The sequence below is a fragment of the Peromyscus eremicus genome, chromosome 11 (assembly GCF_949786415.1).
Source record: "Peromyscus eremicus chromosome 11, PerEre_H2_v1, whole genome shotgun sequence".
Taxonomy (NCBI): domain Eukaryota; kingdom Metazoa; phylum Chordata; class Mammalia; order Rodentia; family Cricetidae; genus Peromyscus; species Peromyscus eremicus.
The window spans coordinates 39,511,353-39,655,531 of NC_081427.1; the positions used below are offsets into that span (position 1 = coordinate 39,511,353).

The window sequence follows — 144,179 nt, forward strand, 5'->3', positions numbered from 1 at the left end:
TCCCGACTCACACTCCTGGAGTAGAAAAGCCCACAGAGACTGAGAGAGGAAAATGGGGACTGCTACTGTAAAGTGACGTTGGGGTCATCCACAGTAGGGCAGGGATTGCCACACAAATCAGTTGTGTTAGCCCATCTCTCTTAGTATAAACAAATACCACAGACCAGATAATTTATGAAAACCGAAGTTTATTTAGCTCGTAGCTCTAGAAGTTGGGAGGTTCAAGGTTAAGTGACTGCACATATGAGGGCAGTCTTGCTATATCACAACAAGGTTGTACACGAAAAGACAGAACAAGCAAGCCAGAGAGAGGCTGGTTCAATAAGAGAGCCACTAAGGGAGCTCTAGCCTGTGGATACATTAACCTACTAATCCACGGATGGATTAATTTATTAATAAGGGCCTGGCCCACGTGTTGTTCCCTGCCCGCCCCTCCACCTTGTCCCCCTGCCACACACAAAGGCTCTGCTTTCAAGTTCCATAGCATGACTGAGGATTAAGCTCCCAATACACAAAGTTTGAAGGACACATTGAAACCACAGCATTTCATCCTGCCCCTCCCAAAATTATGTCTTTTTTAGTATTCAAAATACATTCATTTTTTTTGAAATAACCCCTAAGTTTTAATTCACTCCAGCATCAATCCAGAAGTCTAGAGTCTCATTGGAATTAGATATGCATAAGACCCCAAGCATATTTAAGAGAAATTTACCACACCCTATGGAATATACTTCCAGAACATACAGGACAGGCATTCCCATTCCAGAAGAGAAATGGTAAAAAAAAGAAAGAGGTCCTAAATAAGTCTAAGACCCAACATGAAAAGTCTACAGTAAGGATCAGACATCACAAGAGTCTTTGACTCCATATCCCAAACCCTCAATATATTGGTGTAGTGTTTGGGTCCCCAATACCTGGACAGCAGCAGCCATATGGCTTTCCTGGGCTCAGTATACATTCCAGTGCTGGTAGGCCTGAGTGTTTTTTCTTCAGCTTTCCCGGACTAACACTGTACACTGATAGCTTCAGTTCTAGGGGTTGGACCTGGTGAGGGCTCTGGCCCAAGACAAGTCTCTTCTTGGGACTTGTCCAAGACATTCTTTGAATTCTCCATGGCTCTTCCATCTATGTTCACAGAATTAAAACCACATGGGCATCATCAAAATTTAGATGGTGGCTTGAGTCACACTTGGGTCCCTTGAAGTCACATCCGGGACAGACAATGCACAACACTGAAATGGGGGAATAGAACCTTTTGGTAACTTTAGCAGCCAGCCCTTGGAGGGTACGTACCCAGGGCCTGTCCTCCCAAAATACTCTGCTCTGGGAAGCCTTAGGCCTGTGATGGGAAAGGCAGTCTCAGAGAAGACACTGACGTCCTGCCTGTTGGTCTAACCTTAGCAAACAGCTCCTTGCTTGCCTTTCCTAAAAGTGTGCTTTCTCTGTCACGTGGCCAGACTGAGACGTTTTTCCAACGTTTCCACTCTGTTCATCCTTTAATTATAAACTCAACCTCTTTAGTCATTGCTTTGCTCCCTCATTTTCCTGGAAGCAATCAGAAGTAACCTTGCAACACCCTGGATACTTTGCTTATAAATTCCTTCTGTACGATGTAAGTTCTGCATTCCAGTAAGTCCTACACCATGGACACTGTGCTGCCAAGCTCACGGCAGCAGATTCCTAACAAGAGTGGCCTTTGCCCCACTTTCAAGCCCTAACCCTCATTTCTATATTAGACCCTCTCAGAATGACCTGCCCTGTCCACGTTTCTACTGTCCTTCTGGTGACAATTGTCAGAATCCAGACCAGACTTCTTCTGTTCAGAACATGTCCACCTGTAATAGTCTCTGTCTTCCATAAAGCAAATGGCAAAGACTGGGAGAGGCCAGTGGTTCCTCACGAACACCAATCTCACCACACAGAAGAGCCTTCTCACAGCCAGTCTCCCATACTTTCTCAAAACACTTGGGGCATTGATCAGGACAGAGATTCGAGTCCCATTTGCAGATGTGGGAAACAATGGCGAACATGATCCCCTAAGGACACATGGGATTCAGCTTTCCACTGCTCACTAGCCAGCCCTGGGCCTTTCTTTTCCGTCAGAACTGTTGGACCTGATCTGTTCCAGTTCTTCAGGGAACGACTTCCAAAGAGCAAAATACTTGGCCAAGAAGTAGGAAGAGATGACATAATATTTTGACTCAGTAAGTTGTCCTTTTTAGAAAAGGTTGTTCACAGCTTTATGATTTGGCTAAAGAAACTCCAGTTTAAGTTGAAAATAATCAGATGTTTACAGTGACCTTACCCTGTACTGAAAACTCTTCTGAGGGGTTTGCAATAAAATTACCCTCCCAAAAGTTTCTTCTTGTAAGCCAGTCTCCCTTGTACCGCTGATCCCTCACCCATAAAATGGTATTCAGCCCACTGACTGGATGGATCAATGAGGCTCTGAGTTTGACTGACAGGGATATAGTCCCAGAGCTAAGGGTAGTAGATCTAGGAACCGGATTCTTGACTCAATTTCACGGGCTCCCATTTCCCTTCACATATAAGTTAGGATTTCTAGGCGAGAGGTGTGAGTTAGCTCTAAGCTCCAAGTACCTCTAGGAAAATAAGTAAGGCATTCCTTTTCCAGAACTTCAGAATCCCAAGGGATGGGCACTGTGACTAGTTATTCCCACGCTTTCTAGAATGCATATTTCACAAGCCATGTTCTAGATATTTTTTTTTTGACAAGGTCTCACTATGTATTCCTGACCCATCTAGAACTCACAGAGATCCATTTGCCTTTGCCTCCTGAGTACTGAGATTAAAGCTCTGGCTAGCATGGAACTTGCTATGTAAACCAAACTGGCCTGGAACTCATAGAGACCCACCTGCCTCTGCCTCTAGAGTGCTAGACTGTCACAATGCCTAGCTAGGATTCAAAACAATTACAGCATGATTTATTGCCATTCTAGTCAGTCTGTAATATCAAGTTAGCATCTAATAAAATCTATAAAAATACCTGTGACATAATTAACTGAATTATAAGCATGTAAGCTATTACTTAGTAAATTTGAGTGCATACTGATGGAAATGATATTACAGCAATTGACGTAACATCTGACTAGTAACAAATAGAACAGTTTCTATTGTAGAATAAGCATTCAATAAGTGATATTGAAGGCTTAATAACTGGTTTTATTAAATGGCTGTAATAAATTTTAAAAGCATATATGATTTTTTGTTCTTAATTTTTTTAAAAGTTTCTCTCCTTGTGGTAAATTTAAAGTTAAAATTTATGTATTTCTAAATATCTGAAATTCTTTTACATTTTTATAAGGTTCATTTACATTTTAAAATTTTTATCTGTATAGATGTTTTGCTTGAGAGAGAGAGAGAGAGAGAGAGAGAGAGAGTAGTACCTGAGGAGACCAGAAGAGGCATTGAATCTCTCAGGACTGGAGTAACATGAGCCACCATACGGCTGGGACTTTTTTTTTTATAGCTCTGGAAGGTCTTAGTTTACCAGTCAGCAAGAGTGTGTTGAATAAGCCCAGGTGCGGTGGTGCACATCTTTAATTCCAGCACTCAGGAAGCAGAGGCAGGCAGATCTCTGTGAGTTTGAGGCCAGCCTGATCTACAAAGCAAGTTTCAGGACAGCCAGGGCTACACAGAGAAACCCCACCTCAAAAAACCAAAAAAAAAACAAAAAAAAAACAAAAACAAAAAAAAGAAAGAAAGAAAAGAAAAAAGAAAAAAAGAAAAAGAAAAAATTCAAGTGAAACCAATTGGAGACAAAGAGCGTGTTGAATAAGACACTAGCTAGGAGGTGGGTAGAGATAGATAGAAAGGTCTTGGTCTTTGTCTTCACATTTGTATGGAAGACTTGATTAAAAAAAAAGGTCTGTTAATCAAAGCAAGCAAGTTGTCTGAAAAATATGTACTGCAGTGCAGGATCCCAGAGGCAGGAGCTGATGTAGAGGCCACAGAGGGAAGTGCTTACTGGCTTGCTTCCCCTGGTCCACTCAGCCCACCTACTCATAGAACCTAGGACCAGCAGCCCAGGGATGGCACCACCCACCATGGACTGGGCCCTCTCCCATTGATCACTGTAAGGATTCTGTACTTAATTACGTCATCAGCCTCCAACGGCATCCCAGCCTAAAAAGCGGGTGGGCCCTCTGTGCATCCCTCTCTTTCCTTTCTGCTCCTTCCTTCCGTCTGTCCTCTCTCTCACTCTCTCTCTCTCTCACTCTCTCCCTCTTTCTCCCCCCTCCCAATAAAGCTCTAAAAAGGTAACCATGGCTAGTGACTCTCCTCCAGCACTCTCCTCCGTCGGCATGGCCGCTGGCCGTTTAACCAACAATCACCAATCAAGAAAAAGCCTTACAGCTGGATCTCATCAAGGCATTTCCTCAGCTGAGACTCCTTCCTCTCTGATGATTCTAGCTTGTGTCAAGTTGACACACCAAACCAGCCAGTCCACATAATAAGATCCAAACAAACAAACAAAAACAACAACAAAAATATAAACAAATAAGTACATATATAAATAAATCTGAGAAATGAATATCTATTACCTCAACAATAATGAACTGTGATGCAGTAAGTGAAACTAATACTAAACTCAGGATTTTTTCTATTTACTGATGGTAATGATTCTGGTTCTAATTACACACATGAACACATATGCATTAATTTAAAAATATATTCAAATTTCTATCTCATGATGCATGTGCATACACATAAGAATCTCTCTCTTTTTTTTTTTTTTTCGAGACAGGGTTTCTCTGTGTAGCTTTGCGCCTCTCCTGGAACTCGCTTGGTAGCCCAGGCTGGCCTCGAACTCACAGAGATCCGCCTGGCTCTGCCTCCCGAGTGCTGGGATTAAAGGCGTGCGCCACCACCGCCCGGCACGAATCTCTCTTCTAATAAACCTATCCCAGGACAGTTCCAGTAGGCTGGGGGATCTGTTACCTTGTCCACCTCTCTCCTCTAAGGAACACATTTGCTCCCCATACCCCATGGGGTCACTATTATCTACTACCACATTATCAAATTACCAAGAACTTTGGACTTTAAAAGCATACATTATTTGTTATTGCTGCTCATAGAGTTGTGAGTCAGCAATTCAGAGAAGGCAGGACGTGACTGATGATGGCTTATCTTTGTCACACAATGCCTAGGGCCATGCTGAAGGCTGGGGCCTGCGATAATGTTAGGCTTAGCTCCCTCTGGAGTCAGCATCTACTGGCTTCAGACCATCTGCACATTGCCTTTTTATGTGGACTGGGCTTCCTCATGATACAGAGGCTGGTGTGTAAAGATCACTATCACAAAAGGAGATTATGGATGTCACCATCAATCACTGCCTCCTTTTGAAGTCCCAGCCTCAAAAACTACACGTCACCATTTTACAGTACTCTGTGAGTCGAGGTCACACAGCCCCAGACTCAAGGGAAAGAATGTCTCTCTCCGTGAGAGATGGGTCACTAACTCGGTAGAAAGAACATATGGAATGAAATAAACATGCCGACGTGAGAGCCTTTGGAAGGCAGAACCGGGCTGGTGGCCCAAGTGGAGCTGAAGTCCACTTCCTACAGCGTGATGTATGTGGGAGAAGAGACCTCACTGACGTCCATTTCCTACAGCGTGATGTATGTGGGAGAAGAGACCTCACGTTTGCTTAGGGCTCTGGAAGTGTCGGCAAAGCAAGCCAGTCAGAGAGCTCCGGCTGTGTCATGGCTGTCCCCCCAGCTTCCGGCAGAGTGACTAGAACAGGGCGGGTGCTAATGTGGACTAAAGTCACCAATGAAGGTCTCCACAACCACAACATGTTCAAATGGGGGGAAAGACTCAGAAAGATCTTGGAAGAGCCATAGCCTTGTGATGTTCCCTTGGACAAGCTGTAGCAAGAGTTTTCCTGCCTTGCCCACAGTCAGGACAAATCTTTGTCACCCGCCAGTCCCACGGCTGCTCAGACCCAACCAAGTAAACACAGAGACTTATATTGGTTACAAACTGTATGGCCGTGACAGGCTTCTTGCTAACTGTTCTTACAGCTTAAATTAATCCATTTCCATTAATCTGTACCTTGCCACGTGGCTTGTGGCTTACCGGCATCTTCACATGCTGTTTCTCATCATGGCGGCTGGCAGTGTCTCTCTGACTCAGCCTTCCACTTCCCAGAATTCTCTTCTCTGCTTGTCCCACTATCCTTCCTGCCTGGCTACTGGCCAATCAGTGTTTTATTTATTAACCAATCAGAGCAACACATTTGACATACAGAACATCCTACAGCAACAAGCCCTGTTTATTGACACATAGCCTTAGCCTTTGGGTTGGCTGTCTCCCACCTACCCTGTGTCTAGGGGGGATCTTGACTTTTTCTCCTTAGCAGGGTCCTCTCTGCTGCTAGCACTTGGCCAATTTTATTCATTACTGCTTCCTGGAAATAATAGTCCTGCTGATTTTTTCTACACATTCTGTAATTCTTCCTGGTTTTATTTACATCCTTTTTTTTTTAAAAAAATATCATTACCTTTGTGATGTAGATTTGCACTTAAAATAATTTTTCAGTGATTGTTTTGCATTATTAAGGATGGTTCTGAAGTATATCTCTGCTGGGAAAACTGGCAGACAGGAACCACCTGTATAAGAAGTGCTGGGAGATACTGATAATGGCATAAAAAACCCTAGTAGCTTCATTCTATGGAACTAGAGTACTTGGCTTTGGCATATGGTGCATGTATTTCTAGATATGCCTGTAGATAATTACAGTGTGTCCCCAGAACCACCAGGATTTTTAGGGTATTTGGGAATAGAAGTAAACCTGAGGGGGCCATTGCCTCTCAAATCTCTGTTCCATTCTTGATGAAAAACTCTTGGACTACAGTCTGGAGAGGCTCAGAAGACAGCTTTTATCCCCTTCCTGCCCCTGTCTGCAATGAAAAGTACGGTCCCGCCACTCATCCCTAGCATGGATAATAGGCTCCCTTCTCCTGCAGTATGTGCTGAGATCTCCTGGAAATAGTGTCTTGAGAAGTCTGTTGATCGCTTGACCAGTGGGGACAATCTGGGGTAAATCTCATCAGCAGTCTCCTCCACTCCCTTTCTTGTACATGGAAACCTACAGATTAGATTTCAAACGTGCCACACTCCACTGAAGCCAGAAGCGGATGCGTGTGTGGCAGAAAGAGCGGGAGAGCCAGTTTTCCAGGGTTGGTCCTTTAGGAGAAAGGAAGAGAGGTTTTCGTGGCCAGCTCATGGCTCCCAGGCTGAGGCAGAGGGATCACAGAAACTCCTGAGCAGAAATGCCAGGAACAGTTCATCTGAACTTCAGGCCACCTTTCAAGTTTGCCGGACTGAAAGAAGAGCCAACTGGGAAATTGTTTCCTAGTTCCTTCTGAGTACGGCAGTGAAGCTGTGGACTCAGAGAAACTCCAGGGGGCGGTGGGCAAGCTGCAGTCCTGCGGCCTCAGAGTCCGTACAGCTGCAAAAGGGAGTTTTCTGTGCAGGCTCCAGCTCGAGAGGAGGCAGGCAAGGCCTGACGTCAGCACGGCTAAGTATGAAGAGAGGTCCCACACCCTCTCCCAGGACTCACAGATCCCTTTACCACCCCACCCTGGCTTTCCAGAGCCTTCTGGAAAGTGCCAGCCTTCTGCCTATGGAAAAGAAACCATTGCACTAAAGGATGGAGTCTAGTGTTTGGGGCCAGGCTGACAGATACCTCAATGCTGGGCTGCCAGGGAGGGAGTTGAACAGACTCTGTGATGGCTGGAGTTTGGGCCTAAGACTCTTGTTTCCATCCTTGCTTTGAGCTGGTTTAGGAAGTTTCTCCTTTTAAAGTAGGAATATATTCTAGATGTGTGAAGTCTGCGGATCAGACTCGCTTCGCCTGGTTGGTTCCAACGAACTTTGAAAAACCACTTTGTTCTAATTGTGCCAACTTGTAGGTCACGCAAAATGTCCAATTTCCCAAAAAAAAAATCTAAGACCTGAGAAGACAAGACTAGGTCCTAAACATATTTGGTGTATAGATGTCCATAGCAAGTGGATGTGAGTTTCCTGAGACCATGTGGTTCTAGCCCAGCAATGTTCACAGCGGTAGAGAGAGCTGTTCCCACCGAACCTTAACGGTGACGTGAGCATACATTTGTCATCCTGGGCTCTTAGCTCCTGGTTCACTGCTCTTCTGTTGCGGTTCTGCCCCTAATATTAGTTACTGGGTCCAAACTTAGCAGATGATTTAATGTGCTAGATGCTCCACTTCCTGTCCTGTGAAAGGATAATCCCCGGTCCATCAGCAGGTTGTGATGACAGACTTAATCATGCCAGGCAAATGTTCGCAAATGCTCAGGAGAGATGATGGATGGAGACGCCAGGGACATCTCAAGAGGCATGAAGACTTTAAAAACACTACCTGCTGAGTACGGACTTAGTGTGGGTGTTTTCAAACTCCCCCATCCTGTGGAGAAACAAAGACCCACCTAGACACGTAGAAAGGGGCAAAGGAAAGACACCAAGGGGGTATCACTATTTTATGACCATCTTTTTGTTTCTTTCTTTTGGTTTTTTGAGATAGGGTTTCTCTGTGTAACAGTCCTGGCGGTCCTGGGACTCTCTTTGTAAACCAAGCAGGCCTCAAACTCACTGAGATCCACCTGCCTCTGCCTCCCAAGTGCTGGTATTAAAGGTGTGCACCCCCCCCACCCAGCTATGACTTGTATTTTATGGGGCTCACAGGCTGAAGAATGAGCACCTCCTCATCTCTGGTTCCTCTTCACTTCCATTCACTCTGTTCCCTGCATCGGACCCGAAATAACTCTTGATTCTAGAAGTCAAGGATCTGGAAATGGAAGAAGCTTGTGAAGCTGTCTATAGATCGTAGCTGATCTGGGGTGTATGGCTATCTGCTGCGCTCCAGCCCCCGCAACTCTACCTTTCCCAGTCGCTACCACCTTTCACAATCTGGACTCACAGTTTTCTTACCATTTCCCATCTCTGGTCCTATGCTCTAGTCAAACTGGAATCCGGCCCATCACTTGGAAATTACAGACTTTCCCAGGGCCAGGAAAGGTTAGAAGAGGATTATGCAAACATACGCACGTGAGGTCAGGGATGTGGACCGAAGGATCTGGATTCTCATGCTGCCAGAGTTAAATGCCGCAACCTGAGTGTCTTAAATAAGAAAATGTTCTTTTCCTCAGTTCTGAGGTTCGGCAGTCAGGGCACCAGTGTGGCTGAGTTCCAGGGAGAGCACTTTTCCTGGGTTTGCAGACACCCACTTCCTTGCTGTGTCCTCATTAGGCCGAAAGAAGGAGAAAGGACCTCAGGGTTCTCTGCTGTGGGCACTAATCCCAGAACAGGGGCCCCATCCTCGGGCCTACTCAGCCCTAATTACTTCACAAAGGCCCCAGCTTTCAACACCATCTCACTGGAGGTTAGGGCTTCTAAGCAGAAATCTGAGGGTCAGGGAGAGCAGCATTTAGCTACAGTTTGGAAAGGAGAGAAAAGCATAGTTATGGCTCACGGAAGTTTGGAGCACAAAGGAAGTCCAAAGATTTTCCCATGGAGTGATCTTTAACCGATATTAAGAAGTCACTGAGGAAGAGAGCGCCCTTTCTCAGTCTCAGCGTTGCAGTGAACAAGAGTCAGAGAACTGGAAAGTACTGATATGTGAGAATTTGGACCACATATTTGTTGTCATGAAAACGATTGTCTTACTTACAAGATTTCTTACAGGACTGGCAAATGGCTCAGCGGGTAAAAACACTTTGTTGTCAAGCCTGATGAACCGAGTTCCACCTCCAGGGCCCACATGATAGAAGTCAAGAACCAATTCCCTAAAGTTGTCCTCTGACCTCCATATTCTCTCTCTCTCTCTCTCTCTCTCTCTCTCTCTCTCTCTCTCTCTCTCTCTCTCACACACACACACACACACACACACACACACACACAGAGCCATGCATACATGCATACATATGCTCATGCATACAAGTAAATAAAATAAAAATAAGATATGTACATGTATACATATATATACATGTACATATATATGCATAAAAAGTTCTGAGACAAAGACAGGCAAACACTGGCTACAGAATCGGTGTCTTTATGCTGGAAAAAGCCTTCGTAAATGGCTGGATACATTTCAATAAAACAAAAGGATTTACCTACATCTCGGGTCCTCTCATTCACTGACTCTTCTTTGAAGTTCCCCATCCCAGATTCCCTCAGTTCTTCTACTTCTGACTGATGTTCAGATGCAGCGTTCACACGTTGAAAAGGTAGGTTGTGGGAACAAAGTTGGTAAGATAAAAGAAAGAGAAGAAAAATGGGATGAAGAAACTTCTAGATAAGATAAATGAGACCAAATATGGCTCACAATAGAGAGAGCAATACAGAGCCGATTTCCAGGATGGACACGAAAAGGAGGTGTAGGGCTGTGGGGGGCGTGGCACACACAGAGTCTAGAAAGCATTGGGATAGGACAGGGTGGGGTGGGGTGGGATGGCACAGGGAGCAACTGGACTGGATAGGGCATGGTGGAGGGCTGAAAGGTGGAAGTGTCCAGAGAATTGAAGGAAACTAAACTTTCTGCACTGTTAAAATTCAAGACATGTTGTTGACAGCTTAAAAAACAATCTTTTCGGTCAGTTCAGGCAAATCATAGAGAGGTTGTTTCCAAGTGAGGTCAGTTCAAGGAAGTGGGGAGGGGAGGGACCCACATGGCTTGTCACATCACACTAAATATGTTGATGCTGTGCTGTTCCTGGAGGGGAGCGGCAAGAGTCCGGCCTGTGGAGATCTCACGGGAATTGCTGAGCCTGGAAAGCACCAGAGAATGTCTGGCCTGTCCTAAGAGTGTAATCTTATCAATCCTCCTTACTTCCAAAAGATGAGCTGGAAGGGCAAAAAGAGAGAGAGAGAGAGAGAGAGAGAGAGAGAGAGAGAGAGAGAGAGAGAGAGGAGGGAGGGACGGAGGAAGGAAGAAAGGGGATGTAAAATACATAGTTTTTAATTTTAAAAGGAAAAGAAAAGAAAAGCGCTGCTTCTCTCACCTCTGCGCCCGCCCCCCCCCCCCCCACACACACTGCGTTCCCTCCCCAGGCAACGCTTCCCTCTGTTATCTGAGTTCTCAATGAGGATGTCCACAGGGAAGTTCTTTTGAATTGGTCTACAGTATGCATCTCTGACCTGAACTAACACCTTCCCCAAATGAGTTCCTAGCTGAATGGGAGAAGGAAGACTGGAGTCGAGAAGATTCTCAAGGAAGTAAGCTCTCACTCACCAGAGGTGCAGCCTTTTCCAAATAGGATTTCCAAATAAACCCTGAACAGGAGGTGGAGGTCTTTTCCGAGTGTCTACATTGAAACCTCCACAGACAGCAACCCACAGACATCAAGTTGCTTCCCAGGATTACACGTGGCTATAAAAACATGTTGCTGAGGCAACAGTTAGGAGGAGCAATTACAACTTTTCAGCTAGAATAGCTGGATAATATATTTTTTTTTCCTGAGTATCAGAGTAGTGTTTCAGATGACAGAACCAAAAAGGTAGAGGAGAGGAGAAGGATGGTGGTATGGTAGGCAGACGCTAAGACGGTCCATCAATGGATTTGACATCCTTGTGCATTCCCTTGACTAACAGTATGTCAGGAGTGATACTTTGATAGAGTATGTTAGGGGTGGTAGGAGGGACTTCTGAGACTAGACCATAATAGACATTAGTTTTACCCTTTCTCGAGTCAGGTGATGGGAGAAGCCGTCTTATAGGTAGAGTCCAGCAGCACCAGGAGAAACATTTGGTAAGGCCTCTGGTTATCAGGCATGTGAGTAAGCATGGAAAATGATTAGTTCACCTCAGTCTTTGCATGACTGCACCCCAGGTCAGCATCTTAACTGCCATCTCACAAGAGCTCGTGAGTCACAACATCTTGCTACTGAGTATATGACTCATACAGGCTGAGGTAATAAATGTTTGTTGTAAAGCTCCTACTATTGGGGTGATTTGTTGCACAGTAATAGATAGCTAATACAGAGGGGCTCAATGGCCTGATAGGAAGGCCTCTGTATGTTAGGGATATGATTTAAATGTTTTCGAAAAACAAAAATGTGGACTGGGATACAGCTCGGTTGAGAGAGGGATTGATTGCCTAGCGTACACAAAGTCCTGGGTTCAGTCTCCAGCACGCCTGAAATCTCAGCACTCAGCAGGTGGAGGAAGGAGGGAGGATCAGACGTTCAAAGATCTTGAACTTGGCTGCATAGTGAGCTTAAGGCCAGACTAAGATACATGAATCCCTATCTCTAAAAAAATGGGTGGCGGCTTAAATGAACATGGCTCTCCCATCAGTTCATCTATTCAAAAGCTCCCATCAGCTCGTCTATTCAAAAGCTTGGTCCCCAACGGCTGGAACTGTTTGAGAAGGATGAGGGGGCATGGCCTTGTTGGAGGACATGTGTCACTCCAAGTGGACTTTGAGGTTTCAAAAGCCCAAGCCTCTCCCAGTCAACTCTCTCTGCCTCTTGCTTGTGGATCAGATGTAAGCCATCAGCGACTGCTCCAGCGCCATATTACCTGCCTGCCACCATGCTCCTTGCCATGGTGGTCACGGACTCCAGCCCTTTGGAACGGTGAGCCCCAAATTAAATGCTTTTTTTTTTTATAAGTTTTCTTGGTTGTGGTGTTTTGTCACAGCCATAGAAAGGTAATTAAGACAGCTTATTGAGTGTACATGTGGGGATGTTGGAAGTTATCTAGAAACCAGTACAATCTTCGTTCTAAAATCCAACAAAAATAGCACTCTGGAAAGGACAGAAAAGTTCCACTTAAGAATACATGGGAAAAAGGTGTAAGTATCCTGTATAAAAGTTATAATTGGGTTTTTCAATGGTGTAAGTATCATGTATAAAAGTTATAATTGACCTTTTCTCAAGGAATACTAGAAAATATCAATTTTCCCTCTTACTTATTAAACATGTTTATTTCAATTTATTATTCAATTAATGGAAGGTGTATTATTATTATTTAAAAAACCCTATATAATTATCTGGATAGATACCAAAAGATAGTGAAATTTTTAACATCCATGTCTGATATAACATATACACACACCTAAAATTTTAAAGATCCATACAGATAAATCTGCTTGTGAAAGTAATTTTGTCAAACAAATGTCACATGGTTAAATAAGCTTACTTCAAAGATTTGTAGATTTCACCAAAAAAGGTAAATGTGACCACAGACATTGCTATTTAAAGATTAGATTATTATGTATACATCATTTGACTAGCAAACTCAGTATGGCTGTATGCATATGGTAAAGGGAGAGACAGATGACATGATTTGCAACACAATTGTGCTACAAAACAACCAGAATAACAATCAAGAGTTTAGGGAGAGATGTTCACATAAGAGATAAATAATTATCAGACATGTGTGCATATACTGGCATATTAGCAGTAATTTAGAGATTTGTAGATGTTTCACCAAGTTCCAAAATTATTTTTATACTATTACTAATAGCATCATCATGAAATTGTATTTTCCCAGGATTTTCATGAGATAACATTTTAGGTAAAAACATAAATAAATGAATGTTTTTACTGTTAAGATGATTAAATTGGTCACAAATCCCAATTCTTCCTCAGTCAATTTTTGTTTTGTTTTGTTTTTTTTTTTTCTGAGACAGGTTTTCTCTGTGTAGTTTTGGAGCCTGTCCTGGAACTCACTCTGTAGACCAGGCTGGCCTCGAACTCACAGAGATCCACCTGCCTCTGCCTCCCGAGTGCTGGGATTAAAGGCGTGCGCCACCGCTGCTGCCCAGCTCTCAGTCAATTTTTGGTTGACTCTTTTTGTTGATTAAGTCTGTTATTTGGTAACTTCAGACGTGCATTTTGTGTATTCTGTTTACTCTTCACTCTACCTTCTTTCGCCTCCCCCCTCCCCCGTCACAGCCCTCTCTCCCTCACAGGTCCACTTCCCATATTCACGCTTTTTCTTTTGTCTGTGATCCATAGATGTCAACCACGACTGTCTATACGGCCACAGGTTTGTACCTGTCCTGGAGGGCTCACTATTTGGTACAGAACTGAGGGCAGTGGCAGTCCCTCCCCCAGAATCCATCAGTTGCCCATAGTTCAGATCGGAGGACTAGGGTTCCTGAGTCCTTCCCTATTCACCATTGGCTGTTGGCAGACTCAGTGTCGTGCAGGTCCAGTGCAGGCAAGCTCAGTGGCTATGTGGTCATGTCTACAATGCCTCTGAAATATTGGCCCTTATCCCCATCTTGGGGCTCCTGCATTCTTCAGCTCACCTTCCACGGTGTTCTCTGAGCCTTAGAGGGAGGCTGTATAAATGACATGTTAGAAATGAGAAAAGGGCTGTTGGAGGGGAGGATGTCTTTAGGGAGGAAGGCTGGTAGAATTTAAGTGATGTTAAAGTAGAGAAGAGATACCAGAGGTGGAAGAATTCAAGCAGATATGTAAGTAGGGAGTTGAGGAAATAAGGGGTCAGGGAAAGAGTGTTAATCAAAGCAAAGGATATGTGAAAAGCCATTTGTAAGACAATTTAAAAATATACATGAAAGCAGGGTGTGGTGGTGAGTTGGAAGCCAGTCTGGTCTACATAGTGAATTACAGGACAGCCAGGGCTATATGGAGAGACACTGTATCAAAAAACAAAACAAGCCGGGCATTGGTGGCGCACACCTTTAATCCCAGCACTCAGGAGGCAGAGCCAGGCAGATCTCTGTGAGTTCAAGGCCAGCCTGGTCTACAAAGTGAGTTCCAGGAAAGGCACCAAAACTACACAGAGAAACCCTGTCTCAAAAAACCAAAAAAAAACCAAAAAAAAAACAAAAACAAAAACAAAAAAAAAAACCAACAACAAGCCAGGGGTGGTGGTACAGGCTTTTAAAATCCCAGCTCTCAGGAGGCAGAGGCAGGCAAATCTCTGAGTTCAAGGCCAGCCTGGTCTAAAAATCGAGTTCTACGACAGCCAAGGCTGTTGCACAGTGAAAAACCTATCTGGAAAAAACCAAAAACCAAAAACCAAACAACAACAACAACAACAAACCAACCCAAAACAAAATGATAATAACAAGTGTGTGTGTTTGTGTGTGTGTGTGTGTGTGTGTGTGTGTGTGTGTGTGTGTGTGTGTAGAAGGGAGAAATCCTGCATGGCTGGATAATGCTGCACCTAGAAGTCAATGTTGAACAAACAAAAATCCAAGTACCGAGTATGGTGTACCGCCTTATGAGCTATTGGTCAGGAATACCCTAGAGACCCCCAAAACAACACAGCTGTTGCCATTTCCCTTTGTTCCCTGGTGATAAGATCCTATTGCTGAAGATGCCACACACCTTGCTTGTGAGATATAAAGAAAGCAAGTGAGAACTCAGTCGGGAGCTTTCTCGCCACTGCCTAGCTTTCATAATGCCACGGGTGCTATGCAGGCTGCTGGGAGATAAGGCATCAATGATGTTTCACGGCTGTGAACCTTCCAAACTACAAGGCAAACCTTCATAGCAAGATGCCTCCTCTGGTGAAATAACGGCATGACTGTTGGAATTTACGGCGGGAGATGAAGTCACACCATACAACAAAACTCACATAGGAGGTTTATTGGTGGAGCGGGGGAGTGAAGTGGGCTCAGAGTTCTGGTCCTTTATGAGGGGACATCGCGCCTGTGCACAGGGACTACATAGTGACTTAGTGGACGTAGGACCCTGAGCTGGCCAGTGCACCTGCCTGAGTACTGATAAGCACATGCGCACAGGGAGTGTTCTCAGTGGCTGCAACTGAGGACCCTGAGGCAGGCCAGCATAATGCCTGAATGCTAACAACGACTGTTTTGGGGGTAACCACTTTCTCTCACATTGGATTTAAGCTCCATTCTTTAGAAGGGAATATATGTTTGGTTGCTGTAAACCTAGTTTAAAAACAAACAAACAAGCAACAACAAAACCAAAACAAAAGAATAAACCCATGGCTTCAGAAGTCATAGGCCCTAGATTAATTTATAACTTTAACATGATTCATATAAAATTCCTGTGTGAATTTACGTTGTCAATTTAGCAAAGTTAAGGGTTACTTAGATAGTTAAATACCTCAGTGTTGTGGTTATTCTATAAAATAGCTTGTGTGTCAGGGGCATGCTTGTCAGCTGATAGGCTTTGGGGAAGTGATTGGATCATGAGGAAGCTGATTTCATCAATGGATTAATCCTCTGATAAATTCATAGCTAAAATGACTATGTGGAGGTAAGACCTGGCTGAAGAAGGTAGTTAGTGTTTTATTGCTGTCAAGAGACACCCTGACCTCAGCAACTCTTATAAAGGAAGACATTTAATTGGGGCTAGCTTATACATCAGAGGGTTAATCCATTGTCATCACAGTGGGAAGCATGTCGGCACACAGACAGACATGGTGCTGGAGAAGGAGCTGAGGGTTCTATATCTGGATCAGCAGGCAGCAGGAAGAGGGAGACACTGGACCTGGTTTGAGCATTTGAAAACTCAAAGCCTACTCCCAGGGACACACTTCCTCCAACAAGGCCACACCTCCTAATATCACCACTCCCTGGTGACCAAGCATTCAAACACATGAGTCTATGGGGGGCATTCCTTTTCAAACTACCTACCACAGTGGGTCACTGGGTATGTACTTTTGGAAAGTAAATCTTGTCCCCAAACACTTCCTGTCTCTATTTCCTGGCTTCAATAAAAAGAGCAGCTTTTCTCCGCCATGCTTTCCCAACATGATGTTGTCTCACGGGCCATGAAAACAGAAGCAACATTGGTTATATACTGAAACCTCTGAGCCTTGAGCCAAAAGACCTTCCTTTAAATTGATTTGGTCAGGTGTATTGTTACAGGAATGGAAAGTGCCTGGCACACTGCCTGTGTCAATCAGGGTGTTACCAGGAGAGATTTACAATTGAATTGAGTAAAGATTGTCCACAAAGGTGTGTGGGCATCTTCCTATTCTTTGAGGACCCCAAATAGAGCAAAAAGAGAAACGAAGATTTAATTCATTTACTTAGTTTGCACTGAGACATCTCTTTTCTTCTCTCCTTGGACTTTGTTGCTTCCGGCTCTTGGGTTTGTAAACTTGAACTAAATCACATGACAGGCTTTCTGTGTTCTCCAGCTTTCATATGGTAGATTATGGGACTCTTATTTTCTAAAACCAAAACCAAGAAGTCAATCTCCGTAACAAACTCCCTCCCGCTCCCTATGTGTGTATCAACCAAGAACTAGGAAATAAATCATGAGCCATCCTCGTTGCTGAAGACTGTATAGCTATTTTAAAAGATGAGGTAGACCCCATTGGTTTGCATGTGTCTTTTTCTATTGGTTCTGTTTCTCTGCAGAATCCTAATAGACCCTAATATCTAGCTTGTTTGCATTCTCATTTCCTTATTAGATATGCATTTTGTTTTGGTGGTAGGAAATTCCATTTCTTCTAACTTGGAAAAATAAGTGTCCTCCCCTCAGGGCTCAGGGAACAGCACAGAAGAGGAGGTAGAAAGTTTGTAAGAGCCAAAGGTGATGGATGCTACCAAGAAATCAGTGTCTTTCTGAAAGGACAATAACACATACATGACTGTAGTTGGAATTTTCTTTGGGCCACCAATCAGCTCCCAAATAAAGACACAGAGACCTTAGAGGGTCTTGTATTTGAATACTTAGTCATCAAGGAATGGCACTATTTGAGAAGGATTAGGAGGTGTGGCCTTGTTGGAGGAAGTGTGTCACTGGTGGTGGGCTTTGAGGTTTCAAAAGCCCAAGCCAAGTCCAGAGTTGCTTTCTTCCTGCAGATTCAAATGTAGGCATCTTAGCTGCTTCTCCAGCATCCAAGTACCATGTCTGCCTGTGTGTTGTCATGCTCCCTACCAGGATGGTAATAGACTAAACCTCTGGTAATTGCCTCCTTTCATAAGAGTTGCTGTGGTCATAGTATCTCTTTACAGCAATAGAACAGTGAGTAAGACACCTAATGTGTTTGTGAAGAATTGAGATATGAGGCATGAGTGATCTTCAAGGCACCAGTCATCTGTAGATGAACAGTCTTATTAAATAAGAAACACAGAGCCAATTGCAGAGTTAAAAGCCCAAGAGGTCAGAGCAGTAGCTGAGAGCTGAGACTTAAAACTGCCTTTCTTACCCTTAGCTGCCGCTGTCGTCCTTCTCCTCCAAAAGAGGCCTACTTCCTGTCTGTCTGTCCTTTTATTGACTTTCTGTTCTGCCTTCTCATTGGTTGTAAACTCAACCACATGACCTCCTTGTCACTGCCTATCTGTACAGACCTCCAGGTCTTCTATGGCTGGTATTGAGATTAAAGGTGTATGTCTCCATGCTGGCTGTATCCTTGAACACACAGAGATCTGCCTAGCTCTGCCTCCCAAGTGCTGGGATTAAAGGCGTGTGCCACCACCGTCCAGCTTCTGCTATGGCTTGCTATTAGCTCTGACCCCCAGGCAACTTTATTTATTAACATACAAATAAAATCACATTTCAGTACAAATAAAATATCACCATAGTCATCTTCAAAGTTGAGTACTGTATAGACATTCTAAAAGATGAGGTAGATGATATCGATATAGACATTATCCTAATAATGCTGCATGTGGTGACACACGCCTGTTACCCTAGCATTCAGAAAGCAGAGGCAAAGGGGACCACTGAAAGTTTGAGGCTAGCTTAGTGTATAGCTCAAGTTCCTGTCAATCTGGCTACAGAGTAAGCTCTTGTCTCAGAAAAATAACAGTAAAACAAATAAATACGGCTGGTAGCTGAAAAAGAAAAGAAAATGTTCTGATACCTTAAAATAAAAGTACAGAATTGTAAGCATTGCAGCATGGATGGAGAGGGATCCTGGTAGTCTGGGAGCCAAGGAAGACCACAAAGCACAGCAGCTTACAGCCCTGCTCCAGAGAAAGGTATCCCCAGTGCAAGTGTAACAACTCTGCTCTGGCAGGGGAGGGTTTCCCCAGCTTTGCTCCACTCTGCTCCAGAGAACTGTTACAGCTCTGCTCAGGTCCCCCAAGTGTAACAACTCTGCTTGGCTAGGGGATAGACTCCAGTGGAAGTGTTACAGTTCTGCTCTGCTGTTACACCTGGGCTCCTTTCCTGGGAAGTGTCACACCACACAGCAAACCTCACTAAAGAGATTTATTAGGAAAGAAAAATCCAGAAGGTTGGCTACCTCTAGGGTGAGAAGCAGCAGCAAACTGAATAGAATACAGAGCTTTTATAGGGTTTCTTGGTTGGGGAGTGGGGGCGGGGTGGACTTCCCAGGATGACTTGAGATTGGTGGGGTTTTGTAGCCTGAATCTGGGGCAAGCTCAGGGATTGGTGGGATCATGCAGCATAATTCTGGGGCAAGTTCAGGGATTGGTGAAATTTCAAACCCTGGTCTGGGGTCAAGTTAGGGTCAGGGTGTTTTTCTTGTCCCTTTTCACCCTACAGGAAGGCTATGTGTCAAATTGTTATTTGTTAGAAAGATTTATAATTGTTTATTTGTTTTTGCTTTTCGAGACAGGGTTTCTCTGTAGCTTTGGAGCCTGTCCTGGAACTCACTCTGTAGACCAGGCTGGCCTTGAACTCACAGAGATCCTCCTGTCTCTGCCTCCCGTGTGCTGGGATTAGAGGTGTATGCCAACATCACCCGGCTAGATTTATAATTTTTAAAATTGTACTTCTCTTGTTTGGTTGCTTAATTTAAGTAACTAAATATGTCAGAAATATTTATTTTTTCAATTTAAGGAAAACCAAGTCTTTGCCACAGAGCACCTTTGTTTTGTATATAGGACAATAGACCTTTATTTCACCATGCATTGTGACCCAGACAGAAACCCAGGGTCGACTGTCTGCTGCTCGTGAAAACAGAAGAGGTCATTCATTTGCTGGAATTTCTCCTGTTAGCTAGGTCATCAATAGCCACAGAATCCCTCTCTAGCTGCCTCACATCCTGTCTCCTGAAGAGTCCACATGCAATGAAACCACTAATAACAACCTTAAACAGGTTGTCTGAAGCTCCGTGGGGTAGGCATTTGACACCCGGGATGTGTCACGGCTGTTCACTGTGGAGTCTGTCTGAAATCAGACACCAGCAGAGCAGGAGAAGGGCCCAGCCATCAGCCTCTATCAGCGGACCGCGCCACTATGGGTCACCAGGCTTAGTGCCAGGAAATCCAATGACATCAGGGCCAACGAGCAAGAATTAAAGTCCATCTGAAGATGTCCTGTTTTCTTTCTGTTTTATTTCAGAGTCTCGTCTGGAGTCACAGTTGTACCCAGCAGTGGAAAGTGGTGTGTGTTTTCAGATCAGAGCCAGGTCCTGCCTGACAGGCCCACTGGAGATAAGGACATGAAGTGGGTCTTGAGCAAAGGTTTCGTAGAGAAGTAGCATCAAAGTAGCATCGGGTCAGTTCCTCCTATCAGTTCCTGGTGCACTTGTGAGGGGATGCAGCTGTGCTTGGGCTGAGAAGGCCACTCGGCCTTGGGAGCAAAAGAAAAACCAAACTAGAGCACACGATTGCTGCCTAACCTAGGCTTTTCTCAATCCCCGGGGGGACTAGGTGAAGTCCTAGTGAAGCAGAGTGGAAGGGACATTCAACCAACAGCTGCCACCGTCCCTTCCAACATGGAGACTCACACCTCTCCTGATATTCAACAGATAACAGTGGTTGAGAACTCCAAGAACCAAACGGCTGGAGCCGAGGTCAGGGCTCTAGCACTGTCAAGACACGCGTTCCCAGGAAGCAGACCCCGTGTCCAAGGTTCAGAGGGCAGAAGATTTGCTAAGGAGAGCCCCTGGGGTCAAGCTACTACAGAAATTAAAGGGACATCACGGGCTAAGGCAGCGTGAGAAACTAGGTTGCCGTCAGTCTCCGCACAGCCGAACATGCACGGACCGGGAAGCTGCAACGGACCTTCAGGACTTCGTTTTGATGGAACAAGAAGGCTGAGGCTTTGTCTCTGTGTGGATCGATAGTTGAGTGTGGGATGTCCTGGGGAATAAGCATGGCCCTCTTCAGCCAGGGTTAGTTTGGGAGGAGGCTTGTAATTGCGGTCTGTCTACTAACCACACTGACTGCCGCTGGAGCCATGTGTGCTGCCTTTTAGAAAGGGGATCCAAGCCGCTCGTTACAATATTTCTATAAGCTTGCTATTTATATGGCCTTGAAAGGTTACTTAGCCTCCTTATCTAAACTTTACAAAGTAGAAGACAAGAGTATTTTGTAGCAAGGTCTATAGTGAGTGTTTGTGACCATTAATGAACACCTGTGTTGTGGTTTTAAAAATGGAATGGGCTCCTGTTTGAACACTTGGTCCTAGGGATGGTGGAACTGTTTGGGGTTCAGAATCTGTGGGACTCTAACCTTAGCAGAAGTGGGTCACTGGGAGAGGGTCTTTGTGGGTAACCTCCATGTCTGGTTCCAGCCCAGGCTGTGTCTGCTGTTCGGCAAAACATGAATGAGCCGTGTTCCAAGTGCCTAGCACCCTAGAACAAGCAAGCAGCTTCACTATGTCTCCCCTCCATGATCGATGCCGTTTTCAGAAACCATAAACCAAAGACATCCTTCCTTCCAATGCGCTGTTTCCACTGGATGTCCCGCCACCATGATGTGAAAACAACCTTTAACCATTTAGTGAGTCCTTACTTAATGCTTGGCACCACTTAAAGAGGTAGCTTTTATGGCACTCCCATGAGCTCCATGAGAACCCCAATGTTACCATTTGGGGTTTAAACAGAATTACACTGTGGAGACTTTACCGTAGACCAGAAAGGAGGCCTGGCCTGTGCTTGGTTCCCTGGAGGCCCGGATTTTCAGCCAAAATGCCTAACCCAAAAGGCTCTCCACCAACACATATTCTTTTTAAATATCCCAACCAGAAAAGGCTCCAAGAGGCACTTTCTGTTACAAATTTGCCTAAGAGGTCCTTTCTAATGTGATTATATCACACTGATATAATGGGGGGCATATTTGAACCCACAGAAGGAACAGTATTTAAATGCCCTGCCCTCTAAAATTGGTTCTTAAACTCTCTGTGTCCTCCAAGGCTCTGGGGGACATATCTGTACATCTCCTGGGAGACTCTGGACCCTCTCCTCCTGCAGGACCGGAAGGCACACTGCTCAGGGTAGGACCAGGGCCGAGTGTGGCCACAGTAGCAGAGAAGAAGCACCGGGTATTGCACTTGGGATGGGCTGTTCACTAGGAACAAAATTATGGCTCATGAAGAAAACTTAGGGTAGAGAATATGGGATTCATAGGAAATAAGGCAAAGGTTACATTGAGATGACTCTGTGTGTGTGTGTGTGTGTGTGTGTGTGTGTGTGTGTGTGTGTGTATCTGCATGTGTGCAGGCATACATGTGTGTATGGGAGGGGGTGTATTCGTACGTTCACATGCCAGAGGCCAGCCTTGGGTGTTGTTCCTCCACGCTGTCCATCCTGGTTTTTGAGACAGTGTCTCTCATTGGCCTAGAACTCACCAATTCAGCTACGCTGGCTGGCCAGGAAGCCCCAGAAATCCACCCATCTCCGAGGTGCCGGAATCACAAGCGAGCCACCACACAGTTTTTGTTTTATGTGGGTTCAGGGGATTGAACTCAGGTCCTCACGCTCGCACAGCCAGCACTTTACCAACTGAGCCATCCCCCAGCCCCAGGAGAGACTGACTATTCTAATCCTCACAGCTGAAGCTGCTCTGGCGACTAAATGGTTAACAGAATACTCCGTTTCCTCCTCATAGCACCAAGCAACTTCCGACCTCATCATCTCCTTAAAACGAAGATGGCAGTGACGCTTTCCAGCTGTCTTGCTCTTGGAGATTGGGGTCCAGTGCTGCTCCGAACTAGCCTGACCATCCCTGGATCTCACACTGTGTGGCCAGTCACTCAAGTCACCCAGCTTTTCTAGCCCTCCGCTTATTTTACCGTCAGAGCAGGTCAGGTGGAAATGTATTTTTATGTGGAAATCTCAGAGTATTCTCTTTTTTTCTAACCCACAAATTTTGTTGTTCCCCTGTCCCAGTCCAACTCTTGTCTTTCCTCCACTTGCCCAAACCAGTCCTCTCTCTCTCACCCCTGCTGGATCAGCTGCAGTACTGTTCCAGCTCCCTGCATGTTGGAGCTGTGGTTTCCAATTCCATTCCAAAGCTCAGAAGATATTTCTGAGCGCAGCTTCCTCATTTCCAATTGACCGTGGCAATAGCGGCCTCAAAGAAGAAATCACTTCCATGAAGAATGAACCTTAATGTGGGGATTTAACTAGGCAACTCCACATAGTTAAAAAGGAAGTTTATTGGGGGGTAACTTACAGCCAGTAAGGGGGTTGGTTACAGGATCCAGGAGAGGTGAGGTGCAGTCCAGCTGGGTTCTCTGGCTCTGGTCCACCATCCAGCATCTAGGATCATGGGGAACCAAGAGAGCTGGCACATCCGGACCTCAGGTCTTAAGGGCTCCCTGTTATGGTCCTGCTCCAGGGGCAGGTCATAGGTAAGCGTGGCAGTTACCAGCGCCACACTAGGGGTAGTACTTCCAGGTCAAAGATGGAACAGCTACCCACTACAGAACCTCACCTACAAAAAGCAAAGTGGGACTTTTCTCCCCATTGCATATGCACACAAAAACTGTAGGGGAGGCGCAAAGCTACACAGAGAAACCCTGTCTCGAAAAACCGAAAAAAAAAAAAAAAAAAAAACTGTGGGGGGCTTTCCTGTGCCCATCAGGAGCTGCTCCCCAAAGACCACTGAGGAAAAGCAGGACCCCCAGAGATCGAATGGAGGGACTGTGAGATGCATTCTGGGCTTCCAGACCTGGAAGAAAACCCAAGAAAGGCGGGAGAAAGGGCTTGAGTCTTTCTCCTAAACAGTGTAAAGTGCAGGCCAAAATGGGCCCCTCTTGGTTTACATAATGATAAGTGAAGGTTCCTTCTGTCTGTGTCAGCTGCTCGGGGGAACAGAATATGAGGAGGCTGCAGTGGGATGAAGTGAAAGAGTCAGCTAAGAGGGTCAGGCCCCTCAGCTACAAGGCTGCCGTCTTGTGCTGGACACCTCCTGCATGTCCAGCCGAATTACCCACTCTCCACCTGGCACCTTCCCTAGGTGGCTGCTTGCAGTGGACAGAATCCGAGGCAGCCACCTTCTGACTTCTGGATGAGTCTATTAGTGAAAGCCCTGGGTAGGGAGGATTGTGGGGAACCGAAAGGGAGGGAAAAATGAGAGTATCACTACCCTAATCCCCCTCAGGCCTGCTCTTGGAGATTGGCTGCCTGTATCTTTGAAGGCCACAGCTCCCAGCAGGTGATCATGTCGCTTGGCTCCAGGGAGCAGGTCTTCCTTTGTTCTCTCTGATTCTCTCTGACAGAGGGGTCACAACAGCTCCCTGCTGTTGCTAGCCCACATGACACCAAGCCATATATCCCCCCCACCCCTCGCCGGCTCTGCTCACATCTCTACCAAATCTGTTATTCAGCGTGCCTCATCTTTGTGAAGGTCTGGGCCAGGGAATCTGAATTTCTTAGAGACCCCCAATGTAATCTTGGAGAGAAGCTTCATTCTTCATCTTGGAAACTGAAGCATGGAGAAGTAAACTATGTACCTGGTCCACCTCCCTAAAGCCATATTCTGAGGGAGATCTGGGCAGCCTCTCGGGCAACAGGGAGGCAGAGAAAGGGTGACGTGACGTAAGCCCATGACCAAATTGTGGGTGGAGCAGCTCTACCTTACCTGCTTTACACATTTTAGAAGGCAACGCCAAGACCCCAGAAAATGAAGAGGGGCCCTCATGCTGAGCAGAGGAATCCACGTGGGCGCTTTGACACAAATGCAGTCTCTGATGCTATTTCAGGAACAACATGTTTTCTCCGGGAGAAAGTATGGGAGGAGCACTCTGCAGCGTCATCATGCAGTCCTCCCTCTTGGCGGAGCTGACTCCTCCCTAGAATCCTGTTAAGGAGGGAAGAAGTAACTCCACCCGGCTCCTGGCCACACTGATGGACACAAGGGGACAATTGGTCCAGGAAGAAGGAAGCAGAAGTCCGGGCTGAGAAAATGAGTTTCTGTCTAAGAATCTGGTCCCAGTGACCTTTGATTGTGAAACATCCATGGTGTTCTGCCCTGAGTTCTACAGAGGCCTGTAGAAGACGCCCAGGCCACCAGAGGTATCAGCCCTGTCAGGCTATGAGGAAACCGTTTAAAATGAAGGACCTTGTGGCAGAAACCAGTCCTCTGGCAAGGGAGTACAGCCCACCACAGTCACTCATGTTTCTCACATGAGGGCTCAGGCCTTGGTATCCAGTATCTCTTCAGGGCCTGCCATTCCGGTTATGGTTCCTACTAGTCCGTGTTCTAAGAAACTCAACTGTAATTTTTTTTTCTTGGTCAACAAATTTCCTTTTCTTATGCTATGCTGAGGAATGCATAATAAATAGAGGAGACAGGAATTCCTCTTTTCAGGAAAATTTCCAAATAATACATGTCTCCCCCTTCCTCCCCCAGGAAGGCAGAAACTAACTCCAACCCCCCCTTAAATAGACTGGACTCAGCAAACTCCTGTAACAACCACCGTAGAAACAAGGGTGGGGAGAGAATAATAACTTCTAAGTGGATAGGCCTGGGAAATAGCACTTTAATCAACTAGTTAACATTGCTGTAGGTCACGTGGGGGTTATTTACCCAGTATCATGTAATGAGGACACTAGGTGTTTGTGGTATTTCCTCCTCAAATCCATTTTCTCTAGTCCAACAAAGAGAAAGTCCAGACCGAGGGCCATTGTACAAAACAACTGACCATCACTTTTTATTTAAAACGTGGAAAGAGATGGGATGACTAAGGAGAAACAGAAACCACAACAACATGGTACCTTGAGTTCAATCTTGAAATGGAAAAGGGTCATTGATGGGAAAATTGGTGAAATTCAAATAACGGGCACAGTTAGATAGTAATGTTGTACCAATGATAGGGGTGAGTGTATTGTTTTTAATAACTTTATCGTAATTATATAACATGTTATCTTAGAGCAAGCTGTAATGGTGTCTTTGAAGCTGTGGCAATTCTGAAATTATTTCTGAGGACTTCTATGGAGCTCATTTAATCTCTAAAAGCATTAGAGAGCTAGTCTTGGATGCTATGGAGGCCAGAACCATTGTTCAATCCACCCTACAGAACTGGTCCATTCAAGATGGCTGCAATCATTGCAGGCATCCCTTTCCATACCCAGGCACCATTCTATGCCATTCCTACCTCTGGAAACTTGATGTAACTTCTGGTACTGCGGTACTGCTACTTGTCACCAAAACAGACTGCGGACATCTCCTGTTTCTACCTGTCACAGGCTTCTGCATTCAGGACCATCTTGTACATTGGCTGGAAGGAGGCTGGAACCAGGCACTTGGTTTTTATCCCTGAGTGGGCTGTGCCTGGAAAAGGAGGGATCCCCCAAACATAGGAAGGTGCTTCCAATGCACCAAAAAGAAGGGTAAATGTCCAAAGTGGTGAACGAGGCAGTTTCTAACTGGACAGCCAGACTGGACATCTCAGAGGAAAGAGATTGAAAATAGATTGGTTTTGTGACGATAAAGTAGAATTTAAAAACACGACAACGGCATCTGGTCCTCATCCCTGTGGAAGAGACAGGGTTCCAACAAACAGAAATGATTGCTGCATGTAAACATCATGTTGGAAAAGGCAGCCATGGTGTGCAAACAGACTTCATTTTTGTTTCCTATTGCCTTCAATCAGCTCTTCAAGCTGTTGCTGTCAAGGTCAGAGAGAACACTTACAAGTTTTCTGGTCACATGTGGAATACACTTTTAGGGTTGCTTAATTAACAATGTGAGGTTAGCCTTAAAGTGTCCAGCCTTAATTTCAATTTTTCTTTCAAGCTGAAGGACTCCCTCCTCCCCCTGCCCAATCACCACCACCATATAGTTTGGGCCTGAAGTCAAGAAGGGCAAGTCTCTCCTTGTTACACCCCTTCCCAGCTCAGCATGGCTTCAGCTCCTTCAGGACTGGTAGATTGGGGAACAGAAAAGTTGTTTCCTGGTTGGTGCTGACCCCGGCTTAGATACTGTGACTTCCTTTTTGAGATACTTAAGGCTGACTATCTACCAGCCTTAGTGGCTCTTCTGAAACCATGGACATCTTCCATCCGTAATTTCTGTGTGGATGCATGTTCTCTTGGTAGGGCAAGTACAACTCTTCTCTACCTGGCCACTTTCTTTTGCTCACCCTCGAGGAATCTAGCAAGTCCTTTGGTTTTTCTGTGCCTAGGTCATAGGTCTCGATGCCCCTTTTGATATCCTTTTAGATGGGGCCTAACATGATCACATGCTAACTTGCCCTCTAGATCCACATCTTGTCCACAGGGCACACTCATCAGAAGCTCTGGCTTCCTGTTCACTGTACACCAGCACATCAAACATTCAGTCCATCTTTTACCTACCCCTTAGATGATCCTGTTACCCTCAGACGAATAGGAAACACTTAAGTTCTCTATGTGGTCCTTTCAAACTCCTGACCCTAAGCTGGAAAACTGAAACAGCATCTCACATTCTATCTGACCACAGTGGAATGATGCTAGCTGTCAACAGCAACAGAAACTACAGAAAATATACAAACATACGGAAATTAAAAACCACACTACTTAATGATAATTGCATCAAGGAAGAAATCAAGAAGGATATTAAAAAATTCCTGGAATTGAATGAAAATGAAAACACAGCATACCAAAGTCTATAGGGTACAGTAACGGCAGTCCAGAGAGGAACAGTTACAGTGCCAAGTGCCCACATCAAAAACTTGAAGACTACCCAATCAATCAATAACTTAATTACCTACCTGGAAGCCTGGGAAAAAACAAGAACAAAACAGTATATGGGAAGAGATCGTCAAAATCAGGGCTGGTTAATGAAATAGAAACAAATAAATAAAAAAGACAAAGAATCAATGAAACAAAGAGTTGGTTCTTTGAAAAGATTAACAAGATTGACAGATCCCTAACCAAACTAACCAAAAGAGACAGAAGACTCAAATCAATAAAATAAGAGATGGAAACAGAGGTACACACAGATGTCAATGCAACCCAGAAGATTGTAAGGATACGCTTCCAAAGCCTTTATTCTACTAAATTGGAAAATCTAAAAGAAATGGAGGAATTTCGTAATATATACATGACATACCAAAGTGAAACCAAGAAGGGATACAAACCCCAAGCAGATCCATCATAAGGAACAAACTGACAATAAAAAAGTACTCAACCAAAAAAGGTCCAGGCCTGGCCCAAATGGGTTTACGGTAGAATTCTAGTAGACCTTTAGAAATCACCGAAGCCAGAGCTTCCCAAACTGGTCCATGAACTAGAACACTTCCAAATGCTGCAAAGCTACCATTACACTGCTACCCCAATCGTTAAAGGCACGACAAAACCGAAAATGATAGCCCTGTCGCCCTGCTGAATGTAGGGTGACAGGTCCTTGGGCATCGAAGCACCTTTGAGCCCTTCAAGTGGGATCCCCCCACTTTCCCTAAGCTCAGTGTCTTGTTGTCCCATTTCCCCATCTTCTCTTGTATCCTGGCATGCCCCTGTGGTTCTTAAAAATCATCGAACAGCTGTAGTACTCAGGAGAGAGACCCTTGTACCTCGTCGACGGGGCAACACAGTAGAGCTGGCCCTGAAGGTGTAGGTGTGGGAGAACTGACCCTGAGGACAGGAAAGCAGGAGAACTGGTCCCACCCCTTGTTCATCACTGCAAGGGGTGAACTTGACAGGGCAACGCAGGAGAGCTCACCCTGGTGGTGAGGACGGGGGAGAGCTGATGGGCTGACCAATCCTGCAACTTACCCAGGCCCAGAACCAGGGTTATGAGTTGGCCCACCCCAACACCCACCCCAACACCCACCCCATCTGTGATCTGCTGGAGCATGTGAGGGGACCCAAAGCTGCCGGATCTCCACAACACAGGGCAACAGCAGGATAACCAAGAGAAATTCCAATGAGGGCCCAGCATCAAGAGTGTAGCAGACACCAGGGCCCTCGAACTAGACCAATGACTCTTTGCAATGAACACTTACAAGTAAAGATATATAGACAAAAGGGTTTATTGTGTGACTCACTGTGTCACGCTACAGCTTCCATGACGAGACTGACTTTTCCTTCTCTCTCTCTTTTTTTCATTTTCTTCTTAAATTTTATTTTATTTTATTTTTGGTGGGGAGGTTGCAAGGGCAGAGGGTGGATATGAAGGGACAGGAAATGAATGGGATGGAGATGCATGATGTGAAAGACACAAAGAATAAATAAAAAGGAAGAAAAACAAAAAAATAAAAAAAGAAAGAAAAGACAGTCACAAACAGCTGCATGCAGGACAGCATCTAGCATTCAGTCCAGGGGAATCTAGTAATGTCTCATATGCACCAGGTGCCTAATAATGTCAGCAGATCTCTGTGGAAGGAAGCCTCCTCCAGGTATGTATGAACTAGCCCAAAGTGCTCTCAGAGAGCATCTTTACCAAAGCACACGACCGTCAGCATGCCAGAGTGGCCTCCAGGCCCACTTCGAGCTCCACAACTCTTGTGCAGAACTGAACCTCACTTTAATCACAATAATTCCAAAAGACCAGAGAGGAGTGAAGCCCATTCCCACTCCAAAATTAGGGGCTACGGCCTGATACACAATGTCGCCTTCCACCACCTCCAAATGTGTATATTTCAGCTCCAGAAACCTGAAGAACCGGAGGTGCTGTGGGATGTTCTGTATGGCAAATGTGTTGCTAATTAGTCAATAAATAAAACACTGATTGGCCATTGGCTAGGCAGGAAGTGTAGGCGGGACAAGGAGGAGAATAAAGCTGGGAAGTAGAAGGCTGAGTCAGAGAGACACTGCCAGCCGCCACGATGACAAACAGCATGGGAAGATCCCGGTAAGCCACGAGCCATGTGGCAAGGTATAGATTTATAAAAATGGATTAATTTAAGCTGTAAGAACAGTTAGCAAGAAGCATGCCACGGCCATACAGTTTGTAAGCAATATAAGTCTCTTGTGTTTACTTGGTTGGGTCTGAGGCTGTGGGACTGGCAGGTGAGAGAGATTTGCCCTGACCGTGGGCCAGGCAGGAAAACTCAAGCTACACGGAGGGAGGGGCACCTTCCAACCCCACCTAATTAATGCCATCTTGTAAGGACATGCATCTGGGTGTTTGAAGAGGGACCCCTGTTCGTTAGAATCTGTCAGACTCTTGTTAGGAAAAGATTTTGTGGGAGTTTGAGCTGGGATAGGGGTGGGGTATGGGGTAGAGAGAAGCAAAATAAAAAGAAAGAAAACATAGAAAATATAGAAAAAAATAGGAAAAGTCTTCCACTCCCATCCCATCCCATCCCATAATATCCTGTCAAGCAGAAATCAGCCATTCTTCTGCTATTTGCCTTCGGTATATATATTTACTAACTTCCCAGGAGCTTTTCGAGAAGTATTACACTCACTGCGACAGAGCTGAGATTATTCAGTTATAGCCCTCCTGTGGGGGGAGCCATTTCAACCGATTTCCCATTCCCAGAACTTCAACTTTCAATGCTGAACAAGGCTTTGCCAAAAAAATTTTTATTTTATGCTTTCTTTGAGCCAGCACCAAATGGTAGACATTGTTTCCTTTTAATTGACTCCATCTGCAAACCAGACTGTTCCAGAGCCTCTGGAAGGGCAGAGAAAACTTTCCAAACTCTGCATTAATTACTTGACTCATCAGTGAGCTTTGACATGTGGATCTCACACCGGCCTTGCTCTGGTAGGCACAGCTGCTAACAAGAATGGGGGCTATCGCGTGAAGCATCGCTGTGCCCCTTTCCAACATGGACCCGGACTGTCTTTGTTTGGAATGGCAAGATTAGCAGGAAAACGGGTTGAGGAGCAGACTCTGCATTTGGCCAGGCTGGAAATCCTAGCTGCAAAGAGCTTATGGCCCAAGCAAAGCAGCGGCCAACAGGCTGGGTGAGCCAGGGACATCTGGCTCGTCCACAAAGAGCAGGCATTGACCAGTCAAGGGGGAGAGAAACCCACCGAATGGATGCAGATGGTCCTGAGCATCTCTGCCTTGTGTGTGCTGCATGCGGCACCGTGGCTCTGAGCGCTTGGGTTAGACTGGAGCTAAGAACAATTCTGAGTTACAGCTAGATCGGCCCTGGATGAAGATTCTTAAGCTTCCTTCTTCAGCAAACAAAAAACACTAGGAAGGAGCAGTGTATGGGTGAGGAATATGGGAACCCGGGAGAGAAGCACTTTTGGAAGGAGAGTGGAGAAGTGTTCTTTAGCATTAATGTAACCAACAGTCCTGGCAGGAATAGCTATTGTAAGGAGACATTTGTGCCCCTCCCTTTCAACACCATATCCCCAGCAATTGGACATTTATCCAGGAAGCTCATGCTAGGAAAAGGAAAAGGCTGAATTCTGGCATCAGCCAGAGGAGAGCAACCCTCTCAGCATCCCTCATAGAGAGGAGCATCCCTCCCAGAGGGGAGCATCCCTCCCAGAGATTTCTTATAGTTCTCAAAACCTGTCAGACCAATTGCAGGAGAGAGAGGTACCATAAACTATGGCGTGTGTGAGTGTGTGTGTGTGTGTGTGTGTGTGTGTGTGTGTGTGTGTGTGTGAATGCTGGGTGGTAGCTCGTGGCTTCTGTTTAAGACTATATCTCATGTCAGGACCTAGAAGATGGCTGGTAGTGTCACTGGACCTCGTTTCCCTTCCCAACGTGGCCACATTGAATACATCCTTTTCTGCTTTCTTGCTATTACTTTGTGTCTTTAATTGGCTTATTGAGGGCAGGTGGCACAGCCCTACTTGTTAGGACCGCCAGGGCCCAGGCTCTGACCCTAACAGCTACAGTGACATTAGTGTTCATGGCCCGTGATAAACTGCAGGCTAGAACTAAGACATACGCGGTTGTCCCTATGCCCAAATGTGCCAAGCTGCGGCCTGGTCTGTAGACTGTGAAATTGCTTCCAAAAGAGCCGTTAAAATTGGGCTGGGAGGGAAGCGACCCTTCAAGGAACAGAGGGAAGATGAGACCCAAAGCATTTTCCATAAAAAGTACAGCAGATGTCACAGGCTCTGGGCGCACTTCGACCTCACCTTTACCTTGTGACTTTGTCCCAAGGACGTGTTCTATCTGTTGACAGAAGGTATAATATTTTCCTTAAACAAACAATGAATGGAAATGATCTGGCTGCTGGGTTGTGTTTTTAATGTATCCCTTTTAAAAAGAAGGTCCATGCAGGTTATTTGCCAGAGTTTCAAACATACGGAGGCATCCTCAGCCCTCCATTCTGTTTTCAGGACGTACTCTTTGCCTAGATTTAGTGATGAGTCTATGAATCCTTCCTCAGGTATAGAGGATGCTGCTTCATGATGGCTCCCCTAGCATTCCTCAGTCTCACCAATACTTACACCTGGGACTGGACCCAGGTGATTCTCCGTCTAGGGCAGGCGTTGGTTGGAATGCTGGCTGTGGCAGCATCCTTGGCCTCTACCCATTAAACTCGAAAAGCAGCCTCCTCTGCAACCATTGTCCAGTGTCCTGGGAAGCCCCTCTCCCCTCAGCCCCATATTCCTGTAACAGGGACTCAGAAATCACTTTTCTAAAGAGTGCTGACCCCTCCCTTGGGCTCACAGGTAATACAAAGTAGAACAGGTATGCCACCATCTCCCTGCTTCCTTCACTTGGCATCTGCTCTTTATCTTAAAACCGTGGGTGGGTCAGATTCCTGCTTAACTCTGCACATAGGCATGCTGGCCACTCAAACAGTGTCCAAATGCCAGTGATGCTTTCCCGATCTCTCTCCCCTTCAAGGCTGGAGGCACACAAAGAGAACTTATATTGTTTAGATGGGGTCTCAGTATGTAGTCCCGGCTGGCCTTAAACATACAGAGATCAAACCCTGGGGGAACCATGCAATCAGCTTTTCACACGTCCTTTTCCAGACTCACAGAAGGTGCCTCAAAGTCTCCAGCTGCTGCCTTAAACCTGCAGTGTCCTTTCATTCCAGGAACAGCAGGCCTCGGCTGACAGAACAATCCATGACAGTAATCACCTCACCCCGGAACCGGATAGTCCCTCTAGCAATAAGGATGTCCTGGAATCCATTTGCAGAACCAGTTCCGAGATAACGTCCAACCAGACCACCTTCAAGCAAGACTACAGACTTCTTGTTACCTGCCTCAATTCTTCCTGTTTAAACCATAAAGATTGACTTGGGGATGGGTGTCACCCATCCCCTTTATCTGTTAATGTGTTATCTAATTATTCTTTATCAATAAAAAATCGGGAGTCAGATACGGGAACCTGAATCATCAGAGAAGCAGCAGAGGAGTGACCAGTGGCCTCCTATTGCCTCTGTTCCTCCATTCAAAAGGACTGAGATCTTCCCTAAGCCTTGCCTTACTACTTTCTCTCTATCTGTCTTCAGTCCTCCGAAACCTCTGTGGTTAATTTTGGTCAGCTAGGGGCTAGCTCCGCCCTCTGATTCAAAGGAAGCTTTATTGTCAGAAATATCACATAACAATCCGTTCTTCCCAGTGTGGCCATGCTGCCTAAACCTTTCTCTGTCTCATCTGTCTACTGTTTGTTTTTGGTTGTTTTGTTGTTGTTTGGTTGACTGGTGTTATTCTCCCTTTATATCACAAGCTGGCCTAGAACTGGCCGTGTAGCCTAAGCTGGCCTCAAAACTACAGCGATCCTCCTGCCTCTGCCTCCCAAGTGCTAGGACTGCAGCATGTACCACCACACCTAGCTCTATTTACCTCTTTATTCAATGTACTGGGACAAGTGGCTGAGCTTTGTCTGTTGGGACTCCCAGACCCGGGGCTTTTGTCCTAAAACTGGTGATATTCTTATCTCTGAAACATGAGCTCCAGCTTTAAGAAAACCATTAAACATGAAAATGTGGCGGGTGCCCATTTGGAAAACCAGGATCTTGGTGTCCCAAGGATTGTAATACCTGAAAAGTATTTTAATAGGCCCTATCACCCTCTCCCTAATAGTCATCCCTTCATCCTTCTCTAAATCCACTTGGGCAGATCAGTGACCTCAGGAGAGGTCATCAGTCATGAGACTCCATTCCCTCGGTTGGTGGTTGGTGGGAGACTAGGAAGGATGTTGCCTGGTTTAGACAGCAAGACATAAAAGCAAGTAAAATGGGGAGAAATGCTCCTTATGATATTTGATAAAATAAATAATACAAACAGAGTCTAACAAGAAGCCATGTGCTGTGTGATTCTGCCTTGAACATGTTCACTCTGCTGGGCTCTTCAGTTGACATCTCACAATCACAAAGAGCTGGAGGACGGCAGAGCAGAGGGGACAAAAGAGCTTCTGGCCTTGATAATAATGTGAGTGCCAGAGCCGGCTTTGGAATGCTAACCTCCAGAAGGTTCACTACCTGACATAATTCAATACACTTCTTTTGCGTAAACCTAAGACTGGCCAACTACGTAGTCTTGGAGGCCAAATTCAAGAGCTAAGAATTTCTTTCTGAAGGGTCCAGGAATACAAAAATATAAAATTATGAGCTTGAGCGCTGAAAACTGACAGTCATCAGCTCTGAAAGTTAACTGCTAACAATGGCTGTCTGCTTACAGTCAGCTCCTCTGTCAACAGCCAGTGGTCAACTTTTAACCTCCTTGCCCCTTATAGCCAGCAACTGTCTGGACTAAAGTTAACTTTTAATAGATGTTTCTCCGTGACTCCTAGCATGCAGCCCATGCCTGATGTTTCTCCGTGACTCCTAGCATGCAGCCCATGCCTGATGTTTCTCCATGACTTCTAGCATGTACCCCATGCCTGATACTATAAAAGGGGCCCAGTACCCACCTCCATGGCCACAGCCCCAGAATTCCAACTTTGGCTGCAGTCTCAGCCAGCTGATAAGCTTTTGTGCCCTGCAGTGCTTTATAATTTTTTTTTATTTTTCTGGAATAAAATTTGCTTCTGGTTTAATAAACTTTAGTGGTCTGGACCCAACACTTTCTTTACATTTTCTTAAAACCAACTTCGTTTTAAGAGGGACGAACAATCGAAAAACAAATGGCAGGGACCATGTGTGGTCCACAAACCTAAAATCTTTACCATGTTCCTCTTCGCAGAAAGCCTTTGCCTGCCTCAGTCCAGACCACTTGTGGGGTGCTGTATTCCGCAGCTCAAGGCAGTCTTAATATAAATGTTAAAGCTTCATTTCATAGTGACAGAAATGTTGTCCATGGTTCAAAAAGACAATTACATATTTGTCATTATTTCAATTTATTATAAAAAGATGCCAAACTAAGGAATCCAAAAAAATTTTTTTTAAAGCTTTTAACACATCTTTGTATCCCTCGGGGCTTCAAATAATATTTCTTGACTTTCTAGATCAGAATGACCAAGTTTCTTGATGAAGTACTCAGTGACTCTCCTCAAAGGCGGTCAGACTGCCCTGCGATCTGAACAAGGCATGAGGAAGCCAACCCAGAAGGCTCCACAGAGGAGAAGATGACACATCAAGATTGCATAAATAGACTCACTGATGTAATAAATGACATCTTCTGTGGAGACAGAACTGGCACTTCCTGCTGACTCACCAAGAGTGACGCATCCATGAAAAGTCACCAACTCTTCCCCCCTTGAACTCCATGCCCCAAGTTGATGCTTCTGCTTCCTGTCGAACCCAGATACTCAGTAGGACCTTAGTGAGGAGCGTAATTCTTAACAGAGACATATGCATTGAGAATGGCAGGTCCAGAAACATGCCCATTGTGGAAAGCCGAGGAGTGCTGTCAGAGCACCAGACAGCGACTGTGTAGTTAGGGTGGCCTTCCTGTTCAGTCAGCATTCATTCCTTCATCATTACAGTCCAGTCCCGATCTTAGTGCCTGTATGCAGTGAGTGGTCAATACGAGCAAGGAAAGACAGATATGGAAGAGGGAGGAGAGGAGACAGGAAGAGAGAGAGAGATGGGGGAAAGAGAGAGGGAAAAGGAGGGAGAGAAAGTAGACGAGAGGGAGGGGTGGAAGAGAGAGGTGGGAGAGCGGGTGGGGGCGGATCCCATTTATACCCAGTATTGGTTCTGTTTCAGTGCTGGGTTGGTTTGTCGACAGAGCTTGGCCATGTCAGGATCCAGGTTCACCCATGCCTCCCAAGGAGCACATTTCTCTACAGGCTCAGTCCCCGGAGAGGCCATCTGATCATACCGTGGGGGCAGGAAGAGACTGGGAGTTGGGCTGCTGGCGCTCCTCATCAGGGGAGTCACCGTGACGGTGGGAACGGCTCCACTCCTCTCTGCTCTACAGCTGGGAGATGGGGATTCAAGGCTGGTCTTGGGCTGCAGAAGAGGGTTAGCCTTCTCCTCCTTTCGGCTCAGCAGCCAGACACACAGAGCCACCACGGTCACCACCAGGAGGAGGAAAACAGCACCCAAGGGTATGATGACCATCAGAGGATAACTGCTGTCTCTGGGCTGTATGGCTTCCCCAGGAATGGCTTTGGTGACAGCATGTGGCCAAATGACCTTGGTGGGGAAGACCTTGCCATCTCCTTCTGGTTCTTTGCCATTGAGCTGTCCCCAGGAATCTGTCCCCTGCCATCTGATATGGGTCAGATTCTTTGGAGTTTCTGTCTGTGTTATAATAGAAGCCATAAGTTTCTTCTGAAAGAAAACTGAGGCCATGAGGCTCTCTCCAGTGATAAATAAAGGCACATGTGGTGTAGATGTCTGTAAAGGTAAGGGGTCTGGTGGTACTATGGTAAAGGCCAGATAACCTATTGCTGGCTGCACACGGTCTGCGCTGAGCAAGAAGGTGAAGGAGTCATTCAGTCTGTCCGTGCCTGTTAGATTAGCACACGGCTCAAGCACCAGCTCACCTCGGTTGATGTCCCTCTGGGTGAAGCGAGTGATCTCTTCCATCACAGGGCTGTCCACTGCTCTTCGGACGAGTCGTCCGTGGGTGGGAGGTTGCGTCACCTCAAATGTGGGGTCACTATTTGTCTTGTTAGCTAGCTCGGTGGCGTCAAGGTCCTCTCTCTGCAGCTGACGGGCCACCCCGTTGGCCACTTTCAGGTGCTGTGTAACCCGCAGTAAAGGCTGCACTCTGATGCCCAGCGTCTGCTCTGTCAAGTTGCTCTCGGCCGTAAACAGGGAGAACCGCAGCTGATCTCCGGAGGCTGTGAGGTTGGTCATGTGGTAAGACAGTCTTCCCGAGTCCAAATCCTCCTGTCCAAAGCTGGTGACCACCTGGTTTTCAATCAGCAAGTGGCCACTTTGGAGGGGTTGTGTCATCCTGTAGACGATCTGCAGGCTCCTTCCATTGGTCACTGCGGAAAGGTGAGCGTTGGTGACGGAGACGGTGGTCTGGCCTTGTGGGAGAAGCAGGTCTGTGAGGTTCACCAGAGTGATGGTGATGGGGATGACATCCAGGTGGAAGAGCTTGTAGAGAGGGCGATGTTCACCGTCAGTCACACTAAAATAAAACACTCCTGAGGACCGACTTCCGTCTTGGATGAACCACACCTGAGCATTATTGATGTCAGCTTGTGTAAAGTGCTGAGCAGTGGTGTCCAGATCGTGAGCCATTGCCAAAAAGCCATTGTTGGGATGACGGATGATCACGTACTGGATTTCATTTGGAGGACTGTCTAGATCGTCTACTTTTAGGATTTCAGGTCCCACAACCAACATACTGCCCTGGAGAACTGTCAACCGAAGCCCTTTGGTCTTCAATTCCGGAGGCTGATCATTCACAGGGGTGATGGTAATGTTAAACATCTCTTCCAGAAAGTCAGCCTCTGGCTTGCTAGTGGACTTGTTCTTTGGGTTTGGCCAAACGGCAAAGGTAAAATTATCAGCCAATGATTCAGAGTCATCATGAAGATACGTGACTCCAAATGCATTAACTATATGCTGGGAGAAGTAGGGTTTTCCTGTGGTGATGTTTCTGTCTCCAACCATAATGGTTCCATGGCAAGGAAGAGCTGTAACCTGGAACCAGATTTCGTGGGAAGACCGCTGAGGTTGGGGTAGTTGAAGTAAGAGGTTGGAAGCATCTAACTTAGATTGGTCAATGAGAACTTCACCTCCCTCCTTTACAGAGGCTCCTGTTGGAACAGTTAAAGAAGAGACATTTAATCAGACATTGCAGGTGAAGGTCAGAAAGCTTTCTCTCCCAAGCACACCTCTCAGTGGATTATTCTAAAGATCCAGGTTGCTCAAGCACCTGAATTAGCATATGCAAAATAAAACTTTAGCATAAACACATCTATGGAAGCCAAACAGAGGTCCCTCAAAACACCGAAAATAGAACCATCATCTAACTCTACACTCTTGGGTGCAGAGTCAAAGAGCTCTTAGTGAGCATCCCACAGAGAAAGCTGCACATCTATGTTTACTGCTGCATTATTCACAGTAGACGGGATGTAAGATCAGGCTAGGTGTCCATTAACAGATCAATGGTAAAGAAAATATGGTACATATATGTGTACATATATACAGTGGAATCCTACACTGCCATAAAGAAAAAAGGAATCATGACATTTTTGGGAAAACAAATGTACTTGGAGATGTGAAACACAGAAAAACAAATGTCGCATGTTTTCTCTTACTTGGAAAAAAAAATCAAGATTTATGAGTGTGTGCATGTGTGTGTGTGTGTGTGTGTGTGTGTGTGCGCGCGCGCGCGCGCGCGCGCGCGTGCGCGCGCACGCGCAGCATGAACCTTAAAAGTTTTTATTAATAAAATCAAACTGAGGCCAGTTACTGGAGTGAACACTGGAAGATCAGAGAGACAGAACAAGCCACAGCTAACCTCACCTGGCCAACTTCTCAGCTGATCTTGTTTCCTCAGACTGGAAGCCTCTGTGTCCTCATATCCAAATGGCTCTCAGCTGAACTGTGACCAGCCAAATGCTTAACCAGCCAAAATGCTTCTAGTTCCTGGTCCTCATGCCTTATATATCTTTCTGACTTCTACCATCACTCCCTGGGATTAAAGGCTCGCTTTTTGGGATTAAAGGCATGAGTCATCATGCTTGGCTGTATCCTTGAACAGATGGATTTCTGCCTCTGGAATGCTAGGATTAAAGGTGTGTTGTGGCTATTCTGTCTCTGAGCCCAGATAAATTTATTAGGGTGCACAATATTTCGGGGAACACAATACCACCTCGTGTGTGTGTGTGTGTGTGTGTGTGTGTGTGTGTGTGTGTTTGTGCATTTGGAGGTCATGGCAGTACAAGAGGCATCACCTGAAGGGAGATGGGAAGTGGAGATGATAACACACATGTGGCAGAAGGCAGAGGTGGGAATGACTGAGGAAAGAGGGGAAATGGCTGGAGCAGAGCACAGGGAGGAAGTGAGGAGGAGAACAATTGGGAAACAAATGCAAACAACCATTAAGTCAACATTCCAGGCCAGCAAGCTTTAAAACCTGTACGTTCATTTATAAGATGTTCATTTCCTGAATTTCTCTTGCTATGGAGACAGGCCCAGCTTTCACTAATTCTTTTCCATTCATCGTTTTCATTTTTACCAACAACTTTCAGTCATGGGCAGGATAAAGCTCCCATTTGGAGGCATAAAGAGATCCTTTAAAGCCACACACATTCCTCACCTTTAGGCCCATGACAGGAAACACATGGGGGCATGCAGGGTAGCTAACAGTGGCTGTAACTGTGTCCGTCTTACTGAAGAGGGCGATAGCGTGGCATTGACACCAAGATTATTTTCTCTCTTCTACAACAGACAATCGGTGGTGTGAGAGCCCAAGTGACATCTTAAGTTTTAATGACTATGCCTTAGAGATCCATGAAACAAAAATGCCTCTCATTTGCAAGCCCCTGGCCCAAGGACACATAGTGCCTGAAATGCTGGAGGTTATTATCTATGGGAATAACAAGCCATGTTTCCACTCCCCTAAACAAGTTTGTTTGACCCATCTGCACCGGATGTGCTTGATCACATGTGGGTGGGAGGTACCTAGACAGGAAATATGTCAGGATGTATTTTTACCCCTGATTGGACCTGATGGGAAATGCAATGAATTATGGGTTTTCCTTCTTAAGCCCTTGCAAAACCTGATTCAGGGCCATTTCCCAGGAACCTAGGTAAGGACCTGGCCTATCCACCTGGCCAGTATTTAATTAGGGCTTGCTTCAAACTTGGCTTTAAATTGTGGTAGTGGTCTTATTCTCAACCAGTGGGATTAACAGAGGCAGTACCTGTATTGGCAAGCAGCCGGCTTTGTCGGCCCGACTGGCCCGACTCGTTGGCTTCATATGAAATGGTAATCCGGAAATCCTCTGGACCCAATGCTGCAGGAGGGGAGGATGCCGTGAATGTGAAGGAGTCTTCTGACGCCCACCCTGTGTTCTCGAGATCCACATGCTGGTATAGGATCAGCCCTTCACTGACCTGGCCAGAAGGAAGAACAGTTAGCAACCAGCTGCTGGGATACAAGGATCAACACACATTCTAACTGGAGGAGACATGCTCTTTTTAGGGCTTACTATATTCATGCTCAAATTATTCCATGTATTTGCTTAAAGGAAAAAAAAAGAAAACCACGGTGAAACATGTGAAAAACTTCTTTTTCACAGCTAGGAGATTCTACTTCAAACTTGATGGAGTCATGAAAGAGAAGCAGGTGACCTGAGATGGCCACGCTCTGGAGTGCCTTTCCTATGGAAACAGTGTACTACTAAACCCTCTTACTTGACAGACAGCACCAGGCATTAACAGCTCATATAACAAGTCTTTTTTTTTTTGTGGATGGCACTGCCTACTTTCTGTCCATGTCTGACTATTTGTGATCAAATCCTAGACATTACACAATCTCATCTGTAAACACTTCAGGAAGTACTCATACGATGTGACTTGCAAAAGAGTGACCACCACTATCAGAATTAAAAATAACTAATTCACTGGGGACTGGAGAGATGGCTCAGCAGTTAGGAGCACTGGCTGCTCTTCCAGAGGACCGGGGTTCAATTCCCACCACCCACATGGAAGCTCACAACTGTCTGTAACCCCTGTTCCAGGGGATCAGACTCTCTCACATAGACATACATGTAGACAAAACACTAATGTACATAAAATAAAAAATTAAAAAAATAAACTAATTCACATTAGCAAATAGGCAGCCAGAGTCCAAATTTCTCTAACAATCTGGTTAAAAACAAACAAACAAACAACAACAACAACAAAAGACAGGACAAAACAAGCAAACAAAACCCCCACATACACACAGTTGTATTGTCTGAGTCAAGATCCTTAGAAATCCATCCCTCACATTTTATATTTCTCATAGGTGGCTTTTCATCTGTAAGTCCCTTCTCTCTCTCTCTCTCTCTCTCTCTCTCTCTCTCTCTCTCTCTCTCTCTCTCTCTCTCTCACAGAGACAGAGAGAGAGAGAGATTGGGAGGAGGCCCAGAAAGAGAGACTGAAACCATGGTAAACCTGTGCAAAGGGCTAGGAACTTCATCACCAAAACCCAAGTGACCTTCAGAACAACTATGGATAAGTGTGGATCTCCACTGTGTGGAGTACATATGGATAAACCACTGAAGTACCTGGACTCTGGGACTGAGGAGAGGAGGGTGGTGGGTTTTTATTTCCTATCCATTTAGATTTGTCCAGCCACCTTCCATCTTAAAAAGAAGAGTCATCAGAAAGCCAACAGTGTGGAATCTCAATGGATAAGTGAAGCAGAAAAACTATCACTTGGAAACTAACAGCCATAACAATTCAGGTAAGAATCCTAAAATGATTACTAAAACTACAGGCTAAAGAGTGGTGACACACAGGATATGTAAATGGTTACAATGTATGTCCTCATGGGATGCTTACTAGTCACAAGAGAGGATCATTCCCTGAAAGTAGAGAAAATGGAAACCCAGGGAGAGATGGCTGCCATGATGAATATAGACAACATCCCCAACCTCAGGACCAAGTGAGCATCGGGTAGGAAGCTCTGAGATGACCCAGCAGCTCTGTATCATGAATCTTAAAAGGTCTTATTAATAAAATCAAACCCAGAACCAGGTATTGGGGTGAACGCTGGAAGATCAGAGAAGCAGAACAAGTCACAGCTACCTCACCTCACCAATTCCTCAGCTGATCCTGTTTCCTCAGACTGGAAGCCTCTGAGTCCTCATCCAGAATGGGTCTCAGCTGAACTGTAGCTCAAAAGCCTAAAAGCTTAACTAGCTCTAGTTCCTGGTCCTCACGCCTTATATACCTTTCTGCTTCCTGCCATCACTTCCTGGAATTAAAGGCGTGTGTCACCATGCCTGGCTGTTTTCAGTGTGGCTTTGAACTCACAGAGATCTGGATGGATCTCTGCCTCTAGAAAGCTAGGATTAAAGGTGTGTGTGCCACCATTTTCTGGCCTTTATATCTATCTAGTGGCTGTTCTGTTCTCTGACCCCAGATAAATTTCTTAAGGTGCACAAAAAATTGGGGGACGCAATATCACCACACAGCTCTCTTGGTATTCCTGCCCAGAATGCAGAGTCTGAATCCATGGCCGGGATGCACAACCTGAACCATGCCCAGGATACACAACCTGAATCCCTGTCCAGGATATACACTCCAAATGTGATCAAAAGGAAAAATTAGGTAAAACATCAAATTATAATCCAACTGAGGAACACTCTACAGAGAACTGTCCTATATTCTTAAAAGACGGCAAAGTTGGGCTGGCAAAATGGTCCATCTGGTTAAGGCACTTGGTCACCAAGCGGACGACGATCTGATTCCATCCCCAGAACCCACAAGGTGGAAGGAGAGAACTAACCCTCACAAGTTGTCTTGTGACACACACACACACACACACACACACACACACACACACACACACACCTTACAAACACATAAAATAATTGTCATAAATTATTTTAACAATAAGGTCATAAAAGGCACTATATTAATAACTAAGGAATTGTTCCAAATTAAAGGACACTAAAGACACATGTCAGCTAAATGTTATGTTTTTTATATTGTGGGTAATTTCCCCTTACCTATTTAGCACATTTATTGCAACAATTTGGGAAAGTTTAACGTGACATCTAAATTGCATATTGACATTGTAACAAATGTCAATTTTATAAATTTGAAAATTATACTGTGATAATATAAGAAACTTGCCTTAATTTTAGAAATGTGTGCTGAGAAAACGTGTGTGAAAAGATAATAAGTCTTGTTAAATGCTAAAATTTTGGGAATGTGGAGGAATAGAACATGTGAACTCTTTATACTTTTTGTAATTATTCCACAACTTATTTCCAAATACAAAGCTTAATACATTGAGTAATTCTCATTGTTTTGTCTGCTTTAGGAAGGACACAACATTCCCTTTTATGACGACCAACACAGGCAGGATGAAGGAACCAACCCACAAAAGCCTTGTACACTGAAGACAGGAAGTGGCCACCATCTCCTGTGCTGATGTGCTGGTCTGTCCCCACCCTCCCAATTCTCATCTCCATCTCCCCATGACCCCCAATGTAGTCCTTTCTAAGACTTTTAACAAGGCTATAATTCAATGTCACTTGTGAATGAGTGTATATACTTCCAAACCTTTCAAACATATTTTCATTCATTTTCTGACAATTTTACATATGCATATAATGTATTTTGATCACATTCGCCCTATCATCATCTCTCTTCCACTCCCAGTGAATTTGTTCATCTGCCCAACAAATCTCTCTCCCTCTTACTTTGAGAGAGGTGTGTGCGTGTGTGTGTGTGTGTGTGTGTGTGTGTGTGTGTGTGTGAGAGAGAGAGAGAGAGAGAGAGAGAGAGAGAGAGAGAGAGAGAGAGAGAGAGAGAGAGAGAGAGAGTGTTTGCATGAGCCCAGTTTGGGGGCTGCTTACTAAATAATGGACAACTTACCACTGAAGAAATCACTCCTTCCTCCAGCATTGGTTCCAAATCTTAAAACTCTCCACAGGTAGCTTTTAATTAAAGGGAAGATAATAAAGCATACTTTGGATTTCTGGGATCAAATTTCTATCTCATATCCGTGATTACTATGTAATCTCCAAGAATAGTCAAATGCTAGGGAGAGAGATTTGGCTCTCAGATCTTACTGGGCTTTCTATGAGGAGGCTACAGTTTACAGCCGAGAGGCTTCTGGGAAAGTTAGAAAGATGAGCATCTGGAGGACTCTGCCCTTGCCCCAACTTAGGGTGTGATAGTTAATCTCAACTGCAATTTGATGGGCTTTGGAATCACCATGGAGATAAATCTCTGGGAGTGTCTGACAGGGATTTTCTAGATTAGGTTAATTGAGGTGGAAGACCCACCTAGTGTTGGTGGCACCATTTCCTGGGCTGGGGTACAGAGAAAGCAGGAAGTGCTCTGGGCACCGGCATTTCATTTCTCTCTGCTTCCTGACTCTGTACACCGTGACTTCCTTGTCATGATGGACTGTTTCCCCAGGAACTGTAAGTCCAAAGAAACCCGTTTTTCCTCAGTTTTCTGCCAGGCACTCTGTCACATCGATGAGACAAATAAATGAATAAATAAGGCTGGTTGATAGCAGAGCTGGGACCAGAGCCTGGATTGTCTGGCTTATATATTCAGAAGATGTGTTCTGAAATTCCAGGAGCCCAGTAATGGGGAGACTCAGTTGAAAGTATGACCAGAACAAACAAATGCCACTTCGTTGTCTGGCCTGACATCCTATCATATCTATATCCTATTTTCCCCTGTCAGTCAGCTGCCTATTCTTCATCTGTCAATGTAAATCTCCTTCTGCCTCCCTCTTGAAAAGACACACGTGACTGCACTTAAGGCCCACCGAGATGATCCAGGCCACTCTTCCAATCCTGTTACTATTAACTGCACCTGCAAAGTCTTCCATGAAAGGGAACATTCATTCACAAGTTCCAGAGACTCGGGCCTGTTCTTGTCAGCGGCTACTCTACTTGTACATAACTAAATCAGGACACCCAATTCTATCTTCTGCTCTTTCATTATTATAAACTTTTGGGTGGCCTCATTTGGTCATTTTATTGAAGATCTACATTCTTAGAGTGGCATGAGGCCCTCGGGACTCTTCTATATAAATGAGGATTTAATCCTTTCTGTGAGAGAAAGCAATAGTTATAGATAGTTATAGACATACTTCTGGAGCCTTTCTAGTAGATTGCTGAGAGACCAATCCAGTCATTCAGGGTCATGAACCACAACTCATCAACAATTATTTGGGTGCAGTAGTCTGTTGCCAATCTCTAGTAGAGATTTCTAAGTGTTATCATTCAGGAATGAATGCCCTTTCTGCCCATTCCTGCTAAGGAGAGTCAGCCTCACTTTATAACAGCCTGTCTCCTGGTAATTCTGCAGTCATGGATACCCTGTGCTGCCGGGTTTTCTGATCAGTTGTGGGAATCTTGCCATGTTTGTGCCCAGCTGTTCTCTACAGACGTGATGGTGGTCTCCCTGGTGGAGAGGGAATACGTTCCAAGAGCATTTAGGGTTTAGGCCCAGTGGGATGGAGTTCAGACTCTGGGCACCATAGTTGTGAAAGAAGACATTTCTAACGCTTTTAGTCACTGTTCTTGCTTGCTTTCTGTTGTTGTGATAAAATATGACCAAAAGTAACTTGGGGGGACAAAGCGTCTATTCGGTTTACACTTCCATGTCCCAAAGGGATTATCTGGCTTACACTTCCGTGTCACAGTCTGTCATCAAGGGAAACCAGGGTAGGAGCTCAAGCCAGGAACTGACTCGCTTGCTTCCCAAGGTCGCTTAGCTTGCATACAACCCTACATCACCTGCCCTATGGTGACACCTACCCATAGTGGCTGGGTCATCCATCCCACATCAATTTCCAATCAAAAAATACCTACAGCCTACCTAGAGCCCGATGTCATGGAGGCATTTTCTCAACCGAGCTTCCCTTGGTTAGTTTTCCGTTTGTGGCAAGTTGACAAAACTAAGCAGTGCAGCCACCCTGTGTGGTCATGGGAACTGACGACAAGGAGAGGGAATAAGCCCTCCTCACTAAAATGGGAGTGAGCGCTGTCTGCCTTTTCATAGAAAGAGCCAGCCATTCTAACAGAACATTTTTGACTATTCAAAGCCATTGGGCCAAGGTCCGTCAGGCAATCTTAAGTTTGAACAATGAATTGGTGGCTAAGTGACAATACAAAAAAAAACCCCACTACATATGGAAAAACACTCTCCACATATTCCAGCGAAGTATAATGCCGAACAAAATCACTGAGAGAAAAATACTGATGGAAAACGACATTGACAAGGGAGGCTGGTTGCCACTAAAACAGTGAGCCCAAGGAGGCACAGGATGGGTGAGGCAGGAGCATGGATGACAGGAGGACTGGTCCCTCCCTACTCAGCAGATCCAAAGACAAAAGCCTAATAAGACATTGAGCTGATTTTACTCTCCAATAAATTAACAATAAATTAATTTACAGCCTTTGGGAAATGTGTCTATAATTCTCTAAAATACATACGTACTATGAAAGCAATAAGTCCAGATTTGGGAAGGAGTAATTGGACAAAATTAATATTTGAAAAGGATGGCTTTGTAATTTTCTCCATGTGGTCCTGGAAAACTGTTATCTCTGCTGCCGGAGCAGCACAGCCCAAGACATGGCACCCTGCCCACAAGATCACAATAGCCGAGATGCAATTTACTGGCTTGGTGGGGAAGGAAAGAGGCTGGCTGTCATAAACCTCAAAGCCAGAACACTTTGCTGTCTTAATGACTCTAAATGATCGCAACAAGCGGTGGAATGAAAATCACTCAATTAGCTGTGAGCGGGACTTGGACGCCATCAGCGTGTTTTGTGGAATTTGAGGCTTACTTTGTTCACGGGTTCTTGGAAAGGGACAGTATCATCTCCAAATTTGTAAGAGAGCTTTCACGCAATTTGAGTCTGACGGTTGTCTTCTCTGTGGATGTCTATGTTTAATTCTTCAGGAGACGTGATTTTTTGCAAAAGTGTCTGCGGGTTAGCTTTACCCCCTTAGGACTCGATGCTGAAAAACAAGGCGGGCCACTTGCTTATCTTGGTAGGCAGACATGACATGGATTGAAAAAATAGTGAATTTATTCTGGGCTAAGAAAATAATGGTGGGCGATGGCATCACAAATATTTCCTTGCAATTATTTTGCCAAAGTATATTAAGCATAAGGCAGTCAAGATTTTTCATACGCTATTTTTTCCCCACGAGCACTGATAAAAAATGGTTATTTCTGTTTATCCATCGCAAGCAAAGAAACTATGTGTTTTAGACACAAACGACGCAGTTTAATCTCACCACATGGCCCTGGCAGGTAGAGAGCCAAGGACAAATTAATTCCTTCGGTTGAAGGAAGAGGTGAAAGAGCACTCAGCCATCAACTGCCCACAATGTCCCTTTTGAACACTTGGCAGGTCACTTGGCTAGAATGTGAGTAGAAAAGCTGATCTAGGAAGTCGAGTTGTAATTAGTTGTAATTTGGTAAGCTACACAGGGCAAAACAGCTCTGAACTTTTTATGTAACTGAAATTACTTCTTGAGTACTGTCTTTTTTTTTTTTTTTTTTTTTTTTAAACCCCACTACATTGAAGAGGCCTGATGAAGGCACGTATGTGCTAATCGGGATCCTCATGGGGGATTTCGGATGAAAGTTTCCCACTCCATTAACACAGAGCCTGAGGCAAGGGTTGCTGCACCCACTGAGCAGACCCCAGTCCAAGTGACATGTTTTCTGTCATCCCCTCCACCTCCATAGCTGGTCACCACCATTTCTACTTTCCAAATGTTCTAAAGCTGCTAGGTGGTAAATCTGAGGTATTCTAAGATGCCTGGGAACTGAGCAGGGTGCCGTTTGATAGAGGCTATGAACTTTAGGCTGCGCCAAAGCCTATCCATCATTGCACGTGGAAAAGGAATAGGTGTGTGGAGGGGACAAAGCAGGAAGGCGAGCGTCTTCCATTTCTCAAGTCACAAGAAAAAAAAACAAAAGTTTATTTCTGAACATATAAACTAACCCAGATTGGAACGTTTTCAGTTTTAATGTGGGTATGTGGTGTATGGTGTGCGCGTACGTGTGTTTGTGTGTGTTTGCATGCACATGAGTGTGCACACGCTTTAACCCACACTTGTGCACGCAGAGGTCAGAGCAGGATGTCCCACGTCTTCCTCTCTCACTCTCCACGTTATCGCCTTCAGGCAGGTCTCTCCCTGAACCAAGGCCTACCATTTGGCTAGGCTTGCTGACAATGAACTCCCGGGGGTCACTGTCTCTCCCTTCTCAATGCTGGGGTTACAGGAACATTCAGCCATACCCAGCCTTTTATGTGGGTGCTGGGGATTTGAACCCGGGTCCTCACGCTTGCACAGCCAGTGCTCTTACCCCTGTGCCGTCTCCCTATCCCTGGAATGCGTTCAGATTAGTGACCATTAATACTGTATGAATGGGTGACGCTTCTTTCTGTCTTGATACAAACTGAACATTGTATTGTTCTCTGATCTTGCTTTTTCGTCAAAGCATGCACTATAGTTTGTATCTGAAACGTCCCCCAAAGACCCGTGTGTTAAAGGTTTTGTTCCCTGGTTTTGGTGCTATCGGGGCGAGGGGGTGGAACCTTGAAGAGGAAGAGAGATCATTAAGGGTATGTCCGGTGATAGGGATGTGCCCTTAAAGGGGATATTGCAAACTTTGCCCCTATACCCTTTCCTCTCTCTCTCTCTTTGCTTCCAGACCTGCAGGACGTGAGCATTTCTCTACCTTGTGCGTCTCACAAGCCCCAGTGCAAGTGCCAGCTGACAATGGACCGAAGCCTCAGGATCTATGAGCCAAAGGAAACCTGTTCCCCTCTAAGGTGACTCTTCATACATATTGTGTCACACCATCGGAAAGCCGGTGAGCATGTGTGTGTGTGTGTGTGTGTGTGCGCGCATGTGTGTTTCAGAAAACAAGATGCACACTGAAACATCAAAATAAGCTATGACCCCGAAAGAACCAGAGTTCGTATATTGGGTTTTTTTTGTTTTGTTTTTTCGAGAAAGGGTTTCTCTGTGTAGCTTTGCGCCTTTTCCTGGAACTCACTTGGTAGTCCAGGCTGGCCTCGAACTCACAGAGATCTGCCTGGCTCTGCCTCCCGAGTGCTGGGATTAAAGGCATGCGCCACTATATGGTTTTGTTTTTGTTTTTGTTTTTATTCCTCCGGGGTTTCCTTTGTATTCTCTTCTCCTTTAGAAAGCACATTATTGACTTTCTTTACGACGGTCGACGGTTGAGGTGGAAAGAGAGACAAGGTCTTCAGAGTGACAGGCGTAGATAGTTAACCCTGTACGCCCCTGAAACGTCTCTGCAGTAGCTCTCCACTGCTCCCCTCCCACCACACCCTCTTGCTCCAACTGTCACGACTGTCACATGACAGCCCTTGGAGATCCCCATCCTCAGGTCTCCCTGTTCCTCCAGCCTGAGCTCTGGCCGAGGGTGGAAAACTCAGACCCTGCCTGAGCTCTCTTCTATTTCCTTAGCCCTCTCCTCTCATCATCCCTGAGGGAAATGTGTTTGAGAACACCGGGAACTGAAAGGAAAGAAGAAGTGGGCCATAAGGTAAGGCAAATGTCACTCTCCTCTGACGACCTTATTTCCATTCATTAAATGACTGTAGCACATCAGGGCAAACGCCAGCCAGTTCCAGTGTAGCAGACAATTGCCTCCCCCTGGGAAACTCGCCTTTTAAATTTGAGGAGTAGAAAGGGACTTTTCACATATCCAAGAACAGAAAGCTAGTCTGCCTTAGCCACCATCTAATTAGTGTTTGCTACCCCTAGGATGTCCGGTCGCCTCCCCATCCATCTTGAATAGCAGCTGGACTTTCTCAGTCATTTTGACGCCGGTTTGCAGAGCTCCTCATTCAAATTCTCCAGTGTGGTCTATCCAGGCCACCTTAAACAACTGCTCCATGGTGATCCCTCCCTAAGGGACAGCTAATGTAGCCTGTGTGACTGACCCCACTGATCCTCATACCCCACCTGAACCATGCAGGTAGGTCACATGACCACCTCGAAGTCACCACGTGGCCTCCTAGAACATATTCCTGTCTGATTTAAAGTTACCCACTCAACCTCCACTTGGAAAAGGTGCTTGGACAGCACTGGATCCAATGGAAGCATTGGCCCTTGAGTTCTCTCTTTCTCTGTGTGCTTCCTGACTTTGTATGTCTATGGCCTTTGGGTGGGCCTGATACCCCTAGGATGCATAAGTAATACAATGTTTCTAGCATGCATCTCTCCTGATCATTCGAAGAATGCTCTCCATCTCAATGAACCTCAATTAAGTGTGGGGAACACGCTATGCATTTTATATCTATTACTATCTTATCCACATTTAACCACCCAGGAGAAAGCCATGGCTAATTCATAGGAGCCTGACCTAGAATCCAGAGCCCTGGCTCTGCTATCAATAGGCTGTGTGTGAACACAAGTGCTGTATAGGTCTGAGTGTCCAGGTGGAGAGGAATAATACAATGGTAGGCTATGAAAAGTGCTTCGTACATGATGTATATGAATGTGGTTTCAATGATCATTGCTATGACTCTTCCCATTTTAAATATAACAAAACATAGGTTTAACAGCTATGTGATTTGCCCTAAGTCAGAAGGGTAACCTAGCTCTCCTGGGTTTGTGCCAAGGAACTTCTGCCCAGTCACAAGCAGTCACCAGTAGGTCTCTGATACCTAAATGATAAACTCTCCCCATACCACACAACAAAGGCACCAGATAGCTGGTGGGTGGAAATTATACGAATGATAGACATATCTGAGATGATGTTTTAGGGAGAAAGGAATTATTACATCAGGCGTGTGCCTTGTGTACACAGCCAGACACAGACTTTGTATAAAACCCTACCGATGATACAACAATTTCTTTTTTGTCCTTCGAGTCTAAGTATTCAACCAGACCTCTGGAATGGCAGGTGCATGTTCACCCGAGGGAAGCACCACGGGAAGGAAGAGCCAAACACTGCCTGTGTTCTATTTGATACAACTCCTCTCTCTGTCCCCTTGATCTGTGGAACAGCATGGGTTGTTTCCACCCTGTAGCCTGCCCCTGTGTCCGCAGGGAGAACAGTCTCAGACACGCCTGTGCAGCTCTGAGCTCCCACACGACACTTCTCTTGCTGTGGCTCACACTTGTCATGGATGACAGGGTTTCCTGGATACCAACTATCTGTTCACAAAGGCAGAAAGAATTAGAAAGGGCAGGGAAGACATTACAATCTGAAAGTAACTAGATTTTATTCAATCAAGACTTGGCTTGCCCAGAACCTTATATTTGGCTTGATGCATTAATTTCTTATTTACAAATGTGTTCTATTGTAAAGGTAGTTTGTTTCTGGAGAAAAATATACTCTGGCTTTCAGTCATATACATTGTTTTTAGTTTGTATCTTAGTGCACCATGGTGGTTAGACCATTGTTCCAAACATTCAGTGCCTCCTCTCTGTGTTTATCCAGCACACCGAGAGCGGGCTACCTCATGTGGCCTTCTTTGGCCAATGAAATGTGACTACAAATGACATTCTAGAGCACAGGCTGCAGAGTTATCCCCATGTCTCACCATTGCGCTGCCCTTTGCTGTCGTCAGCATAGTGACTAGAGCGAGCGAGGCTGTTCCATTCCCTAGATCCTGAAACAAAGAAGACATATGTGGACAGCAGATTTCCAGAGCCACCCCACAGCTGCCATACGATGCAAGCGAGGAGAACCTTTTTGTTATAATAAAACCACTGGGACTTGGGGGTTTATTGTGATTGCAGCAAAAGCTACTTAATTCTAGCTACCATACTCTCTAACACTTATGTAGATCATATTGATGTTAATCTAAAATCCCACATATTCGCTATCAAAAGCTGCTGACAATAATACTTAAAATGACCAGTCATTTTTTACAAGAACTAGAGGCAATATACTCTTATAGGAATAATATCATTCTTGTTAGTATTCAGAAGGCGAACTGGCCGTAGGCATGTTTTGATGCTTCTGGGCACGTCTTAATTCCCCTAACAATGGAGTTTTCATTCTAGGTGTTTGTTCTGTGCCCTGGAGAAATCTGCCGACCACAGACACTACACTTCTTCTTTTCAGTGTCACACTGGAAGCTTAGGCTAGCCTCATCATCCACTCCCTCAATTGCACACGCACAAAGACAAGTGAAAAGCAAAAGCCAAGTGAAAAGCAAAAGCCAAGTCTGATCTCGTCATCCAGAAAGAGCTCAAAGGTTAAGAACCCTTGCTGTTTCCTCTAAATGTGATTTGAGATTTAAAAAAATTCATTAGTGGCCCAAAGCTGTAACCAAATAAATTGTCAGACTCAGTATTTCAAGACAAAAGGAGGTTGACGAATGACAAGCCAGAGGAATGCTTAAAGAATTCTATTTGGGAATGTCACTTTTAGAAAATGAAATAACATAGAAACAGACATGTCTGCTCCACCCAATTCCTGGCTGGGAGGCCAAAACAATTTTTAGTACTTATTCATTTCAATAGGAAGCTATGTAAACCATGGGTCTGGTAACAGAGTACCAGTGAAGTTCAAAACACCCTGGATACAAATTACATATACACACAATTATAATATAGTAAATGAAGTATAACATATTAAATATAAATATACATTTACACATACTTTGGATTTCCTCTTAAAGAACGCGCCCCCAAAAGGATTTATTTATTTATTTATTTATTTATTTATTTATTTATTTATTTATTTTTGTTTTTCGAGATAGGGTTTCACTGTGTGGCCCTGACTGTCCTGGAACTCAGTCTGTAGACTGGGCTGGCCTCGAACTCTCAAACTCAAGAGATCCACCTTTCTCTGCCTCCCAAGTGCTGGGATTAAAGGCGTGTGCCACCACTACCCAGCTATTGGGCTATTTATTTCTAAGTGTGTGTGTGTGTGTGTGTGTGTGTGTGTGTGTGTGTGTGTATGTGTGTAGTGCATGTGAATGCAGGTACAGGTGGAGCTCCCAAGAGAGGAAGCTGGATCTCTTGGATCTGGAGTTATAGGGTGTTGTGAGCCACCTGACAGTGAGACTTGAACTTGGGTCTTCCACAAGAGCAGTACTTGCTCTTAACTGCCGAGTCATCTCCCCAGCCCCAAGTACTTTTTCTCATTTGTCACTTTCAGAGTCTAAATTAGCATCGTGTTTCCGACAACGGTTTCTCATGTTACGTTCCCTACAAAGATTCCTGTTTGAAATGAAATGAGCTGTCTGTGTCGTGGCCCACGTCTAGTTGGCTCAGCAGGATGAGAGGAAATGATGGGTCCTCCCTGCTCAGCCCCCACAGCCCATCTCAGTGTCAGGACGGGGACGTCAGGACTCACCAGACGTTGGGTAAAAACGGAAACGTCCTCTGTGCGGTTGTCAGAGTTCATCTTCAGTAGCCTCCCAAGTCTAGGGGGACTGACAACTGTAAAGGTTATCGTTCCGTTTCCTGCCTTGTCATCGCTGGTCACGGCTCTCAGGGCGTGAGACGAAAGTGCCTTCGTGGAACCTAAAATTCAAATACGCATCTAAGTACGAAGCACACAAAGGTGACCGGCTCCTCAAACAGTCTCTCTAGACTTCTGAGAACTGCCTGGAGAACGCACCGATATGAATGGGAGTGCTAGCTATTATCCAAAACTGGACAATGGGGGGCGGGTAGTGATCCCTGGGATATCTTCTCATGGACGTGACTTGCTCCTGAACCCTAGGAAAAACCAGCTTCTCAGAGCTTCTCCTCCAGCCAAGGCCTGGCATCTGTCTGATTCCCTAGAGAAAAGAGTCCGTGCCAAGGCCTCTGCGGCTCAGCCCTGGGCATGTAAAGAGAGATCTGATTGTGTGGTGCTGGGAACCCAAGAGACTGTGGGTCCTAGGAGGGTGGAGCTCGCCTCCTAAGTAAGTATGAGGAAGCTCCCTGGCCTGCATCAAAGGCCATGCGAATGTCAGGGTTTGGGGCACTGAAAGACCATCCTCGTAGGATGGAAGGTCTGACTGCTCAAAGCTTTCTTTGGGACCAGAATCTTCCCACATTTCTTGTTCTAACCTTCTCAAAAGGGCTTTAGCATGAGTCCTCTGCACAGTAGCCCTTGGAGTAGGTACTTTGTAAATGACTTTTGAGTTTTATCCAATAATATTAGTAAATAATAGCTATTTATGATAATATTATAGCTATATAATAATAAAATAATTATTTATCCAATAATAATCAAGCCTCCTAAATGACATCCAGTTTTGCTCTCCTTCCTTAGCCTTTGTGGTCTTGGATAGGAAGGGCCACCATATTTGATATTTAAAACCACATTAGGCATTTGATAATTCCAAGGAGAAGGCAGCTCTGGGTCTGGATAACTTCCAAATTTGCAAGGACTGTTCTGAGTCCTCATTATGGAGGCGTCATTCAAAACACTGGAACACACACACACACACACACACACACACACACACACACACACAAATAAACAAACGTAATTTAAAAGGTTTTCAGAAAGAAAATGTGATATGTCTACACAGTATAATAGTAAACCCTCCAGCATATACTACGAATTCCTTCTCCTTTCTTTCAGTTCCTCCTACAAGGGACAGAAGAGCCACTGACGTCATTTCCTTTCTTTCTTTTGTGACCGGAGGTGCAGAATTCAGGAGAATTTGGTCCTTTGCTGATGAACTGCTTGACTCTGGACTTACAGAAGCTTGCCTCTACAGCATTACCACAATACTTTCTGGGTTAATCTCTCCAACACTAGAGACCAACATTCCTTGAACAAGAGCCAAGTACAATTTGGATAAACAAAAAAAATCTACAGCCTAAGGCCACAGTATATTCCACCATGCCACCACTGAAGTTAAACAAACAAACTCTATGGTAGAATTCAATGTGAAAAATGCTTACAAAACCTCGTCTTGAAGAGTCAGTCACAGAGAAGGCAACAGAACCCATGCCAATTAAATACATACGAACACCTCCCATATATACATATATATATTCATGTTAAATCCACATAGATCTATATATGTATTCAAAATGTATGCAGTAAAATAAGACAAACTGAAACATTAAAATAAAATACAATAAAAATATGTTTTAATTTTACTTAGCTCACAAAAAATGTTTCACTTAGAGTAACTATTAAAAACTGATATTCAAATTTGGCAAAGCATAGAAGGTATAGTTAGTCTTAAAACATTCCCATTCTATGCACTCTTAATTATTTTGGCTTGCCATGCATATTTTATAAGTGTCAAGCCAAGGCTGAGTGTGCAAAGTTGCTAACACAGAAACTTCCAAAGTCTGATGTGCTGCAGAGGAAGTGCAAATGGTACAGTATGAACCAGATGTGAATTCAATTTCTTTTTTTTTCTTTTTTCTTTTTTTTTTGAATTCAATTTCTTAAAGGCTGAAATTTTTTTTTTTTTTGGTTGTTACTAACTTACACCAGGTAGCAATACTTCCCCAACCAAAGGGATTAAAGTGTGTAACATTGCTACGTAATTGTTGTGACTATTAACTTGCTGCACATTTTTTTGGTTGTGCATGTCAATATAGCAGTAATGCTTAGGAAACAAAATAAACACCTACCCTGATGTCCCTTTCTCGGGGAACTGACATTCTATAAGAGAATGCTGGCCTACACATAAGGAGAGGGGACACTTGATACGAGCTCGAGATTTGGGGTCAGAATTGCTATGCTCCCTGGAGAGCTTAAGACTTCTGTAAGCTCTGAGACACTGAGACCTCCTGAGTCTCCTATCCTTCAGCTGCCAACGGGGATGTTCAGAAGTTGTGTTGTTATATACTATTTCACTCAAAATTTGTATAATAACCCAATGTAGTAATTCAAAATGTAAGCATCAGTAGCTGAATGTCCAGCCTATAATAGGAGTAGATTTTCTACTCCTGCAATACCTCTAACGCAAATCATGCTTCTACAAAAACAACTGACTTTCCCCTGGGATTTTAGAATATGGAAGTTCTGACCACATGGTTCTGCAATGGCTGACATCGAACATCTTACATCATTCCCAGAGGCAAGATACAGCGTGCCTCCTTGCCCTTGACGGGACACGGCATAACATGATGAGGATGGGACCTTTCAAGGAAGATACGGAACGTGGCATCTATCATCACCTTACAGCTTCCCACACAGCAGCTGGGACAAAAAGCCCTCAGGGGACCGCTGAAGGCGCCATGCTGAGCAAGGTTAGGTGGGTCCCTGGAAAGGGGACAAGGTGACAAAACCACAGGAATCATGTCCATGCTAGGTAACTCTGACATACAACTGGTTGTCCCTGCTACTTGGGAAAGCTAACACAGGAAAAACAGTGGGACCAGGTGGGCCATGAGGTCCACCGGAACTCTGGGACTTCTGATTCCAGTTAGGAGCTTGCATTGAACATCACCACCACTCAAGAGAGGTGGGTATGAAGACTCCTTCTTCCTCCTGGCAGAGCTAGAACAGGAAACAAGGCAGGGTGGAGACGTGGCGACTAAGACAATCAACTGAGCCAACAGGGCAGGGAGGGTTTGTGAGAGAGGCCAGCATCTGAGTTCCAGCAGTGAGCTCTTGAGACAAGCAGGGGCTGTGTAGACGCAAGACTTGCTAGACAGAGAAACAGTCACCAGGACTGTGGCCAGTAACACACACAAAGCTGTAAAAACTCGACGTTTTACATGATCTTCTGAAGGTCAAACAGGAATTTGGCCGCTTTAATATATTTTTCTTTCCGGCTACACTGATTCAGTAAAACATTCACCAGAAACTCAGAAGTGTCGGAGCTACGGTGTTTCTGTCTTTCCTCTAATACAACTGTCATTAATTATTAAACCAGACTTTGCTGAGCTACATGAAAGGTACTTAATCTTTTGCAGCAGCCACAATTACCCTAGTTTTGGAATTTTAAAAATAGATTACCATGTTTTTCTGATTACTAAAATGTGGCTGATTATTTGTTTTTTTAAAACACTAAATGACTTCCTAATTGCCTCGGGGGCAGGGGGGAAATGGTAGACGTTTCATACTTATCCGGAGAGAAAATTTACAGAGCATGGAAAAATCAAGTTTTATAACAGAAGAAGCATGGGTGACAGATCCCTTGCTGCATTTGGAAAGGTTTCTCTCTGCAAAGTTAAAAGCTGAGGACAACTGAGAACTTAGAAATGAACCTTTAAGGGTGGGGCCGCAGCTCAGTGGTGAGGGCTGGCCTAGTTTCAACCCTCAGCATTACCACCATCACAATGAAAATTAACGAAACATTCCAGCAGTTACTGTAAATAATAATAATAATAATAATAATAGTAATAATAATAATAGCAAACCAAGTGTCATTTTCCTTGAAGTCTGTTACGGAAGCAGGAGGGTTTGCTCCAGCCCCTGCCGCCAATTTGTATTTTCTCCTTAAGTCACAGAGCCCACCAACTTCCCAAGGATATGTTACCTAACTCATAAGTACTGAAATATGGGTGCAGTGTCCAGCCCTGTGATCCCAGGCTAGAGCACTAGCCACCCGGCGGCTCACAACCATCTGTAACCCCAGTTCCAGGGGACCTGACGCCTTGCTCTGACCTCTGCAGGCATAGGCATGAACAGGGTGCACAGACATACATGCAGGCAAAACACTCATACACCTAAAATAAAAGAAATACATCTAAAAAAATGTTTTTAATAAGCCAGGCCCATTCCAGAGACTCCCATTCAACTTGTATAAAGTTAGAAGCAGGCACTGCTGTTTTGGGGATTGCTGGCTAGCTGGACCACAATAAATCAAGTCATTGGTGTCCTTCTCCATCTATGTTTGATTGCTAATGTCTGTCCTTTAAATAGGTTATGAGGCACAGGACTGCTCTGGCCTTTCCTTCTTCCCAACATTCAGGCCATGTTGAGATGTTATTGTTTCCACCTCAGTGCTTTTGTGGAAATAACAAATTCCAGCTTTTTTTTTTCTCTCTTTATTTTTTTACCCTTGCTATTGGGTAAATCTTTCCCCTTTCCTAAGAGCGTTGGCCAGAGTGGTTCACAGCTCCTTCTGTACCAGCCTGCTTTAGGTTATTGGCAAACAGTCACTCAAAGCCAGCACTAAGGGAAAACACTGGCAAGCCCTGGGTGCTGCAGACGACCTTCCGATTCAAAATCCATGCTGTGTGAAGAAAGTCAAAGGACATAGGGAAGGCTCTGAGTTCAGTTCCCAGCACCGTGTACCCGGGGCATGGTAGTGCAAGCCTCTAATTCCAGCACTTGGGAGGCAGAGGCAGGAAGATCAGAAGTGCAAGGTCACATGCAGCTGCTACACAGTGAGTTCAAGACCAGCCTGGGCTACAGCAGATGGAGCTCCAAATGCCTGAATAATAGAGCTCTGGGGTCTGTAAGGAGAGAAGGAGAGTAAACTACACAGACAGGAAAGACAGCCCCTTCCATGACCCCTTCCCACCGTTCTTCTCAGCCCTTCCTTCTCCAGGGAAGAGGCAGAGGGAAAGACAGAAGGATTGAGTGTGCCAGCCTTGCTGCTGTAAAATTTCTGCTGGGGATTCTGTTGGGGGGTAGAGGACTTAAGAGATGTTGCTAGAGTCACTCCACAGTGAGGGGCATCACTTTGTGCCATCCAAGTGGGTTTTCTGAATAGATAGGAAAACACTTAACCCCTCCCCTCCCCAACACTCTCTAAGCCTCTTACCTGGGAAGATGCTCAATCCTCTGTTGACTTCTAAGCTAATGATCAGAGCTCTGGCCGTGACGCTGAAGATTTGCCGCGGTGCAAAATTCAAACCGTCAGTCACCTGGAAATTAAAGCCTCCTGACATTGCTCCTTCAAAAGAAGAAGATACACTCTGGTCAGTTTGATTATCCTGAAAAACGTCACCTACCTCCACGCTCTCTCCCTCCATGGTTCCCTGCAAGTAAGTCATAGCAAGTTTTGCAATGTGTTAATTAGCCACTGAGCTCACTGAATCAAACGCTGCTGCATGCCACATACATTTGGATCCACAACAGAGAGCCCAGAGGACTGTGGTCCCATAGACTGCATCACCCAGAGATGTCACAGCCTGCTTAGGATGTTCCATGATGTTTGCATACTGATGAAATCATTTCTCAGTGTGTCCCTGACTTTAAGTGACACTGGATTGTATTATTGACAAGAAACAAAGTTAAGACACATCAATAAAGGTTAAAATGCAGATTCCCTTGACCTCTGACATAGTAAAAACAAAGCACAGATGTGACCACTGAGAAATTTTTGAAAATAAAAAAAATACTCATCACCTGTATTTGTTTTGAAAGCAATCCATATCAGTGAAGTAATATATGTCTATAACCACATAAATAATTCTTGGAATGTTAAGAGAGCTCTATACTGAAAATCAAAACTTAAGGGAAGGGAATTTTTAGCATCCTGCAACTACTACAAACAGTTACACTTTTAGTGACCTATGCAGAAGAGAAGGTAGGAAGACCGCAGCTCAACCCTGCACAAAGAACTGTGGGCAACTAGGAAATGCTGAGAGCAGGAGAAATAGGCTTTCCCAGGGAAGAGCACACTGATTGGCTACCCAATGCCAAACAGCCAACCCTTAACACACACACACACACACACACACACACACACACACACACACACACACACGCATATGTAACAATGAAAAAAGAGGCCATAAATTTGAAAGAGAGTTGGGAAGGGTACATGGGAGCTTTGGGAGGGAGGAAAGGAAAGGGCAGGGGGATAGTATATAATTATATTATAATCTCAAAAGATAAGAGAAATTAACAAACAAATATCCATGTCAAGCTAACCATATTCTGAGTGGAAAGAGAAGGGAAAGGAATGACCGGGCCTCACTTTCATTAAGGATCTGCATGCAGATCACACTCCTACACTGTCAGGGACTAGGAATGCCGTAAAGTGGAAAATCGACTTATGTACATCACTGAAATGGAGATGGACCAGCATCGACCCAGATCCCCAGGGTGCTTTACCAGTCTGACTCACAAGGCAGCAGGCAAGACCTCTATGCAGGGAGACTGGGGGGCCACATTCCCATCACTCTTTGAAAATGTCCATCTAGCAGTAAATTAAAAGCCTACAAGCCCTTACAGAATGTGCTAGGTAGAAATGTGTCTTTGCTGCCCAGGGGGAAATAAGGCAAGGAATGAAGGCTGTATGGTCAGACTGCAACTAGGTATGGGTACTCCCTTAGTAACACAGATTGACACGAGGTAGGTGGATACTTAACATCTTTTAAGTCGTAGCTAAGCAGAGCTTACTAGGAAGCCCCGAAACCTCACTAGAATGTTCACAGGTGGTGGGTTTTTTGTTTTTTGTTTTTTTGTTTTTAACCAACATGTTCATAAGTCACCATTAAAGAGCCAGAGACTGGGAAAGAAAAGGGCACTGAGTGTGTCGAACTCCTAACAGGGCTCACAACCAACTGTTTTGCATTTATTTGCTCTCCTGGAAATAGCTTTTCAAAGTTGTATTTAGTGAAACACAGAATTAAAGAGAGAATGCCTTCTATCACTAGGAATTCTGAAAGTACCTTATGAATCCAGAAATAAAATAGGGACAGAACCGGAGGAATTTCATCAAAACGAATACAAAATGTTACACAGTGTGAAACCTAACACTAAGTAGATCAAAGAAGACCAGGAAGGAAGCGACACATAGGGTGATCTGTAGACTTTCTATGGCAGGGCTCGGAGTTTTCCCAAAGGTACTTTCAGGAGGGCAAGTGATGGAGAGCCCCTGGCTGCCCACATCTTCCCTGTATCAAACGACTTGCGTTGTTGTATGGACTGGCGAATTCAATTACAGCAGAGCACTCTGCAAATGTAAGATGCTAAGCGAGATTAATTAAACCTTCTCCTTTGTTTGGGGCTGGTGATAGATGGATGGACAGCTGGTTTCAGCAACAGAGGCATCTGCAGCTGGGCTCCAGTCCTTTGAGAGTGAGCTTGTCTCAATGTCCACTTAGGAAAGAGAATGAATTAGCCCTCGCCTTATCCTGGCCCCAACGTCCCTTTTCTTCTTCTTCTTCTTTTTTTAGAAGTTATTTTCTCTTATCTACTAAAAGCAAATATTGACCTGGTAGCTGACAAGTCAATCAACCCAGAGAGCTCAGGGTTGTTTCCATCCATCACTGCAAATGGTAACCCCGTCCTCCTCTGACCCGCCATGCCCTTCAGTGGAGAAAGACCCGCTTCAGGGGCAGGCCAAGCTGAGTCTTTCTGAACTGTAGGTCTCTTCATCTCATAAATAAGGTCATGACTCTGTGTGGCTCAGAGGACTAGGAGCACTTGTGCATCGACACGTTCAGTGTGACGGTGTCTCCTGCGCTGCCTGTCTGTGGCCACCACATGAGAGCGAGCATCCACATGCTAAACTGTGTTCAGATTCTTGGGGGAGTGTTAAGTGCACAGATCATCAGGGCATCATTACCTCTGAATTTAGAGGGTGTCTTCGCTTCCTTGTCTTTATTATATTCTCAAAGAAGACAGTTTAAACTAACTGGGGAAAGAGTGAGATTTAAGCTTTCAGGTTATGCATTCCTGGATCGAGATCCTTCCCTCTCCAGCTGCTGCCCATCCTGGTCCACTGACAAGGACAGACTTATAACAAAGCCACGCCATCCTGGCAGAGTTCCTGGGCCAACTTTCCAGTAAATGTCGTCGGTATTGATTCACTGAATGACTAACAGGAAGCAAAAAGGGCCTCCAACCAACATCAGGATCTCATAAAGACAGTGACAGCCATTCACTCATGAATACAATGCTTGTACAAAAACTGCTTTGTTCACTCACGCATCCTCAGCATCTAGAATGGTACTACCTGACACACAGTTGGTGTTCAAAATTATTTGTTCAAGAAAGTTGTATTTATGAAGCACCTATACTATGTTCTAGTCAACGTTTGGGTGGGGGGTGAGGATACCAGAAAGTCTGCTCTTTCTTAGAACGCTTGCACTGCCATGGGGAAGGGAGATAAAAAGCAGAGATCTAACTCAACCTACACTAGTCTCACAGACAGGGCAAGAGTGGAGAGTCACAGAGAGATGCTGCGCCATGGGGTGGAATAGGCTCTCATGGAAGGTAACTGACCTTCCATGCCCTCCTGAGTAAGCCTCAAGGGAGGCACGGGCAGGCTCTAGTGATTTTATTAGCTTTTCTAAACATGTCCTTTAGAAACCTCCAGGGCTTGGGAAGTTTCTCCATCCTGTGCTCTTCAGTCAGCAATTCTGAGGTTCGACAGCCCACATCACTCGCTGCTCAGAACACAGCTACTTGACCCTGCTCTGCGACTTACCAGAGTGTACGAACACCAGCTGACCCTCATCGATTTGCGCCTGAGTGAAGTTCTGGACGCTTCTGCCGGGAACGGACTTGAGAGCCAGGTGCCCGTTGCTGGGAGGAGTGACCCAGTAGACCAAGTCCTGTGGGGAAGAGTCCCCATCTTCTGCACAAAGGTCATCTCTGGTCATCTCAGTGACAGAATTCACCCACACCTTAAAGAGAAGAGAACCGATTTCAGTCCACGCACATAGTCAGGACCCGGGGCCCCATTGGAAAAGATTAAAAAACAAACAAACAAAAAAAAAAACTAAGCCAGTTCACCGGAATTTTTAAAGAATGGAGTTGCTTTTTTAAATTTTAATTGTATGCATATAGGTGTTTTACCTGCATGTGTGTCTATGTGACACATACATGTCCCGGTGCCAGCAATTTAGATGAAAAGTATTCACTAACGATGTACTCAACGTTAATTACTCAACAGTGCATATGCACTGATGTAAATATCTAACTGTAGAGCCAATGGTTACAAAGCACCCTGTGTGCCGAACCAACACTAAATACACCACACGAATCTCAGCTAATGCAGCATCTGCTTCATTAGGTTGGTTTGAGAATATCTACACATTGCTTTCAGCAGCTAATAGTCTCACCAGCTTTTAAACAGTCGGGGAGGAGAAACACACATTGCACATTTGTTATTCCCTTACTCTTCCTGTCTTACAGGAAAACAAGGGCCTGGGTTCTTTGTTCTCGTGCGGTCTGCCGTACTGATGGTTCATATCTGTAACCATAGCCGAGAAACATGGCTGCTTTCCTCTGTTAAAATCTATGTGCATTGCCTAAACATCTCTCTCTGTCTCTTGCTCTCTCTCACTCTCTCCTCACACCCATCTCTTCCACACTCTGTGTGTGTGTGTTCAGGTGTGTGTGTATGCATATTCATGTGTATGCAGGCACACACACGTGTGTGTGTGTGTGTGTGTGTGTGTGTGTGTGTGTGTGCACATGCCTGTGGAGACCAGAGGAAAACCTCATGCATCTTTCTTCAGGGCCATGCACTTTGTCTGTTTTTTAGCAAAGTCTCTCACTGGGACCTGGGGCTCACGGATTAGCTCAGGCTAACTGTCCAGAGAGCTCCACAGATCTGCCCATCTTTACGTCGCCAGCACTGAGATTACAAATGCATCACCGTGACTGGGGTTTTTATGTGGATACTGGGGATCAAAGCCAGGTCCTCACACATGCATGGTAAACACTTTACTGACTGTACTTAAGCATCTTAACAGCTCACCAAATTTATTGTTCATCTACCATGTGCCACCAAGTATTTTGGACACTTGGACTGTATCAGTGACTGAAACGAAGGAGTCACGTCCTTGTGGAACCTGCACTTCAGCAGAGGGCACAGAAGGACACAGAGAAGAGGCAACAAGCACAGTAGGAAGTGAACAATGCAGTGAGTTATAACATCACTACACCATGAAAAAGATAAAGTGAGGGGATTCTGGGATCTGGAGGAAGGCCGAATGGGATGAAAGAGAGGCCATGCATATATGTGCATATTCAGGCATGGGAGAAGAAGTTGGTGCAGGGCAACACTGGCGTTAGCTCAGGAGTAGGAGGGGTGGTGAAGAGGCCATTGTGGCAGGAAGAAAAGAAGCAAGATAAAGGAGAAAAGGAGATGTTTCAAGACAGAAGAGATGGCCAAATATGCACTGTCAAAATGTCAGCTTGTCCTCAAGGGCAGGGGGAGAATTCAAGCAGAGTCCTGACCTGGTACCTGAAGTATCCAACCAGTCTGGTTTCATGTTGTGATGGTCTGTAGAGGCAGGGAAACCTGCCAGTGGGTGACTACAAGGACCCCAGAAAGAAGGACAGAAGGAAGGCTTCAAGCACAGCGCGACGGGAAGGGGTCTGGTTCTGGGAGTCTGCTGAGGGTGCGCATGAGAATTACAGGGGGAGAAAAGTGGGGGGCTGATGGCATGTTTGGGGCCTTGCCAGTGAGAAGGGGACATTCCCACATTGAAAGGTGGACAGCTTCACGGGGGGGGGGGTGGGGGGGGGGGGAGACTGCGGAGATCAGGAGTTCCCTGTTGAGTCTAAAATGATTTGGACACTGAGTCTCATCAGGTGGAACCGGAATGCCAGAGTTTCTAGGCTCAGGGAGTCATATGATAGGGTGATTTGAATAAGAATGGCCCCCATAACCTCATATATTTGAATGCTTAATTACAGGGAGTAGAACCCCTTGATAGGATTAGGAGGACTAGGAGGTGTGGCCTTGTTGGAGGAAGTGTATCATTGGGGGTGGGCTTTGAGGTTTCAAAAGCCCACACCAGGCCCAATTGCTTTCTCTGCCTCCAACTTACAGATCATATGTAAGCCCACAGCTACTGTTCCAGCACCACGCCTGCCTACCTGCTGCCATGCTCCCAGCCATGATGGCCATGGACTCACCCTCTGAAATTGTAAGCAAGCTCCCAGTTAAATGTTTTCTTTTGTAAGTTTCCTTGGTCATGGTGTCTCTTCACAGCAATAGAAAAGCAACTAAGACAGTTACTGACTTGAAGATCAACTCATGTCAATAGCAACAACACTGCTCAAAATTCAAATGCTTATATTAAAACTATTTGTGTTAAAAAACACTGGGTTTTGTGTTTGTCCAGTGACAGTCGGGGTTCAAGTCGCTGTCTTGGTACTTACTAGCAATGTAACCTTTCCACATCTCTTAATTTCTCTGGGTCCTAATTTCTTCATCAGTAACAAGGAATGACGGGGTGATTATGTATGCTGGGTGATTTGATTTATGTATTTAGCACAACTTTACCTGACACAGCAAGTCTTCAATAAATACTAGCTTTGTGTTACCCATTTTCTTCAAACGTGATTTGGTTGTGGTGCTCAGTGACAAATCCAGATTCTTTTATGTGCCAAACAAGTGTCCCATCGCTGAAGATACACACTCAGCCCAAACACTAGATTTATTTTTATGTATGCATGCCTGTGTCTATACACACATATATGTGTGCAGGTACCCTAGCCGGCCAGCAGAGGGACTCTTATCTACTGAACCTAGAGTTACAGGCCGTTTTGAGCTGCGCCATGTGGATGGATGCTGGAAACCAAACCCCAGGCTGAAAGAGCAGCAAGTGCTCCCAACCAGCAAGCCATCCTGTGGGACACTCTTCAACAGCACTCAAGAGTGTCCCTGCTGTGGTGACATCACCAAGGTTATTTCCTAACCACACACTTCCTAGTCTGCTTAATGCCACAGCATCCATGATGGGATGAGGAGGTCACCTGTTAAAAATTGCGATTACTGATGGGTTCTCTCCCGCTGTTTGGAACACACTCGTTTTTTTTTTTTTTGTTTTTTTTGTTTTTTTTTTTTTTTTTCTTTGCGCCTTTCCTGGAACTCACTTGGTAGTCCAGGCTGGCCTCGAACTCACAGAGATCTGCCTGGCTCTGCCTCCCGAGTGCTGGGATTAAAGGCATGCGCCACCACCGCCCGGCTCAACTTTTTAATGTCTACTAAAACCACAAAATTAATGGAGTATTCAAATGACAAGATGTTGGCCTTCATTTAACTTGTGGAAAGGCTGCAGTTTCTATAAAATATGTAAGTCAGCGTGTTTAATGAAATACCATGCCCAGTCATTCCTGTTTCAGGCTTTACATTTTAAAATCATTCCATGTGGCTTATTTTTATTTCCTCAGGAATGAAAACTGATTTGGGAATGTGCTACCATTTCTCTTCCTATGATTTGTAGACACTCATTTTTTCCAATCAAAGCACAGACGAGCCGCCAGAGCACATTTTTCCACCCTAGTCCCTCTACGGCTACACGGTGCTTTCCCCCTCTCACGTCTGGAATATACCATCTTCCAAAACAAATGGAAAACCTGTCCCTTAAAACAAACACTCCCTCAGGTCTTCATTTCTACTCATATCCAATGTAGGTCAATCAGCAGCCCCAATGCTTCCAGGGCAGCTTGGTTCGGTGCCCAGCATTGGGACATAGTAACTTCAGACAGGTAGGGGAAAGGACATTGATGACCTCGGACTTGAATTCAGATCTGAAAGTGATCCAAGGTTCAAAAAATAACTACCTGAAAGACAACAACACTCAACCCTGGGGCATGCCATCCAAATTCACCTTAGCGTGTAAGAAGTATGGTTGACCTATGGGCAAACCTATTGGTTCTAGTTATGACCCAATGCCATTCAAGTTGTGATACCGACATTCAAAGACCCCGACCTTTGTTTCGGATCTCAGGGGAGTTGTGGAAAATGTTCTGAACTCGCTGCCCTTCTGTGTGGCGCTCCAGGACGGCAAGTGACTCTTAGCCTTTCCTTCTTCCACTGTGCCCAGTTGTGAAGCTCCTTTCAGTGACAAGGACTGGCCAAAAACAAACAAGCTGGGCCAGGGTGGAGCTAGCTCTGAGGGAGAATTCTTGGCTAGCACACCCCGGGCCCTGCGTTCAATCCCTAGCACCATCCAAAGCCAAGCCAAGCCAAACAAACAGCAAATTAACTAAATGGTTCTATTTTTAGAGTAAAAAGAAGGCAAAGCACTATAGTATTACACTACAGTGGTATAGAAACTTGGAAAATGAAGAAATGAAGCCCCCTTGTGGACAGAATTTTATGTGGCCTGTTTTTTTTTTTTTTTTTTTTAAATCACTAGTTATGCTTAGACACAAAAAGCACTTTTAGGGACCGACTTCAGAGCCACTCGGGATGGCCTGACTCTGAGTCTGGGTTGTCAAAACACAAATGATCCCACACACTACCAAACGGGCTTAGCGACAGAACTGAAAGGCTGGTGGTTTCGGGATGTATCTTGTTACTGCAGAAGAAATGCATTCCTTGAAATGCTGAGTTAGAGAAGGTCATGGTTGGACTTGGGCTCTGAACTCCCATCCGGAGTCCAGGATGCCATGGGGACTCTAGTCTCCCAACCTTCACGGCCTTCTCCAAAGCAGACTCCAGGTGGACATTCTTGCTATCACAGACCCTGACAAGAGTAAGAAGCATAAGGCCATGTCAGATCACCTGAAGGAGGTCAGAAATGACATAAAATCTGGGCCAGGGAGATGGCCCTGCAGGTAAAGGCAGCTGCTGTCAAACCTGAGGCCCCGAGTGTGATCCCTGGGACCTACAATGGAGAAGAAAAGAATCAACTCCCTGCAAGTTGTCCTCTGACCCCAACACTTGTGTTTGGTGCACATGTGTGCCCCCCTCCATGCCCCAAAATAACAAATGTGATTTAAGAAAGAAGAAAAAAAGAAGGAAAGAAACGTGAATCTGAAGGCCTTGTGGGAGCCACATTTTGCCTCTGTCCTAGATTCTGTCTCTGTCTAACTTTGTTATTTGGACAAGTCATGTCCATCTACTGCCTACACCCCACCCCTACTCCCTGCAGCCCAGGCCCATGCACACACTAGAGGAGTAACCTCCTCCTAACCCACTCCCCAGCCCATCACCTCCTGCAGCCCAGGCCCATGCACACATTAGAGGAGTAACCTCTTCCTAACCCACTCCCCAGCACATCACCTCCTGCAGCCCAGGCCCATGCACACATTAGAGGAGTAACCTCCTCTTAACCCACTCCCCAGCACATCACCTCCTGCAGCCCAGGCCCATGCACACATTAGAGGAGTAACCTCCTCCTAACCCACTCCCCAGCCCATCACCTCCTGCAGCCCAGGCCCATGCACACATTAGAGGAGTAACCTCCTCCTAACCCACTCCCCAGCCCATCACCTCCTGCAGCCCAGGCCCATGCACACATTAGAGGAGTAACCTCTTCCTAACCCACTCCCCAGCACATCACCTCCTGCAGCCCAGGCCCATGCACACATTAGAGGAGTAACCTCTTCCTAACCCACTTCCCCAGCCCATCACTTCAACTCTCACATTTAATTCCATGTTCCTGGGAAGCTGCGAGCTTTTCCTACTTCCTCCCAGTCCTTAGGGTCCTTCACTGTAACTGTGAAGAAGAACCAATAGTGCTTGGCCATCATGATCTCAAGCTCTTAACCTAAGTCTCTCTCTCTCTCTCTCTCTCTCTCTCTCTCTCTCTCTCTCTCTCTCTCTCTCTCTCTCTCTCTCTGTCTGTCTTAGCTAAGAGTTCTTGACCAACACCAGGCATAGAATAAATACTTCAGAAGTATTAGCTACCGCTGTGACTGGGAAGTGGCCATTCTCTTCACCAATGAACTGCTCTGAGATACAGAGAAGAAACGTCACTGTCAGAAATGATCCTCTAAATTTGGGAAGAATTAGTCACATATTTGCTCCTGGACAATGTACTCTTGTAGCTGTTATTTTAATTTAGTGCATACACTCTTCATATTCACTTCCCACACTGTTGACAGGCCCAACAATAATTCTTTAGTATTATTGGCAATGGATTCATGGAACTCCCTGCAATATGACCAAGACACTTAGCCTTTCCATGCTAATTTGCCATTGTGACTAGACAGTCTAGTGGGAAAGACAGAAATATTTTGAAAACAAAAATAATTGGGGGCAGAAAATAATAGCAAATCTTAGATTCTATGAACTGCCTAGACAGGCTTTCTATGTTAATAAGGCCAATCCTGGCTGCTTACTGGCTCCTTTTCTAGTTGAAATTAGATTGAGATTGATAGTATGTATTAATATTGTGCTGTAAAACTTCAATAAACAAACTACATTGTTCTAAAACTTCAGGCAACTTTATTCACTCTGTGTGTGTGTGTGTGTGTGTGTGTGTGTGTGTGTGTGTGTGTGTGACCTCAACTCTACCCCTTTTACTTGGGATATTTAAATTCTTGTCATTTGTTATTTTGACTCCTTTGTGACTATGGCTTTGGATGACCACAACAGTCCATAAAGTGAGCTGTCCGGATTTGAACGAAGATACCAATTGTTCACCATCCCATCCTACTTCCTAGCTGGGAAGGGCAAATCCGTGTGGAGGGGCAATGAGCAGGTGGAGTTAACTTGGCTGGCAGAGGTGGAATGATGAACAGTCATAAGGAATCTTCAAAGGTGAGGACAGCAAGCAGGCTTCCCTGCCTGGAAGACAGAGGACTCTTAATGTAGTAAACTTGGGCAGCATTTGGAGAGTAGGCTGTGGGTGATTAGAGGTGGTAGCAACTTTGTCATAACCCTATGGTATCAGTTTCTAGGAGTTCAGGATTAGTGATTTCAACAGATAAACCCCTAAAACTCAACTCATAAAAGGCCAAGTTTCAGGACTCGATGATGGCTCAGTCGTAAAGTGCATGCCACACAGGCATGGGCCCTGGACAATCCTCAACGCTCACATAAAAAGTCATGTCTGTCTGGCATGTGCCTTTAATCCCAGCACTGGAGGTAAAGACTGGGTACTCCCTAGTGCTTACAGGCCAGTCAGGCCAGCCCAACTGTGAGCTTCAGTCCAGTGAAAGACTGTCTCAAAAAACAATGAGGTGGGAACTTGGTTGAAGAAGATACCCAATGTCAACCTATATTCTCCATATATATGTGCATATCCACTAAATGCATGTGTATATATGTATATATATGTATGTATGTATGCATGTATATATATATACACACACACAAAGGTCATGTTTTCCCAGAAACAGAAAGAGGGAGAAAGAGGGAAGGAGGGGCATTGTTCATCCATATCAACACATCTGGCTTTGATAGTTCCATAGCTTGCAATGCCTTTCAATTATTCAAAGTAGTTAATACATTTTACACACCAACCCTGTGTGTGTGTGTGTGTGAGAGAGAGAGAGAGAGAGGGAGGGAGGGAGAGAAACAAGGTATTTTGGTACTGAAGATTCCATTTCATTTAACATATTTTTTTAAAGTACTGATTTGGAACCATAGAACCTGTAACTTGCAGATCATTCCCACAATGGGTGGCAGGTGTGGACTCTGAGCTCAGACTACCTAGGCTCAAATCCCACTTTTACTAATTGTATGGTATTTGTCAAGTGACTTAACCTTTCACTGCCTCAAATATTTATTGTAACCCTCCTTTAATTTCAAGAATTATTGAAAGAATTAAATAAGAAATTATAAATCAGTGATACATTTATAGCTGGGCCTGACTCATGAAGAGGGGAGGGGCTTGCAAATGTTGTCTGCTTCCCAGTCTTTTCTCTGGAAACAAAAGAAAAAAAACTGCATCATACTGGGGGGGGGGGCGGTTCTTATGCTCAGAAATCAACTCTCAACATGGCGCTGATATTTATCCTTCTCTTTTTCCCACAAGTTCTTCCCACCACTCCAAGTTCTTCATGGCAGGCTTACTTCAGACTGCTCACCTTTGTTCTGGAATACTCCTTGACTAAGAAGGCTCCTCCCTCTACTGTGCATACAAACAAATCCTCTCACAACCCCAGCCCTACGTCCAGAAGAGTTCATAGGAGTGAATGGCAGACTCATCTCCTTAGAGAGGTCCACTTGTGGCCTGGCCCTTGGCTGGTACCTGAGACTGTTAGCCAGTTTTCTACACTGACTTAAACGTCCCCCAAATGGTAACAGGGGTTCACGCTGTCTAAACCATTGTGGGAGACTCCTCCTTTTCTCCTGGGGGCCTGGGATTTGTTCTTACCAGGCAGAAGGCGCCTGCCTACCTGACCAGTCCCAGAAAATATTTTGGCAACTAATGAGCTTCGTGGTAGAAGTCACTTTGCGTATGTTGTCACACGTTGCTGGGCCAATCGACTGTGCCCTGAGTGACTTCACTGGAAAAGCACTCTGAGAGCTGACCTAGTTTCCTCTGGACTCCACCCCGTGTGCAGCTTCCCTTTGCTGATTTTGCTTCACTCTGTTTCCCTGAAATAAATCTTAGCCACCGCACGCCGAGTCCTGGACATGTCTGCCAATCCCACCTAGGGGAGGGAGGCCTTGGTTCCCCTAACACGCATGCTCCCTTAGAAAGGTCTTGTTCATGGAGAGATCTTCCCTCTCTGCAAAGTCAGTGCTCAACGACCAGAATCATCCTGAATGGTGGAGAGAGTGTCTGAGAGGGACTGGGCTCCAAGGTCACGCCTTCCTTTATGACTACACTATGCTTTGACGTTCCCGGCAGTTCCTTTGGGAGGACTGTGAAAACACCACCAGTTAAAGCAGGGACCAGGACTCAGTGAACTTTCAATAAACGTACGCTTTTATAGCAGCGTTTAACCACCATTGACAGCTACAGTTTCTTTCAGTAACTAACAGGTCACTTCTCAGACGACTCTGCAAGCAACCTCTGTGGGAACTGCTACAGAAGAGCCTGTGTGGGGGAGAGGGGCAAACGTAACCCAAAACAGGAGGTTTAGACGCTCGGCCAGCCAGTACATAGCATTCGAGGAGAACCGGGTAAAGACTGCGAGAAAACTCAAACTAGTTCCAAAGGCGTAAGTACTGTCCTCGGGAAATGCAGAGGCTGAATAACTCACCACGCTGTAAGATAACTGAAGTGCTAAAAAGCCTATTCCTAGGTCCCATTGCCTTGAACAAATAATAACAAATACTGAAACTCCAGCCATTTTCAACAATGCGAGACCTGCTACCTAGACTGGCCTACACAGTGGATTCATGGGTCCTGGAATACTTCATAAACTGAGGTCAAGGTTTACTGCTTCCGACTTCACTTTCATCCCTTTCTTCCTGTCCTCTCTGCCATCTGTCTGGCCACCACTGTCAACAAAGGTCCTTTGCTGCTGCGTCAGCGGTCACCCATAAATAGTGATGTGCCAGTGCCATTCCGTGGCATGGTGGGCGAGACACTTCCCACTTTGAAAATAAGAAAAAGGACTTGGTTGGCATGAGCAAAGCCCTGGGAACTCCAACACCAATTAGACACCAAACACAATACCCCTTAAGTTAAAGATAGTTGATGTTTGAAATCCCTCCTTCAAAAAGCACCCCGAAGAAAGCATGTGGAGATTGTTAGAGGGTAAGTCAGTAGAACTACCAGCCAGCCCCTAGTCAGGACCCTCATGCCCCCAAGTTTTAGTTTCCTATCTGAAAAAGGGAGACAGTTTGATACTATTTTTTAAACGATAAAATGTATCAAGAACATACATAGTGATACATACCCAAGCATGTATATACACATCCAAAGTAGTATACATACACAACTAGTATGTATACTGCTGAATATACAATCCATAATATATACATTTTTGTTTTTATTTGACATTTACAAACTGAATGTGGATTTAAATCACATAAATTTGTAAGATACAATGTGTGTAATGATCAAGTCACAATAACTGATATTTCCATGTCCCTAAACATTTATCATATTTGTCATTTGGTTGATAACCTTCAAACTCCTCTCTTCTAGTTCTTTATATGAATGTTTCTTGTATAGATCAGGAGACCATGTGAGTTGTTTACTGACTAACACTGTCAAAACTCATGATAAACTAATGGAGCCTTCAAGACCCACAGTTAAACTCAACCCCATGGACAATCAGAGACTGTTACCTGGGTTTTCCTATTCTTCAGCTGTGAATATAATGAGCTCCAGAAATGGAGGGAGGACCAGTGAAGTACTCCAAGGTTCCCAAGGGAAAGAATGAAAGGCAGTGTGAAGGAAGAGGAAGAAAAAGTATTTCAACAATGGAAACTAACTGTATTTGCTTAAACATTCTGTCTTGGAAGGGGTTAAAACGGCTCTCGTGGGACCCCGAGTTAGTTCTCAAGAGAGTATGTGCTTATAAAAGAACCCAAACCCCTCCCTCTTCTCAGGTCTCCGCTTGGTCACGGGACGTCTTCTTCCAGGAGCACCTGCCATCTCAATGCCTTTGACACGAGGCCTTCACTGGAGCTGGCATTAGCTCTTAGGGTCTCCAGGATCCAAAACTGTGAGCTACACTAACCTGTTTTCCCTCCAAATCACCCCAACTATTTCATGATAGCAATGGGAACAGCCCACCCACAGGCCTGTGAACGAGAAGAGTGGGCTTGTTTTTGAAGGGGTAAAATCTGGCCTCCGTGGTATTCCAAGCTAGTGTTCCCTGCTTAGACCAATTACAGACGTCCAACTCTAAGGAACACCTTTTTAACTTCTGTACTGTTTTATTAACTCTTCGAGAATATTATGCAATGTATTTTGAGGATATTTACCAGCTCCCAGTTCTTCCTCTTACCACACTCTCCCATCCCTTCCCATCCAACTTTGAGAATTATTCTTCTTCTTCTTCTTCTTCTTCTTCTTCTTCTTCTTCTTCTTCTTCTTCTTCTTCTTCTTCTTCTTCCTCCTCTTCCTCCTCTTCTTCTCCTTCTCCTCCTTCTTCCTCTTTTTTCTTCTTCTTCCTCCTCCCCGCTCCTCTCCTTCTCCTTTTCCTTTCTCCATTGAGGACAGTTTGTATTGCCCAGCTAGTCTAGGGATTGGGGCCTGCCCTAGTGTGTGGTCCGTCCATCAGGGGGCACATCATTAAAGAAAACTGACTCTCCTTCTCCCAGTAGTTATCAAATGTTAACAGTTCTTCAGCTAACCATGAAATTACAAGTCTATCTTCCTCCATGTATGTTGGGATTTTGTTTGGCCAGAGCTTTCAAAAGTCTTGTGCAAAAGCAGTCACAATCACTGAGTCCATTTGTGTATCTGTCATGTCTGGAAAACACTGTTTCCTTCATGTTACCAATCTTTCTGTCCCCCTCTTCCAAAAAGATTCCTGAGCCTTGAGGGAAGGGGTATATGTGGTTTGAATGAAAATGATCCCCACAGGCTCACAGGGAGTGGCACCATTTGCAAGTGTGGCCTTGTTGAAGTAGAGGTGGCCTTGTTGGAGGAGGTGTGTCACTGAGGGTAGGCTACGGGGTTTCAGAAGCTCAAGTCAGTCCCAGTGTCTTATTCTCTCTTCCTGCTGTCTGTCAACCTAGATGTAGAACTCTTAGCTCCTTATCCAGCACTATGTCTGCCTGCATGCTGCCATGTTTCCCTCCGTGAAGGTAATGGACTAAAGCTCTGAACCCGTAAGCCAGCCCCAATTAAGTGTTTTCCTTTATAAGAGTTGGTGAGGAGTTGGTGTCTCTCCACAGCAATAGAAGCCCTAACTAAGACAGGATGTGACATGAATGTCTGATTTGGGGATGAACACTCCAGTCTTTTGTTGTCTGCACATTGACGACTTGGAGGTCTCTTGTAGCTGCCATCTACTTCAAGAACCATTCTTACATGTGCATTGTACATAAGCAGACATCAAGCCTGATCACAGCCACAGAGCATAATTTGCAATTTCCTGATATTAAGTGCTGCTCACCAGGACAATATTAACTTTCCCACCTCCACACAGCCAACAGTGGAGTCATGACTCTTACCCAGATCCACCTACTGCAAAACTTACTCTCCTAATCATCATACTATCCTTCTAGGGGGAACTGTCCATGTGTAGACACCTCCCTAACCCACTACAAAAAGACCCTGTCTCAGCAAGGACATCGTGGGTGGAACCTGCTCAAGAAATGCAGAAATCGAGGCCAGCAAGATGGCTCAGCAGGTAAAGGCACTTGTCACCAAGCCTGACAACTTGAGCTAGATCCCTGAAACCCATATGGTAGAAGGAGAGAACCAGCCCTCACAAGTTGTTCTCTGACCTCCACAAACGTGTCATACTATGTGTATGTGTGTAAACACACACACACACACACACACAATATATATATATATATACACACACATACACAGAGAGAGCAAATAAATAAATGTAAAAAAAACACAGAAATTATTATCTCCAACAGTATCCAACAAGTTATTGCAAGTAATAGCTAATAATTCTTTGAAACAGTGGAGACATGTTAACATACAAGCATGGTCATATACATGCCTTGCTATTTTACAATAGCAATGATATAAATCCGAACCATTTTGGCGGCCCTAAAGTTCTTACGTTAAATCAAAAGCGCACGGCACTTACCTGGAGGATTTTATTGGCTGTTATTACTGGAACCTTGTCATTTACAGACTCAACAGTCACAAAAAGAGTCCGAGGCAGACTCTGCTTCCCAAGCTCTGAGATGTTGGCCAAGACGGTGAGACTGTCTAGAGATTCCTCACTGCCATTATGAACATAGTAAATCAACCCCTGCTCCACCTGAAACCAAACCAAGAAAAGCACTCAATCCCAAACCACGACCGAACTGCTACAAAAGAGGCCCAAGCTTAAGAATCTCCCTAAAGTACAGAAGCATGTCTCCATCCCATGAAGTCCGAGTGAGCATCAGAGTGGATGGATGGCATCACACTGCATCCTAAAAATAAGTGACATACCACTCCACCCTAAGGATAGGTTTAAGGAAGGGCAGAGAAATGCAATGTGGTGTGGTAATGAGAGTACTGGATTGGCAGCAGAAGACCTGAGTTTAAATGCCACTTCTAACAGTAACGTGTGCTGCTGTGCGTAACCCCGCCTTCCTACCAACAGGACCACACAATAAAGTCCAAGTTCTACTTGCTTATTTAAAGTGACTACATTGTGAAGGTTTTGATTCTTTTATTTGACAATTCAAACGGTTAGATTTAGGCTCCCGTAGAGTTTAATTTCTCTTCCTTGGGAATACATAGATCAGTGAAACTATTAAGTTCCCCTAAACATATTTTCTGAGCTAAGAAAGCAGTGTTTCCTTAATTGTTTTCCATGTTTGAGGTTATGTGTGATGGTGAGTTTTAATCATCAACTTGAGACAATCTAGATTCACCTGGAAAGAGCATCTCAATGAGGATTGTCTCCATTGTGTTGGCCTGTGTGTATGTCCCTGGGGGCTTGTCTCAATTAAGTTCACTGATGTAGGAAGAGTCAGCCTACGGTGGGTAGTGCCATTCCCTAGGCAGGGGGTCCTGAACTATTTAAGAGTCAAGAAATAGAGCTAAACATGTGCAAGTGAGCAAGCAGCATGCATGTGTTTATTTCCCTCTGCTCTTGAATACGGATGTGATGCAAGTTCCTGTCACTGTGACTCCTCTGTTGTGATGGACTATGACCTGCAGTTGTGAGCAGAAACAAACCCCTTTCTCTCTAAATCACTTTTTGTTGGGGTACTTTGTCATAGCAACAGATATGTAACTAGGACAACCTGCACTTCCTGATCATGAGCCCTCACTTTCCTAATAAATCATGTACCTCTTAAGTTAACATACATCTCCTGTAGACAGACTATCGCAGAGTACATTACGATCAGAGTATTCTACCACAGAAGATCTCTTTCACAGTGATATAGCAATTGTAACATTTACTTTTAGCCCTGTTAGATTCCATCTTTTTGATTTCCGTTCTGCAATGGTCACTGGATGGTTTCGTTATTCCTCTTTGATATGTAGAAACCAAAAGTCTGATGGAATTCCTCTCCCCTCTTTCAGACTTGACCACTGGAAACACTGACGATTATAGGTCAGCATCTGAGATCAAGAGCACACATGTTCAAGCCAGACCGAATTTAGCTTCAGTGAGTCTGTGACCGAAACACAATGGCAAGAACTTCCAACGCCCCAAAGGAGTTGTTGGAATTCCGAACAAGTCTCTGGGGCTGTGTTTGTTTTGAAAAAATTTAGCCAAAAATTTTAGCAGTTCAACTTTGCCCACTCCTGTGGTGCACTTCCTTTGAGCAAAGTCTTTTCATCTTACAGGGGTGTTTCTGACAAGGGGTGAAAAGTTCAGTTCCCTCAAGGGAAAATTATGGCCACCCATACACAGGTGCGATGAGAATTTCTGGAGTTCCGTGGGTAGAAGATTCCAGACAACAGGCCTATCCTCAGGTTCCTAGACAACACGGTGTTAAGCTCCTCCAGAACAAACAATGAGAAGGACTGATCAGAAGCTGAGAGAATTCAGAAGTGAAAGCACGTTAGGGACATTGATCGTGCTCAATTCCGGGACACTTTTCCTGGAGAAATACATCACTTCCCCCAAATGACACACCCTTTAATGAGGAATTTGTCCCCAAATTGCATACTATTTAATAATATTTGGCTGAAAGCTGTCTATTCCTACCTTTTGAAAGCCTGAAAAAATATCTGCTGATCAGATTAAGGGCCCAGCCCTTCCTAGCTCCCTTTTCTGGTTTATATTTTTCTTACAGTACGAATAACCTTCATTAAACCTGCTGTGTATTTCACATGTTTCTTGCCTCTCTGCCTCCCTTGTTCCCTCACCCAGGGAGCTCCACAAGGACAGGGTTACTGCCTGATTAATTCACCACTGTGTCCTCATCACCTAACTGCTGTGGGATGGGCTTTCTGTACGCTGTGCATATGTGTTGCTACCATTGGTTAATAACGAAGCTGCTCTGGCCTATGGCAAGACAGGTTATAGCCAGGCAGGAAATCTAAACAAAGACACAGGGAGACGAAAGACAGAGTCAGGGAGAAGCATCCAGCTGGCCAAGGAACAAGATGCCAGCAGACTGGTAATGCCATGGCCACATGGCAAAATATAGATTAATAGAAATGGGTTTGGGGCTAGAAAGATGGCTCAGTGGTTAAGGGCACTGACTGCTCTCCCTAAAGGACCTGGGTTCAAATCCCAGCACCCACATGGCAGCTAACAACTGTCTGTAACTCAAAGATCTGACCTGTAGGCAAAACACCAATGCACATAAAATAAAAAAGTAAATAAATTAAAAAAAATAGAAATGGGTTAATTTAAGATGATAGAGCTAGCTAGCAAGAAGCCTGAGCCATAGGCCAAACAGTTAATAATTAATATTAAGCCTCTGACTGGTTATTTGGGAATAGGCGGCTGGGAAAGACTCATCAGACTACACCTAACTCTAGAAGCCCTGACACAAGACATTCACAAACTTCTTATTGAACAAATGAAGCCAGGGTCTCGCCACCAAGACACTGAAGGCCACAGACACATAGAATTAGTATTACTTTAAGTGATATTCTCAAAACCTAGAGAATACAGGGGTTACATATAAAGAGACAGTGTAAGGAATCACCTGCCCAACAGGGACACATGACCTTATCATATGTCTGAGAACAGGCTGAGTGATAACACAGATGCCCCAGGGAACAAGTATGTCTCTGTACACAGATTTCAACAAACATTCCTCTTATGAACATGGCAGTCACTGACTTGACTCAGACAGGACCCAGAGTATATGAGATTAAGGGTACTTGATTTAACTTACACCAGAGCAGATGGTTGCTATAGGTGGGTTTTCTGGCCTTTGAGATGGAAGCCATGAGAGAGAGATGTGAATGAATAGTCGTCTTCCCTGGGTCAGAGGGAGAAACTGCTCTCCTACCCTCTGCATCCTGTTTCTTCATGGCTTCCTAATGATACTTGGGTAAGTCTAGCCTCCTTGACAGTTGATGTAGACTACACCTCCTATGGACAGAGGAAGGGACCCTTCAAATGTAGCCCCAAGCAACCTCTGCCCCTCCTCGGCCTGTGGAGTACTCCTCAGCTACCCAGATGGCCTCTCGTCTCTCAGGCCTCCACACTAGGGGCTATGCTGCTCCTTTACCCTGCACGGTCCTTCTCTGGTTCCTAATCTGTTACTTCTGTGCTCTTTAGCTCCTCAAAGTCTAGATTGAACATTGTCCCTTTGCAAAGAGTGACTTACGATCTCCTCTCTGCTCTCCAGTTAGAATTGTACAGGCCAGTTTTATACTCCTACAACACTACTGTGAAAATACAACATAAGAGACAAGAAGAGAGCATCCTAACTAAAGATGAAGCATCTGGCTCCTCAATTGCATTTCCTGAGGCAAGGAGTATGTTTCGGTTACCACGGTAACACATCATAACCAAAACAGAGCAAGCCTTTAGGAAGTGGATTTGAATCCATCAAGAATCCCGTAACTTGCATTTTCAAATTTTTACTTACTTTTATGTTTGGGTGTTTTGCCTGTATGTATGTCTGGGCACCACCTGCATGCCTGGTAGCCATGTCAGATCCCTTACAACTAGATTTACAGATGGTTGTGGGCCACCACGTGAGTGCTGGGAACTGAACCTGGGTCCTCTGCAAGAGCAATCAATGTTTTTAACGGTTGAGCCAACTCTCCAGCCGCCAACTTGGAATTCTTAAAGGCAAAATGAAGCAACATACATAGGTTTTTAGCTGGAGAGGCGAAGGCAGGAAAATATGGTGGGAAGTTGTTTGTGGTTTCCAACCGAAAGAGTCTGTGTTGCTAGGGCTTTATAAGGGGGATCTGCAGGCTAATTTTCAAAATGAAAAAAAAAATGGTAGAAATCATTAATTTATTCCCGTAAGAAAGCAAAGTCTAACAATAATACCAAAGCAAAGAAACGAGATAGCAACCTTGAGTTGACTTTGGTTATTTTATCTGCTTTCATATCTGGATGCCAGGAAAGCTGATTGCCAGGACTGAGTCACTCTGGACCCCTGTGGCCCCATGTTTAGCAGACAGCACGGTCTTTGTAAAACACCTGGTGACTGGGTGAAGGGGTAGGTGAATGAAAAACCTTCACCAAAGATGAAATAGCGGAGTGTTGCTGGTATCAAGGAGAGGGACAGAGTGCTCTTGCAGAGGTAGACATTAGTAAGGATGGCACAGTCAATTCACGGTGTACAGTCAAAAGTCAGGAGACTAGGAGAAAGCAAAAATGAAAAGGAAAAACTTCAAGGGCATCTGATAATCTTTCTGTCACATAGTTAGAGAGTTTACGAGGGGAATAATGCCTCTCACGTTGCAGTTTCGGCAGAGCCAGGATCTAAGAGAAGTTTCCAAATTCACGTCAGTGAAAAGAAATGTTGAAATGTTTTTAAACTACAGAGGGCCATCTCAGGAAGTAGTAAATACGGCATCAGCATCACTGAAAATGTTTAGAAATGTTAACACCGTGGGACACTATAGACAGGCTTCTAGCATCTTGTGGGAAGCTGGACTCCAAGGTCCCATCACCCTAAAGCCTGTGAGTCTAAATGACAAAGAGCCAGTTCCAACCCTCCTCTGGCACAACACACTCAAATATATTAGCTGAGATTTATTACCTGTTTCCTGGAAAATTTCATTAGCTTTACTCTTGGAAAACTGGAACTTTCAATATAACCATGCCTTGGTGGTTCCAGGAGAACAAATTCACAGTCAAGACTCTCAAAATACTTGCTTGGAATTCTGAGGTGGTCTTGTAGAAGTGCTTTGGAGCCCCTTTCTCGAACTGTGAAATTCTGTACCTCCAGAGGTATCCACTCAGGGATGATATCCAAATGCACTTCCATTCTCCTTACAAAGTGTGAGTCCTTTGTCACATCGAGGGTGAACTGATCCTTTTGTTGGCCGGGAGCTGTCTGTACATAAAGGACATCGCCATCGTCAATATCCTGCTGGGTGAAGCTCAGAGGAAACTTCCCATCTGTACCCTCGCTGCCATCTTCTGCTGGAGATTTTTCGAGGTATCCATGCACTGGTGGAGTTCTGACTATGAACACTGTCTCCAGAGGTATATCGTCCTCATTCCCAGCCTTGTGTTCACAAACACAACACCAGAAGAAAAACACATGAAGAACTGTAAGAGTCAAAGCTGTTGATGAACCAAATGATTTCACTTAATATTGACAAGTAGCCTAAGTTACAATTAGGGTTGTTACACAGCTCAAAGCCAGGTCTGACCTAGGGCCCATGCCAGTATTTGGAATATCAGCCCTAGACTGTCCGTCTGCCCATCCATCCATCCGTCCGTGTCTGTCTGTCTGTCTGTCTGTCTCTCTCTCTCTCTCTCACACACACACACACACACACACAAATTCAATAGCTCTTGAGTAACTATGAAGTATACAAATTCAATAGCTCTTGAGTAACTATGAAGTATACAAATTCAATAGCTCTTGAGTAACTATGAAGTATTCCCACACAGCAGTAAAAACTCTGAATATTCTAAAAATTAAGGTAAAAGAATTCAGTGTTATCAGGGGAGGGCTGGAGGCTTGCCTCGCATCCCTAGCACCATGGTAGAGGAATTATAAAGAGAGGGAATCAAAGATGGTTTGAGGAAGAATAGTTGCATCACTAAAATTTCACAACTGTCGAGGAAAGCGCTTTTTCCCTGTTTGGTGTTCTGCTTTCACTAGCTCAGCAGTTCCTATGCATTGTCATTTCATTGATTCAGCAAAGGACATTTAGAGACTGTATCTGTAACTGATTTACACTCACAAGAGGGACCATGCCCCCTCGTGGTGAAACATATTAACTCCCTAAGCTTGAAAAAAAAAATGTGAAAAGCTGGTGCTTTCTATTCCCTTAGTCAAGACTCAGTATTTACCAAACTGATTCTAGCTCAAACTCATCTCTGATATTGCTGGTCACACTTGGAAAGCTGCCTCTGGTCCTGAAGACAGGGTCAGAACTGCCTGCGTATCTGGCCAACTGTTAAAAATACAGCTTGCCCATCCTATACTCTATAGGAGACTCCCCTAAAAATAACAGCCCAGTCACACTGATTCCAGGACTGCCTACTAGAAATTTCAAGGTAGGAGTCTGAGGGAAAGTCGTGGCTCTGTTCTCACACTGGCACTGCTCCACTGGTCTAGATCAGTTTTACCCATCGTTTTCAGGAAACTAAACAAGGCCACATCCAGAAATAAAGAGACTGTGCAATGATACCTTAAACTGTTTAGGGAAATCCTTTTTATGTCTGTTAAATTACTACTTCCTCCCATCAAAAATTAACCCATATCGAATGTAATGTTGCTAGAACTGCTGTTAGCAACAAATAAAAATAAAAAGCATTTAATTTATCATAATATATACTTCCCTCCCTTAGTCCTACTTCATACTACAGTAAGCATGGGCACACACATGAATATGTATGTAAATACAGCCTTAACATTGTGCAGATTTAATTTCCAAGTGTAGGAAAACTGGTAGAATCAAATTCCAAACCTCCTAACTTTTCATCTCAGTGGCATATAAATATGTATATAAGTGTGTGCACTCACATACCTTAGAGATACTCTTGGTGCCATGAAACACACAGAGAAAGAGAGAGACAGAGAAGGTATTCTCAGAAGCAAACACATAGATTATTAGCCCCTACTAGTCTAAGCCAATAAGAATGCCCAGTGCTTTGGATGATACCTACCTGGAGCCCTCCTCTGCTCAGTTTTACTGGTTTTCCTTCTTCAACTATAAGGGTTCTGGTAGGCAGAATCTGAGTGTCACGTTGGTGACTCTCCAAGGACACTTGAACACAAAAGCTCACATCTAAGTGGACGTCTTTAACTTTCACTGTCAAGTTCAACACATCAAAGTTCCCATCGCCACTGTGCCTGTAAATCACGTGTCCCTGCTTCAGGTCATGCTGGGAAAATGAGTGGAACACAGAATTGTTGACCAGAATCCTGCCATGTCTGGGGGGTTGCAGGATATGGAATTCATATTCGTGGTCTGTTCTGACATCTTGGTTTGTGGTGACGCTCAGGTTGGCTGTGGTGAGGCAGCTGTCCCGCCCTCTGTGCACAAGCAGCCCTGTGTTGTTGACTATGTGGACATAGGCCTCTGACACACTGACCTCCAAGAGGGATGACGTGTAATGGACACCATCTGTCACAAACAGCAGGAATCGGGCAGAGTCTGGACCGCGGTGCCTGAAGAGCACACGCCCTTCCTGGAGGTCCTCTTGTCGGAACTGGTAGAGCTTCTGAGTCGGGTCACTGGCTTTCACCAAATCTCCATTTGGTATGCCACGCCGAGTGTAGAGCAACTGGCCATCATCAAAATCTAAATCCGGGTCATGGTAGCAGAGGTCTGCTAGCGTCAGTAAGCGCTGGCTATCCCGCACAACATGAAAGACCTTATCGACCACTCGCACTGGCTTCTCATCATTCTTCAGCTCAACAGAAATGCTGACTTTGATCTCTGCAGGCATGTGCTCGGAGTCAAGACTTCTGACTCCTCCCTGTTGGCCCAGCTCTGTGGCAGAGGCCAAAACGATGAATTCATCATGCTGGGTCTCAGAGTCATCGTGAACATATATCAGCCTTCCACCCTCTATGTCTCCATCTGTGAATCCAGTGATGCTATTGTCACTTCCCCGAGGAGTGGAAGAGCTGAGCAGTTTCAGTTCCCCATGCTGAGGACTCTTGGTGACTTCATATTGGAAGACATGATTGTCCGATGTTTGAACAAATAATTCTGATTTTGAAATTAATGTCCATTCCCCTTCTTTTACAAATAATCCAGTGTTGGTTAGAATAATATGTGTCTTTTCTGCCTTAAGGTTTATCCTGAAAGTATAGTCTTTTGATTCAATGTGTTCTACAACAATTGAAAAACTAAAAGTATCCTGTGAGTGTTCCCTGGGCCTCCCCTGAGGTTCATAGCTTACCTTAGAGTCTGTAATATTTTTTTGACTGAAAACTGAACTTGTTTTAAGAACTTCATTACCGAGTAGCAAGTTTCCTTTCTTAGGTGGGATCAGTAACTTGAAATAGAGTTCCCTCTCAGCTACTTCCACACCCTCTGTTGCAGCCTGCAGATGATCAGAATCCAATATTTTCTTGTTTACACCGCTAATCTCTAGAGGAATATTCTTCAGAAGTGTCAATTTCAGCCACTGAACAGTCACCGGAAACAGGAGCTCTTTGCTTACTCTTCCTTCCATGCTAACTTTAAATTTAAAGTGATCTGTAACATTTTCTTGCTGCTGTTCTTTGAATGAACTATAGTATCGAATCCGACCCTGGTCAACGGAGCGTTGAAAAAAGCTACTAACCTGTTTCCATTCCCCGTTGGATCCCCGATGCTGAATTTGGCCAAACTGAGGTGGACGGGTGATGTCATAGCGAGTGTCCAACTCATGTTGTTCACCATTTACCTTCACTGACAAGTCACTCTTGGTGATCAGAACCGTACCGCCCTGTGGCACCACCACTCCATTCCTATCTGCCACTTCAAAGTCCCAAGGAACAGCCATGACACGCAACACCACGGTATTGCTAACCAGCTCACCGTCAGTTGCTCTCAGAACAATCCGAGAGTTTCGGTGACCCCTGTGCACGTAGAAAATGTTGCCTTCTTGTAAATCCACATGTGTAAAACCATTGATGGGTCTCCCAGGGTCGTGGGCACGTTCTAAAAACCCAGCGTCTGCATTGAAGTTGCTGAGAACTGAAAGTCTGAGATACTGAGACTCTGTGTCGGGATCTGACACCTGTACCACATTGGGGGTCAGTTGTTTCTTTGAGTTCTCGAAGAGAAGCAAGTGTCCTTCTGGGAGCTTAAGGTATGGGGGGTCATTCACTGGAATGACAATTATGTTCAAAACATGTGGAATGGGATCCTGCAGCTGGGATGGCATCACCTTCTTGCTACTAGAAAAAACCCAAAATGTAAAAGAATCTGTAGGCTCCTCCGAACCATTGTGAACATACCACACTTTCCCATGCCTCAAGTCTAACAGAGTAAAAGTCCTCTCCTTTTCTTGTTCAGACCAAACATCTAGTTGAAGGAAACCATGAGCTGGCATTTCCTGTATTTGAAACAGTATCTGAGAATCGTTGATACTCAGATCCATAAAGTCCACATTCACGTTGATATGCTTTTGTCCCAGTAAGGCCCGTCCACCTTCTTGGACTTCCAACTTATTCAAAACCAGAAAACTGCTACTTTGATTTTCCAGAGGGGAACCGGTACTGGGAACCGCAGTGGAGGGGGATGGCTCCGGCTGAAACAGGTCTTCTGCAGTCACTGAAGGATTTATTCCATGGACGCTCTCGCTTGTGCACCCAGCAGAAATGTCTTTGGAAACAAGTGCATCCCTTAATGCCCTCTTCTCCGAGTTTGCTTCCAAGGCTCTCAGGCATCCTTTCAGAGAGATGCCTCGAGCAGATTTCCCAGGCACAGACACAAGGCCTAGCCCCCGCCCTGTTTCCCACATCTGGTGATCCAGACCTCCCACGAACAGGGGGCCTTCAGATACAAACTCTTGGCTTTGCGGAGGCAGCGTGGCTCTTACCCCGTGTTCATCTACCATGAGGTCCAGATGCCTCCTCGTGACTCGGAGCTGAACAACGTGCCACTTGTTGTCACTGACCAAGGTGAAGGATGAAAGCTGAGTTTTTGTTTCTCCTCTTCCAACATGAGCCTTCAGTCGACCCTCGTGTATTTCCAAGGCAACAAAATCTCTTCCTCTACCTGACTGAAATAAAAGCATGGCTTGTTGGGTTCCAGTTTGCACAGCGAATCTCAGTATCCCTTCCCCCTGTACCCTCCATTCTGGAAAGGCGACATAGGACCTAGAGCTGAAAAAGCTAATAGCTTCATTCTTCCCAGCAAAAAACTCCTCGCTACATCCCAGGGACACCTCATAAACCTTCTTAAAACCAGGGTAAGACCGAAGCGATGTGAGGATCTCCCTCTGGTTAAACACCACGGCCTCTATGCATCCTCGGAAGTTGGGGGTCTTGCTGTCCAGGTAAGGGACGCTGAGGCTCCCACGACCTCCTACATAGATTCCATGGTGAAATGTGAAGTTGTGCATCCCCCGACGAAGCTGGCCAGTTGTCTCATAATGCTTGTCAATAACCAAGAAAACATTATCCTTGCCATAGTCCAGTTCCACGGAATGCCAAACCAAATTGTCCACACGAAGTCTTCGGTCAGAAAGGAGGACCTGTTCACCCGTACCCGAATTTATTTTCACCTAAAAGAGACAAGAGCCATAATTAGTGAACCTCATCAAGATGTTCATCTCGTAGTGTTTTACTGGGGGGATGGAGGGGCTATGGATTGACCCCACTAAAACTCATGGTGAGGCCTGAATCTGAACCCAGCTGTGCCGAGAGGTGCTGAGGCCTCAGAGAGGTTGTTAACAGGAGTCAAGGCTATGCTTTTGGGGGGAGTGAGTTCTCTTAAGGAAATGGATTGGAGACGTAAGAGGGGGTGGGGGTGGTAGGAAGCAGGCTTTCCCCTCGCGTCTTCCCGTCCACCATGATGCCTTCACCAGAAGCCAAGCAGGCTCTCCCATCATCCTCTCACACACACCCAGAAATGAACCTATTGTCTCTGTCCTTTATAAATTTCCCAGCCTCGGGCATTTTGTCATTGCATGAGAAAGGATGGAGACAGAGAGGGAGGGAAGTGGGGAGGGAGGGGAGGAAGGAAAGAGAGAGAGTGAGAATGAATTTGGCCATGAAAACCTCCTATAGTTATGGATTACATGTTGAAGTGAAAAATAACAAGGTCAGAATATTTAAGACATGCTGGAAAAACTGGAGACAATCCACCCTAAATAAATGGTATATCACTTTATTCTAGTGAGAAATGGTTTCTTCTCTTTTTCTGTTGCTTTGTGTTCTCTAGTAACTGAATGCTTATACAGTTTAAAGATTTAAAAATAATAATAATAATACCTGTAGTATTCCTGACAGAAGTTCTATTAGGCAGTAGTCAATTTTCCCAGCTGCAAGAAAAAGTAAGCCTTGTGGCTTGCTGGTTTGAAATCTCAACTGAAGAGACAGCCCGGAGGAGACTTCTGTGATGCTGAGACCCACGTAGCTTTCGCCATAAAAGGATGCTTTGGGGAAGAAAAACACAGGTCAGTAAACTTGCTATACCATGAGGATGCTTCACATTCTCTTCCTCCTCGTAGCCTGATCCTGCTCAAGAAAGCTGCCCTCGCCAAAGACCACGCCTGCTTTCTACAGTGGCTCACAGACCCAGCAGAAATGTCTCAAAACACAGCATTCTCTTCCCAAACTCAGGACAGCTCCGAGGGGTCCCCTCTTCATTAGAACACATCAAAGGGGCAGCCACGGTTTTCTCTAGTGCTGAAGAGCACCTCTAATTCTTTACCTCCACAAGTCCGCTCCCTTGCCTTGGGCAGGGCTGGATTCCAAGCTCCCCCTAACAACACTCCTGCGCGTTAAGCTCCATCTCCGATTTACCTTCCCATGGAACCTACCGGGCACTAGAAGTAGCCTGAAAAGGTCGACTCTGGAAGGGACTGGGTGCTGAACCACCCTCAACTGAAATGACAATTGGAACGAGTGTCACTGCTCACGGGTGGGGCCCAGGAACCCCTGGCAATGATGTTAAAGTTCTGTTGGTTATGAACTGGGATGGTATAGCTGTGACAGAGCACTTACTAGTCCCGACTCTAAGCCAGAAAAAAGCAGAGGGCAAATATAACTATGAGGGCAACGGAACTGGGTACTGACTGGCAAGCTTGAAGTTTTACAGAAGGACAAGCCCAGAAAGGTTAGTGTTAATCACGACCTTTGTCCTCATTTCCCACAGCAGGAGGACAGAGGAAGTTGAGACTCACACCACGAACCAATCACCAGAGTAGCCAAGCTCAGACAGTCTCAACAAGCTCGCTCTGACACGGCAAAGGCTCTCGTTAGATAAAAGCGGAACACCGCTGTGTGAAACTGGAACCCTGCATCGATTCCATCAAGCATCTTGACTCCCAGACCCACGAGAGCCCTCTGTGTCAGCGGATGTGGGTGATTCTCTTATCAAGGCCAGCACCTTGGAGTCTGCAGAATCCTCTCTCCACAAGATACCACGGGACCTCTGGAGACAGACCTCGTTGCCGCCAACAGCCAGGCCCATAAGCAAAGGGCAAGTCACCACTCAACCTTCCTGGTCATGGGTGGCTAGATATGGGATAGATAATGCAGAGGCAAAGAGGGTGTCCATGTGATTACCTTGTACACCTCTTGGCAATAAATAAATGACGGTGGTCACCAGGGCATGCTGGCGTAAGTTGTGACATCAGGTGGTCACTGAAGTAAGAAGGGGTGTTAGTTGGAGTAAGCATCTACAGTGAATCAGTAGGTAAAGGAAATTGACCACTCTGATATGGTTCCCTGACTTTACATGACAGAGTTAATCCAAGTGATGTGTGGGATAGCCCACGGTAGACTCTGAGACAGACACTTGGATAAAGGACTTTGGACATTGGTTGATATGAATGCTATTGGAAAACAGTCCCCAGCACCTTCAGAACCTTCGAGTCTAGTGGAGACTGCCACTGAGATGTCATCACAGCCTAAAACCCTTTCGTCCCAATCAGCTTCCTTCTCTTTCCTTTCCTTTATGCAGAGGTCGATCCAAAAACACTTTGTAATCAAGTTCATGCATGTTTATCTCCAACCAGAGTCTGCTTTGGGGCTAACCTAACCTGGGATCCCTCCCTTCCTCTCCTCTTTGGTTCTAAGGCACTCTGAGCTTCTCTTACCCAATCTTTAACTGTGACCCACTGAAATTGTAATTTTTTGCATTTATCCTCTGCACTATTCCATGAGTTTCCTAAGGTGGAGACTATCTTTTATATCTTTGTCTCTCTGGTACCTGGCACAGTTCCTAGCACATGGGGGATATAATAAATTCAGTTGGTTCTCCTTTTGATAGGCTACACAGACCCATCCATCCATTGAATTTCGTACCCATCCTTGTACAAAAACTCTAGGAAACTGCAGCAGCTAACCCGGAGGGCTAGCCAATGATTGACTAGAGCAGAACTCGGTGCTAACAGTCATGATCTCGAGCCCGCTGTCAGATCAAGCTGGGACTGTAGCAGCTGGCAGCACATCTTTGCTTTGTGAGCCCTGCCCTCCATCGCTGCCCTCACTTCTTGACATTCTCCCGTGGGAGAAATCACTCAGGTTCCTCCTATCTCAGGCTCTCTGGCTAAGGAATCTACCTGAAATAGATGCAGAACAAGTAGGCACTTATTTGAACTAATCACACTGGTTTAATAGAGCCTTCATTCTATAGTTAAGTATTGGATCTTGCCTAGGAATTTAGGTAAAGGCAACGGTTGGTTGGAGTTAGGGCAAAAAGCAACGGTCTAGATGTTTTCCTGTTTTTATTTGTTTTTGTTTTTGTTTTTTTATTACCAAAACACTGGGTTTATACAAAGGTGAATACGGTCTCTGCAGAATTCTCTAGATACCATAAGCACTCCCTATATCTGTTAGAAGGGTCCCAAAAGAGCAGAGAAGGAGAGGACAGGTTTCTGGAAACTCAAAGTCCCTCACCCTCAGAGCCCTGTCCCTCCCGGGTCCTCCCATACTCAAGAGACACTCTCACCTAGAGTTTACAATCACCTTTTTCAGAGAAAAGTTGACCTACTTCCAAAGTCAAGAAGACAGTCTCGGCCAACAAGATGGCCACACAGATGTGCCGGCACTCACCTCCTCTTCCACAAAGAAGCGCCAAAGCAAGAGCTGAACACCCACTCTTTAAGGCATGTGACCTCAAACCCTGGACCTCAGCAAGGTCTCTCCCCAACAGTCAACCCTTGAAAGACTCTGTAAGACCTGAGATGACAGTACAGAGAGAATTATAAAGCATCCCAACACGTGCCACTAGGCTTTCCAGCCAAGGAGGGGGGAATTGCACTTGAACAGAAGTGTCCTTGCAAACGCCATGATGGCAAACTGCTGGCAATCTCGGCTCCTGGGAAGTTCCTTAGCTATCACAGGTTTACACACTGTTTGGGGCAGCCAACTGGAACCTACCCGGCAGCTTTGCTTTTAAAAAGGAATTCTCACCATTTCCTCCTGAACTCTCCTAGCTTAGGCTCGCATGTCTTGGTCCCAGTTGAGGAGGGAGCTACTGTCTACTAGTGCTGGAGGGAATATAAGCCCCTGTTCCCTTTCATCACCAGGCCCACAGTCATTCCACTGGAGGGAAGGACTGCAGACTCACAGACCACGTGACCCAGCGCAGCCGCTGTAACCCTAGCATCTAAGACTTCTCCACACCCAGCACTGTAGGGACAGACATCTCACATCCGGAGCGGGTAGCATGGCGGAGAGTTCACCTTCCAGAACTGAGTCCACAGTGCTTACCTACTGGAAACAAGGAGTGTGCAGCCACATGTGGACTCAGGCCAGCACCAGGACTGAAGGTGCTTGAGCACCCAGTCTCCACCAGTGGATGAACCCTGTGCTGAGTTTGATGTTTTCTATCCTCCCTTTGGGGTCAGAAGACAATGTCCAAAGTACTTACGGAGCCCCACCCCCATAATCCAGAAGTATTGTAGTATTGTGGGTAGTGATTCCTTTGGCAAACCTCTATCTCCAAAAATATTTACATTATGCTTCATAAGAGTAGCAAAAGTAATTTTATGGTTGGGGTCACCACAACATAAGGGGTTGCAGCATTAGGAAGGTTGAGAACCACTGCTCTGTTATCATTGCCCTGCTCCATGCTACCTTCCCACCCAGCAGTATGATGACTCCAATTGTTGGAGTGGTTGCACAGTGTACATCTATACCCATCCTGTGTAGACCACACCTGCTGGAGCCACAAAAATATTCCCACATGCACATGACCAGCAGGTCTCGTTCTCTCTCTCTCTCTCTCTCTCTCTCTCTCTCTCTCTCTCTCTCTCTCTCTCTCTTTCTCTCTCTCTCTCTCTCTGTCCCTCACCCACTCTCTCTTGATTTCTCGACACAGGCTTTCCCTGTGTAGCCCTGGCTGTCCTGGGATTAGTTCTGTAGACCAGGCTGGCCTCAAACTCAGAGATCACCTGCCTCTGCCTCCTATGGGCCAGGACTAAAGGCATGAGCCCCCATGCCTGGCTCGATGTTGGGTCTCTTTAACTCTGCCATACCATGTGTTGTGCCTGTAACATTTATTACAGGCAGAGAAGCAATAGAGACTACACTGTCGTGCCCTAGAACTAAAGTCAATACCACATACCAATGTAGGAACAAAATAAATTTAGAGAGAAAAAAGAATATGGCAACATGGTGGATCCAAGAAAATGCATAATTCCCTAGCACTATATTCTAAAGAAAACAACAGTAATGAAATGCCTAGTAAAGAATTTGTTAAAAATGATAAGGAAACTGAATAAAAATCAAGAAAATACAAGTAAGTAAAGCAAGACCAGAAAAACAACAGATCATATTAGTGAGAAATTCAGCAGAAGAGAATGTGGTACATGCACACAGTAAAGTTTTATTCAGTGATAAAGAACAAAACTGTGCTGTTTGTAGGAAAGTGGATGGACTGAAGATCTTCATGTTAAGTGACATAAGCCAGACTCAGAAAAACAAATACTGTATGTTTGATCCAGTGTGAGAAGTTGAGAATGTAGACATAGATCTATGACAAGAAAGTAGAAGCGACACTGTTTGGGAAGAGGAGGGTACCGTGGGATAGAGGAAACTGGGGAGGAAAGAATATGAGGAAAATACACAATATATGTGTGTGAAACTTTCAAATTCAACCCAGCATTTTCTAAAAATGAATATATACTAGTAAAGAGACAAACACATTAGAAAATCTAAGACATAAAAAAAGATTCTGCAAAGAAATGGAGACCTTGAAAAGGAATAAGTCAAGAATCTTGGAGACACGGAGTTCAACAAGTCATTTAAGAACTACAGTCAATAGTCTCAACAACAAACTAGACCAAATAGAGAAAGAAGATCTGAACTCAAGACAAGTCCTCAGAAAGATCTCTATCAGATAAGGAGGAAGACTAAGTAGGAGAAGGAACAGGAAGAGGAGGAGGAATGATGAAGAATGCCTTCAAGAACTTTGGGACATCGTTAAATGTACAAATGTCGCATCTCAGGAGAGCCTAGAGTAAAAGAAAAACAGGAAGGCATGTAAAGTCTATTAAATGACATAATGCCTGGAAACTTCATCGTCTCGGGGGAGATTTGAACGTCTAGACATAGGAGAGTCAAATGATCCAAATAGATGTGTTCTGAAAAGATGCTCACACCAACTTATTATAGTCAAACTGTCAATGTCATAAAACAAAGAGAATTCTAAACCCTGAAAGAAAGAAGCTCCAAGTCATACTTAAGGGAATGTTCACTAGACTAACAGAAAATTTATTTTTAATGGAATCTCACTATGTATCCCAGGCTGGCCTTAAATTCAAAACCCTGCCTCAGCCTCCTAAGTGCTCAGATTATGGGCATGTACCGCCATGTTTAGCTGCCAAACAGCAGACTTCTAAGATGACCAAACACTGGAAAAAGAGAATCAATTTCAAGTGGTGTCCTACGACCTCCACATGCACACCATGGCGTCTTACACCACACCCCCCATGAATAAATAAATATCATTTCAAAAAAATCCAATACTATAAGCAGTTTTAAGTATGTACAGACTAGTGTAGATGCACAAAATTCCATAAAATAATCATTAATAGTGGTAAAGAAAAAGATAGCATCTAATACAAAATCAGAGGGAGAACCCAATAACACACTTCCATCAACGGACAGATCATCCAAATAGAAAATCAACAAAATAATTACATTATACTCTAGGTAAAATGGCTTTAGTGGGTGTGGCAATGCAATATGATAAAGTATTTCTTACATTCTAAGAGACTGGAACTTTGGTTGGACCTCACAGTCACAGCTACTACTGTACCTGCAGGTCACTTAAGACTGGAACCAGTCTGTCTGTTTAACCTGCCTTTAAGAGAGAACAATGAAACAACCAACCTTTCTTGCCTTGTATTTCCATGTAATCAGCTTTTAAAACCAAAGCTAATGTACAGCTGTAAATGTAAATTATGTACTCTACAATACCTTAACCCAGAGTAATGCAGATGTGCTATGATAATCTTTGTTGGAAATAGCAGAAAGAGGCTGAAAGCAGTCTTGTAAAATGGACATCCTAATAAACATTGAATGTAACATATGGATATTACTTGATAAATAATGGTTAAGTTATCTGGATCAGTTGGGGTCAATTGGAGTCAATGACTTAATCCCTGGTAGGTCTCTGTTAAAGATTTCTACAAATTATCTCTTATTCCTTCCCTATGTGATGCTTTCTGTTTTACTCAAAACACAGAGTAAAGCCCTTTGTTAGGGACACTCAGACACAGAGTTAGACACACACACACACACACACACACACACACAAACACACACACACACACACACACACACACACACACACACGATGGCACACAAGGACAGACAGACAGACTTGGAGGGGGGTGGCTCAGGGGTGGATTTACAAGGCAGGTTTCAGGAACACATGCTTTCAGATTTGGGCTGCAGACAGACAGGGTAGATGACATGGAGAGAGTGAAGGAGAGAATTTGAATCTGGGCTCGCTCTTAGTTAAATGACACCGAAGGAAAATGTTCTGATTTCTGTCCTAAATGTGACACTGACACATTATTGGTAAGTTCGAGCTGATTAGTTAATGTGTTCAAACCAACTACAAGCATGCTCTTTCAGAACATTTCATCCACAACTACAGCACATGCCTTCTTTTCTTCAGCACATAGAAGTCCTTAAACAGATCATACATTAGGTTCAAAATAAATCTCAATAAGCCCAAGTCAAAATCACATCAGTATCTTTTCCGATCATAAGGGACATACATCCAGAAATTAATAACAACAACAAACGTCAGAATTCATTGAGACTTAACAAAGTGCTACTGAACATACTATGGGTCATTAAAGACATAAAAGAGAAATTAAAAATTATATAAGTAGAAATAATCTATCAAAACTTATGGGACACAGCAAAGGCAAAGGAGTGTTTCAAAATAAATGAAAGATATTAAACATGCAACCTAACAATACATCTCAATAACCTAAGAGTAAATCAAACCCCAAATTAGTCAAAGGAAAGAAATAACTAAGATCAGAGAAGAAATATATAAGATAGAAGCTAAAAACAGATAAAAGATCAGTGAAGCAAAAGTTTTTTTTAAGATAAACAAAAGCAATAAAATAAAATATTTAAAAATAAATTTAGCCAAGAAAGTGAAAAGAAAATTAGAAAAAAACTGAAGACACACAGAAAAAAGGAACGCATCTCATGTGCAAGAATTGGAATAATTCATATTATTAAAATGTCTATATACGCCGGGCGGTGGTGGCGCACGCCTTTAATCCCAGCACTCGGGAGGCAGAGCCAGGCGGATCTCTGTGAGTTCGAGGCCAGCCTGGGCTACCAAGTGAGTTCCAGGAGAGGCGCAAAGCTACACAGAGAAACCCTGTCTCGAAAAACCAAAAAAAAAAAAAAGTCTATATACTATCTTAAGTGATTTGCAGACTCAAGATAATCTCTATCAAAACAACAAATATAGTCTTCACAGAGTTAGAAAAAAATCCTAAATTTTATATTAAACAAAACATCAAAGACTCCAAGTAGTGGAAGAAAAAAAAAAAAAAGAAGGTCAGAGGCATCACAATACCTGATTTCAAGGCATATTACAGCGCCATTGTAACCAAGCATCACGGCACAGGTCTACAAACAGACACGAAGGCCAATGGGACATAGCAAGCATCCCAGAAACAAACTGATTCTCAATAAAGGCATCAAAAACACACACTGGAGACAGCACTGGGAAGCTGAAGGTTGGAACTCGACCCCCGTCTCTCACCCTTGTGCAAAATATCAACTCAGAATTATCCAAGTCCTAAACGTCAGACCTGAAAAGTCTCAAATTACTAGAAGAAAATAAAGAAGGAAATGCCTCAAACATCTCATTGATATAGAAAGGACTCCAAAATCACACACACACACACACACACACACACACACAAAAAAAAAAAAAAAAAAAAAAAAAAAAAAAAAAAAAAAAAAAAAAAAAAACCAGCAAAGATTGCGTTACCTCAGAGTAAAAACTTTCTGCACAGCAAATAAAATAAGTGATACAGAAAAGGCAGCTTAAAGGATGAGAGGAGACATTTGTCAAATACTCACCTGACAAGGGGCTGGAGCCCAAACACCCAAAGAGCTCAACCGCTCAGGAGCCAGAGAAACAAGCTCCTAATAATGATCTGAACAGACACTTCTCAAAGGGAAACACAAGTGGCCACTAGATGCATGAAAAATGTTTGATGTGATTAGTGACTTGGAAAATTCAATTCAAAACTAGGATATCTAAGATCTTACCCCAATTAGAATGACTGTTATTCAAACAATAACAATTGCTGCTAAGTATATGCAGAAGTAAAGGAGCGGTTGTACACTGTTAAGAAATGTAGTTTAGGACAATCAATATGGAGATTCCTCAAAACAGTAAATAGATCTACCCTAGGACCCAGCCTTCCCATTCTGAGAAAATATCCAAGGGATGGGAGAAAGCGAGGGGTGAGTTACATACATGTCCACGTTTTCTGCAGAACTATTCACAGCAGCTAAGAAAAAATCAGCAGCAGACAAATGGACAAGTGAAATTAGATAAATTATGGATAACCAATACATGATACATAGATGTTTGACAGAGATAATATTTAGATATATAATACAGTGCTATTCACCCATAAAATTAATTACAGCAAAATGGGTGGAACCAGAGAGCATTACATTAGTGAAATGAGCAAACATGTTCTCTCTTGTATGGGGAAGTCTTTTTTTTTTCCTTTTTTCTTTTGTATTTTTTTTTCATCCTTAATGTAGGAAAGAGATAACTGAGGGCTGGGAGGAAGGAGGATTAGGGAGGCTGGAATTGATCAGTACACACTGTTTACTGATAAAAAATATTTAAAAAGTCAATCAATGTCAATAAATATATTAATGAGTAAGCTCAATGCTAGAACATAGAGCTAAAGTCACTAAGGTGAAGCAAGCAACCCCAAACCTCCCAGCCAGCTGAGTTTATTCTCCTGAATGCCCCCCACATCCCAATTTCTGACAGGCCTGCAGGCTGTATTGTTAAGTGTTCAAAGCCAGGAAATGTTTTCTAAATCATGAGGTCTACTGCTAAGACGACTAAATAACATTCATAAACAATATCTGTATCTTTTCCCACGTTTCACCTCTCTGGCACTAGTCTATTCCAGTCCCAGCTGGCAGCCAGAAAATTCCATCACCTCCAAAGAAAAACAAGGAAGCTGGTTTGAAACCTCTGGTCCGACAGTCCGAAGCCACTTGATATCCTCAGTTACCTCCAGGTTGACCCCATCTTCTCAGCCTCTAACACACGTCTCAGAATAACAATAAGAACAAACAGGAAAGCAAGTGAAATCAGTTCCTGGAGGGAAAGGAGATCTGCCCTCTGGTGAAGGCCAGGACAGGGATTCCAGTATCTGATCAGGTTGAACAGCCAACTGGAGACGCTGTCCTTGTCCTGTGTGCTGAAATAAGGGGTAAGATGCACAATGCCAATGGTGTTTGGTAAGAAGGTAGATAAAACACAGTGCTCCCTTCTTACCAAATATTTATATCAGCCTGCGATTTCTCCCATGAGACAATTTTCAGTCATCATATTTGCCTTACAGTTGACTCTAACTCGTTCTTCCAAACTCTTCCTAGTCTTTGGTTGGGTTTTGGTTGTGTGTTTGACTTACTATTTACTGAGTGTTCAGTGTGCGCCCAGTATTGTCAAGAGCAGAAGGGAAAGACTTAACAGCTGGCTGTCTTCTACTCTTGTAGAAAGGTTCCTAGAAAGAAGAGTCCCCTGAAGTGCTGGAGTTGATAGGACAGCAGCTGGTTTGGGTCACGAGAGGGAGCAATCAAAGCAAAATGTGCCTGTTCCAGGTCCACAAAGGAGCCCAGGGATTTGCTATGCGGCTGAAGATTCAAAGGTAAACACAAGAGACTGTTGCTGTCTAACTCTTCTATTGCTATGACTGAAATAACCGGAGGAAAGCCACTTAAAGGAGAAGGGGGCTATTTTCTCTTACAGTTCCAGGCAGATACATTCCATCCTGGCAAGGAAGACATGGCCACCAGCAGGGACACTGTGTGGCAGGAGCAGGAAGCTAGCTGGTCACACTGCATCCACACTCAGAATGCAGAGAGTGACAAGTGAGGCCAGGCCAGTAAGCCTCAAGTGACACACTTCCTTCTGTGAGGCTCCACCTCCTAAAGTTTCCAGGACTTTTCCAAACAGCACCACCACCTGGGGACCAAGTGTTGGAATGCATGAGCCTATGGGGGTAGATGGGACAGTCCACATTCAAACCACAACAGCTAATCAAGCAATCACAATTTCTATTAGTTAGACCATTCAAACCACAACAGCTAATCAATCACAATTTCTATTAGTTAGACCATAGCTGACTCACTCAGTCTGGCTAAAGGATGTGGAGTGGAGGTGTTTCCGGGCAAGACCTAGGGAATGGAACAGGAGGAACGGAGGGAGAAAACCAAGAGGAAAATTGACAACACAAGGGACTGAAGGTCCTGTCTGGCCGAGTGCAGTATGAAGGGGACAGGTACAGTGGAGGCTGCGGTGACCTGAACAGTGAAGGAGCCGACAGACAGACAAGGGAGGGCTGCTTCTCCTACGGAGGGCCTTCCCTGACCATTTAAAGTCCTTTACAACATGAGTGGCTGGCTGTCCCTTTAATGGCCTTTATAAATCTCTACTTTAAAAAAAAAAGTCTGTGTCACCAGTTGTTATCTGGCTCCAGTAACATGACACCCCAAATGGAATGTTAAGATTTGAAGATCAAAATCTTGTTAGTCAGACCACCGCCTAATTCTCAAGGCATAGAACTGTGTCCAGCACACGTCAGATTACTTAATAAATGACTGCCTTGGAAATCAGGAGTCTATCAAAAGAGGGTTGTGGTGATATATTGTGTACCCCAATAAAGCTTGCCTGGGGATCAGAGGACAAAGCCAGCCACTCTATTAAATGTAAAGGTCAGGCAGTAGTAGCACATGCCTTTAATCTTAGCGTTCAGGAGGCAGAGATCCATTTGGATCTCTGTAAGTTCGAGGCCACATTGGGAACAGAGCCAGGCCTGGTGGCACACGCCTTTAATCCCAGCACTAGGAAGGAAGGAAGATGGCAGGGCACAGAAAAAGGTATATAAAGTGTGAGTAAACAGGAAGTCTTGAGGCTGAGGATTTCATAGAGGTAAGAACGTGGCTAGCTTGTTCTGCTTCTCTGATCTTCCAGCTTTCACCCCAGTATCTGGCTCCAGGTTTTTTTTATTAATAAGACCATTTAGCAATTCGTGTTACAGAGGGTCAGAAAGGAATCGATTAGGGAAATGACACAATCAGACCGTAACTCAGAGGATGACAGTACTGGAACCCAGGCTGGAAGGGGTGCCGAGAAGGGATGAGAAGCGAGTGAGCTCAAGACATGGTTAAAAAGCAGTATCGTGGGGGGTGGGAGGGGGAGGGAGATGATAGAAGGCAATTCTCATCAACTTCCAGATTTGGGGTTTGGTGGCAACTTCCCAGGGTGGAAATCTGGGATGAGAAGACTTTGTTCTTGAGTTGCTGACACACATACAAGTTTGGGGAGCAAATGGATGACTTACCAGTGAGACAAACAGAAGGTTCCTCACTGGTGGGCCTGTGAAGAGGGTTCTGTGAACAACGGGCAACATTAAACAGCTTTCAGTCACAGAGACAGATGGGTTCTGGATTTTAGAGAAGGGGCTGGTGGCTCTGTGAACTGGGATATAAATTAATTAAAGAAGTATTTAGAAAAAAACATTTCATGTCTATTTGCTGTCACTGAAAATTAGAATTTCTTTTTTATAATTTTGGTATCTGGGGTAATGTTATATCCTGTCTTTCAACATACAGCTGTGCTTAGAAATGAGTTCCAGGAGCATCATGGGTATAGAAATTTGTCTTTAAAATTGAAATTGGAAAAACAAAACAAAAGCTCTCTGGCATCATACAAACTCCTAAGACGAAGTTCTAAGAAGAGCCCTGCCCTGGAAAGGACCTCACACTCATGCTGTGTGATTCAAGCTCAGTCAGTCAGTTGGAAAGGCAGGTTTTGACCTATAGCTCCTCCTTGACAATCTCTAGTGTTTTAATATGCTGTGGACTTTGTATGCACGTCAAGTTGAAGTGGGATATTTATTCAAGGGGCATCTAAACTCTAAACAGGTCCTCCGAAGAAAAAAAAGAAAACTTACAAGCAAGAAATAACTTAGCAGAAACATCCTCAATACCCTACACAACCTCCCAGCAGGACTAACACAAAATTCTGCTCCATTAAATTTAAATCCAAGTAGGAAGTCAATGAACTCAAGTCTGCTCTATGGCTGAAGGGCAGGTTTATCAGATGCGTGGTGAGCTGTGAAGGGCAACTCTGGCACCAAGTCCCCGTGCTACATGTGCTGCTGACATTGTTGGAGGAAGAGAGACAGCAGGGGGCAGCAGGTTCAGACACACTAACACATCTTCGGTTTCTAGGTGGATCTAGGCCCAGCAATTTACAGCCCTTCGGCTCTTCGCCAACCGTAACTAGCTAGGCTCTCAACTCTCCAATTTATCCAAATATTAGCCTTTGTGCAATTGCTCTGGGCTGGGTCCTCAGGCTACGAGGGCAAAACCAGCAGTTACTCCGTCCTTCCCTCCTCTCAATGAAGGATTCCTGTGTCTGGCACTACTCTGGGGTCTGCTGTTCCTATAGTCTCGGATGCAAACAGTTCCTGCTGAACAAGCCAGTGAAGTAGTCCTGGTGCTCAGTCTGCCCTGGTTGAGCCACCAGCTTCTCTGTGCTGGGCCACAGAGCCTAAGTCCAACCATTCATGCTCTGCATATGGTGTCTGCTGCCCAGGTTCCTCCTCAGACATGCATGTCCATGCTGGACCCAGGCGTCCTCCCTGGAGAGACAGGGCCTTCCCCAAAGATCTGAGGTTGACAACTCTTCCAGCCTCTCTCTCTTCTCCCAAGGCACCTGCTTTCCAATGCCCTGGACAGAATTCTATGACCCTTATTTATCCTTCTCTATCTTCCAATGCCCTGGACAGAATTCTATGACCCTTATTTATCCTTCTCTATCTTCCAATGCCCTGGACAGAATTCTATGACCCTTATCTATCTTCTGTGCACCATGGTCGGGCGGTAGGTAACTGTAAGGAACCAGCACTCTGTGCCACATGCCACCTGCTGTCACAAAAAAATCTGAGTCTGTGCATCAGTTTTGAGACACCAATCATGAAAGGAGTACCAGGATATTCGCTGCAGAGCCCAAAGAATATATACCTCAGGCCGTCTGAGGTAGTTGCGATTTAAAGCCAAAACAACAAAAAAGAGTTTAGTTTATTTGTTTCAATGTGGTTGAAATTCTGTCTCCACTGACTGGCATGTGAAAGGGCTGTTCACCTCTTGTTGAACATGTCTTCCAAAGGCAAACGGGAACTCTGCAAAGTGGACTGGTGTTCCTCTCCTCTCTTGGCATTCACTTACACCACAGGCAGGCTTGTCTGGTTAACTAGGTGCATCAATTACATTATCTCACCGTAAGTAAACACATCCTCAAAAAAAAAGGTCACGTGTGCCTAGGTTTGGATGCCATCTGTATCCCAACTTTAAGAGTTGGGAGCCTGGTCTCTTCTATGCCAAAAAGAGGTGACAGAAACTTTAAAAGGTGGAGACTAGTGGAGACTGTCAGGTCACTTAAGACACCACTCCCAGAGGAGATTGGGGTCATTCTCAAGGAACTGTTGCTAGCTCTCTGGAGAGACGTGTTCTAAAATGCCAGACCAGCCCCACCCTGGGCATTCTCTGGCTTCTTCTTGCCCTTCTGCAGGCTCCTAGCATGAAGCCAAATGCCACGATTCCTTCATCAGAGCCAGCACCAAGGTCATGAGCTAAAGAAACTTTTCTTGAAAACAAATTCAGCCTTGAGTGTTTTCTCATAGCAGAATAATCAATGAAGATGTTTTAAAAATTTTTCCAAGGAACTAGTGGGTAAAGACGCATTAAAAACAATGTGAAGGGCAGCAACGCCCAGCAACAGGTCAGCCTGGCGGGTCTCTTCCGGAACAAGTGCCCATTCAGCCTCGTCAGAACGCACAAGCAGTAGCTGACAAGAAGGTGGTCCAGATTAGAAGTACTGAAAACAAGACAAAAACAATAAATACACGGGTAATATGGAGCTAGTGTAATGTACGTCCTATTGTAGTGGGTAGCTGTTCCAGCTTTGACCTGGAAGTACTACCCCTACTGAGGCTTCGGTAACTGTCACCCCTACAAGGTGGGGCCAAGACAGGAATGCTTAAGACCTGAGATCTGGATGTGCCATCTCTCTTGGTTCCTGATTCCTGGACGCTGGAGGTAGATTGAGCAGAGTTCTCCAGAGAACACTGCTGGACTGCGCCACACCTTTCCCGGACCCTGTAACCTATCCCTTCACTTGTGAGTTACCCCACAAAATAAACCTCCCTTTTAACTACGTGGAGTGGCCTTAGTACTTCCACCAATATCCTATTCAGACAGTGGTCGATGACAATAGTATGATTTGAAAACAGAATGCACGAGGCACATGCACTAAAAGTAATTTTACTAAACAATATCTATTGCCAGACAGAGGTGGCTTCTGCTGTGGTAACTTGCCAAGCTGACCTATCCAGCACCCTGTACCCTTCAAGCACTAAGAACAGCTCACTGTAGGCAATTCAATTGCTCAAGGAAATACCCTGAATTATACAAGGAGACAAAGGGGAGAAATGAAGTCAAATTGTACATGTGGCAACTTGGGAAAATATTCTCAGGACTGGAGGGATGGCTCAGCAGTTACAAGCATGGGCTAACCTTCTAGTAGACCTGGGTTCAATTCCCAGAAACCACATGGTAGCTCACAACCAGTTCCAGGGTATCTGATGCCCTCTTCTGGTCTCCTCCAATACCAGGCACATGTGTGGGAAATAGACACATATGCAGGTAAAACACCCATAGCCACATCCATGCACAACTATAAGAACTGGGATCTAAGCCGGACGGTGGTGGCGCACGCCTTTAATCCCAGCACTCGGGAGGCAGAGGCAGGCGGATCTCTGTGAGTTTGAGCCAGCCTGGTCTACAGAGTGAGATCCAGGAAAGGTACAAAACTACACAAAGAAACCCTGTCTCAAAAAACCGGAAAAAAAAAAAAAAAAAGAACTGGGGGTGGGTGGGGTGTAGTGAAGACAGACAGACAACACAGAGACAGAACACTGGGGTCAGATCGTCTGACCCAGAAGCTCAGCTTATTTATTATAGAGTTGAACAGAGAGACACAGTTATTGCATATAGCAGAACCAGGAGGCAGAGTTACTACACACAGATAAACAAGGAGGCAGGGTTTGTGGTACCCAGATGGATCAAGGAGACAGGTTCAGCTAATCTCAGGAATAGACTCTGTAGGGGAGACATCTTTGGCTAAAAATGAAGGGTGGGGTGGGGCTGTGGTGGACAATTTCTACACATACTATCAACATCCATACATGGACCAGAGGAAGGCTTTTCCATTTCCCTGTTGGCCCCACCAAAAGGACAAGGGGAAGGCTTTGCCATTTCTGTATGAATCTGAGGATCTGGACCCTTTGACAAGGTGGACCTTAGGGTTTCCTCTTCTCCTTACAACCTGTACACATAAAATGAAAGAAGGATAATAAAATATTCTTCCAAGCATCACAAAGAAGATTTTTGGCTTACAATATTTGTCATGCTGTCCGGGCCATGGATGAAGAACATACATGTTTGAGGGCCTGCTGTGGAATTCTGTGAACAAAGAAGCCACACGCCTAGTCTAAAGGCATATACAACCTACTGTCTCCTGGCCACACTAATTGCATTGAAGAGGCAGAATGGGGAATAATGACTAGGGAAGGCTAGAAATGAGTGTTTATTGAGCATCCCCAGTCTGCAAACAGTTGTTTGGGTTAAGCCTCTCCGAAGACGTTATTACCATAGTAAGTTTACAGAGGCAAAAATGAGGAGCCAGAGGAGTAGCTGTGCGGAGTAACTGGGAACGGAAGATAGCCCTTGGGTTTGAAGCCCAAGCCTAGCCGACTGCTAAGCCAGGAGCTTCTCTTTGCTCCCAACTATTCCTGGCTCCCTGTCTGATACCCTCTCTGGGTCTGTCAAAGGCCATTCACTGCCCTTTGGAGTCACACCTGCCCCTTCAGTCACAGTTACAGCAATTCCAGGCCTCCAACCCTTGGCCACACCCACCCTTGGAACCAGAACGGGCAGGACAGCCTGGAGATGAGGAGCTAGGAAATAAGGAAGAGGATGAAGGTGTACAGTTTTTCCAAACAGCCTCCTCACCACCGGAACAAGGAAAGGGGTGAGGCGTCTTCCAGGACCTAGATGGCCCCTGGAGCGTTACTCTAAAACGACATCATCACGCAATGATGGCGCACAGCAATGCTCTCTGGCCACCCTGAAAATGAATTTAAGTCTTCAGAATCTTACAGAAAATACTACAGACATGCAACGCCTGTGATTTAGAATTTCTGGAAGTCTTTTGTAGACTTGAGGGTGGGAAGGCCCAGGAACTGGGGCTCAGTCATGTAAAAGTTTAGAGAACCACGTGCTAAGTAATCTGGAAGGTAGGCAAAACGCCAAGGAAAAATTTTTAAAAACGTTATGTATTTGGGCTCAGAGAAGTAAAGGACAAGGAGCTGGGGGATTCAAAGAATATCCTCTATAACTAAAGTGTCCCCCAACGCCTCGCAGGTCACAGGAGATCAAACAGGTCCCGGGCCAAACTCAAAAGGACTAGCCAGGGCCACCTGAGGAGTCGGCCATTCTGCTGGTCAGATGGCCGATCTTAAAAGCTCCGAGTCCCCGAGTTCTCGGCGAGGAGGTGGGGCGCAGGCCCGGGCTGGGAGTTGGAAGTGGTCGGCCGCGGCGGCGAAGCCTGGGCGCAGGGCCTCTCTGCGTCCTCCCCTCCGCCCAGCTCGGGGACGCGGGGCCTGAGCGCGCCCGGGATCGGGGGAACCGCTCTCCCCGATCGCCCAGCCTCCTCCTCGGGGAAAGGGGGGATCGCGCCCCAACCCGGCCGCCCACCCTCTCCGCACAGCGCCGCTTGGCCTGGCCCGCCCTGGACGGGGAAGGGAAGTTGGGGGCGCGTACCTCCGAGCGCCCCGCGCGGCCCGCAGAGCTCCAGGCAGGCGGCGAGCAGCACGAGGCGGCGGACCCCGGGCCGCCCCATCCCGCCGCGCCGTCTCCGGGCCGCGTCGAGCTCTACCTGCGCGGGGCCGCTGCCCGCCGTGCGCCCCGGAGCCTGGCGAGGGGCGGCGTCCCCGGCCGCGGGGCCCGACGGGGCGGGGCACTTGTGCTACCTGCAGCTGTCGCGCGGGGTCAGCGCGGGTCGGCCGCCACGGTGAAATCAGAGGGGGCTAGAGTGTGGGCTCCGTCGCCATGCAGGCGACAGAGGGGTCAGGGGGTCGGTGGCCCCCTCCCCTGCTTGCAGATCTGGAGCTCGGTGTGCCTAAGTGGAGAGAGAGCGAGCGAGCCCGGGCCACAGGCTGGGGTGGGGATGGGGGTGGGGGGAATAGTGGGGCAGGACCTAAGCTGGCCTTGAAACAACCGGTTCCTCTGACCACAGCACATCTCAGAAGGACAAGGGGCTCGTTTCCCTCGGCCTTATCCTAACGCCGGCCATCTGTGTAGACAGATGTTTGGGAGTATGTGTTGGATGAGCAAGCGGAAATGGCAGAAGAGAAGGTAGCCTAGTCATTTCTTTTGCAAATGTGAGCCTTAGTTTTGTTTTGTTTTTGTTTTTGTTTTTTAAGCTTGGTTCCCTAAGTTAAATCTGAAATTTTGGAGCAACTATCTGTCAGAATAATTAAGGTCTAAGATTTGATATGTGGCCGCTATCATTTCCTACCTTGGGAGCCACAGAGAGGAGAAGCCCCCATACAAGTAGCGCCGCTGGGAGATGGTCTGACTGGAAGATTTCAGGGCTCTCCAGAACCAGCTTCCCTGGGCTACTTTTGCAACGCTGGGAGTTGTCAAAATGCCAGTTCTCTGGCTGCTGCGGGACAGTCAATGTTAGTCCTGCTTTGTTCCTAGGAAAACCAACGATGACTTCATTTCCCTCTCGTTCCCTTTTTTAGTTCTGAAATAAAGTGCTTTTTAAGCGTAGAGTCACATTTTGACCTTTTCTGCAGCAGAAAATCTGTGAGGCCACTGTTCCACTTCTAAGAAAATATGTTTTGTCTACCCAGCAGCCTTCCATGATCCTGGGAACCTCGCCTTCCTTTAGGAGAACCGCATTCTACTGCCTGCCCCACCACGTGTGGGAAATAGGAGTTGGCATCCACTTCTAAGACCCCCCCTCTCTGTCACGTGATGGGCTGGGGGTGGGGGACTCATGACCAGAGCAGGGCCAGTCATTTCTAATCTGAAGACTTCCACTGAAAGCATACAAGAAGAGGGCCTGAAGCTCTCCAGAGGGAGGTAGAGAAACTATGGATCACTTTGATCTCAGACTTTTCAAATAAGCTAGTGCCCAAAAAGATGACATAGAAAAGAATTGACCTGGGATTGGGGTCTACCATCTCCATTCATTCCTGAAACCGGCTGCACCTTAATCTTTTCCAGGTTGTTTTTGCATAAACCATTCAAGTCCCCTTTGAACTGAATCTACCCGGACTTAGGCTCCAGACTTGTAACCAAGGGCAACCCGTCAACTTGAGCCCAAACACGGTATACGTGGGTGGCTTTGGTTTGTGTTCTGTATGTGTATCAGTGGCCTTTCTGTCACGGTGACAGCTTAAAGGAGGGAGGGAGACTTGGCTCATGACTTCGGAGGTTTCAATCCATGACCAGTTGGTTCTACTGATTTTACACCTGAGGTAAAGCAGACACACAATGGTGGAAGGGCAAGGCAGAGAGAGCAGCTCCCTTCCTGGAAGCCAGGGAGCAGAAAGCACAAGAGAAGAAGTCTGAGGATAAAATAGATCTTCAAAGACACTCCCACTGACCTACTTCCTTCAACAAGGCCTACTTTCTAAGAGCCCATTCAGCCAATAACGGACCAACAGATCAATCCCTTATGATCCAATGTCAATAGCACAACCAGCTGGGACCAAGCCTTCAACACAGGAGTCTTGTGGGGGCTGGAGTAGGACAGAGTGGGAAATACTTGAGAACCAAACCATACATTTGTAAGCCCTGAGACAAGCAGCAGACATCTAACTGGCTTCCTGGGCAGGTGGGATTCTACCCGTGGCCTCTCTGTACTCATCCACATACAGTTCTATTGTATCCTCTCTCCCCAACAAATGTGCACTTTATCAGTGTTATCTGACCAAGCAAGAACTGGTCATCAAGACCATAAGCAGCCCAACAGGGATCCAGCCAAAAAAGAATTTCTAAGTCCTGTGCAAACTTGCTGTTTTTACCACTCTGATTTCCCATCATTTACAGCAGAGTGTAACACAAACACAAATCAGACCTTTGTTTCTTCCTTCTTAAGATCACACCAAAACTGCGGTCCTCACAGCTTTAGCTTTCTGTGGTGGTTTGAATGAAAATGGCCCCCAAAGGGAGTGGTGCTCTTAGGAGGTGTGGCCTTGTTAGAGGAAGTGTGTCACTGTGGGGGTGGGCTTTGAGGTTTCAGAAGCTCAGCCTAGGCCCTGTGGTTCACTCTTTTTTTACTCCCAGCCCCTCTCCAGCACTGTTTCTGCCTGCACTCTACTATGCTTCCTGCTGTGATGATAATGGACTGAACCTCTGAACTGTAAGCCAGCCCCCAATTAAATGTTTCCTTTTACAAGAGTTGCCATGGTCATGGTGTCTCTTCACAGCAACAGAACCCTAAGACATTTCTAGATCTTGCATTCAGAATGTAAGTCGATATTAGCCCAAAGCACTGGAGGTAGAATTTATGATCAGGTCTATCACAGCTGAGAGATCACTTCAGCTCAGGCTCTGTAGGTATATAGAATATCTTGGCAAGCTTGTATCTAAGTCCGTCTAAAAGCTCAAACAGCCTCCCAAAGAGGCCTTAACAGTCACCAATGTCTTCCAGAAGGACTTCTATTCACTTGCCATCTCTAAGGACATAGTTTGGTATCTGGAAAGGCCAACTACAAATGCAAGCTGGGTTACTAGTAACTGGCATTGGTGTAAGACCTTGGAAAAGTCACTCACAAGTCTTATTTGTCTCTTTGTATAAACTGAAGATCCTATAAGGCTTACAATATGGCTTTGCAGACTCATGATTAAGTACTGAACACCATGTGTGGTTCATGGTAAGATTTCACCAGACACCACTATACCTGGGAGCCCAACCAGAACCACAGGGCTCCTCTGCCAGCCTCCAAAGCATCCTTGCTCTTATCTTTAGGCTAGAGGGCTATTTTACTTTCCTTCTATAGGCTTAGCATACGTGCAACTGAAGTCTAATCCTGTTACCATAGTAGTGGTCTGCAGCATACACCAGCCACCCGCAAGTACTGATTTTTTTCATGCTGAACAATTGTGAACCGGAGTGGGAAGCTATGGCTCTGGTCCCAGAAGCGTGGCAAGTCACCACGCCAGCGTGTTTCCTCTCCTAAAAAATGAAAGGAATTGATTAAGTAAATTCCCTTCAGGCTCAACATTTTATGATCCTAATTAGTTATCACTGGTATTGGGACCGCTGCACCATTTAAATGAAGCCCTTTTAATTAGCACACAAGGAAACATGAAATGCTTGATTTCTCTACACAAGGCAAGGAAATGATTGCTAATAAACTCGGAGCTTTTAATTTAGAGAAAATGGTTAGAGTGTCAAAGAGAGAGGATAGGATTATCTCCCTGGAGAATGCCCCTTGTTCCTCTTTTTAAAATGATTTTGAATCCATCATGTGCATCATCCCAAGAGGGAATGTGGTCTCCAGCCAATTTAGATGACTATAAGATAAAGAGAAATTAAAATGTTCACAGTTTTTGTGAGAAATCCATTGTTTATGGTGACTTTAAGTCTTTACAGTGTCTACTCAAGAAATCAACCCACATGAAGGTCACATTCCTTTATGTAGTCATGCCAACTGGCGACAGCCACAAGCTAGATGAGCGCTCTGATGGAGAATATTTCAAGACAGCTGCTTTGAGTAGAAAAAAAAAAAAGAAATCTTTTCCAAGTAGGAAGAACCAGTGTTTCCTGCTCTCTCTTACCTGTGGGAAGATAAACACTTTATGGGAGAGTCTATTCTACTCTACCACAGCTAATAATGCAGAAACCGGGGCATATTTAATGGTAGAGAAGGGAGCTTGGAGAATCAGAGGTGGGCCACAGAGGTCATCCTGATGTGCAGCACCCTAAGCTCATGCAGCTTCTTTCTCCTCTATGCCCGAAGGGTTTTGGAAGCTCTCTTTAAATGATAGCTTCCAGAAGGAATGACCCTGCTGGAAAACTCTCTGACTGTGTTGTGATACGTATCCTGGAGAGCCGATTTTTATTCACCCCAGATAGAGTAACCAAGGAGAGATTGCATTCACGATCAGTTTGGTGAACCATTGAGTTGATGAGGGTGACTTGAGAATGCTCCAGTACAAAGCCTTCACCCAGCAAGGGCAAAGCCTTGGGAAAGCTCCACCCTGGGGGCCTACTGAATGCTTCCCCTCTCACAGCAGTTTCTTACTTTTTATAGGACCTTGAGGAGGGGCATTGTGAGTTTCTTGAAATACCCTCCTCCCCAAACACCCATTCCTGGAGAAAGAAACTATGGAGCAAGACAATAGTATCATTATTTAGGGAAGTGTTGTTGTTGTTGTTGTTGTTTTGGTTTTTTTTGTATGTATGCTCTTTGAACTCTGGTTATATGTGTAATGAGAGATTTAAACCCACCCTCCATGATTCATCAGAGCAAGCTGCTTAACCTTCAAGAATCAGTTTTACTATCGGAAACAGGTGATGTCATAAGATTGCATGAGACCATCTAAATGGTATGCGGGACACATGGTGTCTGAGTTAGGGTACTATTGCTATGATGAAACACTATGACCAAAGCAACTTGCTCACAATTTTCTATAACAGTCCATCATCAAAAGCAGTGAGGGCAGGAACTCACATGGAACAGGAACCTGGAGGCAGGAGCTGATGCAGAGGCCATGGAGGGGTGCTGCTACTGGCTTGCTCCCCATGGCTTGCTTAGCCTGGTTTCTTCTAGAACCTAGGACACCAGCCTAGGGATGGCACCACCCACTATGGGCTGGGCTCTCTCCCATTGATCACTTATTAAGAAAATGCCTTACAGCTGGATCTTAGAGAGGCATTTTCTCAACTGAGGCTCCTTTCTCTCTGATGACTCTACCTTGTGTTAAGCTGACATAAAACTAACCAGTACACATAGTAACAAGCAGCATTTTGACAGTTAATTGTGGTGGTTTAGAAGAAAATGGCCCCATAGGGAGTGGCACTATTCGGAGGTGTGGCATTGTTGAAGTAGATGTGGCTTTGGTGGAGGAAGTGTGTCACTTTGGGAGTGGGCTTTGAGGTCTCATATGTGCTCAAGCTATGCCCAGTGTGGGACAGTTCACTTGCTGTTGCCTGCAGGTCAAGACATAAAACTCTCCTCTACCTCTCTAGCACCATGTACGCCTGCATGCTGTTTACTTCCCACCATGGCAATAATAACCTCTGAAACTGTGTGCCAGCGCCAATTAAATGTGTTCCTTTATAAGAGTTGCCGAGGTCACGGTGTCTCTTCACAGCAATAGGAACCCTGACTAAGACTATTTATTGTTCCTAGTTCCTTTAAGCGAAGCAAGGTAACCCTCCTGTAAATAATACTATTCAGGGGCTGGAGAGAGAGTTCAGTCTGTGTTCAAGCTTTCTTTCTCTTGCTGCCATAAAACAATCTGACCAAAAGTGACTGAAGGGAGGAAAGGCTTTATTCCGTCCTACAGGTCTATCGCTGACAAAGTCAGGGCAGGAAACTCAAGGCAGGAACCTGAAGGCAAGCCTGCTTGCTGTTCCGTGCAACATTACCTCAATCACAGCTAAGGAAGTACCACAAAACCATGGATGATACTGCTTGCTGACTCATTCTCGGGCTCATGCTTAGCTAGCCTTCTTACACGGTGCAGGACCACTTGCCCAGGGAACACCACCACCCAGAACCGGCTGGGACTTTTCACATCAATTAATAAGACAATCACCCACAGACCAATCTGACCTAGACAATTCCTCAATTGGGACTTTCCTCTCAGATGACCCTAGACTGTGTCAAATTGATATTTAAAGCTAATTAGGACAACCATGAAGTGATTGCCTCATAAGCCTTAGAACCTGAGTTTAATCCCTGGAATTCATGTAAAAACTCTAGGCATGGTGGCATGGGCATGTAATCCCACCCATGAAGAGGCAGAGACAGGAGGATACCTTGCTAGTCAGCCAGTCTGACTTATTGGTGAGCTCCAGGCCAATGAGAGACGCCCATCTCAAAGATATTGATGGCATTTCTAAAGATGACACTCAAGGTTGTCTCCTGGCTTCCACATACGTATCCACACATGTGTATATACATGCTCCCCCCACATATATGCATCCACACACACATGAGCACATGTACACACATACACACATCTATAAAAAGTAAAAAGTAATACTGTTTAAAGACATTCAAATACCAAGAGGAAAAGGGAATACCCAAGTATGGGAAGTAAATAGGAATTCAGTTGTTTAAAACTATTATTATTCCACCCCTGAGTTTGCTTGCGTAGAGCAGAACTGTGCTGAAAGCTGAGCCCTAGCCAGAGCCTGGTCCCCAGTTTATATCATCCACGTGGAAATGGTTTCTCCCAGTCTCTCGGGCACTCGGGCTCTTGACTTCATTTCATCACCTCATGTAGGTGATTCCCCAGGAAGAGCTGAGTCCTCCCTAGACACCAGCAGAAGAAACGGTGTGCTTCCGCTGGCGCACAGGCAGGAGCAGATTCGCTCTGATGGAGACTCAGGCATCTACAGATAGAGGCTCAGTCCTCAGGCAGCGTTTCCATCCTTGGCTAAGGCCATTCATGTAGCAGGAAGGCCCTGATCCCCTTCTTCAGGGTCGGCTTTGATGATATTTCACTGCACCTTTGATGATGACGATGATGATGATGATGATGATGATGACAATGATGTTGTACTCTTTCTGTCATTCCTAGACATTCTTTTCCCCACTTCTCCATCATCTCTTTTGATTTGAAGAGCAATCTGTTTCGGCCCCTCAGCTTTCTGCTTTGGCTTTCTTGATTGGCTCACAAGGGGAAGAACATAGATAGAATCCCTGCAGCTTTTGTAGCCTAAACAGGGTAAACCTTAATGGGAATGAGATTCAAAGATGCAGAGACGGCTACCTGTTTGAATGGTTACCAAAAGATTGCTCGTAAAGATAAAAATTATAATACCTCAAATTATTATTTCAGCCCCTTCTGGCTACAGGACAATCTTTTTAAGAGATTTATCTTATTTTTATGTGTGTGTGTGTGTGTGTGTGTGTGTGTTTATGTGTGTGTGTGTGTGTGTGTGTGTGTGTGTGTGTGTGTGCCCTGTGTGTGCAAGTACCCACAAAGGTCAGAGGAGGGCATCAGATCCCCTGGAGCTACAGGTACAGGAAGTTATGATCCATCTAGCATAGGTGTTGGGAGCCAAGCTTGGGTCCTCTGCAGGGTAGCAAGTGTCCCTCACTGTTCTTTTTTTTTTTTTTTTTTTTTTTTTTTTTTTTTTTCTAGACAGGGTTTCTCTGTATAGCTTTGCGCCTTTCCTGGAACTCACTTGGTAGTCCAGGCTGGCCTCAAACTCACAGAGATCCGCCTGGCTCTGCCTCCCAGTGCTGGGATTAAAGGCGTGCGCCACCACCGCCCGGCCCCCTCACTGTTCTTAACTACCTACAGGACAACATGTTACAGTGCGTTAGTTAAGTAAGTTAGTCTCTTTCTCCACTACTTTTAAAATCCAGAGTTCATGTCAAGGATTTGTCATTTAGAAGACACAGTGAACTTTGGTTTCAGCTTACCCAGGACACAGGGTTATGGCTGGCTTGAAATTTCCCGAGAAAACTGGCATGTAGAGACAAAGGAAGAGGAGGGTAGAAATCATCTGGCAATGGGCCAGAGAAAGAGAGAGAGAGAGAGACACAGAGAAAGAGAGAGAGAGAGACAGAGAGAGAGAGAGAGACAGAGACACAGAGACAGAGAGACAAAGAGACAGACAGACAGACAGACAGACAGACAATACTGGAAGTTGATGGTATGTTACACACTTGAGGAATTTGACTTCAGAAGCCTTCATGCTCTCTGATTATCACTTCTTGTTTTGCTGTCAGCAACGAATATCTTCCCACTGAAGGAATGCAAAGAATGTTGCTATCATATGGCTTTATGGCATGGTAGAGGTCAAACAAACCACTGCTGGCATTCCCAAGGCTTCAGTCCACAAAATGAGATGGTTCCTGCAGTTCCTGCCAGTCCTGAATCGCTGGGCCACTGTACCTGAACTTTACAGAGCCCTTGCAGGAGCATGGAGCACATCAAGATGACTCTTGTCATTAGCCAAGATGGGAATTCTCATAATTGTCCCATTACTGGTAAATGTTCGGCTTCAGACTACCTGTGCTGTCTCAGAATTGAGTCTCCCTCAGGCCACTGACCGAAATGTGAAAATACATACTGTGTGATGAGAATAATGGGCTGTCCCCCACAAACCCACCGGTGAGATTTGTGTGGAGATCCCTCACAGAAGTCCTTTCCTGAGTCCCAAAGCTGCAGTGTAGCTTGTGGGCATTAAATATGTGAAGTTTGCAATAACGGGAAAACCAGAAATTGTCTCCACCACCCTCCCCAGCTGAATAGCCTGGGGTTCAGACCCAATGCCAACAGGCACCAGGCCTCATTAGGGAAGGAAGCATTCCTGCTGAACATGCATCTTAACACAAAGCTGCCTTCTGGTTAAAGAAGCGTAAGAAACCGTACGAGACTATTTTGAGCTCTCTTTGAAATACAAAACAGATTCGAAATTGTTGAGTGCTGCCTCCCAAGAAGCCATTTGTTTCCTGTTTTACTTTCCCCTTCTACAACCTCCACATATGACTAAGTCCCCCTTTCTCCCTGCAACTGGGTGAGACAGATGAGTACCCGAGAGACCACCCCTCAGCCATGCCCCGCCCCACCCCTGCTCACCCAACTCCAGCCCCAGCTGTCTGACAGAAAGCCCTACAGGGCTTCTCCACAGCCCTGCACCCATCTGCTTAGGATGCATGTGTCTCTGGTGCCACCTGCAGGACATAGAAACAGCCACGCAGCGTCCCTGAGGTAGTCCTGATGGTGACTGACTGCGGAGTTGAGGACCCAAGAGAGGCAGCGAAGAGCAAGGTGAGTCCATATGTGAAGGAGGGCAGTGTCTATCAGGAACACTTAGCAATGCAAAAAGGCTTCATGAGAGGTAGAACAAGAGGAAGAGGAAGATTGCTAATGGTTTGAGCCATTTGAAGGATAGAGCCATCCTCGATGAGAACACCTTCCTCAGCACGCCAGGGCACTGAATGATCATGCCCAGATGGACACGCCGCTAAGAGTGGGAAAGGCCAGGTGCAGGGACTGTTTCAGAGTTGGGATTTGACACGCAGGAGTGTGGGGTCAGACTGTAGGGTAAAGGGGGGGGGGTCTCAGGATCAGGAAAGGGAGTTTTAGAATTAGAGCTTGTCTGAGAAAAATGGGGGGAGAGGAGAGAGGGAGAGGGAGATTGGTCGACAGCATGGAATCCAAATGCCAGAAGAGATTTCCCTAAGAGAAGAGGGTGCACTTAAGCATAAGGCCAAGTCTATTTATTGCTCAACGTGCTGGTCACGGAGCCTGGAAGCCTCCATTTTCTCTAGGATCTGAGATACAAGGATGCCTGCCAAGTATTAGGGGCATAACACAGGCCTGGGAGGTTTGGACTCACCCTTGCTCTGGTTGTCCCTCCCCTCACCTCTAGAATGTAAAATCGATTGTAAGTGGACTGACCATTGCTCACAGTGTGTCCAGAAGTGGACTGACCATTGCTCACAGTGTGTCCGGAAGTGGAATGACCATTGCTCACAGTGTGTCCTGTCCAGAAGTAGACTGACCATTGCTCACAGTGTGTCCTGTCCAGAAGTGGACTGACCATTGCTCACAGTGTGTCCTGTCCAGAAGTGGACTGACCATTGCTCACAGTGTGTCCTGTCCAGAAGTGGACTGACCATTGCTCACAGTGTGTCCGGGACAGCCTGGTTTGTACCTCTTTCTGTTGTCAATGTTCACAGCAGCAGCCCATTCTCAACGAGAGAGCAATGGACTAGGTGGTGGCCACGTCCAAGTGCCTCACAGAAAACAGCTGAGTATTTGCCTAAAACCTATACATATCCTGCCCTATATTTAATTTTTATAGCTTACTTTTTAGTTTGTTGTCTTTATCAGATTAGCACATGTGCGTATCACTATTAATGCGGTGTAATGAAATGTCTTGACTCGGGTATGCGCTGGATGGTAGCCAACTCTATTTCAGCATTTTCACCACCTTAAAGTTTAGCCATTTCTTTATGGTGAGCGTATTCAAAGTCATTGTAAAACTGTGTTTAGCCATATAATATGTGATGGCTAACTATACTGTGCCATGGTACACCAGAAACTAGTCCTCCTATCAAACGATAATGCTGAACCTATTGATCAGTCTCCCTCTTCCCAGCCTTCCCTCTAGTCTACCCAGACACAGCTAATGATTGTTCATCTGCAAGAGCAGCTCTGTGGATCCACTCACAGGCGAGCTAAAAATGAAGATGGGAAGAAGCAGGTTGAGAAGTGGGAGAGGGAGCAGGGGAGGCGGAGCTCTCATACTTAAAGAAGAAATTCAGCATGATAAAGATGATGATGATGATGATGATGACGTTGATGGAGGGGAAGAAGAGGAAGAAGAGAGTCTGCCGGAGACAGAAGGAAGGAAGATGCTGAAGATGTCAGAGAGGAGGATGACAACTAGGTCCCTCCAGGATGAGGTTGCCTGATGCTCCTAATTGTCAGTAGAGCAATTGTCCTTGTTTCTGCATGAGTAATAGCTGATCCTGTGGGAGACCATCTGAAGATGCTTACCAGCATCTTCACATGCTGCTTGTCATGGCGGCGGCTGGCAGTGTCTCCTCCCACCTTCCTGTTCTCTCAGTTCTCCTCTCTGTTAGTCCCGCCTATACTTCCTGCCTGGCCACTGGCCAATCAGTGTTTTATTTATTGACCAATCAGAGCATTTGACATACAGACCATCCCACAGCAACGATCTGTAACTTCTTCTATGAGAATTCACTTTTACTATTTTGGCCTTATCATTCCGATTAAGATTTGCTAGTCTGTTAATCACAGTGTACATAAAAAAGAATTTTCATTCATCTTCCCATTGTGAAATTCTCTAGCATTGTATTAGATTCTGGATTTTTATAATTCATGATTAATGTAACAGACATTTTTAGCTCATAATTAAAACAATGCTATTTTTACACAGGTATAGTTTGGTGCATTTCATTCATAATGTTTTCAAGTTATTTATAAATTAACAAATTACACTCATCTGTAATGTGAAATGGCAATAGTTTATTTTCTATTTATTTAATTATTTATTTTACATCTGGACCACAGCCTCCCCTCCCTCCTTCCCTCCCATTCCCTCTCCACTCCTCCCTCCTTCCTCTCCCTCTCAACCCACCCCTCCACTGCAATCACTGAGAAAGGGGCAGGCCAGCCATAGTCTCTTGAATGATAAAGCTGATTGATTTTTTAGGAGGCGATCCAGATAACATTAGCTGGAAGGCAGTTTGGGGGGTGGGATGGGGTGAGAGAATATGAGGATTTTCCTGTCACCATTTAGGAAGCACAAGCAGAGTGAGAGGGTTCTCTTCAGCAACAGTGTAGGTCACGCACTCAGAGGCTCTGTTCATCAATGCAGTTCAAGGCTTTTATGGAGCCGGGTTTTCTGTTAAGTCCAGAGACTCGCAGGCAAGCCCTTTCTGTGGGTGATGCTGTGCCAGCAGGTTGCTGGGTTTCAGGTGCGATTTCTCCCTCAGCTGATTCTCCATCACCGTCCATCGCTCCTTCCCTCTCCTCATCCAAAAGAAAGCTGGCAAAGTTGTGGGTACCCAGGACACTTACTGTACACTAATACAGAAAGTTCACAGATAACTGATAAAAGACTACTTATTAAAGAATTATACTGAGGAAAACAACTCACTAACAGAATGGGGCAAATCCATCACAGAGTCCTGGAAGGCTGATGGCTGGTCCCACGCTGCTTCACGCCGCTAGATTCAGTTTTCACCATCCAAGAACGAGAGAGAGAGAGAGAGAGAGAGAGACAGAGACAGAGACAGAGACAGAGACAGAGACACAGAGAGACACAGAGACAGACAGAGACACAGACACAGAGACACAGACAGAGACACAGAGACACAGACAGAGACAGAGACACAGATACAGAGACAGGCTTTGTTTATTGCACAGCTTCCCGTGTTGACATCACACGAGGCCATGTTAGGCTAAAGAAGCAGCATCCTCCTTTCTCAGAGGCCAAACTGATCACCTGCTGATAACTAATAACATGTTCAAGTCTAATTTCTAAGTTGTTTTCCTGGGTGATTTGGATACCAGTGCTGGGAATTATTCATCATATTTCTGAGTTGAACCTTTAAGTATTCTTCCTGTATAGATCAGATGTAGCATTTGATTGGAATATAATGGCAGTTGGAAGACTGTTTGAAAATCAGTATTGGAGTTGGGATTTATTTCTATTAAAAATAAAAAACCATTTGGGGCAAGGGTGTGTACTCCCTGATGGCTACTAAATGAACATGAGTGGACGGGTCCCTTCCCTTTTTTCCATGAGGCTCCATGTTCAAGACAATTGCTTTTTGAATCTTGGCCGTTGATTTTTGTTTTCCTTTTGTTTTGTATGCCTAAGTATTTTATTTCAAGGTTGGTATCAGCAAACTAACTGGAGTTCTGCCTCTATACTGGGACACGTAGAAATTGCTCACAACAGTGTGGTTGTTGCTATTTAAATTTAAGATCTTTGGCCTGGTGTTTTAGAATAACAAGTAGGAAGTTATTTTCAGAGAAGCTAACAAGGCTGCATACCTGACAGAAATAAATGTGTGATAAACTCAGTGCCAGTGCTGGCATCTCCAGAGGACTAACATTTCCCTCATTTCAGTAATTGGAATGTCTGCTTTGCTTCCTAAGAATTCTCTTTGCACACTATTCCAGGTTCAAAATAAATGCTTATTTTTAAAAAGGAAATCTATGTATTGACTTTTTAATCACTCATCTATTGCGCAATCAAAATTAGAGTTCTCGGGTTTAAAAACAGCACACAGGGCCTAGACAACTATTAAGATTTATTTAACTCTGTGGGTGGCATTTTCATGTAAATAAGCAAGGGTGGGCTTTCTGTTCTGTAGGAGTTCTGGGTTCTATTTTAACACTCTCCGTACTGTGTGTGTACAGTATGGTAAGTCCGTAGAGGCTTTAAAGTTAACACTTTTGTGCAACTGTGTTTTGAATAAAGCCACCACAGTTTTAAACACAAGGACAGGAAATGCCGGTCACATGTTTCCATGTTTCTGACTATTTTGTTTTTTGTTTTTGTTTTTTTCTAACTGCTGTAACTTCAGTTTTTGAAACTGAATTGCTTTGAATAAATTGAAGAGTTGCTAATAATGATTTTAAACAAAATAAGTGCTGAGGAATTAGCTGTTGAGACTTAGATTGCTATTGAGCTCTGTTTTGGATTCTGTGGGGCATGCAAGCTTTCCGTGACAAATTCAACTGCTAGGGTTACACAACATCCTCTCAGGTCGTTTCTTCATTTTAAATGTGCACATCCCTCAACACAGTGACCGATGAAGACGTCCAAATGACCAAAATTCTCAGTATAAGGAGATCTACAAAACGCCTTGCTTCCTGTAGTCTGAACTCTTGGAGGAAGATTCTGAAAGACACAGAGAGCAGGTAGTGAGATCCGAGAGGATTTGAGCCCATATCACACCTGACAACCCCGTTCAAAACCCCCACTGTATCTAAGAAATGACTGGAGACATGTCTTTTTATAGCTTTAGTCCATTGACTCTGGGATAAACGAGAATCTTGAGGAAAGAGATATTTGAACCTTATAACAATGGAATAACTGGTACACACGTGGTTGTCAGTCAAGGGCAATCCCCCCCCCCCCCCCCGCCCCCAAGAGGATAATTAGCAACTGGAGGTATTTATTGCCATGGCTGAGGGTCTGTGACTGCTGGCTTCTAGTGGTAGGGTACATTGCTAAATACTTTGCAACATGCAAGACAGAGCCTTTGTCACAAAGATGATCTGGTCTGAGGTATCAGAATATTCATCCTGCAGAAATTGTGAATTCCAGATAACACTGCAGCTGGGGTTGTTGAGCAGGGAATCCTGTGCAGGCCCGACCTCTAGTGGCCAGTGTGAATAATGCAGGTGAATATATAAACTTGTTTAGTGGTCTTAATCCTCACTCTGGAGCTATTAAGTAACCCTTTCTAGGTGCTGGTCTTCCCCCACCCCCTTTCACCATTCACGTTTACAAAATCACGAAGCACAGGCTTTCACTCTTCATGATGAAACTTCAACCTTTCAGTTCCTTTCTGTCTGCCATATCAGTGTGGCTTCCTGTACAGCTATAGCCCACAGAGTGGCATCTTCCTTGCTCTTCTTAGACTAGTCATGAGAGTCGTAACAGCAGTAACGAAATCTTCCTGGGGTTTACTAGGAATTCACGCCTCCTTTCTTGTGCATAAATCTCCATGACATCCTAGTGAGGTGAATCCTTCCTTATCGAAGCAATGAAAGAGGTATTCACAGGCAATTTGCTTTTCTTATTTTAAAGAGTTTTAAAGTTCTTAAATAATTTTTTGGACCCTTCTGTGTGGTCTGTATAAAATGTCAAAAAAGAAAAAAAAATGAGAAAGTGCAAACATGAGTCTCTCCCTTGACCCCAAACCTAATTAGATCTACTCAGCCAGATCCGGGGAGGGGAAGTACAGTGCTTCCTGGCCTCCTAGGGAGCTAATTCTTTGGGCCAAGGACCAATAAATAACCATGTAAAAGACACTGTGACTATGCAGCCGCTATGGTAGTTTGAATGTAAATGGACCCCGTAAGCTCATAGGAAGTGGCATTGTTAGGAGGTGTGGCTTTGTTAGAGTAGGTGTGGCCTTGTTGGCAGAAGTGCGTCACTGTGGGGGTGGGCTTTGAGGTTTCCTATGCTCAAGATACCACCCAGTTTCACAGTTCATTTCCTGTTGCCTTCTGATCAAGATGTAGCCAGCACCACGTCTGCCTGAACACTGCCATGCTCCCCGCCATGATAATGGACCGAACCTCTGAACTGTTAGCCTCAATTAAATGCTTTCCTTTATAAGAGTTGTTGTGGTGCCAAGCAGTGGTGGCGCACGCCTTTAATCCCAGCACTCAGGGAGGCAGAGGCAGATGGATCTCTGTGAGTTCAAGGACAGCCTGCTACAGAGTGAGTTCCAGGATAACCAGAGCTTCACAAAGAAACCCTGTCTCGAAAAACCAAAAAAGAAGAAGAAGAAGAAGAAGAAGAAGAAGAAGAAGAAGAAGAAGAAGAAGAAGAAGAAGAAGAAAAAGAAAGAAAGAAAGAAAGAAAGAAAGAAAGAAAGAAAGAAAGAAAGAAAGAAAGAAAGAAAGAAAGAAAGAAAGATGCTGTGGTCATGGTGTCTCTTCACAGCAATAGAAACCCTAACTGAGACAGCTGTCTAATCTCTCATCACTCACCTCACACTCACCACACTGGAGAATGTGAGGAGGGCTGGTTGGTGGTTTTCCACCAACTTGAGAGTTTACGTTCCAAGTCAGCCTTGAGAAGAATACGGCTAATGGGTGCTTTGGTTCGGCCAGTAACTCGATCATTGACACTTGGGAGAGCATCGAGGCATTCAGTACCATTTACTACCTTGATGAACACAGGTTATGGCACCTCCTACAAATCACGTGCTGCAGAGGGAAGACGGGGCGTGGCCAGGCTAATTCCAGTTCAAAGCACTTACCAGTTTTCTCAAGTTTCCTCTCTTTGCTTACATGTCAGTTCAGCTGGAAACGGTTATTCTAAATTAACCTGCCCTTCCCGTGAGAATGCTCAGGAAATCATCCACTAAGCATGCTCTTACACAGGTTTGTCCAAGCTGCAGCCTCTGGGCTGCGTGCTTCCCAGGATAGCTATGAACATGGTCTGACACATCTTTAGATGACAACGTTATATCGTGATGTCACAAGGTTGGACACCTCTGCTAACATCAATGCTTGCATCCAAGTTTCTTTCTCATGGCAGCAATTAGCAAGAAACATCTCAAGTACTCCAGAAATTAAAGGCTAATGTTGAAGAATTTGCAGAGCCATTTTTTTTTTTGTTTTTTTGAGACAGGGTTTCTCTGTGTAGCTTTGCGCATTTCCTGGAACTCACTCTGTAGTCCAGACTGACCTGGAACTCATGGAGATCCACCTGGCTCTGCCTCCCGAGTGCTGGGATTAAAGGCGTGCGCCACCACTGCCCAGCACAGAGCCATCTTAAAAGATAATATACCTTAAGGGCTGGAAGTGTAGCTGGATAGTAAAGTACATGCTTAGCACTCACAAGGCCATGGGTTTAATTGCCAGCAACCAAAAATGATGAGATGATGGTAAAGGTAATGGTGGTAATAGTGGTGGTGGTGATGATGACGATGATGGTGGTGATGATGATGGTGGTGATGATGATGATGGTGGTGATGATGATGGTGGTGATGATGATGGTGGTGATGATGATGGTGATGATGATGATGGTGGTGATGATGGTGGTGATGATGATGGTGGTGATGATGATGATGGTGGTGATGATGATGGTGGTGATGATGATGGTGGTGAACTGGTGGTGGTGGTGGTGGTGGTGGTGGTGGTGGTGGTGGTGGTGGTGGTAGTGATGATGACTGTAGCAGGAATCTTAGAAGGTCTTATTAATAAAATCAAACCTGAGTCAGGTATTGGGGTGAACTCTGGAAGATCAGAGAAGCAGAACAAGCCACAGCTACCTCACCTCACCAGTTCCTCGGCTGGTCCTGTTTCCTCAGACTGGAAGCCTTTGAGTCTTCGTCCAGAATGAATCTCAGCTGAACTGCTGCTCAAAAGCCTAAAAGCTCAACCAGCCAAAATGCTTCTAGTTTCTGGTCCTCATGCCTTAAATACCTTTCTACTTTCTGCTATCACTCCCTGGGATTAAAGGCTCCAGTCACCATGCTTGGCTGTATCCTTGAACACATGGATTTCTGCCTCTGGAGTGCTAGGATTAAAGGCGTGTGTGCCACCATTTTCTAGCCTCTGTATCTAGTGGCTGTTCTGTCTCTGACCCAAGATAAGTTTATTAGGGTGCACAATATTTTGGGGAACACAATACCACCACAGATGACGGTGATAGTGATGAGGGGGATGGTGGTGGTGGTGGTGATGATGATGGTGGTGGTGATGATGATGGTGGTGATAGACCTAACTGATAACGTTGATTATTTCAAAATTATTACTCCGGTTTCTAAGAAACAAGTCTTCTGGGGCTGAAGATATGGCTCAGCACTTAAGAGCATGAGCTGTTCTCATAGGGGAGCTGAGCCTGGGTCCCAGCATCCATGTCTGGTAGGTCACAAACATCAGTTAACTCCAGCTTCAGGAAGACCGGATGATTGTGGTCTCTGCTGGCACCCAAACACACATGCATATACCCGCTCCCCCCCCCCCCCACACACACACACATAGTTAAAAAACATCATTTTTAAAGGAGAAAGAATGGTTTCTCCAAGAACTGGCATGGGTGCCACATCTCGAAACAAGCTGTGCCACTTGGGGGCACCGTTAGGTTTTATGAAAATCTTCCACTTTAAAGTGTCACCTTTGACCTGGTCCCTCGTCCAGCGAGTGCTATGAAATAAACCTGAATTTAGAGTTCACATCTAAGAAAAGAAACAGAAACGGTAGTTCAGTCTCTTGATGTTCAGGTGGGATTAGGGAAAACTCAGTTGACGTGCTCTCAATTCCTCGTACAAAGCTGGCTTTATCCAGCCAAGTGAAATAAAAGGATGTTGTGTTAAAAGAGGCTCTCTGTGTATTTTGATAGAGGAGACAGTTGCTTAAGATCAACATTCCAGTGTGAAAGGAGAGTCATAATGAGAAAAAAAATTGCACAACAGGAATCTTCGGACTGAAAACTGGAAACCTAAGCTGTTTGGGTTCTGTGGGGGAAGTTTTTTGCTTTATTTGGGCGTTTGGAGCTCCGGGGGTGGGGGAGGGGGACAGAAAGGAAAACTGATGTGTGATCGTATCCTCTTGTTTGTCTAACACAGACCCTACTTTCATCCAGAGAGAGCAGAAAAAGACAGGGAGACTTTAAATCCTCAAATATTTCAGGGGGCTCCTAATTAACTAAAGTGTTTAATGGAGTTAAACCTTCATCCCTGGAGAATTGTAAACGAGACTGTCAATGGAGAAGGTACCAGAGAGCTAGAGAGAGAAAAGAGAGCATCATTGGTCCAACAGAATTTGCTTTCCTTGGCTTCCATCTACCTCAGCCTCTTTAGTCTCTGGGACTGAGTGTGTGCTCTGTGCCTCCCTACACACCATTTTACTTTCCCAAATGATCACTCCATAGCTTTTATTTTTTTCCCTAATAACTGTATCACTCTAATTATTACACCTACAAATTCAGTGTCTCCCGTTCAACTGGAAGCTCCTGCAAAAGACAAATGTTCTAGCTTTATTATTTCCCATCTTCCAGCCCAGGAAAATACCACAACATGATAGATGCTTTCAAAAGTACAGACTTACCTAAAGAGAGCTAAGAAAAACAAAGAAAGAAAGGAAAACTCTGGTATCTCTGGGATAATGGCTATGGGTCTCTTATGCTGCTGGGGTACAAATCAGTATGCCATACAACACCACCACCCGGAAGCTCAGCATCTGTGGGTGGCATGAGCATTTATTCCTCCCCTGGTTTGATCCGGGAACTGGGGTCCAAGCCTGCTAACGGCTCCTTAGGGTCTCATCTCGGAATCAGCTAACTGCCGTTCTGGCTACAGTTGCATCTGACCCCTCCTTGACTTTGTAGTTCTTTAACCATGAAAAGTACTAATATTTGTGGGATTGAATGTTCAGAAAAGAGAGAAGGGGAAAGTATAGAGGAGGGTGATTGAAAGGAGAAGCGAATTCAGTTAGCAATGTGGATAGAACCGATAATTATTACTTATTTGGTTGGCATGGAGAGCAGGGGGAATGTTCACAGCATTTTAAGGAGCTAAATAAATAATAATAAAAAAAACAACCACAGAGGTTGTTAGAGTGGGATGGGGTTAGGGAATGAGGCTTCCGGGCAGGATAAATTTGGGGCATTGTGAAGACATCTAAGCAAAGTTGACCAGAAGCAGTAGGGGCTGGAAGATGGGAGGGGGGGGGGGGCAATGGGAAGGGACTGGTGCTTGGGGGCGGGGTGCGTTCGGGACTTGGGAAGACAGCTGCCATCCTGCTGCCTGGGTCTTAATGACCCTCAATCTCACTACATTGCACTCACTAACACTGCTGCCCCAGGCCCAAGTGACCAGCCCTTTTCCTCCTGATTGTTGCAGATGCCCCTTTACTGATTTTGGTCACCAAACTCTCCACATAGCCCTGCAAGGCCCCCATCCCTCACTTTCACTCCAGTGGGTACCAATTCCAACTCTGTATCCTGCTTGCAATTTAAAGACTCGTTGTCCACGGCTCCCTTTCCTGCTTTAGCAACATCCACCTCTGGGCTGTGTGCAAACCTACCCAGCTCACCAACCCTACAGCCTCTGCCATCACTATCTTCTGCTCTTCCTGACCCTCATGATTCACTCCTTTCTCTTAAGGGCTTTGCTCAGTCTAGCTTCTCCTTAAGGCATTGCCCAACCCCTCTCTTTAAAGAGACACTAGCCTCATTCCTCACTAATCCATCTTTTCCTGGATGGCTTTTCTCCTTACTTCCTCATCTCTTATCAGCATCCGAAGTCCCATGTATCTTGTTTAAAAATATATACAGACCACCTCTTCTGCCTCTAGAAGCTCCTTGAGCCCTTGCCCTATACGCAGATGTATGAGCATCTGTGAAAGTATTAACAGTATGTAGCCTGTAGTGTATAATCAGCCAAACATGTTACATCCTTGAGCCAGCACAGTCTAATAATCTACTGGTCAACTGCCAAAGGAAAGAATGCAAAACACCAACAAAGCCACACAATAACCAGAGAAGAAGGAGAAGAAAGCCTTGAACCATGAACCAATGTTGAGCACAGACAGGCAGGGCGAATAACTCACCCAGAGCCACACAGCTAAGAGGACAGCATCTTCTGACCACTCATCCAGTCTGTGGGAAGTTACCAAACAGCCTCACCAGGAACCCTAGCGAGGGTGACAGAGGTGGAAGGAGAAATCTACACTATTAGGGGGCACAATTAGATCCGAGGCTCCTTTAAAATTAGTACAGAATTATCTTTCAGTCTAGTGATGGGCACTGCTAAGCATCTCTTGGCTTCCTTTGTCCGGGCTACAGCAGACACTAGTATCTTATAACTACTGTGGTTCTAGTGTCTCTCCTAGGCAGACAGACCTTCTTTAAAATAAGTCAGAAACCACAATAATCTCCAAATGTAAGCTGTAACTAGGACATTGCTTCATTTATTGGAACATGCTAATAACTTGCTAAACTACACATTGGCAGCATCCAATGCTCAATATACTTTCAATATTTCCTCCAGCCACCCCCAGAGCTGGATAACCAACCACGAGCTAGCAGAGCTTAACGACGCAGTAACTATCCTGTTTCACCTCGAGTTTCCTGAAGATGGTCTGGTTATCTGCCTGGAAATTTGACGGTACCGTCAAGGTGGCCATGTGTCTTGAATCATAAAATATAGTCCACTGTCCTCTGTCCAAACCCACAAGATTATTTCACAATACATCAGCCCACCATTCAGTGCCTGGAAAGCCTATTCATGGAAAGAGAGATGTGTTGGGAATGTGGCCCTCCAGAGTACAGCTCTCAGCCTCACAGTTCAGCCAAGCACCAAGACTCCAGTGCAAACAGCTGCTGAGTGCTTCTGCAGGCAGGCAGTAAGTTGGAAACTCAGAGCAGTGGGAAATGAACACCCCATCATCCATGTATCTACCCATGAGAAGACCTCCAAAGACCATCTGGAGAAGAATGGCTGAGCTTATGACCTCAGCAGCACTCCCAGGCAATGACCTCCTGTGAGAAAGTAATGTATGCAGACAAGAGAGTCGGAGAAGAGACGAAACCTGGAAAGAAACTGAGAACGGATAGAAAGGAAACAAGCATGCATCCATCTCAAATAGGCCTTGATTCTGGAAGGAAAGCAGAGATCAGGAATGTCTGCACAAGGCCACCACCCTGTGGCACACTGTGTGACAACCCAGTACTTTACCTCTGGAGAGCGGGACCTGTGCCCTTTGCCCCCTCTTCATGCTGGCTTTCCCCCAACAGCCCTTCCCCTTCTCCTCATGGATTCTGCTCCTCATTTGGTCTCAACTTCACTTGTTCTGATAAATTCCTAGTTCTTGCCTCCTGTAACTCTCCCTTTACAACACTATTTTTATAATCTCGTCTCTGCCTTTGCCACTAAGGTCAAAGATCTGTTAGCACGTGGCCCCTCCTATATCTACAACTTGAGCTGTCAGGAGGGGTCCAGAAACAAAGACAGCATTTAATGGGTACTTTAAAAAATTGCATGGGGTACATACTTGAGAGTTTCTCGAATGGGCTAAAGGAATGCCATCACCAGAAGTGATGTTTCAGAAACAGAAGTGGGGGTTGTTACTGATATTTTACTCTTTTGGGGAGCCTGCCACCCAGCTCCCAAATAAATCACACACAGAGGCTTATACTTAATTATAAATGCCTGGGCTTAGCTTGGCTTAGTTTCTTGCCAGCTTTCCTTAAGTTAAATTATCCTGTCTACTACCTTTTGACTCTGGGCTTTTCCCATTCTCTTACTTCTATAAATCTTATTCTTACTCAGTGTCTTGCTGTATAGCTGGGTGGCTGGCCCCTGATGTCTTCCTCTCTCCTTTCTCATTCCTAGATCTTCTCTTTCTCCCAGATTTCTCCTTCTCTATATTCCCTCTGCCTGCCAGCCCTGTCTATCCTTTCTCCTGCCTTGCTATTGGCCATGGAGATCTTTATTAGACCATCAGGTGGTTTAGACGGGCACAGTAACACAGCTTCACAGAGATAAACAAATGCAACATAAATAAAAGTAACACACCTTCAAATAATCTTCTACTACAGGGGGTGTCTGTAATCCTTTCGGCTTTTTGTTTTGTTTTGTTTTGACTACCGTTGCCCTTATTTGGGGGCTTAATGTAAAGAGTAGCCAGTGTGGCTTCTCTTCAGAGGCTACTGTGGAATACCTCATGTCTCCATAGAGTGCCACATCAAAACTCACTGGATAAACAGTAATGATGTATACTTCTCACAGTTCAGTGGAACGGATATTGAATTAAGGCTTGATTGAGAAATTCTCCAGGCAATGACTGGGGTCATTGGCTCAGCTCCCTTCATCTGGTGAGTCGGCTGGGCTAGAGGCCTGAGATAGCTTCACTCACATACCCCAACACCCCTCCCTGTGTTCTCTCTCTTCTCGAATTCATTTTCCTTATAATGGTCTAGCCTATGCTTCTTTATAGTGTGAGGTCTGACTGTACAGAGGAAGAAGAGAGGTTAAGCTGTCTAATATCCTTAAGGCTAAATCTAGAATGACAAAGTATCATTTTTCCCAATTCTGTTTTTCAAACTGTGTTATAAGAGCATCCCAAGTTCAAGAAGGAAAGAAAGTCGACACCTCTCCTGGTGGATGGAACACCATGTGCACACAGAGAAAGAAAGAAGTGATTGCTGCCATATTTGGAAATTCCACTACACCCCAAACCCAGTGTGAACACTACATAGTCTACATTGTCATGCGGCTCTAAGCCAGTGGTTCTCGACCTTCCTAATGCTGTGTGACCCTTTAATACAGTTCCTCATGTTGTGGTGACCCAACCATAAGATTATTTTCATTACTACCTCATAACTGTAATTTTGCTCCTGTTATGAACTATGATGTAAATATCTGATATGCAGGATATCTGATATGTGTCCCCAGCGAATCGGTCATTCAACTCCCCGAGGGGTCACGACCCACAGGTTGAGAACTGCTGCACTAAGACATCATCCACAAGTCAACATGCCCCTTTCCACACCCTTAAGTCAACAGCCAAATCCTCCAACTTTTTTCCCCATTTTTAAAACAAGTTCTTGCTATAGTTTGGATCTTACACATTTCCCTAAGACTCACCTTTTAAAGATTTTATACTTAAATGATGATGTTATTGGGAGGTGGTGAACCTTTCAGGGGTAAGTCATTGGGGATGGGTCACTGAAGGGGGCTGTGGAACCTTGTTCTTTCTCATCTTCATCGTGAGATGGACAGTTTTATCCATCACACTATCCCCACTGGGAGCAGCTTCCCTCCAAATAACTCCATGTTTTCCATCTCTTCAACCTAGAAGAGGTTGGATAGCTTTCTGCCGTGGTTGAATAAAATACAGAAGCGGTACAGGTAGATCATTAAAAGTTGGAATTCCAAGTTCTCTGTTATCTTACATTTTTAGCAAAAAAAAAAAAAAAGGCTATCTAAAGGTGCCGGACCTCTCATCAAGGATGATGGAGTTACAGAGGGAGGTGTTCTTTCTTTCTGACTTGTCTCCAGTGGCCTCCCTGCTCCCCACTTGAGCACATCATGCTCTAGTTGTGAATGAGTGGCAGACTTAATGCTGGCAAGTGGCGGGATAGATACAACATGAAAACCCCAGATAGATAATCCTGACTCTTTAGAAACAATACACAGAGGTGATTGACAGACTGTATGAGTCAATTTCTGTGCTTTAAGATATTATGGTTGCTGGATTATGACCCCAACAGTTGGAAAAATAAGATAGGGGCATCAGGAATTTAAGGCAAGCCCCAACTACATAACAAGTTGGAAAAAAAATGAAAAAGAGAATGACTTTGACATTCTATATACAACTGAATTCTATAAACATACAGCAAAGACCTAAGTGAACTACATGAAGTGCTAAGAGGCAAAAGAAGTTAATGAAAGACACTCAGAGATGCTGCCACCACCAATAAGCCTTTCCAGGATTCCGGGAGGAAATCCACTGGGAAGAGGGCTTCTGTATTTGTCTCCCTGTGTCTCAGCATCCCACACCAAGTTCTGTTCTCACTTCTAATCTAAACAGCAGAGCTGAGCTCAAACAATACAAAGAATCTCATACCACCTCAGACATCAAAGTGTTTCCTGGGGAAAAATACCAGCACTGTCTTTTGGGCTTTCCCAACTGCCAAACACTTCAGGGACCATTTCTTTCATTTTTTCCCCTCTGGTTCATATCCTTGAAATGGACCAATGGCAATATTTTTTTTTTTGGCCTGTGATTCAATGCTGATTCATTTCTTTGCTATTTTGTACTATTTTCCCTGCCATGTATTCTCTTTGTCTGAAGCTTATCTACCCACTGCTACAATTTCCTGAGGTTTAGGTTTTCTCTACCAGGGGACATATTGGCTACAAAATGGCACAATTATCTCATAATGCTTGAAATATCAATTGTGCAAATGACTCTTCAGGCTCTGTGAAACTGTGACTCACTCTGACAAGTTATTTAGTCATGAACCAGGCTCCCGTGTCTTCCTTCGCTCATTCCTTTGGCCTTAAACACTGTAAACAGGAGCCATTAGGGTATTGTGTTGGGTGACGACATGGCCAAGCATCTCCATGAGATACTTTTGAGAATGAAAGGAAACACTACAAATAACAAGAAGCCTTAATTGAGCTGTACCAGATGTAGACTGGAATCTCCCTGGGCAAAGCAAGACTCAAAACCGTCCAATTATTTGTACATTGGAAGGCACTCTGTGATCTGGCATGGTCAGGACTCTAGTCGAAGTTAGTCAGGCTGTGGGACTCTGAGAAATACTTTCATATTTATGTACATTAGGGCTTTTAAAGCAATGAAAATGGAAATCTAGACTAAAAATCCTGGAAGTTTAAAAAAAAAGTTGGACTTTAGGCCATCTGCTCCAATTTATGTAATGACGAAATTTCTCTTTCCAAGAGCCAGGCATTTACATTAGAGTTGGAACTGTCCCTTTTCTTTTCCTGGTAGAATGAATTCCTGTTCTATTGATTATAAATGACTACAGAGGGCAGGATTTTCTCTCTATCTCAGAACCAACTGTCCTCTGCCCATATAAACCGGTGGCTTATAACATTGGGGCTCCTCTTTAATTTTGTAGTACTTCACAAGTACTACAGAAACCTACATAAGCCTAGCTTCCAGTTAACCGATTCTGTTGCACTGATCTATTGAGTCCTGACCTCTCATTTTTATCAATGTACCTTCTGGATTTGAGAATTTACATTTCAATCTCATTATTGATATTCACTACCTAGTGAGAGATTCTTCTCACACATTTATTGCTGCTTAGAAATAATTTCCTTTAGTTCTTTGGAAGTATTTACAATCCAAGTATTAGCATAATAAAGCAAAAGTCTAGGCTTCCTTGGGGACAACTTTCTGTAGGTTACTTTGTGTTGACATTTAGGAATTTTGAACAGCATTCTGTGATTCAACAGATGCTTGGAAGTCAGAGTTTCTCTGCCTCGGGGATTACTGTTGCTTCGGTTCGTTCAGTGACTTGCCTGAGATGGCTCTTTTAAGTGTGTGTTCTATGTCATTGAAGTCTCTACTCAATTAATTTTAGAATCAGCAAATGACTGGCTAGATATTTTGTTAAATCAGACATCATCTAGTATCCAAATAGCCATGTCAGCCTAACTGACACTCTGAGGTTTGCAGGACAGTCAGAAAGTGGCAGCCATCACTCATGTCCACCTGACTGTGATGATGTCTGATCTAATGTTGCTAAAACTCTCAGAGTTTCGGAAGAAGCTGGAAGTGTGAATTCTCTGAATAAAATTCTTCCATGTTTCGGTGTGAACAGCTAACAGCGGAGAAACAGGACTCTGCTAACTGAACAGAATCTGCAGTGGACACTGCATAGGCCATAGGCTGGGTCACATGAAAGTGGGACTATATAGGGAGCATTTTATACGGTTGAACTAGGAGTGTGTGGGGGGCGGGAAAGCCCTTTGGATTTAAAGAATGGGGTGATATGCACTCCCTAGGAAAAGGCTAACCTAATGAAGGAGGAATGAAGAATGTATAGAAAGGGGCTGTGGTAAACACTGGAGGTCAGGGGGACTTAGGGGACTACAGCTATTTTTCATATAAGAGAGAAAAAAGCTCTGCATTGGATTCAGGTATAATTTAACGTCTTTTTGCTTCATTTTTATTTATATGTGCTTGAGTATTTTTCCAGTGTGTTTATCTGTGCACCATGTGCATGCAATGCCCACTGCAGCCAGAAGAGGGCGTCAGATCTCCTGGGACTGGAATTGCAGACGTGACTCATCATGTGGGTGCTAGGACTAGAACCTGGGACTTCTGAAAGAGCTGCCAGTGCTCTTAACCACAGAGTCATCTCTTCATTCCCTGGGGTAGAATTTTAAGACAGGCATTCAGTGAAATGTAGATGTATTGATTGGAAGGAAAAAAAAAGTACTCTAGATGGAAAAAAGCATCCACAGGGCCCAAGTCATCCTGAAAGTTTAAAGTAAAAGCCAGGTGAGAAAAAATAAGGAGGGCATGAAGTACTGACCAGCTTTGCTCCTATGCCTGGGTCCAGGCACTTGTGTGGAAACACGTGCTCTGCCCACAGATGCACCAAAATAGCAAGGCACCAAGAAGCCTACGATGACTCATGAATCATGGGACTGATATAAGAAAGAATGTTGTCATAATAAGACTACTTGAGCAGCCTCATTTTAGATTATGTACAGTCATGGTATCTTAACTGAATTCTTAAAGTTCAGAAAGACCAAACAGGTCAGGGAAAGACGGAGATTCCTCCTTGGAACATGCCCTCCACACTTTCCTTCTGTCTCCCAGGGTTCTCATGTCCACAGCTTCCAACATCGAGCCTTCGTCTCAGACCATCCAGAGAACATCGTCCCAACCTTTATTCATGTCCTCTTCACGGTCCCGTCGCCTCTTCCCAAATCAAGTTGTGCCTGATCTTGTCTTATTTTTGGACTTTCTGGCTCTAGATCATGGGATGAACTACTAGATGGAGATAATGCTGATGTCCTGACCCACATTCTTTCTCCTCACCTGAACTGCAGGGAACAGTCCTGTCTTATGTCTATATCAGTTACCTCATCTTCCTGTCCTCTGCCTATGGTCTTCTTTTTTTTTTTTTTTTTTTTTTTTTGGTTTTTCGAGACAGGGTTTCTCTGTGGAGCTTTGCGCCTTTCCTGGAACTCGCTTTGGAGACCAGGCTGGCCTCTAACTCACAGAGATCCGCCTGCCTCTGCCTCCCGAGTGCTGGGATTAAAGGCGTGCGCCACCACCGCCCGGCTGGTCTTCTTCTATGACATAAGAACTCTGTATGTTCTGTGGGATCTACAGATTAAGTACCCCATAGAGGAGAAACCCTTAACCATTTAATGAGGGGTGTCTGCCAGGGGACAAGTACCCAGCTTCAAAGAAGTAGTTCTGGTAAACATGTCTCACTTTTCCTGGTGTGACAGGGCCCCAGACCTTAGCACAACTGACTCCATGATGGAAGTACCATTCAGACTGTAAAACTCAGCACACAGCACCACCTACCTCAACTAAAACAAAGGCCTAACCCATAGTTATAGGAAAGTCTTAACATGTGCTAACTTTGCTTTTTGGCTTCTGTGGTTCCGCTTCTGGCTAACTGTTCAAGTTAACTGAAGTATATCAACCCAAACATGTTGTTTTTTGTTTGGTGTGTGTGTGTGTGTGTGTGTGTGTGTGTGTGTGTGTGTGAGTGTATGCTTAAAAGTTCACCCTGGGAAAGATCCAGGGCTACAGTGGGATCCCAAATACCCAGTGTAGTCGCCATCAGGGTAATAAAGACTTTCTATTGGCTTAAACTGTGTCTGAGCAGTCTTCTCTGGTGGATACTCCATAGCCACTTGGTGGCTCTTTAGTGGGAGGACAGCCCATGTGCCAAGAGATGTCATTCTCTCCTTAACACAACTTTTGTTGGCGTGACAGTTTGATGTCTTTCTCTTCTTCCTCTCCCTTCCAGAAATCACTCTCCAAATAAAATCCCAACCTCAGAGTATGTTCTAGGGATGGCTTCTGTGTCACTCAAACTAGATGTTGCCCATTTAATCTACCAATGAGTAACTGTGCTCATAGGTTTTCTTTCTAGATCACCCTTGAATACTGACAGACGCCCTTGTGCTTACGTTGGGGTATCTTTTGATGTAAAAGCATGCAAGTACCCTTGGTGATTTGGAACATAATTAAAGACCAATCAAGGAGATACTTTGAGACACACAGCACCTATAGGTAACCCTAAGACACATCCCTTAAATATGCACCCATGAGGTTTTACATTCTGTGAAAATGAGAATATGATGTTTCCAACCACGATGGAGCAGATCTAAATTAAGGTTCCACATCTAGATGAGTTGTTTTATTCATTAGGGGAAAATATAGACTATTTTTTTCCTTAGTGGGGCTCAATTTGAACTACAGATGAGATAAAGGTTGAACAGAGCCAAAATTGGCTGGACTAGCTACAACCTTTGATTGATGACCTACCCCAAACCAAAATAGTTAAGACTTATTCAGAATGTGTTCATGAGCTTTAGGACTGAATTTGAATGGGAAAGCCATCTTAGAGTCTTTTGTTGTTCTCATATAAAGACATGTTGAATTTAATGTGCAGATAAACCACATTCATATTCAATACATATTATATTCAAAGAAAAAGAAATGGTCAAAGTATTTAGATGTACATCATTTCTCTCTGCATGCATTTCTTTTCCTATGTCTTTCTATCAGCTTCTGGATTTTTTAAGTAACATATCAATCTACTCTGTTATATTTCTTTGTTAAGCTCCTGTGTTGTGTAGAAGACACAATGCCAGACCCAGGGAAGACAGGGAGCTGACTTGTATAAAGTTTCGGCCCTCCAGGAACTTATGGTTTAACAGGATCAATGAAAAGGATTATATTTTCAAATCAAATTCACCCAACATCGAGTTTTATTAATGATACAAAGAGACAATCATTCAGGAAAGACAGGCAAAGCTCGGGGAGGTCTGAGACATCTTTTAGGCTCCTCAGGTCCTCCTCCGACACTGAACATGTACTTTGTCTCAGTATATATCAGGTAGTGTAGAAGTTATGTCATGTCTCTGAATTACACAGAAATGAATGATGTATCTGCCAGATAGTCTCCAAGTGACCATGTTTCAAAACCACAGATCTGCTGTTTCTGGAGCAAACTAAGGACCTCTTGTTAAGAGCAATCCACAAAAATGACCTCTGCTTGGAGAATGTCATTATTTGTTTCCTAGAGGTCCAGTTACTATGACAAAGAATTCAATTGGGTCATCTGTCTTCTTTTCTTTTCCTGGTGAGCATCCTCATAATGGAGAAAGAACATGAGCTATAGTCCAACCACTTCAGTTCCTTCCCCCTAGGTAGATGAGACATGCGCACAAACACCTACAAGACCGGACAGAAACTGAAGCTAGGTAGTAGCTAATATAGAACTCAGGGGACAAGTAGAATATAGAAAATTCTACTGTTGTGAATACTTACTCTGTCCTTTTTAAATTATTGTGGCTTCCATCTACGACCAGAATATATAGGGAAGCCCGAGAGTTCAGTCCTGTCCGTTATTTGAAGACTGAGCCAACCAGATGATGGTTGACAGTTCCAACACATTTGAGGATAGGAGGACAGAGTAGGTAGTTATAAGAGTGAAAAACCACAAGTACAATTCCTTACCCATATCTCTAAGAGGTTAGTTCTTCATCTCACCCCATGTTCCTCCTCTCCTCTCCTCTCCTCCCTTCCCCTCCCCTCCTTTTCTGTCCCCTCCCCCCCTTCTGTCCTCTCCTCTCCTCTCCCCTATCATCTTCTCCCCTCTCTTCTCCTCGTCTTTCTTCTCATCACTCTAAGAAGGTCTTGGCAAGGGCTTCCCATTCTTGGTAGTTTCAACACTAATCCAGAAGGTCCAGATCCCAAACACAGCATCTCCGATAGTGTACGCTTATGAGCTCCACCGTGGAAATGGACTTGACTCTTGACCACCAGGTAGCAGTGACCTCTTCTGCTCTGATCACTTCTGTCTGGACTCTACATTTCTTCCTTGCATTTCTAACTCTTGCAGTGACCATGAAGCTTCTCATACTGCAATGTGTAGTGTTCTTTGCTTTCTTACCTAAGCCTGGTTGAATGGGAGTACTCAGAGATTAAGTTTGGGGCATAGTGATTTTGAGAAGTCTGTTAGAAATCCAAGAGTTGATGCTAGATAAACAACTAGATACATAAGTCTGCAGGAGGCACGTTTGACCTCTTAGGAAAAAAGTCTAAGTGGGTATTGTATTGCATAGATGCAACTTTTAAACCTACAGGACCGGAAGAGATGATCGAGTCTGTTAGTGTAGATCAAGAAAACATCCAGAAACCGAGCCATGGACATTCCAACATTAAGAGACAAAGCAAATGCAGCAGAGGAGCATGAAAAGGAACCAAAAATAAGGTAGGAAGAAACCGTGGAAGTATGTTACTCTGGAAGCCTATGCCTCCCCGTTTAACCTGGGTTTGCGTTTTGTTTTTGAATACTGAAAACCTCACATTATTCTGAAAAATTCTCTGCCCTTCAAGGACCAAGGAAACGCAGCTGAGAATGATGAACGTGTACTAGAGGAAGGCACGTGTGGTCTAGGTCCCTTCTGTGTCACGGGTTTGTGACTAGAGCGACTTTGTTTTCTCTTTGTCTAAGTTCTCTTCAGATATAAAATAAAGATGACTTTGTTGCTTATCTCCCTACAGTGAATGTTTGGAGTGTTTTGTTTGTTTTTCAAGATAGGGTTTCTCTGTGTAACAGCCCTAGCTGTCCTGGAACTTGCTCTGTAGACCAGGCTGAGCTCGAACTCACAAAGATCTGCCTGCCTCTGCCTCCTGAGTGCTGGGATTAAAGGCACATGCCACCACACCCGGCTTTGGAGATTTTTTTTAAATAATTATTTTTAAAGTAAATACTAAGAAAAGAATTTCAGGGGTCAAAGGTTGCCACGGGCAGTCTGAGGTGGATACTTAGAAACTATAAATTACTTCAAAGCAAAACTGAAAAATGTCTAATTCCTAATATTGTTCTTTACCAAAAAGAAAAAAAACTGAATTCAATTTATTAGCCTTCTCATTTTCCTTACCTGTAACTTGCACCTAATGACACTAACAGACAGATGGTGGTAAGAAAAACAAATTAAATGTTTGCAAAATACCAACAAATAAAAAGAAGTCCATTCCACCCTCCATTCCACGTTCTTAGAAATCTAGTAGGGGAATGATCGTATTTTAACATCATGCGATTCCTATAGAGAGAGATAATGAAAAGCCCAAATTGTTTTTAATGGGAGAAGGCAGCGAGCCATGAAATTGCGAACAATGTTCTCAGGAAGTGAATGCTAAAACAACCAGAGCTTTGAATTGTCTGTTCGACTCAAGGCTCTGCCTGACTGGCAGGATCAGAGGTTAGACAAAGAAACAATGCCTGGTTCTCCACGGACAGAGCCTTCACACAGATGGGTTTGGAGTGACTGAACGATGCCCAGGCTTTTCTGTGTGGTCTGCGGTCCTTCCAGAGAGGGTGTCTGCACAGTGGCTCCCAGTCACTGTTTGGAGATGTCTCACCTTTTAAAAATCAACCCGGCAAACTGAATTAGAACATAGCTAACAATGGGCTCGAGAGATTTTTTTTTTTTTATTTCTTTAACCAGAGACTTTAGGACTTCTCACCCACTCTGGGAAAAATAATAGCAGAGACATTCAGCCTTTGTTGTTGCTATTATGTCCTGTGTCCCATGAGGTTGGGGCAATACGCGTGGCCTGCATGAGTGTTGGGGCTGCTGTGAAAATGGACCAAAAATAGCATGGCTTAAACTATAATCATTGCTTTCTCATAGCTCTGGATGCTAGAGGTTCAAGACGAGGTATAGGCAGGTCCAGTGTCTACCAAGAGCAATTCTCCTTGATATTCAGATGTCCACTTTTTTACTGGATCCCCACACAGTCTTTCTTCTGTGTACACAGCCCTGATGTCTTGTCATGATCCCAAACTTTCCACTTTTTTTTTTTTACATGAAGCTTCCAGACAGAAGAGATTAGAGCCCACTCCAAGGATTTATTTTAACTTAATCGTCTCTTTAAAGTCTACAAAAAGCCACATTCTGAGTTACTGGATATTAGAGCTTTAATTTTTATTTTAAGGGATTCATAATTTAGGCTCCAACAAGGGCTGGCTTAGAGACTTACATGCATCTTCTTAAAATATTAGGTGACTTATGGGCAGAGGCAAAAGAGGACTGCCCAGAAAGGCAAGCTCGGAGTCCAGGAGCATGTTCGCAGGTACACTGTCAAGCCTGTCTCAGAACCAGGTATTCTTGTGGAGACAAGACAAACCGACCCTCACCTAGCCCTCTTCTCTCTCCTGAGCTTTCTGGATACCTAAGTGCTTCCAGGGTAAAGGCTTGACCCTATCCAGGTTGGAATGAGTGTCTCCTCGTCGACGATCCCCACACCCCACCCAGGAGCTGTCGAAGGAGTTAGCGGGAGTTAAGCTGGGAACCTGGATGCTCTTCTCTCCTGTGATGGTCAGTCCAGGCTACATAGAGATGCCTATACTGTCGGCATGGGTCAGCAATTCCTATCAGAGTAACAGACTACAGTGTGCTGCATCTTTGGACTTATCTTTCAGAGGGCACTTGAAGGGCTGGCAAGAGAGTGCCAGAGCCAGAAAGATCAGGCTGGAGGTGAGGAGGGTCTCAGAAACCATAGTGTAAACACTAAGAAAGTGTATCTGACGGTCACACACTCCTTTTCCCTGAAGGTTTCACTGCTTTGGTTTTTCCCTGACAAGGGGAGGAATGGGTATTGTCCTCAGTCATTGCCAGAAAACATTCAGATCCTTTAGTGTTGTCTTCTCAGTTTGTCATTTGCAGACCAATCTCTCCTCCAAGAAGGCACCTCACTCATGCAGGATGGTACTGTATGCGGCAAGGAATGTTCCCTTCCTGTTGTACCAAACGAACCCAAATACCTGAGACTTGGCATGCTGGAAGGTCCTGGTCAGCAGGTGGCCTTCCAGGGCTCCTTCAAAGATTCCGGTGTTTTCCATTTTATAGTTCAGCATTCAAGGGTCTCAGAGACATGTCCATCAGGGAAGATGCAGAAAGAAAAATGAAGATCTGCAGGGAGCAGGCTTGTGGGCCTGACCCAAAGTCACATTCATAAATTCAGTCACATTTCATCGATCAGAACTGTTATGGACACAGTCTACTAGAGCTGGGAGATGGGAATGCAGCCAGAGTGACACCAGGGAGGAAGGGGCATGATGTCCACAGTAGCTTGTTGGCTAAAGGGATCTACCAGGAAATATCTGCTGTTTCTTAATTGTCTCCCATGAAGAACATGGCCGATTTATCTATGTTAAACAAGCATTGTGAAACAACAAACACCAAGAGTCCTCAATACTTGCTGTAAATTGTTGGGAATAATCTGACATCATTTCAGAGCAAAATCTTTAGGGGGATCTTTTAAAAGTGCTAACAACTTCCTGTCTGTGGGAGTTGGGACTTTTCAAAAGACCTGAACTAGGCTTTGCTTAGGTATACTCCCACGGCTGCTTTTGAACACAAGAGGAAACATTTCATTCTTCATGGAGTCCAAATGAGTTATTCCCCCAAAATATCTATCCAGTCCAACGGCTAAAAGCAAACAAAACGCAAAACCTCTATTGTGTATTGTTGTACTTGGTAACTGTGAAAACGTCCAAAGCATCTTTGCTAGCTGCTAACGATCCTCCAACTGCATCCCAGCCTCTACACAGGGTAGACTGTACCCTCCGAGTGATTACAATGCACCAGGGTCCTTTGGCTCTGGCTGAGTGGCCTGTGTGCAGGCTAATATCCTAGCTTTGTTGTTTCAGGCTGTGGTGGAGTTACCAAGTCCCCAACTCAGCCTGTGGTGATTTTCAGAAAAGAACCTTTTCCTAGAATAACTGCAAGAACCCAAAGTAACATTGCTTTGGGCAGACAATTGGAACCACTTGGCGGGCTTATGAGATACCAGCCCACCGCCTCTACCCCGAACTCTCTAAATCCAAGCCATTGAGGATGGAGTCTTGACCTTACTGTTTTTCAAGCTCCCCAATATCAATCTTATATACACCCCACTCTTCTCAAAACAAGCCACAGTTTTCACAGACCTAGTACAATCGACTAATAGAGAAAAAAAGTTTTGACTTTGTATCGGTTTCTTATTGCTGTAACAAATAATCATAAACTTAGTGTCAAAACAATACAAGTTTATTATTGTTTTTTAGTTCTATGTGTGTCGTAAGTCTAAACCAAGAGTTCTGAGGCAGAAATCAAAGCTGTGTAGAGGCACTAGGCAAGAATGTTTACCAGCTTCTGGAGGCCACCTGAACTCTGTGGCTCATGGTCCCTGTCTACATCTTCAAAGGCTGTGGCATAGCATTTTCAGTCTCCCTGTCTTTATTTCTACTGTCATAATACTGAGGCTCCCAAAGGACCTTTGTAGTTGCAGTGGACTCATCCAGAGATCTACATAATTTAAAAAACAACAACTCTAGGTCCTTCATTTAATCACATGTGCAAACCCCTTATATCCCGAGAGGTCATATAGTCACAGGTTCTAGAAATTGGGATGCGGTCATTTAGGGAGAGGTGCATCATTCTGCTCTCCTTGGGATCATTTAAGAATGGAGGAATGACAGAGGGGTGATCAAGATGACAGAAGCTTCAGTTGCATAAATAGGTAAATTAAAATAAAACGAACAACAACAAAAAAACCAAAAACAGAGGATGATGCTTGAGAGTGTCGTCCAGCCATCCAGGGAAGAGTAGAGCAGTCACAGGTAAGGATTCCGGGTTGACTGTGGGATGCACTATTCCTAAGCCTCCACTCCCACTGAAACATGAGATTTCCTTGTAAACTGCCCAGCAAGGGCTTTCCGGCTTTCCGAAGTAAGAAGGATGGGGGAGAGCAGGAAGCTATGGGTTTGCTCTCTTGCAGCAGAGAACACGTCACTTATAATGAAAAGGTTAAACTCTTTGAGGCCCAGCCACTTGCCTCTTTCCTCTGCTGGGACATACAGATACCTCAGGCATGGCATTGCCCTCCAATCAAAAATCCTTTTAAAGAACAAAAGGAAGTATTACAGGCCTAAAACCTGCAGATCGGTGCCATCCCACCTGAGCTCTGGGGTGAGTGCGCTGCCTCTCTGTGTTTTCCAACCACCCGTGGGTGAGAGCGTCTCCTCCCACCCACGTCCCACTGTGGAAGCTTGCTATCGCAGAGGACATACTTTGACAGGTTACAAATTGTTTTCAGCAGCTGACCTAGACATAACATCACCACTTCCTGATTATATTGATATATGTTTCTATTATTTGCTTATTTGCGCCTCCAGAGACAATTCGTTTTTGTTGTTTTACCGTAAACAACATTGCAAGGTCTCGGTATTAAATCATAATTATTTACCCTTGCAGTTCATGCACCTTTGTCCCTCGGGAATCTGGTGACGTGAATTTACAGGAACATCGGGGTATTTCTCACCAACAGTTTCCTGTTATTGATGCTTTTGTTTGCTTGTGATTTTTTTTTTCTTCACTCATTCGGTTTCTCAAGGGAAAAAACAAATGGGCACGTGACAGTGATCACGGTCATGAGATCTCTTCTGGGGACCCCACAGATGTGTTTTTTTGAAGGGCTGAGCCCTCTGACAAGGCCAGATGCTGTGGGATTGTGTGGACAGACAATTGGTTATCATTCATTTGCTCTCTCCGTTTTCCCACAGGCTTCAGATGGCTATCTTAGCGAATGTGCCTCTGTGACAGAAACTCCGCAGGCCTAAAAGAGACTGTCTTGAGATAAAATCTGAATGGAAACAAGAGACTCATTGGTGAGACGCAACTGATTCTTATGATCTCTGAAACACTGGTATCCAACGTTTACATTTTCATGGGGCAAATAATTGATTAGGTCGCTCATGGGCCTATGAGTTCTTCTCAGCTGAAGTAGAAAACTGAATTTCCAAAACTCGGACACACAGGAAATACTGAGTCTTTTTATATCATTACTCTAATATATGTCCATCACAGTTTTCAAGGTTTGCTTTTAACCAAGCAGTGAGAATCCTTATCCTCAAAAACATTCAGGAAAGCATCACAGTTTTAAAATTAAAAAAAAACAAAACCTCTCTGTTTATCAATATGTTATTTCATGCGATCCAATGACAGTCCAGAATTCTGCTGTCTGAGATGACAGCCATCTGCTAGCTATGATTATTTAAATTTAAATTGATTAAAACTAAATGACAGTGAAGTTCCTTTTTTCTTTCTTCTTTCCTTCCTTCCCTCCCTCCCCCTTTCTTTCTTCCAGCTAGTCACATTTTAATTGTCAGCTGCCACGCAAAGATAGAGCTATCATCAGGGACAGTTCCAAATATGAACGGTACCATCCCAACACTGCACAGAGCTCCGCTGGCTGTGACGCTCTGGGATGCAGCATCAGCCGGCACTGAACCTTCAGGGCGATGATGTATTAGTGGAAGCTGCAGCTAGATGGTCACGTTTGCAAGCCTGTTATTTCTACAGCCAGAGGAACCCTCTTAGACCTGATCTCTCCTCTCTTCATTTCTCCCCTCCACTTCTTTCCAAATCCCGAGCATAAGGGATCCTGCCGGAACTGTGCCCAAAGGGACAGGCTGACAGTATCCCTAGCAATCACTCATCCTCCTCCTTTCCTTCAAAATATCAAACAGCTTGAAACCTGGGGCCTATGCAGGGTCGCTTGGCTCGGCCTGGGAGGAGGGGACTGGACCTACCTGGACTGAGTCCACCAGGTTGATCTCAGTCTGTGGGGAAGGCTTTGCCCTGGAGGAGATTGGAATGGGGGGCGGGCTGGAGGGAAGGTGAGGGGGGCAGGAGGGGGGAGAACAAGGGAATCTGTGCCTGTATGTAGAACTTAATTGTATTGCAAAATAAAAATAAAATAAAATAAAAAAATTAAAAAAAAATATCAAACAGCTGCAAGTTGAGTTGGACATCAGCATATAGGTGGTGAAAGAGTCAGTTTTTCAAAAATTCCGTTTATTGGACCAGTAAGCTGGCTAGGCAGGTAAGGGTACTGGCTACGCATGACTGATTAAACCTGAGTTGGATTACCAGAACCCATGGCAAAGAGAACTGGAGAAGTGACCTCCATGTGTACACTGGGGCACACACATGCACTCACACAAACACACAGGCACAGAAAGAAATGAAATACAATAATTTTTGAAGAACTTAATCCTGACTATGTTCCATATGTTTTCAGCATCATACCTTTTCCTTACACAGTCTCAAAAGCTGTGTTACCTCCCTCCCTCCTTGCCCCCATCACTTCCAGCATGGTGTCAAAAACAGTTGTCCCAGACATCACAATTCTTGGCCTCTTAGAGTCACTGAACATAGTATACATACATGTTTCATATTAAAAAAAAATGCAACCTAGTGACTGAATTTATTTAATCTAAGCATTGTTTTCAAAACTTGGTTCAAGGCATGGTTATAAAATGTAAACATTATGAGATAAACAGTAGCAGTGTAACAAGAACGGAGGAAATGTGCCTAGCCAAAGTGTATTTTTAATTTATGGACACATGGTCCTGGTTTTAACTTAAGGTTCACTAGAAGATTCTTTTTCAAGCAAAGAAAAGATACCTTCCTTCTACCCACTCTGTACCTAGGACGCCTTATGTCTGACTGTAGGAGAGGCTTTGTCCACTGAGAAGAATTTTCAAATCTTTGGATCAGTTCTCTTGCCAAGTTTTTACCACCACCTGAAGCAGTTCACACAGTAAAACTGCAAACCAGGCTTCCAACAAACCGCCCTGCTCCCCTTTAGGCTTAGATTTGGGCTTGGGGTGATGGCTGGGCCCAGCTGTGTTCACAGAGCCACTCAACAGGACATATCACAGAGCCACTCAACAGGACATGGATCACCATGTGTGATCCAGTGATCACAGAGCCACTCAACAGGACATTGCTCTGCAGTTTCTCTCTTCCTTTATCAAACTCCCTAGATGGGAGGCAACCAGCCTTGTCGTTGTTGGAATCTTAGATGGCGTTTTAACAAAAAACAAACCCAGAGCCAGATATCAGGGTGAAAGCTGAAAGATCAGAGAAGCAGAACAGCCAGCCACTAGTTCTTACCTCTGTGAAATCCTCAGCCTAAAGAGAGTGAATTCCTGTTTCCTCAAGCCTTATATACCTTTCTCTGCCCTGCCATATTACTTCCTGGGATTAAAGGCATGTGTGCTTCCCAAGCAAAGGCATGAGATCTCAAGTGCTGGGATTAAAGGTGTGTGCCACCACTGCCTGGCTCTGTTTCTTTTCTATACGGGATCAGTCTCATGTAGCCCAGTGTGGCCTTGAACTCACAGAGATCCAGATGGATCTCTGCCTCCCAAGTGATAGGATTAAAGGTATGTGCCACCACTGCCTGACCTCTATGTCTAATCTAGTGGCTGGCTCTGTCCTCTGATCCTCAGGCAAGTTTATTAGGGTACACAATATATCACCACACTTGTTATTCCTGAGTTTCTCCATCTACACCAGGCTTCTCTTGCAGAGGACACCATGAAAACTATACACCTTATCCTACTTACAGAGCCCCCAGGATCCCCAGCACATGGTAGATATATAATAATAATAATAAGAAGAAGAAGAAGAAGGAGGAGGAGGAGGAGGAGGAGGAGGAGGAGGAGGAGGAGGAGGAGGAGAAGAAGAAGAAGAAGAAGAAGAAGAAGAAGAAGAAGAAGAAGAAGAAGAAGTGTGTTCATTTTATCCTCTTTGTATTGGCATAGGCAATCCAATGAGCAGGCACTTACCGAATATGTAAGACCCAGGCAGCACGGAGTGGGAAACAGAGATAAACAAAATGGTCCTCACTCACTAATAACTAACATCAGCAGTAGAATGACCCATGGCTGAGACAGTAACAAGTGGACGTCACATCTGTGAGAGCACAGGAAGGACAGTGCTTCAGTTCTGTGCAGTTTCAGGGAGGAAGCAGTTCTGGATTTTAATTTTATCTTTTTTTTTTTTTTTCAAAAAGTCACAAGACGCTGGGCATGCAAATGGGGCAAAGGCATTTATTCACTGGATGGATCGAAATTGTGAAATGTGTGTGTGTGTGTGTGTGTGTGTGTGTGTGTGTGTGTGCGTGTGTGTAGGAAGTCCCATGCAGCATAGCCCTGGAAGTATAAAAGAACATTGAGGGATCAGTCTAACTTCAAAGGCCAGTGCACAGGCGTGTATAGCCTGGGGTCCACCAGCTCCATGTAGCTAAGGATAGCTTCGAACGTTACCCAACGCAAACTGTAAATTTACTTATATCATTATGCAATTTGGAGAAGGGCATTTGGGTTTTTTGATTCAGTTGCTTGATTTTTGAGTGTAGGCTTTGTGGATGAAAACAGCAATATGATGTCTCAATGTCAAAGGGTGGACACACCTGGAACTTAGCTAGACCTTGTGACCTTGTAAAAGGTCTCTCTTTTCCCCTGCTGTGGCACACAGAGAGGATAATAGCTGTGTCTGTGCAGCACAGCGTGTGAATGGGTGAGGCTGCCTTTGACAGGAGCCAGTTAGAGGTGCTGCAAAGGTCAAGGGATCACCATCTCTGAATGCCTGTAACTTATTGTGACTTACTCGGTGCCATGGCACATGGGGGCAGGGGTAGGATCTCTGCTCTAAGCCATGGGGACAGGAGAGGCTTTGAGAACAGGCTGCCACCCCAGACTTCCTAGTCTCTTGTCAACAGTCCAAACCCTAAGTACATTTCAGCTGAAGTCCAGAGAGTGGTGGATGTCTACAGGGAAAAGACCTTCTTAAATTTGGGCTTTGGTTCAGTCTTCTATTTACATAGCTAATTGTTTGAATAAGGGTGCCTGGCTTAATAATACATTTGAATACGTAGAAGTATCATTTATTTATATCCAGTTTCCTGGTGGGAATTGTGATACTTATGA

At 44.8% G+C, this 144,179-nt stretch overlaps 1 protein-coding gene across 1 annotated transcript; it reads right to left on the bottom strand.

Annotated features, from left to right (window-relative positions):
- Positions 1-35,276: 35,276 nt before the first annotated feature.
- Positions 35,277-87,664, bottom strand: LOC131922030 (chondroitin sulfate proteoglycan 4-like). Its single transcript, XM_059276756.1, has 10 exons — positions 87,574-87,664; positions 86,615-86,778; positions 82,345-85,905; positions 80,258-80,728; positions 75,211-75,387; positions 62,318-62,516; positions 58,697-58,828; positions 53,371-53,540; positions 40,235-40,427; positions 35,277-38,119 (listed from the first exon to the last, which is right to left on the bottom strand). Exons 1-10 carry the CDS (start codon positions 87,662-87,664, stop codon positions 36,078-36,080), a joined length of 7,200 nt encoding a protein of 2,399 aa, XP_059132739.1. The 3' UTR covers positions 35,277-36,077.
- Between the last annotated feature and the right edge of the window lie 56,515 nt (positions 87,665-144,179).

Coding starts and splice junctions, on each gene's coding strand:
- LOC131922030 (XM_059276756.1), bottom strand. CDS start 87,664: ATGCTTGATGGAATCGATGCAGGGTTCCAGTTTCACACAGCGGTGTTC. Junction 75,388..80,257: donor TGAAATTTTCCAGGAAACAG/GTAATAAATCTC, acceptor GTTTGGTTTCAG/GTGGAGCAGGGGTTGATTTA. Junction 38,120..40,234: donor CCGGCTGCTTGCCAATACAG/GTACTGCCTCTG, acceptor CTGTTCCAACAG/GAGCCTCTGTAAAGGAGGGA.